The following is a 144,179-nucleotide window of genomic DNA, read 5'->3' on the forward strand; positions in this document are numbered from 1 at the left end:
AGTAACCTGTTGCCTTTATTCCCAGCAGATCCGTATTCTGCCTGTAGTAACCTGTTGCCTTTATTCCCAGCAGATCCGTATTCTGCCTGTAGTAACCTGTTGCCTTTATTCCCAGCAGATGCGTATTCTGCTTGTAGTAACCTGTTGCGTTTATTCCCAGTATATCCGTATTCCCCTTATTACCCCATATCCCACCGCTAAAGGGGAGTGGGAAGAGAGAGGCTCAGTGCCAGAATAGGCTCATCTTCCAGATGTGCCTTTTCTGGGGTGGCTGGGGGCAGGTGTTTTTAGCCAGGGGCAAGCCAATAACCATGGTCCCTCTCTAGGCTATTAACCCCTTAATCCCATATGACGTACTATCCCGGCAAGGTAACCTGGGACTTAATTGCCAGTGACGGGATAGTACGTCATACTGTTTAATGCGACATCGCGACTTAAGTCGCGGTGAACGCATTAAATTTCTGGCGCCATCTTACCTGCAGGAAGATGGCGTCGGCATCCCAAGGCCTGGCTCGGCCCCCCCGGTCTCACGATCGCTGTGATTGGCTGTTCAATTCTGAACCGGTGGTGTCAAACTTGATTCCTGATTCTGCCACAAAATCAGGAATCAGTGGCTTGTAATTTTCAGGTGGTGGGGTCCATATGGGGTCTGCAGTGGGGTGCGCTGGTTCATCTTCACTAATGGTGGGCGCTTCATCATCTTCATCATCAATGATGGGCCTTGCCTCATCTTCTGTCCTGCGGCGTCTGCGTGGTGGTTCCGCAGGGCCGGAGGAGGAAGATGAGGAGTGGGAAGAGGATGAGGAAGAATCTGAAAAATAAAGAAAAGTGGGATCCTCGCTATCAGTGTCGGAGGCAAGGAAAGAATATGCCTCCTCCGCTGAATAGCGCTCTTGGGACGAGCGGGACTTTTTTTTTGTAAGTGTGGTGCTTGGGTGTACTTTATTGGTAACTGTGTAAGTGGGGGGGGGATAGTGCTTGGTGCAAACTACTCTGAAAAGAAAAAGCTAAAGGGAAAAAAAATAACTGTGAAAGAAAAGTCTAAAACAGCAGGCCCTAGCTCTGATAAGTGAACCGCGTCACTTATCAAAGTTCAGCGGCTGCTGGGTGTGCGCACGGAGATGTTTAAAAAAAAAAAAGGAAGGCACGGGTTTGACGCGGCGGCTGGGTGAGCGCAAGGAGATGTGAAAAACAAAAAAAAGGAAAACCGCAGGCACAAGCTCTGATAAGTGAACTGCGTCACTTATCAAAGTTTGGCGGCTGCGGGATGGGTGTACGGAATTGTTCAAAGGGGGCTGATGAAAAAAAAGCGAGCACGAGTGATCGGTGAACTGCGTCAACAATCAACGCTCGGCGGCTGCTAAACGTGCGCACGGAGGCGGCGCAAAGAGGGACGAAGGGGGTTAAAAAAGAGGGGGGAGGGGCTGTTAACACTTACGTTTGTAGTCTCTCTTCTTTCTTCGGTTTTCTTTCCCTCTTTTCTAACGCAGGGGATTGTGGTGTTACAGGCTTCTGTAGCACCACAAGGCCCAGCAAGACAAGATCTGGCTGTGTGACCACTCTGCAGGAGTCCTCAGCTAGAGTGGGGACCCCTGCAGAGCGGTCAGACAGGTCACCTGCAGGTGACAGACAGGTCACAGAGCGGTCACACCGCTGATGTGAGCTGTCATTGGTGGGGTCGAATGATAACAACGATCCCACCAATCCCTGCAGGCCCTGGTGACCATGGCAACTGCCTAGGGTCCCTCCGATCCTAGGCAGGTCACCAGCAGGTCACACAGGGGTCACAACGTGACCGCCGCTGTGCCCTATGATTGGCGCAATCGTCGATAGTCCTGCTGGGCCTGCACTAGTCTCTGGCCTGCGATAGGTGCGATTGCAGCACCGATCCAGGCCCGCTACAGCAGGGGACAGCCGGGTACAGCAGGGCACAGCTCGGTAATACCGCCGCTGTGCCCTGCGATTGGCGTGATCGAATCTATTGGCGATCATGCCAATCCGGGGGTCTTGCCAGGCACCGGCCCTAGGATAGAGTACATCGCTACTCGATCCTAGCCTGGGACCTCTTTATTTCAGCTGCCCCGACTGGCTGAAACAATGAGAAACGGTGTGATTGGCTGTTCAGAATTGAACAGCCAATCACAGCGATCGTGAGACCGGGGGGGCCGAGCCAGGCCTTGGGATGCCGACGCCATCTTCCTGCAGGTAAGATGGCGCCAGAAATTTAATGCGTTCACCGCGACTTAAGTCGCGATGTCGCATTAAACAGTATGACGTACTATCCCGTCACTGGCAATTAAGTCCCAGGTTACCTTGCCGGGATAGTACGTCATATGGGATTAAGGGGTTAATAGCCTAGAGAGGGACCATGGTTATTGGCTTGCCCCTGGCTAAAAACACCTGCCCCCAGCCACCCCAGAAAAGGCACATCTGGAAGATGAGCCTATTCTGGCACTGAGCCTCTCTCTTCCCACTCCCCTTTAGCGGTGGGATATGGGGTAATAAGGGGAATACGGATATACTGGGAATAAACGCAACAGGTTACTACAGGCAGAATACGGATCTGCTGGGAATAAAGGCAACAGGTTACTACAGGCAGAATACGGATCTGCTGGGAATAAAGGCAACAGGTTACTACAGGCAGAATACGGATCTGCTGGGAATAAAGGCAACAGGTTACTACAGGCAGAATACGGATCCGCTGGGAATAAAGGCAACAGGTTACTACAGGCAGAATACGGATCCGCTGGGAATAAAGGCAACAGGTTACTACAGGCAGAATACGGATCTGCTGGGAATAAAGGCAACAGGTTACTACAGGCAGAATACGGATCCGCTGGGAATACAGGCAACAGGTTACTACAGGCAGAATACGGATCCGCTGGGAGTACAGGCAACAGGTTACTACAGGCAGAATACGGATCCGCTGGGAATACAGGCAACAGGTTACTACAGGCAGAATACGGATCCGCTGGGAATACAGGCAACAGGTTACTACAGGCAGAATACGGATCTGCTGGGAATAAAGGCAACAGGTTACTACAGGCAGAATATGGATCCGCTGGGAATAAAGGCAACAGGTTACTTCAGGCAGAATAGGTATCTGCGATCCTGAATGCGCACCTCCTTACATGCAAAATGCACGCCAAAAGGCATAAATGCGCGCTCCTGAATGCGCACCGGCAGAAATGCGGGAATTGCGCGTCGCCAGAAATGCGCGCTCCTGAATGTGCTCCTTCCATATTGCAAACTAGGCATTGTGGGCAGAGATACACAGGCCTCCCACAGTAAGGGACCCCCTATCTATCCATAAACAGGCCCCCCGCAGTAAGGGACCCCCATCCATCCATACACGGGCACCCGCCATAAGGGACCCCCTATCCATCCATACACAGCCCCCCGCGCCCTCACCTCCCTAAAGGGTTACAACAGGTAGCAGTGTTGGCCCCCCCCTAAAGGGTTACTACGGGTAGCAGTGTTGGCCCCCCCTAAAGGGTTACTACGGGTAGCAGTGTTGGCACCCCCCTAAAGGGTTACTACGGGTAGCAGTGTTGGCACCCCCCTAAAGGGTTACTACGGGTAGCAGTGTTGGCACCCCCCCTAAAGGGTTACTACGGGTAGCAGTGTTGGCACCCCCCTAAAGGGTTACCACGGGTAGCAGTGTTGGCCCCCCCTAAAGGGTTACTACGGGTAGCAGTGTTGGCACCCCACCAAAGGGTTACTACGGGTAGCAGTGTTGGCACCCCCCTAAAGCAGGGGGGAGTGTATACATGCCCAGGAAGGAAGGTCAGTCCTGAACGTGCATTCATTGAACACTCAGGACAGATAGCCGAGACAGATAGCCGAGAGGAGAAAAGCAGTTATGGAGGACGCTACGGCGGTGAGTGCGATTATCGTGCCGTGTGGATGAGCCCCTATCTCTTCGCTCTGCGTGAACACGCGATCATCGCTCCATCTGAATGAGCCCCTATCTCAGCGCGAAGAGATAGGGGCTCATCCACACGGCACGATAATCGCACTCACCGCCGTAGCGTCCTCCATAACTGCTTTCCTCCTCTCGGCTATCTGTCTCGGCTATCTGTCCTGAGTGTTCAATGAATGCACGTTCAGGACTGACCTTCCTTCCTGGGCATGTATACACTCCCCTTCTCGGCATGTAGTCACTCCCCGCTGCTTTAATCACCCCCCTTTGCAGAAATGAAGACGCCCTGAAATTTCTGAGCATAGTAACGCCCCCCTCCCTTTGTCACGCCCCCTCCCTCACTATTGTGGTTTTAACCAGGCCCCCAGGTGCCATAATCACGCCCGTCCCTGAAATTTTCAGGCATGTTGCCGCCCAGAGCCCCGCCCAGAGCTCCTCTTCTCTCCACCCTGCATCTTCAGCTGTTGCTTGGCCGTGATTGGTCAGTTTGCGGCACGTGACTCCGTAGCCTCGCCCATCCCTACTATCTACGACATGCCGACAATTTTCAGAACACCGGCGTGTGTGAGGCAGTCCTGCGGGGCGCGGGCGGCTGGGCGGCATAATTGATCATGTGACCAACATACGTCACTATTCTGGACTTGGCTCCCATGCCTGTGCGGCATTTCCGAGTTCCACTTTATGCCATTACCTTCCCGTGCAGCAGGTGGCGCTCAAGAGGTTTGAGATAAACGTACAGAACGTAGCCGCTGTTCAACAAGACTCTATGGTCAGGGCAGGAAGTCGGCTCGTACGTAGCTGTATTTGCGCCGCTTCCGCTCCTGAGTCACGGTGAGGAGGAGAATGGCTCCACCGGGTGAATTCAAGATGTCGGGGGACGGAACCGAGCAGGTACCGGCTGTACGGGCGTGTGTATATATAGTGCTAGGCACGTAGTGGGGGCTGCGGATTCTGGGCGGTATTTTTTTTTTTTTTTTTTTTTTATCGTAGTTGGAGCCTGTTGTCACCGGATAGCAAGCAGCCTGCATGTCTTACAACTCTGCTAGCTCCACATGTCAGATGGGCTATGTTGGGACTTGTAGTGCTACATAAAAAAAAAAGCTTCCAAACAGATTTAAAGGCTATGTCAACCTCACAGTGTGTAGGTGCCTTAAAGGGAATGTCCAGTGAAAACAGGCTACCATGCACAGGGTAAGTGATATCTTGGTGGGTGTCTGACCCCTGGGAGCAGCACCGATTGGGAACCGCTTATCCCAGTAACAACATAGAGCAGCAGATTGGTTGTCTGGCCAAGGCTCAGTTCAGTCACTGTCTGCAGCGGTGACCTCATAGGCATTGACTCATCAAGGCAACAAACTGTAACATGGAGCCCCGACAATCCCTCTAAGTGGTTTCCATCTGGTGCTGATATAGCCAGCAGAGTCGTGGCTCCATTGGTTGGCGATCGGTTATGTTTTCGCAGAGTGATATGGCTTTTTATGGAGAGCAATTCCTCATGGTAGGTACGTTAGGGTTAACTATGGCTTGTGAGGAAAAGCGACTCCAGCATGTATATAGGAAAGGGTTCTTTACAGTTAGAGCAGGCAGACTGTATTGTCAGTGCAGTAACAGCAGACACTATATTGGCTAATACTGGTATTGCAAGATATAAATAATCTAATGCTAATGTATAACTGGACCTGTCTCTTTTTCAGTTTGTGTTGGTGCCGTGCATGATGATGTGTAACTCTTTAATAGCTTAATTGCTGTACGATGCAAGAAGGAAACTACGACCGATGTACCTATGCACACCTGTATTTACAGGGACATTCTTAGTGATTGATCACAAAATAGCAAAATTTGGTTTTAAATTTTCAAGAATTTCCCCCTATCTATAGGATGAGGGGTGTCTGAGACTTCAAGCGATCCCGAGAATTGAGCTTAAGTGTGAGTGCTCGACCCCCACACCGTTCATGGGACTGCCAGAGAAAGTGGAGCACAGAGCCTTGCTCCATTCATTCTCTATGTTACTGCCAGATATGGCAGAGGTCCAGCACGTACACATCAGCTCCATTCAGGACGGAGCATTGCAGAGCCTGCTTCTCGGGGTCTGTAGGGGTTCCAGTGATCAGTAAGTTATCCTCTGTTTTAAAGGTGTAACCTTTTAAAATCAGTAGCGGGTGTATGGTGCAGGCCCCATACTTGGCATCTGAGAGTAAGGACAACTCTCAGATAAGGCTACTTTCACATTTCCGTCGGTACGGGCCCGTCGCAATGCGTCGGGCCGACGTACCGATGGACGTTGTGAATTCTCTGCACGATGTGGGCAGCGGATGGACACATCCGCTGCCTATTCTGCAGTCTGGAGAGGAGGGGGCGGAGTTTCGGCCGCTCATGCGCGGTCGAAAATGGCGGACCCGTCGCACAAAAAAAGTTACATTGAACTTTTTTTTTGTGACAACGGTCCGCCAATTACCGACGCATTTAGTGCACGACATATGGAACGTGTGTCCATATGCGATGCGTCGGTAATACAAGTCTATGTGCAAAAAACGCATCCTGCGGGCAACTTTGCAGGATGCGATTTTTGCACACAACGAGGCATTGCAACGTCTTCAAAAAGACGGAAGTGTGAAAGTAACCTATCACTCAAGGACCTGATCCATCAAAGCTTTTAATCTAGAATTCTGGTGTGAAAGGCTTTGAAAAGTTCCAAAAGTTTTAGTGTATTGGCACCTCTATGTACCTTCATGGTGCGTCATTCTCAGGACTTGGGGAGGCCGTCTCTGAGGCATTGTGCGATCACTTACTGCTGTGATCTACCACTAACCTAGCAGAACCAGGTCTGTCTCTGATATTAGTTTTCTTTATCTGTATTCTTACCGTGTAGTAGAAAAAATAAAAATGATTTCTTCTGGCACGTAGATGGAAATGGATGAGACTCGTGGTGGCACCGGCTTACGTCAGTATTATTTGTCAAAGATCGAGGATTTACAGGTAAAAAATGAGATTCCCACTTCCTTGCAGCTTGTAATACATTTATAAACCTGCTTCATGCATCTTGTATTGCAGAGGTCCTTTAATTATCTGTGACAGATTTTTTTTTTCTTCCCCTACTGCATGTGTATATACCCCAAGTCTAAACAACTTGTTCATTGTGTTCAGAGTATTGTAAGTGTACCGTACACGGCAGCTTATTTCTTCAGTTATTCCTCGATCACTCCCTGTTTCGCTTCATATGAAACAATCACAAATTTAATATTTTCTCTCTAGTTGGTTGTCAATGAAAAAAGCCAAAACTTGAGACGTCTTCAAGCCCAGAGAAATGAGCTCAATGCAAAAGGTAAGCCGACAAGTTAAAATGGGAGAGCTATACCATAATATGCTCTCGGCCTCAGTATAATTATTGTACTTTTTGATTATTGTCTCAGATAATTCTGTCCCTTCAGTTAACCCTACAGCTAGAGCTGACAGTGCCAATGTTGTATCACCTGATTGTGGGTCCATGAGTGACTTCGGGTAGATACTTCCAGGAACCTGTATACAACATGACAACTGTTACATTAAGGGTAGTGATGAGCGAACGTACTCTGATAAGGTGTTATCTGAGCATGCTCGGTTGCTAACCCAGTGTCTTCTGCTTGCTCATAAAAATATGTTCGCGTCCCTGTGGCTTCACATCTCATGGCTGTTAGACTGCAACTTATTTTACGCGCACGCCAAAGACACTTGGTTAGCACCCGAGCATGCTCGGATAACACCTCATCCCAGCACGTTCACTCATCATTAATTAAGGGATATCCAGTGCCCTTATGTCCACATCAGGACTGAAAGCCGCTGGTGATGTGATGTCTGCCAGCCGCTTGGCATGTATGGTGCACAAAGTATTCTTTAATGTGAACATAACAGCTTATTCATGCTGCTTGTGGATTGGGCGGCATGTATCAGGCACTGGCTGTATTATCTAAGCCAGATTAGTCTGACTCTGAAACCCTACAATGTTTCGGAGAAAAATGTACTTTAAATGTATGTATACACGATAAGTAAATGCTTGAACAGCTTCCAACCCGCATCTTCCAGATGTTACAGCATAATGGATCGGATTTCAAGAAATCCCATGTCCATTATGTGTCCACAGACACCCGGGGATCGCCGGCGGAGGCTGACATGCAGTGCATCTTTCTAGACCTCAGCATGTCTATTTATCTTGCGGAGACATGAGTTTCCGGCAAGATAAATTTCACCCTTACAATGTATTGGGTGCAGTGAAACCATACAGTTCAGTGAACACTTGCAGATTCACCTGCTTTCAGTAGCCGGCAGCACTTTGGATGCAGCGGGCATGTGCTGTGTCCAAAGCGCTGACAATTACTGAACGTCTGCATATATCCAAAAAGATTGGAGACTAGTCTGACAGGTGGATTCCTGACAGCTTTACCCACCCACTGCTCTGGATTGACAGGTCTCTGTCTACGTGCTTGTATAGGCAGAGACCTGTCAATCCCGGGCAGCGGGAGGGGAGAAGCTTTTGGGGATCCGCCTGTCTGACTAGTCTCCAGCACATCTTGGGCCCTGGCGACTTTTAAGTGACTGAGATCATACAGCCAGTTCCTGATATATGCTGCCTGTGGATTGGGCAGCAGGTATCCGCTGACAGGTTCACTTTAATAGGGTAGGTACAGACTGGCTGCTGACTGTACTCAAGAACTGGCTAGCAACCAGTAGAAGCGGCTTAGTAGCGCCTCTTACTATCAGATATGGAAGTGAGAAGCCATGGATAACCCCTTAAAATCTGAGGGGTCCTCAAATTAAGTTGGAGAATAAGTACGTGTAAGGACCAGCATCAAAAAATCCCTACAGAAGTTGCTATAGATTGTAGACTTGTGACTGTAAGGGCAGTACAGCTTGCTGAGCGCTCAACTTGAGCCAGCTCCGATGCCATAGTCATTGACAACCGGAGCAGAATTGTAAAATCATTACTTTATTTGAATCATAAGTTGAGTTGTGTAGTAGATATTTATCACCTGCTGAACACATCATAATCATTGCATGTAGGTTTTTTTTTTCTTCAGCTCCATTGTCAGACAGATGTATGGCATTCAGCCCCTCGCCATGCAGTGTGCCCATAATAACATGTTATAGAATAGATTGTTACAGAGCACAGTAAGCGAGTTCTGGGGAGCAGGGGGCATAACAGTCACAATGCAAGTCCAAACCTCCTCTAGTATTAACATCACAAATACTGTGTGCCATGAGTTTCACGGCATGTGTTCTATAGCCGATCATCTGCTTGCTGCCTTACATCACCAAGCACAGTGTTGAATGAAGTAGTGTAAATCTCACTCCACAGGACTCTGCACCAGTGGAAACATGTTGTATGGCGTGATTGCTCTCGCTTCTCTATCTGGTATCTGATGGATAAATCTGGGCTTGGGTAATGCCATGAGAATGTTACTTGCCAATTGTAAAGTTTGAGGAGAAGGGATAATGTTATGAGGTTATTTGTCAAGATTTGACCTTGGCTTCTTAGTTTCATTGAGGAAAAGTCTTAATGCTTCAGTATACCAAGACATTTTGGACCCTCTTGTAAATTAGTGGGCAAAAATTCTGACAGACCGACTTATATCTCGTAGAAAGTCTTCCCAGAAGAGCGAAAATGGTGATAGCTGCAAAGGGGGGACAACTCCATAGTAATGTCTATGGATTTACAATGGCAGCTCATAAAATGGATGTCCCAATACTTTCGTCCACATAGTGTATATGATAAATGCATACTCTGCAGTTTATCATTTACAATATATTTACCATTTGTGTGTATGTATAATCTCTGAATTGAAGTCCTGGTTTCTGCTTTCTCCAGTGCGTCTGCTGCGTGAGGAGCTGCAGTTACTTCAGGAGCAGGGATCCTACGTTGGAGAAGTAGTGCGAGCCATGGACAAGAAGAAGGTGTTGGTCAAGGTGACTGTATAGACCACACATTACTGATGACCTGTAGAAAGACCTCACGTAATTAACTGACTTGTCACCTTACAGGTCCATCCCGAGGGGAAGTTTGTTGTGGACATTGACAAAAACATTGATATAAATGACGTGAGTATTTTCTCTGGAAAACTAGATATTGTGACATGTATGCTGTAAGATATTTAGTACTTACTACCCCTCCAAAACTTTTCATTAGGTGACGCCAAATTGTAGAGTGGCTTTAAGAAATGACAGTTACACCCTGCACAAAATCCTGCCCAATAAGGTGGACCCACTGGTGTCGCTGATGATGGTGGAGAAGGTCCCAGACTCCACATATGAGATGATTGGAGGTTTGGACAAGCAGATCAAGGAGATAAAGGAAGTCATTGAGCTGCCAGTCAAACATCCTGAGCTGTTCGAGGCACTTGGGATTGCACAGCCTAAGGTTTGAGATTCAGCTTGTACTGTATTCTAGTTTTCTGATCTTGACACCAAAAGAGGTAGATGAGGGTTGTGATGTTTAGGGCACTTGTCAGGGAACCACGGAGGACAGCTGCAAAGTTACAGGACTTTCTCTCTGGAAAGGTTACCTAATTTTCTTACTTGCTCCTTCAGTAGATGTAATGGATCTACGCTGTGATTCGGCAGTAAACAGAACTCTGCGGCAATTTATTTTAAAGGGTTCATTTTAAGGTGTCTCACGAAGTTTAAGTGTTTATAGTATATTATAATGTACATATTATGCTCTTGCGTATTATTAAAATGTATTTATTTTTTTTCTCTCAGGGCGTGCTTCTTTATGGACCCCCAGGTACAGGGAAGACATTACTGGCCCGTGCTGTGGCACATCATACAGACTGCACATTTATCCGTGTGTCTGGATCCGAACTTGTTCAGAAGTTTATTGGGGAGGGTGAGTATAACTGTTTTTGGGAATTAGATTTGGGGCCATGACTTTCCACTGAAACAACAAGAAATTATAGACTCTTCATAAGGATGCCATCAGATAAAATTACAGAAGATATACATTAAGATCCTATCCAATTCTGGGTTCTAATCATTTTGGATAAATCCATTTCTCATATGGCCTTAAAGAAGCTACTTCTCGTTGGCTTTAAGTTTTCAGCTGTTGCACGGAGCCATATTCTGGCCGTCTGAATATGAACCCATTAAAGATGAGCAAGACAGTTAAACGTGTCCTGACACTAATTGGAATGATTGTGTGACTAAAGTACATTACTACACCACTAGCTGTATTAATTCTTAACCTCTGGTACATTATTAGGAGCTCGTATGGTACGAGAGCTCTTTGTCATGGCTCGAGAGCATGCTCCTTCCATCATATTCATGGATGAGATTGATTCCATTGGATCTTCACGGTTGGAAGGCGGTTCTGGTGGGGACAGTGAAGTGCAGCGTACAATGCTCGAGCTACTGAACCAGCTGGATGGCTTTGAGGCTACAAAGAATATTAAGGTAATATACTTAGTTCATTAATAAACACGGCTGACGTCTTGGCTTTCATATTTTAGTACAAATCTTTATTCTTGTAACTTGCCCGTTTTCCAGTTATCTTTACATTTAGGTTTCCCTTGCATTTCCTTGACACATTCTTAGATTTCTCTGTATTACATTATATCTATCTATCTCAAAAGAATAGAAGTTGCTTGATACTGACAAAAAATGCAGCGACAGTACGGTCCCATGAAGTTTCCATCAAAATTAAGAGTCGCAAACTCCAGAAGAATACTAAAATCCATCCATGTCTTTTCATTACATTGTTTTTATCCTATATGGAGGCTCGCCTGAGGCAGTCAGATATGACCTCCACCTTTTGGGAGATCTGCCTCGTTCAGAAGTCAGTGTTAAAAAACCAACAAAAAAAAAAATAAAAAAAAATGGACCAATATTTCATCAGTGTTTTGCATCAGATTTTCATCAGTGTTTGGTCAGTGAGTCTTGTGTTTACCATCCGTAATATTCTCATATGTTAAAAAAACTGAACCACGCATTTGGAAAGTTTCTTCGGTCTATTTTAGTGACAGCAGTCCGATGGCACACATAGAATTCGTATGCTGTATGTGCCCTTCAGACCCATAGTCTTGTGGGTGGTTATTGTCAGTGACTTTGAAAACGTAGATTATAAAAGTATTTGCACTCCTTTGTATTATCATGCTCAGAAGGAAAAAATGTATGTTCCAATAGAAGAGAATAAACTTTGGCACAGAATCTAGAGGGAGGTTTTGTTTTTTTTTTCTTTTTAACTTCAATTTATTAAGCAGACTTGTGTATAGCAGAAATAATTTCCAACAATTCAGGCCTTTGTCAAAGATATATATATATCGGCATACGTCACCAATAGAATTTTAACAGCAGGATATAGTACAAATGATGATAAATATAAAAATTAAATATAATGATGATCATCATGTAGGCATATACATTTATTTCTAACATTGTATCTAATAAAAATGCTATTCAGGATACATGCAATAAGCTGTCTACAATTTTCAAACAACTTCTCGGAAGCTGATGTTCGTTCAGATATATTCTATCTCTACAATGGCAAAAAGGAAACCAAAGTATGTAAGTATACTTACTTTGGTTACCCTTTTGCCTTGTAGAGATAGACCTGCAGACTTTGCTCTCAAACCTAGACAACCCCGTTTTAGTCGGCATTAGAGAGCTCATCACGTGACAACTGGAAAAGCGTTAAATGCAAAAACCTTGTGGGGTTAAATCCAAAAACCTTGAAGGCAGGGGTAAATCCAAAAAATTACTGAAACTCTTTTAACAAACTTTTGATTTAATAAATAAATATCGGATAACTGTACCCTGGGATGGATGTCTGTTTGCTCAACGCTGTTCTTTTAGCCACTAGTTCTTGGTCTTTAACAGGTGAAGGACAAGTGGCATTTAGCGTGTGTATGTATGTGTGTATGTATGTGTGTATGTATGTGTGTATGTATGTATGTATGTATGTATGTATGATTTTTTTTTTTTTTGTATTAATCTAATGGATTTTCCACTCTTTCTACCTAGGTCATTATGGCAACCAACAGAATTGATATATTGGATTCTGCTTTGCTGCGCCCAGGTCGCATTGACAGGAAGATTGAGTTCCCCCCTCCTAATGAAGAGGTAATTATCTGCACTGTTGGCTGTATGGATTCTTGTTCGGTCTGCTCAGTGCACCTCTCTTGTCCATTATTATATTATTTGTCTCTGTATACATTCTGCATTGGTGCTATAAAGAGTGAACCTCTTTGCCTAATGCAGACTTTCCTGCTCCTATAAATGATTTGCACAGGTTCTACCAAAATCTATAATTCCATACAGAAAGTGACTGTGGCTGAGTGTAAACTAAAACGTTTTTCTTCTATGTAGGCTCGTTTGGACATTCTCAAGATCCATTCCCGAAAGATGAATCTGACACGTGGTATCAACCTGCGTAAAATTGCAGAGCTAATGCCCGGAGCGTCCGGAGCGGAGGTGAAGGTAGGAATTGAGGGACCCGTCTGGAGAGTGCCAGTTCAATCACACAACTGAAGCAGACGGACGTATCTGTGCTATTGGCCCAGCACCCAGGTCCTTGCAGATGACAGATTAATAGGGAGCAGATGCATATTTGTGAGACTGCTCTATAGCGCTCATCGCCGCCCACAGTCCCAGAACGCAGATCACTGGGAAACAGATGTGGAAACTATTGTGAAATCCCAGTATACCCCCCGGACATATGTGTCCAACACCCATTCCCAAATTGTTACTCCATGACTATATTTTGTGAGTATTTCTAATGGGAATGGATGCCAGTTATTTTCAGAGCTGGTTTTTTTTCCCTGCCTTTTTTTTAAATTTTGCTGTAAAGCAACTGTGCATAGGCAAGTTTTCAGGAAGCCATTGTGACCTGTAATGGCCAGCAGAGCACAATTCTTAGTGACATTTTGGCTGCTTTTATGTGAAACCATTTCCAGTAATGCTACCTGATTTATCCTCTTTACCCTGCTTGTATGTGGAGGTCACAGCAGTGGCCTGATAACTGTAGGTCACTGTGTATATACAGTGGAAATATATGTCTGCACCAGGTGGTGCTGCAGATCCTGTGATCACTGTCCTCGATGGCTGAGGCCGCAAGTGAAGGGAAGACCCTAGAGCACTACTTTATCAGATCAGTAGGTGACTAGACAGAGCCAAGACGCTTCCTCCATCACCCTATCGCTCCTCTTCAGATTGATCACAGGATGCCGATCGATTTGGGGCAGATGAGGCATAAAATGTTCACAAGCCTGCCAAGTCTACGTTCCTATTAGTATGTACAAAAGGTACAAACTCATAGATTTCCTGCCAGTATTAAATTGACAGGCAATAACGCTTTGGTATAGTGAGTGTACCAACACATTATAGAGGCAGTCAAATGAGATGTAGATCTATATAGATAGATGGTTATACTGTATATAGTGACTTACAGCTGACATTCTTTCTAGTAGACGTGTTCACTTGTCCCATCTTTTCTACCTTGCTCAGACTGACATGATAACTTCTCCAGCCAGGACTTGTCTGCAGAGATTACAACAAAGACACATTTGGCTTCTCATATTTCCAGCACCGTCCCCAACATGTACATAATCTTCATCCTGCTGATACCCCAATATTGAGCCACTGCTGCTGTATGTGTCACTATTACTGCACCAGCTGTTTGGTACAACTCTTCTTACTGCCCCACATAGTAATGCCCACCACTGTGCCCTTTACATAGTAAAATGTCTCCTTGTCTGCCCTCACAGTAGCTCCCCCACTGTATAATAGCCCCTCACATTGGCTCCCGTGCTGTATAATGGCCCCCCCACAACATTTTAGGGAGCCCCCGTATTGTATGCGAGTTCCACCACACGTTTCAAATAAAATACATCACACCCTATACTCGCCTAATACAGAATCCTGACAAGTCCTGGGCGGATCAATGTGCTGTCATCTTTATTTTATTTTTAAATAGCGCTAACATATTCCGCAGAGCTTTACAGGTTGCACACATTATCATCACTGTCCCCGATGGGGCACAGAATGTAAATTCCCTATCAGTATGTCTTTGGAATGTGGGAAGAAACCTGTAGCGCCCCTTCCGTCCCCCGAGTCAGAAAATCTCTGGGATTTCAGCTACCAAGGGTAGCTGAGACACTGGAGAACATGATCAGAGCCGTATTTTCCGGGCCCCGATCACGTGATTTCCGTTATTCAGTGAATAGGTTTGAGGATAGGGTTGAGGTTCAGTGAATAATGGCGATCATGAAAAAAACCTACCTGCTGTTACAATGATTTCTCTTTTCTGACGTGATATACATGTCAGAGGAGAGAGAATTGATGTCTCCCAGTCCCTCCTGCTCCAGCCCTCCGCATCATCTTCCTGGAAAACAGAATGGTGGGCTCAGTGCGCCTGGCGAGATTGGCCGGCCAGCAACAATAGGGAATTTTTCCTATTGGTTCTTTTTGAGATAACTGTGATAGACCCTATCACAGTGATCAGAAGAAAAAAAATTAGTAAATCAAATGCCCCTTTGTCACCTCCTTAGTTAGATAAAAAAATTATGAAATTCATTTTTTTAATTTTATTTCCATTCTTTGCGGTTGGGTCTGTATTAGGGTTATGGTTGGGTTTTTTTCAAAAGAAAAAATTGAAGGCTAGGGTTAAGTGCAAATGCTCACTGCTCAGGTATGCACAGAGTATCGCAGATTTCCCCCTCCCCCCCATGGTTTTTTTTGGGGTGTCTAACAGCCACGAAACATGTGGGTTGGGGACTTTAGTATGTCACTCGAGCATCCGCGGCAAACTGGAGTAGCGAGCACTTGCGCTCAACACTAATGACGACGTATTCAATATCATGACCTAATGTTATCAAATTCTGTGTTGTACTTGTTGGTTCAAAATGCTCACTATACCCCTGGTTAAAATCCTTGAGGTGTAAATTCCAAAATTGTGGGGGGTTTCCATGTTTTAAGCACATCAGGGGCTCCAAATGCGACCTAGCGTCCGCTCTGGATTCCAGCAACTTACTGCCATCATTTACCTGCTGGGTCAGGGGGAGGAATCGCAGTTCGTGCTTCCTGTTAATTTATACTTGGCTCTTGTTCAGTGCTGTGAGAATCCTGCGATTGAGAAGGCAGAGACTGTTATAAACCGTCTGTGCCTTATCTTTGGGAAGCTCGGCTGTGTCTTGACAGCTGTATCCCCGCTTTTAACGGCTGCTCTTTAGAATGTCACTGCAGCGTAGAACGTGGACTGCCTTGGCGCTCGACATCTGTGAGCGGTCCGGAAGCTGTTAAACTCCATTTTACTTCTTGAATGTTCCTCAGCACTATTCCTTCTTACATGTAATACGCCTGTAAGAACATTATAATTGCACGCTCGCTCCCCTAATGTGTTTCTCGCCTGCTTCCTTCTGATCACAGGGCGTGTGTACGGAGGCAGGGATGTACGCTCTGCGTGAGAGAAGGGTACATGTCACACAAGAAGACTTTGAAATGGCTGTAGCAAAGGTAAGATGATGGCTTCCCCTGTCCTTGTCTCTGCTTAGATAATGCAATTGTAATAATGGCTTTGTCATGTAAAGATGAAAGGCTCCTATTAAATCTAGCTGCAGTCACTGAGGAGATGGTTATATTAGAGCTGCTCTCTGAACTTCTGACGTATCGAAGTGCAAAAAGACCTTCATCTTGAACGTCTGTGGCTTCTATAAAGCTTTAGGTTGACTTGGTTTGCTGAGATGTCTAACTCCACAATATTTTAAGAATGGCGTCGTATATTAATACTAGAAGGGTTGTCTGATTCTTTGCAATGGCTGATTAGGGATGCAGCTCCGTTCTCCCCGCTCCTAAAGTCACCCATTGATGCTGCTGCAGCAAGCTTGGAATCCTCAGTCTCCATACCTTTTATATAATATATTAGGACTCCTGGTACAAATTATTGCTAATATTTGGCTGAGGAATGTTTTGGCACACTGAATGCGTTTGGTCACAGAAATCAAGAAATCAACCAATGATGTCCCAGATGTGTCGATGGGAGACAAGTCTGAAGAAACTGCAGGCTATGGTGTCATGTTTAGACCACACAGGCTGCTCATGAACAACATGCAGCCTGGTGTGTTGAAAAAACGACTCTTGAGACACTTTTGAAGAAATGGCCTCTGATTTCATGTCCAAATCATTGTAGTGCCAAGTGGTTAGTTCAGCTACCATCCATCATGCCATCCCACCATAATCCTGAGTAGTACCAGTATGACGTTGCCCATGAGGGTATCTTCATGGCATTGTGCTTTCGGTCTCCAGACCAATCTGGCAATTGTTGCATCCCAGGCAAAAGCAAGAAATGCAGAAAATAGACCTCCATTGCCATCTTGCTATGCTCCATGATGTCCTTTAACCCCTTCATGACCCAGCCTATTTTGGCCTTAATGACCTTGCCATTTTTTGCAATTCTGACCAGTGTCCCTTTATGAGGTAATAACTCAGGAACGCTTCAACGGATCCTTGCGGTTCTGAGATTGTTTTTTCGTGACCTATTGGGCTTCATGTTAGTGGTAAATTTAGGTCGATAATTTCTGAGTTTATTTGTGAAAAAAACGGAAATTTGGCGAAAAATTTGAAAATTTTGCAATTTTCACATTTTGAATTTTTATTCTGTTAAACCCAGAGAGTTATGTGACACAAAATAGTTAATAAATAACATTTCCCACATGTCTACTTTACATCAGCACAATTTTGGAAACAAATTTTTATTTTGCTAGGAAGTTATAAGGGTTAAAATTTGACCAGTGATTTCTCATTTTTACAACAAAATTTGCAAAACCATTTTTCTTAGGGACCACCTCACATTTGAAGTCAGTTTGAGGGTTCTATATGGCTGAAAATACCCAAAAGTGACACCATTCTAAAAACTGCACCCCTCAAGGTGCTCAAAACCACATTCAAGACCCTTCAGGTGTTTCACAGCAGCAGAAGCAACATGGAGGGGAAAAATTAACTTAACTTTTTAGTCACAAAAATGATCTTTTCGCAACAATTTTTTTTTATTTTCCCAAGGGTAAAAGGAGAAACTGGACCACGAATGTTGTTGTCCAATTTCTCCTGAGTACGCCGATACCTCATATGTGGGGGTAAACCACTGTTTGGGTGCACGGCAAGGCTCGGAAGGGAAGGCGCGCCATTTGACTTTTTGAATGGAAAATTAGCTCCAATCGTTAGTGGACACCATGTCGCGTTTGGAGAGCCCCTGTGTGCCTAAACATTGGAGCTCCCCTACAAGTGACCCCATTTTGGAAACTAGACCCCCCAAGAAACTAATCTAGATGCATAGTGAGCACTTAAAACCCCCAAGTGCTTCACAGAAGTTTATAACGCAGAGCCATGAAAATAAAAAATTATTTTTCTTTCCTCAAAAATGATTTTTTAACCCACAATTTTTTATTTTCCCAAGGGTAACAGGAGAAATTGGACCCCAAAAGTTGTTGTCCAGTTTCTCCTGAGTACGCTGATACCCCATATGTGGGGGTAAACCACTGTTTGGGCACATGCCGGGGCTCGGAAGGGAAGTAGTGACGATTTGGAATGCAGACTTTGATGGAATGGTCTGCGGGAATCATGTTACGTTTGCAGAGCCCCTGATGTGCCTAAACAGTAGAAACCCCCCACAAGTGACCCCATTTTGGAAACTAGACCCCCCCAAGGAACTTATCTAGATGTGTGGTGAGCACTTTCAACCCCCAAGTGCTTCACATAAGTTTATAACGTAGAGCCATGAAAATAAAAAATAATTGTTCTTTCCTCAATTATGTTTTAGCAAGTAATTTTTTATTTTTGCAAGGGTAACAGGAGAAATTGGACCCCAATAGTTGTTGCCCAGTTTGTCCTGAGTACGCTGGTATCCCATATGTGGGGGTAAACCACTGTTTGGGCGCACGTCGGGGCTTGGAAGGGAGGGCGCACCATTTGACTTTTTGAACGCAAGATTGGCTGGAATCAATGGTGGCGCCATGTTGCGTTTGGAGACCCCTGATGTGCCTAAACAGTGGAAACCCCTCAATTCTAACTTCAACACTAACCCCAACACACCCCTAACCCTAATCCCAACTGTAGCCATAACCCTAATCACAACCCTAACCCCAACACACCCCTAACCACAACCCTAACCCCAACACACCCGTAACCCTAAATCCAACCCTAATCCCAACCCTACCCACAACTGTAACCCCAACACAACCCTAACCCTATCCTTAACCCTAACCACAAGCCTAATCTTAACCCTATTTCCAACCCTAGCCCTAATTCCAACCCTAAGGGTACCGTCTCACATAACGATTTACCAACGTTCACGACCAGCGATACGACCTGGCCGTGATCGTTGGAAAGTCGTTGTGTGGTCGCTGGGGAGCTGTCACACAGACCGCTCTCCAGCGACCAACGATGCCAAGGTCCCGGGTAACCAGGGTAAACATCGGGTTACTAAGCGCAGGGCCGCGCTTAGTAACCCGATGTTTACCGTGGTTACCAGCGTAAAAGTAAAAAAAAAAAACCGTACATACTCACATTTCGGTGTCCTTCAGGTCCCTTGCCGTCTGCTTCCCGCTCTGACTGAGTGCCGCCGTACAGTGAGAGCAGAGCGCAGCGGTGACGTCACTGCTGTGCTGTGCTCTCACTTTCCGGCCGGCAGACAGTCAGAGCGGGAAGCAGACTGCAAGGGACCTGAAGGACACCGAAATGTGAGTATGTACGGTTTTATTTTTTTTACTTTTACGCTGGTAACCACGGTAAACATCGGGTTACTAAGCGCGGCCCTGCGCTTAGTAACCCGATGTTTACCCTGGTTACAAGCGAACGCATCGCTGGATCGCTGTCACAACGATCCAGCGATGACAGCGGGAGATCCAGCGACGAAAGAAAGTTCCAAACGATCTGCTACGACGTACGATTCTCAGCAGGGTCCCTGATCGCTGCTGCGTGTCAGACACAGCGATATCGTATGGATATCGCTGGAACGTCACGGATCGTACCGTCGTAGCGATCAAAGTGCCACTGTGAGATGGTACCCTAACTCTAATTCCAACCCTAACCCTAAGGCTATGTGCCCACGTTGCGGATTCGTGTGAGATTTTTCCGCACGATTTTTGAAAAATCCGCAGGTAAAAGGCACTGCGTTTTACCTGCAGATTTACAGCAGATTTCCAGTGTTTTCTTGTGCGGATTTCACCTGCGGATTCCTATTGAGGAACAGGTGTAAAACGCTGCGGAATCCGCACAAAGAATTGACATGCTGCAGAAAATACAACGCAGCGTTTCTGCACGGAATTTTCCGCACCATGGGCACAGTGGATTTGGTTTTCCATAGGTGTACATGGTACTGTAAACCTGATGGAAAACTGCAACGAATTCGCAGCGGCCAATCCGCTGCGGATCCGCAGCCAAATCCGCTGCGGATCCGCAGCCAATCCGCTGCGGAGCCGCAGCCAAATCCGCACATGCCATAACCCTAACCCTACCCGTAACCCTAACCCTACCCGTAACCCTAACCCTACCCGTAACCCTAACCCTACCCGTAACCCTAACCCTACCCGTAACCCTAACCCTACCCGTAACCCTAACCCTACCCGTAACCCTAACCCTACCCGTAACCCTAACCCTACCCGTAACCCTAACCCTACCCGTAACCCTAACCCTACCCGTAACCCTAACCCTACCCCTAACCCTACCCCTAGTTCTAACCCTAGTTCTAACCCTAACCCTAGTGGAAAACGAAAAAAAAAATATATATATATATATTTTCTTTATTTTATTATTCTCCCTACCTATGGGGGTGATAAAGGGGGGGGTATTTATTATTTTTTTTATTTTGATCGCTGTGATAGAACCTACCACAGCGATCAAAATGTACTTGTAAGGAATCTGCCGGCTGGCAGATTCGGCGGGCGCACTGAGCATGCGCCCGCCATATTGGAAGATGGCGGCGCCCAGCGAGGAGACGTACGGACACCGGGAGGATCGGTAAGTATGAAGGGGTGGGGGGGGGGGGGGGTGGATTGGAGCACAGGGGGGGTGATCGGACCACAGGGGGGGTGAATTCAAACAAGGAGGGAGCGGACAGGAGGACGGGGGAGCCGGCAGGCGGACGGAGGGGACCGGACCCCATAACGGAGGACTGGGGGGGCGATCGGTGGGTGTGGGGGGGGTCACTTAAGTATTTCCAGCCATGGCCGATGATATTGCAGCATCGGCCATGGCTGGATTGTAATATTTCACCATTTTTTTAGGTGAAATATTACAAATCGCTCTGATTGGCTGTTGAAAGTGAAACTGCCAATCAGAGCGATCGTAGCCACGGGGGGGTGAAGCCACCCCCCCTGGGCTGAAGCACCACTCCCCCTGTCTCTGCAGATCGGGTAAAATGGGAGTTAACCCCTTCACCCGATCTACAGGGACGCGATCATTCCATGACGCATACGCTGCGTCATAGGTCGGATTGGCACAGACTTTCATGACGCAGCGTATGCGTCAAAGGTCGGGAAGGGGTTAAGAGTGGTGGCGTGAAGTCATGAAGAGGTCTTGAGGAAACGTCACCTCTCTAATCTTCATTGCAGCTACACCAACGGCTAGATGTTACTTTGATATGGTTGTGGAACCAGTGGTATGGCCAAAGTGTCCCTTTTCATCATAACAACACCAGGCTACATGTTGCTAGTGCTATTGTGAGCAGCCTGTGTGGCCTAAATGTGCTACCATGGCCCGCACGGCCTACCGTTTCACTGCCTTCCACTCACCCAACTATAGTGTGGAGTTTCTATGGAGTCAAGGTCAACATGTGCACAGCAGACCCTCACATGGTTCTCGGTGTTAACCCCTTTCCGACCTTAGACATATCTATATGTCCAGGTCACCTGTGTCGTATGGATATTTCCAGGAGATCTTGTGCTCACAAACGCTGTGTGTGCACGCGTGGGATTGCCGCCAGGTGTCAGCGGATTCTGACACCCAGTGCCAGGAGCAGCCCCGCACCGCTTATGGCACTTTAACTTCCTAAATGCTGCAATCAAACTCCATCGCAGCATTTTGGGAGCATGTAGAGGGGGGAAAAGCCCTTGGATCGGAGACCTGCGACGTCATCGCAGGGTCCCTATCATTGCATTGTCCGGAACGACCCAACCTATGAAACTGTCCCACTAGCTAACCCCTTTAGTAAACGCCGTAAACAATAAATATAAATCACTGCTTTATCATAACACCGCCGAACAAAAAGTTGAATAAAACGCGATCAAAAAGGCAGACTATAAACATGGTACCACTGAAAACGTCATCTTGTCCCAAAAAAAACAAGCAGTCATACAGCTCCATCAGCGGAAAAATTAAAGTTGTAGCTCTCAGAATAAAGTGATGCAAAAATAATTATTACTCTGTCGCCTCATTGGGGGACACAGGACCATGGGTGTTATGCTTCTGTCCACTAGAAGGCGACACTATGCATAATCTGAAAAAGATTAACTGTGGCTCCTCCTGTGCAGTATACACCCCTGGACGGCGTCGGCCTTCTCCAGTTTTTGCTTAGTGTCGCATAGGAGGCACACCTAAAAGATTTTTACTCCGTTTTTTCCGACGGGATTACAGATGAAGAAAAGAGGGTCTCCTGTGAGACTCCCGGCATGGCTCCTTCCTCGGCCCCCTATTATGGGGTGCCCAGTTGAAGTAGAGATGGCTATTCCCCATGTTGCTCCTTCCCCAGTCCATCGGGTGCTGGTTCGAAGTCGAGACCCCCCCCTCTTTCCCCAATTTTTTTTGGTTTCTGGGTTGAGGTCGAGGCGAGGATAAAGGCCCCTGAAGGTGACAACAGCACCCTCCCTATCCCCCTCTGGGGGTATTAGGTTGAGACACCTCAGGTAGGGCCTGTACAGGCAGCATTCTACAGCTCCCAAGCTCCCAGCAATGGGCCAGCACACTGTGCCTGCATCCAGGGACCCCAGCCCAGCTGCGGGCTCCTGTTGGGGCCGGGGGGAGTGCAGGCAGGCATGGCACATACAGACACAGGGCTCCCTGCGCCCCTGTCTCTGCGGCAGCACCAGCTCTATACTGCCTCAGGGAGACCCCTACCGGGCTCCCCCTTCCGCTTATAGCCCCACCGCCATCCTGCCTTTAAATCCGGAGGGGTCCGGTTCAGATCCGACCCCCTCCCGGACTTTCGCGCCGGCCTGGAGCCCTTCTGGGCCTCAGGCATCTAATTTAGGCCCCGGCTTCAGCCTAGCTGAAGCTGCCGCCTCCTCTCCGCCCCTCGGCCCGCCCCCCAGATGACAAATATGACACTTTACAGTGTCATAAAGGGGGTTGATCGAGACAGAAAGGGCGTTTTTACACAGCCTTGCCGCCTTTTTCAAGCTCTCCGCCCCCTTCTCCTCCTTTCCTCTCTGTCTCAGCAGCCATTTTCGGCTGCAGATTAACCCTGCATCTCCCGGTCTGCAGGACCAGGACCAGGCAGCCAGTCTCCGGGGGGCACAGGACTGTGGATTTTTGGCGCTTGACCTAGGGGCACACTGGTGGGGTAAGATCACAGTTGGGTTTTTTACTCAGCTGTGAATCCATATTACCTATAAGGCTCCCCTATAGGTTTCTCTACCCCTGTAAGGTCCTCTGCTGGCAGCACTTCTGCACTCTGTGCACTATGCCGGGCTCAAGGTCCAAGAGAACCAGGCAGAACTGCTATTATGCATTCTGCACAGCCTGCGGGACCGCTCTCCCCAGTAGTAGCACGTACCCGCATTGTCAGAACTGTATACAAACTAATGTGTCAGAGCCCCATGCCAATGCCTCGGTGTCTAATGCCACGCCGGAATGGGCTACTCAGATATCGCAATCTATGACGCAGTCTATAGATAACCTAACCTCCACATTGCTTCAGGCTCTGCAGGGTCATGCCCCGGCTATGACCGTTACCCAGCAAAGGGAGAGCTTGACTCAGGAACAAGATGACCCTGGCACATCCACGTCTAGGTCAGGACGCAAGCGGACCCATAGATCAAGTCCATCTGCGTCATCTCATAGCACACGGTCATCCCCCTCCAGGGAGAGACACCGTAGCTCCAGGTCATCTAGGCCGTCCCATTCCAGGGACAGACAATGCAGATCTCCGCAATCCCTGACCAGAGAAGGCCTCCTCCCCAGCCCACTCAGCAGAGGACGCCTCAGTGATACACAGGATTCGGAAGGCATCTGCGACTCTGACTCAGACAGAGAAACTGAGGGGTCCCTGATCCCAATCCCTCCTAGCAATACAGCGCTAGTTGAGGACATAATTTCATCCATCCATCGGGTGCTGGACATTTCTGATCCGCCACCAGAGGCCCCAGAACATAAGATTTCCTTTGAAGGACCTCTGAAGCCGCCTAAGGTTTTCTCTAACCACCCAGAGTTTAAGGCGATCCTTAAAAAGCAGCTCTCACAGCCTGAGAAAAAATTTGCTGATCGCAAATATCTGGAGGCGAGGTACCCCTTCCCACAGAAGGACACCAAGGAATGGACAGATCCACCTGAAGTGGACCCCCCAGTCTCTAGGCTAGCAGCACAGACCCTCCTTTCACTGCCAGATAGCTCAACCCTCAGGGATGCAGCAGACCGGCAGGTAGAACGCATGGCTCGTTCAATTTTCGAGGCAGCAGGGGCATCCCTGGCTCCCGCGTTCGCCTCAGTTTGGGCTGTCAAGGCCATTCTGGCCTGGGCAAAGACTTACAAGCTCTCCAAGCATCCGCTCCTGAGCTGTCGGACCAAGCGGTTCAAATAGCAGTTGTAGCAGACTACATGCTCCATGCAGCTCTGGATTCAGCAAGGGGAGTAGCGGGGATTGCATCACGATTCGGCGTATCCTCTGGCTGCGGGAATGGAAAGCGGACGCAGCCTCAAAGAAGTCCCTCACGCACCTCCCCTACCTCAGTGGGAGACTTTTCGGTGAACAGTTGGACACTATGATATCCAACGCCACCAGGGGTAAGAGTACTTCTCTTCCCCAACTGAAACCTAAACGCACTTACAAGAAGCGTAACCAAACTCGATTCCGATCCTTTTGGAATTCCTCCGGCTGGTCCGTCTCGTGTCCAGCACAAAATCGTAACCGTTCCCCACGCAGGGACAACTCACGATCGACGCAAAGGTCGGACAAGACCTGGCAGTCAAAAGCAGGCCAGCCTAAGCCCAGAGGAGGAAAATCTCAGACTTTCTCCTCATCATGACTCACGGACTCCAGAAGACACCACACCAGTAGGCGGCCGACTTTTGCTCTTTCATCAAGTCTGGCTGCCTATTACAGAAGACAGGTGGGTCATGGAACTAGTGTCTTCCGGATACAAAATAGACTTCACCTCCAACCCACCGGACCGAATCTTCCTCTCTGTCCCCCCAAAACCGCCAGCCAAAGCTCGTGCCTACCACCAAGCGGTCTCCTCTCTTTTCCAAGCAGGAGTCATAGTACCGGTCCCCACGACCGACTGTTTCCGAGGGTTCTACCCCAATCTGTTCGTAGTTCCCAAGAAAGGAGGCCGCGTACGGCCCATACTAGACCTAAAACAGCTCAACAAATATGTACGGGTCCGTCATTTCCGCATCGAGTCCCTTCGGTCCATCATTGCGTCCATGGAGAATGGAGAATATCTCGCCTCCATAGACATACAAGACGCATACCTGCATATACCCATTGCACTGGCCCATCAGAGGTTTCTCAGGTTCGCAATAGGCCAGGACCACTACCAATTCGTGGCTCTCCCTTTCGGACTCGCCACGGCTCCCAGAGTGTTCACCAAGGTCATGGCAGCCACCATGGACGTCCTGCACTCCAGAGGCATAGTAGTCGTTCCATACCTGGACGATCTACTCATCAAGGCTCCCACCTTCAAGGACTGCGAGCTTAGCGTCTCAATCACAACCGATACTCTGTCGCATGGGCTGGTTAATCAACTTACAAAAGTCATCACCAACCCCGAGTCAGTCCCTGACCTTCCTGGGAATGTTATTCAACACCTCCAGGGGTCTAGTGCTCCTTCCCAAGGACAAGGCACTGGCTCTCCGACCGGCAGTTCGCACCCTCCTCCGCAAACCCCCTCGATCTCTCCGGTTTGCCATGAGAGTCCTCGGCAAGATGGCAGCAGCAATAGAAGCTGTCCCATTTGCCCAGTTTCACCTCAGACCTCGCCAACTAGCCATTCTCAAGTCCTGGGACAGGAATCCCTTTTCTCTCGACAGGGAGTTCCAGCTAACGTCGTCAACCAGGAGGTCCCTGCACTGGTGGCTCAAGCCAACCTCGCTAGCAAAGGGGAAATCCTTTCTCACAGGTCAATGGAAGGTTCTGACCACCGACGCGAGCCTGACGGGTTGGGGTGTGGTGCACCTACACCACAGGGCACAGGGCAAGTGGTCCCCAGTGGAAGCGACCGTGCCCATCAACATCCTGGAAATCCGTGCCATCCTTCTGGCATTGAGGGCCTTCCATCACTTACTGGCAGCCTCTCACATCAGAATACAGTCGGACAATGCCACGGCTGTGGCATATGTGAATCACCAAGGGGGGACCCGCAGTACCCAGGCGATGCGAGAAGTGTCACATATCCTCCGCTGGGCGGAGGACACAGGGTCGGTTCTTTCGGCGGTCCACATTCCGGGTGTGGACAACTGGGAAGCAGACTTCCTCAGCCGACAAGGAATAGACTCGGGAGAGTGGTCTCTCCATCCTGAAATTTTTCAACAGATCTGTCTCCTCTGGGGGACCCCGGATGTGGACCTAATGGCATCCCACTTCAATGCCAAGGTCTCCAACTTCATGGCCAGAACACACGATCTGCGGTCGCTCGTAGCAGACGCTCTGGTTCAGGACTGGACCCAGTTCCAGCTTCTGTATATTTTTCCACCTCTCCCCCTGATATCCAGAGTGGTGAGGAAGATCAAACAAGAGGGAGTTCCAACCATCCTAATTGTACCGGACTGGCCCAGATGCACATGGTACGCCGACATCGTACAACTCACAGCAGACGCCCCCTGGCGTCTCCCCGACCGCCACGATCTTCTATCACAAGGCCCGTTCTACCACCAGAACTCAGGGGCTCTCAATTTGACGGCGTGGCCCTTGAGACCTGGGTTCTAACCCAGGCAGGGCTCTCGACGGACGTCATTGGAACCATGATCCGAGCACGGAAACCAGCCTCTGCCAAGATTTATTACCGTACCTGGAAAGCTTTCTTTACCTGGTGCGAATCTCGTGGCCAGATTCCACTCCCTTATTCCCTACCCAAAGTACTTGGTTTTCTCCAATCGGGTCTGGAGGCCAGGCTGTCATTGGGCTCGCTTAAGAGCCAGGTGTCAGCCCTCTCAGTGCTTTTTCAAAGGCGCATTGCTACCAAGCCGCAAGTAAGGACTTTCCTTCAGGGGGTTTCCCGATTGGTTCCCCCCTACAGACGACCACTAGAAACGTGGGACCTCAACCTGGTCCTGACAGCATTGCAGGAACCACCCTTCGAACCCCTTAAGGAGGTCCCGCTCCGCCTTCTTTCCCAGAAGGTGGTTTTCCTGGTGGCAATCACCTCGCTACGCAGGGTGTCTGAACTGACAGCACTCTCCTGCTGACGGCCCTTCCTGGCTTTTCACCAGGACAAGGTAGTTCTTCGTACGGTCCCATCCTTCCTTCCGAAGGTTGTGTCTGACTTCCACCTCAATGAGGAAATTTCACTACCATCCCTTTGTCCGGTTCCGGTTCATAGAGTGGAGAAGGCTCTGCATACGCTTGACCTTGTCAGGGCATTGCGTATATACGTGTCTAGGACTGCGTCCTTCCGGAGGTCTGATTCTCTTTTCCTCCTTCCGGAAGGCGGCCACAAGGGTCTGCCAGCTTCCAAAGCTACCCTTGCCTGGTGGATCAAATCCACCATACAAGAGGCCTACCGCCTTAAGAATTCTCCTCTTCCAGCCGGTATTACGGCACACTCTACACGGGCGGTAGGGGCCTCCTGGGCCATTCGGCACCAGGCTTCGGCACAAGTAGTGTGTAAGGCGGCCACTTGGACTAGCTTACACACGTTTACTAAACACTACAGGGTTCATACCCAGTCCTCAGCGGACGCGAGCCTGGGTAGATGTGTCCTGCAGGCGGCGGTGCCCTAAGTATAGGGGCCTGTCTGCACAATATTCGTCCATTGCTTCCTACCCAGGGACTGATTTAGGACGTCCGATGGTCCTGTGTCCCCCAATGAGGCGACAGAGTGAAGGAGATTTTTGTGTACTCACCGTAAAATCTCTTTCTCTTAGCCTCTAATTGGGGGACCCAGCTCCCACCCTGTTGCCCTTTCCGGGCCTTTGTAACTGAGTTCTCATATTGTTTTCTTGAGCTTGTACATAGTTGCCTTCTTACAGGCATAATTATGTTATTCATGTTACGTTCCTCCTACTGCTTTTGCACAAAACTGGAGAAGGCTGATGCCGTCCAGGGGTGTATACTGCACAGGAGGAGCCACAGTTAATCTTTTTCAGATTATGCATAGTGTCGCCTCCTAGTGGACAGCAGCATAATACCCATGGTCCTGTGTCCCCCAATTAGAGGCTAAGAGAGATTTTACGGTGAGTACACAAATCTCCCTTTTCTTTAAAATAGTTTCCATTCTGTAAAGGCGCAAAAACATAAAAACGATATAAATGTGGTATCGCTGTAATCGTACTGACCCGAAGAGTAAAGCTGCCCTATCAATTTCATCACACGTGGAACGGCATAAAAATCCCCAAAAAACAATTCCTGAATGGCTGTTTTTTGTTCATTCTGCCTCCGAAAAATCAGAATAAAAAGCGATCAAAAAATTTCATGTGCCCGAAAATGGTACCAATAAAGTCAACTCATCCCACAAAAAACAAGCCCTCATATGACTGTCGGCCGAAATATGGAAAAATTACAGTTGTCAAATTTGCAAAAATAGCGTTTTTTAGTGACAGCAGCCAAACATAAGATTTAAAACTGGAATCGCTGTAATCGCACTGACCCGAAGAATAAAGTTGCCTTTTCACTTACACTGCATGAGGAACGGCGCAAAAAAAATCAATTCTTTTCCGGCTGTTGATTTTTCATTCTGCCTCCCAAAGATCGCAGTAAGGCTATGTGCACACGTTCAGGATTTCTTGGAGAAATTTCCTGAGCAAAACCGGACATTTTCTGCAAGAAATCCGCATGCGTTCTTTTCCCGGAGCTTCCCAATGCATTAAATAGCTGGAAAAACGCAAAAATCCACAAAATTAATGAACATGCTGTTTTTTACCGCGATGCTTTTTTTTTCGCCGAAAAAAAACGCATCATGTGCACAAAAATTGCAGAATGCATTCTAAATGATAGGATGCATATGTATGCATTTTTCTTATAGTGAAAAATCCGCAACGTGTGCACACAGCCTAAGGCTCGGCGCATATTTATTCTGCGTTCTACGCGGAGCTCTTACACTAGGGTTTTCGTGTAAATCTCTGAAATACGTGATTCAGACGGAATCCCCGGCGGAAGATTCCCTATAATGAGACAGATTGAGGCACTGTATGTGCCTTCTGACCTGTGATGCGGCAGCATGCATAGAAGTGCAGTTGGCCACAGTTGTTTGCGATTCTGAATAGGACACCGCTGATCAGAGGCCAATCAGTCAAGAGCAACTCTGCTGCCTCATTATAGTGAATGGATCCCTCGGGGGGTTTCATCTGATTCACGTCACTCAGAAACTTACATGGAAACCCCAATGTAAGTGCTCAGCATAGAGCGCCCGATAAACGTGATCCACATTGTGATGTAAAATGTTCCCAATAAAAGCTTCAACTCAATCCACAAAAAAAGCAAGTCTCAACTCAGGTCCGTCATCTGTTAACGGAAATATAGGGGGCTGCCATGTTACTGGTAGCACAAAGGTTCTGGGAAAGCCGAATGGCTCCTCACCCCCAAAAAATCTACACTCCCTTGGGGCTATTACAACATTTTAGTGATTTAAAAATGTAGCTTATTCTTTCTCCACCGTTCAATGGTATAAAATTTTGTGATGCACATGTGCTATCGATATGATCACTGCAACCTCAGATTAATTCATTGGGGGGGTCGTTTGTAAAATGGGACATGGCGTCTGCTCATGATTCCTGCACATTGTACATTTAAAGTCAAGTGACGCTCCTACCGTTCCAAATCCTGCCGTGCGCCCAATCAGTAGTTTTCTCCCACAGACTGGGAGTCCAATTTTTTTTTTCCCTGTTACCCTTGTGAAAATAAAAAAAAAAGGGATCTTAAGATAAATTTTGTGAAAAGTTAATGTTCTTTTTTTCCCACATTCCAAAAATTCCTATGAAGCATCTAAAGGGTTAATAGGGGTGCAGTTTTTAGAATGGTGTCAGTCTGCTTATGTTCTGTGATATAGACCCCTCAAAGTCAATTCAAATGTGATGTAGTCGCATCGAAGAATTGTTACCTCCTATGATAAAGTACAATATGTCATGAAAAAACAATCTCAGAATCACCGAGATCCTTTGAAGCGTTCGAGTTATTAACTCAAAGTTGACACTGAGCAGAATTGTGAAAATTTGGCCTGGTCATTAACGTGCAAACCACCTTGGGGGGTAAAGGATGGTGGGAGCTTCAGGAACCAGATCCTTATCTCTGTAAAATATTTTATGTTTGGATACTAAGGATTCGTGATGAGCGAGTGTACTCATTGCTTGAGTGTTCCCGAGCACGCTCAGGTGGTCTCCGAGTATTTATGACTGCTCAGAGATTTAGTTTTACTTGCCACAGCTGCATGATTTGCGGCTACTAGCCAGCTTGACTACATGTGGGGATTCCCTAGCAACCAGGCAACCCCCACATTTACTTAGCCTGGCTAGCACCTGTAAATCATGCAGCTGCGTCAACAAAAACTAAATTTCCGAGCAGTCACAAATACTCGGAGACCACCTGAGCGTGCCCGGAAAAACCCGAGCAACGAGTATATTCGCTCATCACTACTAAGGATGGTTAACAGGCCTCTTGGTCTTTTGTTACTGGAAATAGATTTCTTCTATGTCTCCCTTCTTCTGACATCAGAAACCAGCCCAGTTATTACAACTGTGTATGTTTTTAGTGTGAAACGATGCAGCATTTCTAAATGTGGCCGGGGAATGGGCTTGAACTAATCATCTAAGATGCTTAGTCCCCGGACAGCTTTTGCGGTTTTCCCTGAAATGCAGCTTGTCAGAAGTTGTTGTCCAATTCTTGCTGCCCTTGGTTTGTTTAGCATGAATCTCCCCTCCCTGGTCTTTGTGTATAGGTAGAGACTGGTCAGTCAGAGAGATCAGAGAGGGGAGATTTATGTTGACTAAACCATGGGCACGTGAATCGCAATCTGGCTATTGGTCACGCAGGTGTAGATGGCTGTAGATCCTTCATCGGAGAGAATCTGGCCGATTATGCCAATGACACTGATCACAGTGTGAACCAATTCTCTTGGATGAGTAGATGGGTGTTGTGGGGTGTGGATTCTACATCTTCTCTATTTTGTGAGTGCGCTAAAATTGGACTGCACTCAGATGTCATCCGACTACAGTTTGTTTTCCACGTACTCATTGACTTGCATCGTTAAGTGCTGCTATTTTTTTTCCTAAGACAGTGTGTCTGAGGGGAAATAAAAATGGGGCATGTGTATGGCCACATAGACTAACAGTACGCTAATCCCAGAGTGATCTGATGTTTTGTGGAATGGCACTCTGCCAGCAAATACGCTAGCTTTCCCTGCCCTTTAAGGTCGGATGCACACGATCCGGAAGTAGCAGCACGTTGGACGCAGCGCATGTTTGCCGCGTCCAAAGTACTTCCGTCTATTGACTTCTGGTGAATCCTCATGTGTTCACTGAACCGTACGGATTCACCGCGGCCAATACATTCTATCAGTGAAATTTGTTTTGCGGAGACTGACATCTCGGCAAGATAAATTGATATGCTGCGGTCTGGTAAGTTCTTTTTCAACTTTCCCTCATGGTTCTTGTCCGCTATCGGTTTTGCACCAGTATTTAGCATTAGATGGAGTGTACCACCTCCTTTGGGTTGCATTCGCAAACAGGACTCCAGGGGGGCCGCTACCAGCCTACTACCGTCCGTGGACTGAGGCCATTATTAAAAGGGCCTCCGAGCGACGGCGGGGTGATCTGGTCTCCCGTACGCCACATTTCCCAACGCCCACCGATATCAAACTCGCAGCAACTCCGGATCGTGGGCACACACCCTTAGCCTGTTTAGTTCTGTGCTGAGTTTTCCAGACAGGAGATGCTTTGTGCTACATCTATACAACGAATATAGGAACAATACAGACTGTACCCAAGTATTAATTTATGTACATAAAGTGAAATGGGTATTAACATATTGCTGCTATTTTCAGGTGATGCAGAAGGACAGCGAGAAGAACATGTCTATAAAGAAATTATGGAAATGAACACGCCATCCGAGCTATTGTCAGCCCCATTGTGTGCGATGTACAGCTGCTGCTCCTGTTTCCAGCCTCCCTTGTGTAGTCAGGGCACCCGAGGGCAAACACCGAGAACTGAGCTGTTATTGTCTCCATCTTACTGTAACCTGCCAGGGGGAACAGCTCCTGTCACAGGACGCCACCAATTGCCGATCCCGTTACCCTGACATGCATGTAAAAGCCCTCATTCTGTGTTTCGGCTGTGTAATTGATGATCACATAGCAGCAAGTTGGATTGTGAGATGTCTTTTCAATTACTAGCGATCTAGATCTGGATTTGTTTTTGTAATATTACTGGAACTGAATCTGTCATCTGTTTTTAATAAAGAACAGAACAAATTTAAAAAAGAAAAGCTTTTTTTATTGTTATTTCTGAACCATTCAACAACAGAAATCTTTTAGCAAGGAAACATTCAGATCCCTCTCCCGCAGCGCTGTAAGCTGCGCATCACTAACAGATCATGAGGAACGACTGCAGCCATTTTACCACAAGCCTATCTGCCATAGACTGCAGTGGCCATACAGGGGGATCAGACTTTCAAATGCAGTTATTCATTAAAAAGGGTTGACCAATACTTTATTATTGATGGACCATCAATATAATAGGTGGGGATGCAACACCCAGGATCCCTGTTGATCAGCGGTTACTGGCGCTGTCAGGAAGTTCTCGGGGTGCCGGGCATTGAACCCCAACTTATTAGATATTGATGATCTATAATAGGACATCTATAAAATAATAGCCAACCCCTTTAAGCACGTGTCCATTTATGTGCTATCACTACTGGAGTAATAACCTGTATTACCCCGAGCACTGAATAACCCATATGTGTCTGTTTATGGGGAAACTGTCAGGATGGGTAGGAGACGTGGCTACAGCAGAAGTTTCATTTCAGCCTTGGTCGTGAATGCTTCACGTGCCTTCCCCCTTGAGGTAATGCCTGTGGTGGGCTACTGATTGGACACTACAGCCATCAATCGAGTACAGGAGCTGTACAGTGCTCTTACAGACGGGAGAATACATTATTAGTGACTGCCTCCAGTGCCAGAATGATGCAAACGAAACCAGTTCCCCCATCCGTGTATCACAGACCTTCCATGGACAGGACAGCTTTGTATATGTCCACAGGGCTGTTGAGTTCTGGTCAGGAGACCCATGTGTAAAACTGGTTAATAACCTACAAAGTTTGATCCATTCCTGTCAGTAGTTTTGCATGGTGTAAACTGTGGACAGGTTCCGTGTATGATATAAAATATCCCCTCAATGACATGGAAGGAACTTCTACTTTTAGCGGCCACTACCGAGTACTGCACATTCTCTCGCACTCACCTGAATGGCTGTGGTGCTCCACCCCATACAATGCAGACATCTGCTGACCGGTGTGGGTGTCCACCCCCGCTAATCTCAAATTCTTTACCTATCCTTTTAAGTATTTATGTAAAAAAAAAAAAAAAAATGCTACATTGCTATCTGGTAAGTTCAGACAGTGGATGGATTTTTTATTTTTTTAATTTTCACCTCTTGCCCCCTGAGGGGAACAGAATGTGCAATTGTCTATACAGTGCCATTTGTAAGATATGTTCACATGCTGCAGAAATCTCTGCGGCTAAACATCTGAGCCATACATGTGAGTGGAGCGATTACTGTAGCTTGTGAATGGATTTTGTACACCCTCCATTCAGATGTAGTAATATTTATTACAATAAATCTGCTAAGTGTGAACATAGCCAGAGACAAGGGGCTGGACTGTTGTGGAAGAATAAAGGGGGAAAAAAAATATTCTTCAGTGATTTATGTAAAATCTGTGTCACAACTATGGCCTCGATCCATTCAGACCAGCGATTTTTCTTGGCCTTCTTGATGAGGGGGCGTTTTGGAGTCATTAATAGATTGACGCCTGTGACTGGGGTAAAGTTTCTGGCATAAGGAACACCACAGCTAGTCATGGATTACATGGATTGTGGTTTGTTCGTTTTCGCAGAGCTGATGGAAACGCCAAATTGTCACAACGTCTGCACATCTCCAAGTTGCACAAAAATGTTGAGACTTGCAAAGTGATTTATGCCAAACTGCTTTGATAACTTGGAGGGGTAAATATTTTACACCTTTGTCTACAACTTACGCCTGTGTGGCTTTCGCCATAGCCCTCATCCAATAATCCAGGTAATGAGTAGGTGGGTGAGGAGTGGCTCCTGCCAGTGCAGACCCTAGTGTGGCCTATCCTAACATACATTCAAGCAAATACCTTGTTCCTATATCAAAACTTTTCCTGAATAAACTATCACAAGGTTTGTAAGAATTCCTATTAGAACTGGAAGACCAACCCATATCTGCATCCATCCATAGGACGTGCCCTGAGAAAATAACAATATGGCTCCAAATTGCACAATTGTTTACATTTTGCAAGGCAAATTCACAGCATCGATCCCATGCATCCTCAGTTATGCTGGCTGTGGGATGTCATGTTTTATACACAGGAAATGATACGACGCACCAGCAGAAAAAGGAACAAATATATTCTTACAAACATTGCTGCTGGTGATTTACCTTAGACTAAGTAGTGCAAAGATCTTATATATTAGCAATTTGCATATTAAGTCCCCTAGAAAGAGGAAAACATAACATTTGACAATATCCTCAAACTACTACTAAACCAAAACCCTTGTACCCAGCGTCCTCCACCAGAATATAGTGCAAATGGTACATATGTTTGATCTAATGAATATACATGAAAACTGACTAGTAAGAAACTGACTTGGATGTTGCTCTATCTACAAGCAGGAAGAAAGAAACTCCAACCTTACAATGAAGTTTTGCGAATCTCCACCGGGTTAATCCTGAGCTTTGGTAATGTGAAGATCTAAAATGTCACCTGTGTTTGGCATTTCAGCCCATGTATACAGACTATTGCATGAGAACTACTACTCTCAGCACAATGCCCTTTCACTAAGGCTGCTCGCACCGTCTTTTATATGCCGCTTAGTTTTCCCATAGCAATGCCTCTTCAGGAAAACACTGGCAGCCCTATGAGGCTGTCACGTTTGGGTCAGGAGACGTGTGGACTGTCTGTGCATCGGGGACCATGATACACAGATTGCCTAAAGCTTAAAAATGTTTTGATTCCTTATTTAGGCATAGAAAGACGATGCACATAGTATTTTGAATATTTGGATCACCAGCTTAGTGCACTATGATATGTCTATGCGTTGGGTTTTATTCCAACTGGATCTCCCATGGTTCCGCTGTTCTAAACTTTGATCACTAGTGGGACCTTCAGTGATCCAAGATGGTTTGAATGGAACCACATACTGCTTTCTAATGGCCGCAGCATTTCTGTAGCTCTTCTGAATGAACCCTAGGTGTCCCCATACTGTTCTGCACTGACCCATACTTGATGCAACACAACCCATGATGGGTGGGCGTCCAATGGTTTGGTATGTAATAGAGCCACTTGATGCAGCTCTTCTATGAAACTAGGAATGATAAATTTTAAGGTTTTGGGAGTTTTTTTTTTGCAGCACTGTTTCCGGCATGACGGCACAATTCTGGCCATGCAGCACTTATGCTACGTCAATCACTTTCCTTCCTGAAGATTTTTTTTTTTTCTTTTTAAAGCTGCATGTAATGCCAAATATTCCTGCTCCGAATATCACTTTAAACTATATTTTTAGAAAAACTGAATAATCATTGAATGTATTGTTTGAGTGAGTTCTGACTATATTATGTGGTTTCAGTAGCAAATCACATTCCTACTAGCTGTTGTAGTGATACACCCTCAGACCCAGTGCCAGCCTAACCTTCTAGTAGTCAATCTGTGCGGTGTGTATGTCGACGCTACCCACCAGATGACTATTGCTCTATGTGGAAATATTTGGATAAAACTAATGTATGACTTTGATTTAAGCTTTGGCATTGCTGATTGTCTAAAGCAGTGTTTCCCAAACTCCAGTCCTCACGGACCCCACAGGTCATGTTCTCAGGATTTCCTTAGTATTGTACAGGTGGTGGAAGTTTCATCAAGCCCTCAGGAATTCTCTCACCTGTGCAACACTATGGAAATCTTGAAAACATGACCTGTGGGGTCTGTGAGGACCAGAGTTTGGGAAACACATTGGTCTTTAGCAAAGCATTTATAAAAATAAATTGAAGGCAGCACATCCCTATCGTACCTGAGAGCTGTCACACAGTCATTCCAAGGTGACTGGGTACATAACAAAAGATTTACATTTACAGATAAAAGACAATAAAAACAAGGCACATGGAATGTATAGAAAGCTTGTTCTGGAGAAGGTTTAGGTGAGACGAATCCCCAGAACCTGCTCAAGTTCCTGTCGCTTTTGCTGGACCTAAAAGGGAAAAAATAGTTAAATTAATTTCCGAAGGAGATAAGCAAAATACTTAGGAAATAATATGCACACTCAGCCAAGGCCTGTACGGATTTCTATATGCTGATCCTCTGTGTTTTGCCATTGAAATAAACATTCACATTTGGCCAAATTGATCATGCAGATTTATGGTGTGATGGTGGAGACGTGGCTAATGAAAAAAGAACAGCCCCTGACAACTATCTAAAGGGTGGCACTTTCTAAATTCTCAATGACCAGCTCTAGGGCCTGAAGGAAAATCTATTAAGTGGAAAATTGTTTTACCCTTATTTTACCCCCATTGCTCGTCAGAGTATTGTGTTTTTTTTATTCCAGCCTTGGAGTTCAGACATATGGACCTTTATATGTAGTAGCCCCAATATGCAAACTTGTATTGTCTTTCCTAGGGGGCATTGTTCACAGGGTAATTATGCTGAACAGCCTGAAGAGTTCCCCCCCTAGGGAATCCTGTGAGCATCGCCCCCTTGGCAAAGACCATAAAAATTTGCTTTAAATAAAAAAAATCCCCTGTATGGTAGATTTAAAAACAAACAGCACTCAAGGGAGCAGTGGGAATAAAATAAGAGTTAAAATTGGTCACTTCTGACCTTGTGTTACTGGTCTTCCTTGATGATCCGCCATTTTTTTTGCCTTGCTACATTTTAGCAGCTATAAGGCTAATATAAAACTGCATTTTTGAATGCTGCAATATATGCTTATGAGGTACAGTACAGATGGATGCTGTGACGCCCATTTACCATAATGAATCATTGCAAAAAACATGCCCCATACTGTATTGCACATCAATACCACAAGTCCTTCACTACACAGCCCTCGTTAATGCTTGTATACGCTACACAGCTCTCGCTGCGATAAGTAGCCTGAAAAAGGGAAGACAGAATCTATAATAAACCACTGTTGTCTTCTCCTCTTGGTTCCCAGCTGGCTCTGACTAAAGGAGACCTGATCTTCTCTAGCTAGATTGCTAGTAATTGGGGTGGTACCATTTACCATGTACAAATAACCTCAGGGTACAACGGAGCCTGCTTTCTGCATGTGCACCATTTTTATACAGAGGGCATCACACCCTTAAGGCACCCATACACATTAGTTAAAGTAGGCCGAACCTGCCAATTTCGACAGGAACAGCCAACCACTTAATGCGATGTGAATAGATGATGATGTTGTGGCAGAGAATAATCCGGCCTATTGAATTTCAACACAAAATCCTTTTGTTATCCCTGGAGCTAAGAGGCAGCCATAGGGCTTCCACTGAAAACAAAGGAGAACTCGGACGAGCTGAGAGGTTGTGTGTATGAAATTTGGGCAAGATAGTTGCTAGCCAAGCGATCGTCTGGCCACCTGCTGTCTAATATCTAAGGCCAGCTTCAGTCTTCTTCATTATTCCATAACTGCATTTATTAATCACTTTCACCGTTACAGGGGATGTGATGAATGGGATAGGAGTTGATATCTTTTAATTGTAAAAACTGACCTTAAAGTAGATGTGTCTTCCCACAGCTTCTTGAGCCCACGGCTGCTGGTAAAACTCTGAATGTCTTTCCTCATCTGGATTTCCCATCATATCCGTCATGATCTAAAATAATCAATAAAACAAGAATGTAATAAATCACCTCTATCAGTTGTTTTTTTTTGTTTTCCATCATAATGATATTGATTGATAAGAGATCATGATTAGTGATGAATAGTACAGCTCTACTGACTACAGTATTTACATCCAGGCGCCACCAGAGCTGATAGGTGGGATACCCTTGGTGTCAGACCCCCATGGATCTGATACTGATGGACAACCCCTTTAATGTATAAAAATTCACCTTACATATCTGTTAGCTGAATGATAGTTTCCCTTATTGTTTGTACATGAGCACTCACTTGGCCAAGTGCTTCTGTGCTGTTTGAGAGGGCCACTACCAGAAATGTCTGGTGTCAGGTTGACTTAGAGAGAGCAAAAGAATCGTACGTCGGATCCTTCACTCCTTAACTTCCCAGATAATAATCTGTAAAGAGTCCCCAAACACATTTTACTGTTGGCCAAACCCATCGACATTGGCAGGTTTGGCCGAAGTTCGTCTAATTTATATATACGGGGCTTTCGTCATGCCTAAAACCAATGAAAGTGAATAGATTTTAACATTACCTTGAGGTCTCTGCTTTGAGATTTCAGCCAGTCTTGGATAAATTCCTGTGGATCATTGCTGAAGCTTAGCATGAAGTCTCGCTGTGTCTTCAGCTGGTTGATGGATTCGATTGTCTCGTGAATCTGAAAGGGGTAAAAGTCAGAAAATACATTTAAAAGTCAAGCATCCAAGAGTGCAATTAATAGACGGAAGAGAACAGGTTGGTATATGGATTTTGGCAAAGATTGATGAGTCTGACCTTGGTATCTAGGCTGGCGATCTCCTGCTGGTTTGTAGTAGATGCAAGAAAGTTGCTCATTTGGGACTTTAGAGGGTCATCCACTTCAACCTCAATGTCATAACAGGCCGTCTTCTTCTGATCGTTTGGGTCAACACTAGGCAAAACGGTGAATAAAATAAAAGTAAGCTTGTGTATTAGGTTATTTTTTTTTATTAGAAAGGATTATCCCATTTGTCATAAGTGCACTTACCTAATGCTGTGATTAATTATTATAGGGTCTGGGTGCTGCAAGAGACTGGCTAACTTCATGGGAATGTCTGAGAATCTCATTCGGATGCAGTTAAATATCTGTAGGAAAAGATCAGACGAGGAAGCAGGAGAAGAGACATAAGGAGGAGAGTAGTAGATAAATAATCCTAAAATGGCCATACACATGTAATACCTGTCGGGCTCAATGCTTGTTTGGCTGACAACAATCTCTTCCAGTCCCCCATACACATGAACGTTCAGCTCAGCATGTGTTTTCAATAAGAACAGAGTAAGCAGCTGCCAGATAGTTCTGGCGGCAGATTATTCCCTGGAGAAAAGAGGGATTTTTGTGTACTCACCGTAAAATCCTTTTCTCCGAGCCAATCATTGGGGGACACAGACCGTGGGTGTTATGCTGCTTGCCACTAGGAGGACACTAAGTGATACAAAGAAAGTTAGCTCCTCCCCTGCAGTATACACCCTCCTGCTGGCCCTCAGCTAACCAGTTCGGTGCAAAAAGCAGTAGGAGATCAGTAACAACATATTAGCTTACAGCATGTCATATTATATATGAGAGTATAGCATATCGGATTATAAAAACAAGCATAAGCCAATACCAGGGTGGGAGCTGTGTCCCCCAATGATTGGCTCGGAGAAAAGGATTTTACGGTGAGTACACAAAAATCCCTCTTTCTCCTTCGCCTCATTGGGGGACACAGACCGTGGGACGTACCAAAGCAGTCCCTGGGTGGGGACAACGTCAGATCAGGCCCTGTGCAACTGCTACTTACAAGTGCGCCACCGCGGCCTGCAGAGTCCGCCTGCCCAGAGTCACATCTGTGGAAGTCTGGGAATTATAATGCTTCAAGAATGCATGCGGACTGGACGAATCCGCAAGCTTGCAGGCGTGTCTTGTCGACGCCTGGTGCCTAGAACCCACGATAGACAGGGAGATAGGCTGTCATCTAACACGGAAGGACTTCTGGATGGTGAAAGGAATACACCAGGCTAAATGGCCGATGAAGACGGCCAAACCCTTCCTGTAAACGTCAGGAAGCCTTCCTCTTGCAGTTAGGAAACCCAAGATACAGTGTCCAACCTTCGGAAGGACGCCGTCCTCAAGACGTACCTACTCAGAGCACTCGCTTCGTCCGGAATATGGGGAACTCATTCCATTTTGTGGACTGGTGCCAAAAGAGATGAGGGAAGAACTATGCCCTCATGACAGTAGTAATACAATACCACCTTGGTAACTAGGGACGGGGAAGGCCTGAGGACAACCTTGCCTTGAAGGAAATAAGGGAAAAAAGTCTGAAAAGACCCGTTAGCACCGAAGACTCGTCAGGATGAGGATATCGCCGAGAAAAAAAGGGGGCGACCTTCCCTAATAGAATAGGGAAGAACTACATGTGAAAACATGCTGCGAGGTGGTCCCTACTTGCAGTTTTGTTGCAGAAAGACAAAGCTACCAGCTCCGCAAGCGAACTGACAAGGTCAGTGCGGATTTCCGAGGATCACTGGGGCCCTTTCTGCTTCTGAAAAGCTTTTGGAAGTGGAAACTGGTACCACGGAATAACCAGAGCATGCAGTGCGATGGCTCTTGGATCTCGAGGCCGAACAACGAACTCGAGTACACAGGCGATCAGTCAGGACGCCATCCGAACTACAACTGTAGAGCTCCAGTGAAGGCAGGTCTGATGGAAGACTTCCGGGTGAAGTTCCCACTCACTTGAGGTGAAACCCTGACGGCTAAATATGTTCGCAGCCCAGAGTTCTACTCCTGGGATATGTACTGCCAAGATCACTGAGTGATAGATCTCAGCCCATGTGAGGTACCTTGGCCATGGTGCTTGAACGTGGGTACTCGCTAGATGATTGACGTATGACACAGCCGTGGCGTTGTCCAATTGAATTTGGATGGGTTGACCCGCCATAAGGTAGTGGACCTAGTATAGGACTACCTTTCAGATCTCCAGAGCAATGATCGGGAGAAGAGGGCTGGCATTGGAAGTTACTAGTAACCATGGAACCGGGAGAAAAGCCCTGGATGAAGAAGGAGCTCGGAGACTATCGTCTGAAAGGCTGCTTGACTTACTGAAAACTAACGGAGCGAAGGAAACTGCTTCCATTATCGTCTCCATTTTTTTTTTTTAAGAACCCTCCCAGCAAATCGAAAGAAATGAGGGGATGAGTGAGCAAGAGCGCGAGCTCCCTGTTGAAAAACCATGACCTTGTCTGGAGGGAGATTTACCACCCTTCTGGAAGAGTACCGGATCATCCTCAAAAAGGATATCTGCTGGGCTGGAAATGAGAAGTTGTCTAAGTCTAGCCACCAGCCCAGGTGAGAGGGTATCGCAAGTGATATAGACGACTTAGCGTAGTCCTGCAAGGGCGGGTAAACAGTCGGCCAAACAGGGCAGGATGGCCACGCCTCTAGGTGCAAGATGACAGCTGCCATGACCCTTGCGAACACTCTGGGTGCGGTAGCAAGGCCGAAGGACAAGGTCGTGAGTTAAATGCTGTTCACGAATGGAAAAGCAAAGAAATTTTTGAAGAGGATAGGCATCCCGAATGTCGATGGGTGCCAGAAACTGCACCTTTTTCTGTTGAAATAATGGCTGAGCGGAGGAACTCCATTCGAAGAAGAAGAACCTTGTGAAAAAATTGTTAGAAGTTTGAGGTCCGGGATCGGTCCTACTTCTCGGTCCCCTTTTAGGAACCAAGATCCCTTAGATCTAGACTGTCCTGGACAACCCTTTCCTGTTGGTCGGGGCTGTGGGAACGTACGATCCTTCGTTACTGGTGTGAATCAAAGTAGTTAAGGTCTCCAGGCAGGAGACCGTTGCTCTAGCAATCCATGCGGCGGCTAGGGAGGGTAGAGGGCTGGACCCGTAGCCGCAAAACGGAACAAACCAGATTTGCTATTTGACAGATCGTGGCATTTTTAATTGAGGACATATCGGGCAGGGATACTGGTAGGTAAACCACAGGAGATTGTACCCGGTTAATCTGCCGAGTGGCAGAATGCGCCGCTGCTTCCAGCAGGTCATTGCAGAGTTAAAAATTAGGAGCCTCGATCCACCATCCTCTTAACAGGTAAGTGGAGAGGGAACATTCGCCTTCTTGCATCTTCTGTGATGCATAGGGGGGTGCTCAGACGCCCGAAAAAAGGTGCCTCTGTACATCCACAGAGTTCAGGTCTCCGGGTGGACAGGACAGGTTGTCTGGCGTTAGGCCTGGATGCAGAAAAGGATACCTGGAGGCGACCTTCTTGTGCCCGTCTGTTGATGGTGTGGGGAGACCGGCGCCCTTTAAAGTGCCTGTCGCCCTTAAAAATTAGACCGGGCATAGCGTCCCACGTAGAGGCTTCTGTCCAGTTAATCGCATATCCGGACTGGATGGCAAAAGCTCTACGAGGGAGTTTAGACTGAGGGAACTATTACACTGGGATAAACTGGGATCAGCGGCAGAGGGCTCCTCGTTTATGACCAGTTTCGGATTGGTCATGTGCCTTTAAGACCAGGGAATACTGGTCGTGTGCCTTTAAGACCAGGGAATACTGGTCGTGTGCCTTTAAGACCAGGGTATACTGGTCGTGTGCCTTTAAGACCAGGGTATACTGGTCGTGTGCCTTTAAGACCAGGGAATACTGGTCGTGTGCCTTTAAGACCAGTTAATACTGTGTGCGTTTAAGACCAGGGGATACTTACTGGTCACGTGTCTTTAAGACCCGGGAATTCTGGTCACGCGCCTTTAAGACCAGGGAATACTGGTCACGCGCCTTTAAGACCAGGGAATACTGGTCACGTGCCTTTAAGACCAGGGAATACTGGTCACGTGCCTTTAAGACCAGGGAATACTGGTCACGTGCCTTTAAGACCAGGGAATACTGGTCACGTGACTTTAAGACCAGGAATACTGGTCATGCGGGTTTAGGTAAAATCTCGCAGCGAGCGAGAAGCGCCAATTCAGGGGGCGGAGCCACAGGCACGACGTGGGCGGAGCCTCGAGACTTCCATGAATAGGCCCACGCCGGGGCGTAAATTTCTGCAGCCGGCGCCAGCGTAGAAGTTAGGGGTGGTCACCCGTTGCTCGAGAAAATTGAGCGCTTCCGTGCCAGGCGAAAAACGCCAGGAAAAAAGGCAGAGCCGCCTTAAGGCGCCACAGTGCGCTTTTGGTGGTGCGGCCTACACATCGGCCGAAGCCAGGAGCTAAATTTTGTAGCCGGCTGGAGCGTTACCTCAGGGAGGTGGGCCACAGGGAAGCCTGAGACTGCCTGTGAATATCCCGCTGCAGAAGCCCATCGCTGGCAGGATCCACTCACCAACGGTGCGCGTCCCGGCATGGAGCCGCCGCGGATGTCGAGTATTGCAGCGTGGACGGTGCAGGGATAGAGGAATAAACCTCAATCCATCATCCCTCTTGTTAGGGAGGTGGAGAGGAACCATCCGCCTCCTTGTGCCATCCGCTTTCACAGTGGTGGGACAGTGGGGGCTGCCCGGACCATGGAGAGGGGCTTCTGTACATCCACGAAGTTCAGCCCATCGGGACCGTGAAGGCACCTTCGCCCCTGAAGGGGATTTCAACTGCGGCCTAGTCCGGCTGAAAAAGCCGGGGACTAAATTTATGGAGCCTGCCGGTGGAGCGCGTCGGCGGGCCGCGCGCCGAATGATTGCCGCTGGCGTACCGGCCAGTGGCACCCCCAGGACCACATCTTCCACGCAGGCAGCGTGAGGAAGAATGGCCCCCGAGATCTGCAGGGCGCCTCTCGTCCCAGACGAGAAGCGCCGATATAGGGGGCGGGGTTACGGCCGTGGGAGGGATCTGCCCACTGAGGCCTACTCCAGCTGAAAAGCCGGGGACTAAATTTCCGGCCTGCCTGGCGATGCGCGGCGGCCGCAACGGAGCGACGCTAACCGCCGCAGTTCCCCGACCGCCGGCGCCTCTCCCCAGGGGCTCTGCCGCAAGTACCGCCGGCGCCTACCCCATAGAGGCCACTGCGGCCTACTCCGGCTGAAAAGCCGGGGACTAAATTTCCGGCCTGCCCGGCGGTGTGCGGCGGCGCGGCCGCAAAGCGATCCAGAGCGCAGGAGGGGAACTCCTGATGTACTCACAGTCCGGTAATGCAGGTCCCCCTGTCCCTGCGCGCTCCATCCTCATCCTCTTCTGTAATCCCTGTAATCCCTGTAATGCGCAAGTATGCAACGCCATGTAATGTGGGCCTTGTATGTCGGGCCCCCAGAGAGGAACATTAGAGCAGGCTCTATGTGCTCGCCGTCTTGCAGGGGGAAGGGAGATCGGGACCAAAGATGGAAACCCGTCGCCCCAGTAAAAATTGGCGTGCTCCAGCGTCGCAGGAGAGGGACGGGGAGGTATACTCGCCGTGCTCGCCTGTTGCTGGTTCGGGGGAGAGCGGGTCCTATAAAAAAGGATCCGTCGACCCCTTCACTCTGTTGAATAAAAAATAAAAATTAAGAAAGTTGGGGTCTGAAAACAGACCCAAGTGCCTCCTACAGACACTAAGCAAGAACTGGTTAGCTGAGGGCCAGCAGGAGGGTGTATACTGCAGGGGAGGAGCTAACTTTCTTTGTATCACTTAGTGTCCTCCTAGTGGCAAGCAGCATAACACCAACGGTCTGTGTCCCCCAATGAGGCGAAGGAGAAAGATGGGTCGAGTCTTTGATCCCTGCTTTCCCTAAGGCCAGTCTCACACGTCCAGATAATTCCGGTACCGGAAAAATCGGTACCGGAGTTATCCGTGTCCGTGTGGTCACGTGGCACATCAGTGTGGCACACGTGCAGCAGCCGTGTGCCGCCCGTGTGCACGGACCGTGCAGGAGACAGCGCTACAGTAAGCGCTGTCCCCAGCGTGTGGTGCTGAAGCCGGAATTCATTCCTTCTCTCCAGCAGCGTTCGCTGGAGAGAAGGAATGAAAAATCAATGTTTTTTAATTTTTTTGTGGTTAAAATAAAGTTCCTGGTTACATCCCGCCTCCCACCCCCTGTGCGCCCGCCCGCTGGCATTAAAATACTCACCCAGCTCCCGCGATGCTTCCTCTCAGCGTCGCAGCTTGTCCTGTATGAGCGGTCACGTGGTGGAGTGAGTGAGTATTTTAATGCGAGCGGGCGGGCGCTCAGGGGGTGGGAGGCGGGATGTAACCAGGAACTTTATTTTAACCACAAAAAAAATAAAAAAACATTGATTTTTCATTCGTTCGCTGGAGAGAAGGAATGAATTCTGGCCTCAGCACCACATGCAGGGAGGAGAGCGCTTAACTCTAGCTCTGTCTCCTGCAACGTCCGTGTGGTACTCAGTCGGCACACGGGCGGCACACGGACAGCATCCGTGTGCGGTACGTGTTTACACGGACCCATTGACTTTAATGGGTCCGTGTGATCCGTGCGCTCCCACGAACACTGACATGTCTCCGTGTTTTTCAAACGGACACACGGTCCGTGAAAACACGCGGACATGTGCAGAGACACATTTATTTTAATGTGTCTACGTGAGTCAGTGTCTCCGGTACGTGAGAAAACTGTCACCACACGTACCGGAGCCACTGACGTGTGAAACCGGCCTAACGGTGTATTCAGCTGAGTAATAACCTTAAAAGGGGTATTTTCAAGTTATGCCCTAAATAGGGGATCATTTTGTTATCGCTGGGAGCTAGACTGCTGTGACCCCCAGTGATCCCAATAACTGAGGCTCTTCAGGGTCCCATGTGAATGGAGCAGTGGTCGATAATCCACATCATTATTATTATTATACATTTTTATAGCGCCATTTATTCCATGGCGCTTTACATGTGAAAAAGGGGGCAAATATAGACAAATACATTAAACATGAGCAAAAATCAAGGCACACAGGTACATAAGGAGGGAGGACCCTGCCCGCGAGGGCTCACAGTCTGCAGGGGATGGGTGAGGATGCAAAAGGAGAGGGTAGAGCTGGTTGTGTGATTCAGTATGTTGAGGATCAATGCAGGCTGTAGGCTTGTCGGAAGAGGTGGGTCTTCTGGTTCTTTTTGAAGGTTTCTATGGTAGGCTAGAGTCTGATGTGTTGGGGTAGAGAGTTCCAGAGTATCATTCATTCTTAACTGGACTTACAGAAATAGCAAAGCATTGTGCACTCCCACAAGAATGAACGGAGTGGATGTGCACATTATTGACCACTGTTCCATTCGCATGGGGATCTTAAGGGCTCCAGTTCGTTGGACCCCCAACGATTGGAAAGATAATTTTCAAACTTGAGACAAACCATTTAAGGATGTTGGTTCTAATGCAGAATACATGCCAATAGTCTTGTGAATGAGAAGTAGCTCTAGACTTACGCCCCTGTAGTAGTACTAACATATGTGAGGACTTGGCTTTGGTTTCTCAGTGATCAGCATTTGATGACTCTCCTACCTGTCTGAAGTAGCGATTGCAGTTGATGTATTCCTTCTCATGACTGTCTTGCAGCTTGTTAGTCTTAATATACAGCCACAGAGCCTGCATGATGTTGGCACGGGTCTGAGTGTGAACACCCAGCAAGCGCGCCAAGCGGGTGTCCAACTTATACTGAGGAGGCTGCCATCGTAATATGGAAGAAAAGAGAAAGAAAACATTTGCATTAACTGTATACATCCCACTCATATCAATATCTAGTCCACGTGTCACACTTTTGAGCATGGACTACCACTGGTGAGGTCCACAGGAGCCACACAACACATGCCGTCTATTTCAGGAGGAAGTCTTACTACTTCTAACCACACCACATTTTGGCCTATATCTGTTACTTGTTTTAACCTGCAAGAACCAGTTTCTGATACCAGCCATTATAAGCATCCGAAAACCCATAGTGAAAATCTATGTCTTCACATTATACCCTCCGCATGACAACGTGAAATGTGCTGAGGATTTTCTCTTCAGTGTCTGGATGGCATTTCAGGGAAATCTCATCGAAAATGCTGCTACTGTAATACGCAATGGACTTTCAGCTCGTAATTCTGTATTAGCATGCCCTCTTTCTTCTTCCTGTTTTCAGGTCTTACCTGATGATCCAGCATAAGGAGCAGAGTACACTTCACGTTCACATCTCCGGGACGCTTCACCTGGAAGCCATCCGTCTCCTGTGTGGTGGCCATCCTGTGCCACTGTAAGAGGCAGATGATAATAAGAATAATAATGCATCTGTCACCTCAATGCTATTATTTTTAATATCGCTACATCTGACCAGCAGAGAATGAGCAGGCTGCATTCATCTGTGCCACACTCTGTATTAAAGGGGTATTAGACCCCAAACCAGTTAAGGAGATTGTCTGGTACTTTAACATTGATTATCTATCCTTAGGATAGGTCATCAATGTCTGATCAGTGGTGGGTTGTGACACCCAGAGCCCACGATCAGCTGTTCACAGTAGCTGCTGAGTTATAGTAGAACTCCTAATGATATGAATAGGGGGCGGATGTGCAGTACGCGGCTGTGGCTACTATTCTGTCAACAGTGCTGTGCAGTTCCATCCGCCGCCATCGGGAACAGCTGATTGGAGGGGGTGCCGCATGTCACATCCCCATCGATAAGGCATTGATGACCTATCCTAAGGATAGACCATCAATGCTAAAGTACTGGACAACCTCTTTAACACCTGTGTATTAGATCGGTGTGGGCACCACCTCTGGGACTTAGCTGAGCGCTCCCACAGACAAAAGAAAAGAAAGGAAACTAGCCTTACAATGATGACTCCAAGAGATACACTTGCTAGATAATATTTTGTTTAAGTTGGAGTACCACTTTAAGCATATTTATTTGACTACGTATAATAGGTGAGCAAGCTGAAGACAGATGGTAGGGAGTAAGACTGCAGGATCAGGTTACAGGCTTGTAGCCTGTTACCATGGAGACACATAAATGTATATAGGAGCCGACAATAAAAACAGTTAAGGTACCTTCACACTAAACGATATCGCTAGTGATCCGTGACGTTGCAGCGTCCTGGATAGCGATATCGTTGAGTTTGACAGGCAGCAGCGATCAGGATCCTGCTGTGATATCGCTGGTCGTTGGTTAAAGTTCAGAACTTTATTTGGTCGTCAGATCGCCGTGTATCGTTGTGTTTGACAGCAAAAGCAACGATGCCAGCGATGTTTTACAATGGTAACCAGGGTAAATATCGGGTTACTAAGCGCAGGGCCGCGCTTAGTAACCCGATGTTTACCCTGGTTACCATCGTAAAAGTTAAAAAAACAAACAGTACATACTCACCTTCTGATGTCTGTCACACGTCCCTCGCCGTCCGCTTCCCGCACTGACTGAGTGCCGGCCGTAAAGTAAAAGTACAGCACAGCGGTGACATCACCGCTCTGCTGTTAGGGCCGGCGCTCAGTCAGTGCAGGGAAGCGGACGCCGGGGGACGCGAATGTAAGTATGTACTGTTTGTTTTTTTACATTTTACACTGGTAACCAGGGTAAACATCGGGTTACTAAGCGCGGCCCTGCGCTTAGCAACCCGATGTTTACCCTGGTTACCCGGGGACCTCGGCATCGTTGGTCGCTGGAGAGCTGTCTGTGTGACAGATCTCCAGCGACCACACAGCGACGCTGCAGCGATCGGCATCGTTGTCTGTATCGCTGCAGCGTCGCTTAGTGTGAAGCTACCTTAAGAGTTTGTTACAGTGACCCTTGGGAATAAAAGGTGACCATACATTTCTAAAGTATAATTACACTACCTTGTGGCCTCCATTTGCTTCCCGCAGCCTCTTCTGGTGAGATCGTAGTTAATTCTCCTGCATCTAAGATGGCGTGAGTAGTGCAGTGGCAAGGATAAACTAAGCCTCCACTGCCATTCGTATCCCAACACACAGGAGAGACAAGGGGAATATGTGATCTGGACTTACCTTGTCACCAGCAGCCATAATGGATGCAGGAGGAATGAAGGCCGATCTGAGCAGAAGCTGTGGGAGGCAAATTGAGGGCACCAATTTGGGCGACGGTACATGAGAAATGTATAGTCATCCTTCTTTTCCAATAAGGATGGTTGACTTTTTTCTTTTAAACTTTGGATGCATTTGATCAAATACAAAAATAGTTATTACAGCATGTTAACATCCAGCCACGTAATAGGATTGTGGGTACATTTTAATATGTAGGATATTAGCCCTATAAAGGAAATCACGGAGCCGTTAGTAACTGGCATACCGATTGGCCGCCATAATTGTATGATACTTCCACTGTTTGAGTGCTTAGAATGTACTAGTTACAAGCTCACACGGACAGATCACATTGCTATAAGTTATGTTACTATTTTTTATATTTTTTCCAGCATATATTTTATTAATGCATGTGATTGAGCTAAATGTACTGTATATAAATGCTGTACCCTAGAGCGACACACAGAAATGTGTAGAAATCGTGCCCAAACGATATCTATAGGTATACAGAGAACACTGCCATCTGGACCAGTGTCCTTTTATTTCGCTTACCTCCACCAAGTGGTTATCTGGTCCGTAAAGGTCCTTGTCTAGCTCGATGACAAGACTTTTAAAGAATGAAGAGAACTTCCTTTTCTGCTTGCTGGGCTGTAAATGTAGGAATACTCTATAAGTAAGGGACTAACTCTGATCTATCAATACTTGTTAAATGTCGCATAACATTACTATTCTGTAGTTGTACCCGGCATCAGCTATGTGTATTATCAGATGCCATATAGGAGCTGTATTACCTGTCACTACAATCATGACTTGCAGCTAAAGGACTTATTTGCCCATGGTGCTTCAAACCCTTTCCTATGCTTCACCCCACCATTCAAGTTCAAGTTCTTATTTGGGTTATTATTGGCCACCACTAAGGGGAAGCACATGAAAAACAGACTTTAAAAAAATCATATACTTACCTCTTGGACTGACTCTACTCCTCTAATTTTGGACCAGTGTTATGTCATGTGAACTCTGCAGCCAATCACAAGACCACTAGGAGACAGAGCCGCAATTTTGGAAGAGTGGTGCTTCTCCAAAAGGAGGTATGTTTTTTAATTTTATCGTTATGAATTTAGCTGTGAAAAAGGGGCAGTTCAGTCGTAGACAACCTCTTGAAACTCAGGAATAAATCAGTCTTTATGGGGTTTTCTCATCATAAGTGGGTAAAATTAAAAAGTATTCGTAAAAACACACAACTTTGTGATTTATCTCTTGTTAAAAATGCTGTCTTGCTTGCTCTGCTACTGGCTGAAAGTACTAGGCCGTCACATGAGCAGGAGAGATAGGATTGAAAGTCATATGTAGGCCTCATATCTGATGAACAATGGGAGCTCACTTTGGAGAACACAAAGTTGGTCTCTCCGAGATATTCTGAGAGAACCACACAAGTTCTTCATCCTACATCGTACCTATTATCCCACAGCCAAAATGTAAAAGGTTCACCCTTAGCTTCCAAATGTGGCCCCCAAGTGGCATATGGGCTCAGAAACATGCTTTCACCTCCTGTGGAGTTGGCCAGTGATTGGAAGGTACTGGCCCAGGTGGCTAGATTTCTACATGACAGCATGGGGATGTTCGGCACAGAGGACCTGGGGCCTGCCTTTTGTTTATTGTCCCTGAACAGTAGTCCTTGATATTTGATTGAGTCTTTGTTTATTGGTCAGAAGTGTATGGTTGGGCACTGGATGTCTCATAGACTACCCACCATTGCTGAATTGAAATAGTCAGGGAATCTTCACTATGCTTTTAAAAAATCTATGTAAATATGTCGGCCTGCCTTGATAAGAATACTGAAAGCTGGGGTAGACGGGTTGAGTCCCTTCTGACTGCTTAGTGTTATCCCTGTGTCACCTCAAGCATATTTCTTGGGTTCCCTTTACCATCGATGGAATCAGACAGACACACAGCAGAAGAAGTTGATTTCTTTTTTCTCTTGTGTTATTGTTGGATTTGTTTCTACTCAGATCTGCTTCATATCTGCACTCATTGTACAGAACTTCTGTATGCTGCATATGACATGTGGATATACTTTTAATATTGTCTTCTTTGTATACGGATGTATACACTGTGCGTGATTATCTCCTTCATATGCTGTAATGTGATGTGCACTTCAACCTGTTATTTCTTAATAAACTTTATCTGTTTAAAAAAATCCTCTCTTGTAGTGAATAATAGAAAGATGTTTAATTGTATTGTTTACAGCTCATTTTCTATGTTACCAGCCACCTCAGCAGTCTATCAGCGATGGCTGGTTTCCTAGGCATGAAACACGCTTACAAGCTCATTTTTGTTGTTGCAAGTGCCTCTCCAAAGCTGGCTGGATCGCTTTGAAGCTAATCAGTGCACTCTTCCAGCAGGGAAAAGCTACTTCTGCATTCAGCACTAGAGAGCGCACAGATCAGACCAGCGACTCAGCATTGCTGCTGGTCCAAAGTATTAATATTCAAGTGCACACCATCTGTCAGAATGCAGAAAGCTGCAAGGCAGAGGAGCGATGTGCTCCTGAATATAGAAGATGAGAATAAGGCCGGTGTGATGCTAGAAACTCGCGCAAATCTCTCGCACCAATACCCGGCACTGCCGTTGGCACTCGGGACCGGAGCTTGCGGCTGCATGTATTTCTATGCAGCCGCACACTCCAGTCCCGAGTGCCGGCGGCAGTGCCGGGTATTGATACAAGACACTTGCGCGAATTTCTCGCATCACACATGCAAGTGTGACCCCGGCCTAACCCTTTCATTAATTTCCTTAGCTTCCTTTAGGGACTACTGCAGAAAACCAGAAAAATATCATATAAAGGGGAAGCTCTGCAAAAGAACAGAACCTGGACTTCTAAAACCATGTCATAAAGTATTTTATCTCCAAAAGTATTTCAATAATCTCATTATCACAGCAAGGATCAACCATTCTGGGAGCCATAACCATCACAGTTCATAGACAAAAGAGGTATATGTCAGTGAGTGCCTAACAGCGAGGTATGGTACTCCGGTGTGTGAGCAGAGAAGTGTATGATGACATGAAGCCCTCATTAGCAAAATTACTCATACTTACATCTTCCAACAATTTGCCTTCAACCCGTAGCTCCCAGGAGCTGATTTTTTCTGCTTCCTCTCCGTCAGGTTTGCCTGGAGTGAAAGTATTGGAAATATATATCCTCAGCTTACGCTTTTGCTGTAAAGTAAGAAGAGAGTTAAAAAACTGGGCATTGGATAAGGTGATATATGAACTTATGAAATCTCTTTTATCCCCAATTTACTCATAAATTAAATCAAAGACAAAATATTAAATACATAATTGACTTTATGAAAGTAACGTAACAATATCACAAGGGACAGTAAATCATTAGAAAGACACATATCACACATGTTCTGTGCAAATATATATATACAGAAATGCCTAACCATCAGCCCCATAAAATTAAAGTAAGGCTACTTTCACACTAGCGTTAACTGCATTCCGTCACAATGCGTCGTTTTGCCGAAAAAACGCATCCTGCAAAAGTGTTTGCAGGATGCGTTTTTTCACCATTGATTAACATGAAGCGACGCATTGTGACGGAATGCCACACGTCGCACCCGTCCTGCGACGGATGCGTCGTGCAGTGGCGGACCGTCAGGAGCAAAAAACGCTACATGTAACGTTTTTTGCTCACGACGGTCCGCTTTTTCCGACCGCGCATGCGCGGCCGGAACTCCGCCGGAACTCCGCCCCCACCTCCCCGCACTTCCCCGCACATCACAATGGGGCAGCGGATGCGCTGGAAAAATGCATCCGCTGCCCCCGTTGTGCGGCGGAGACCACGCTAGCGTCGGCCCGACGCACAGCGACGGGCCGAGCCCGACGCTAGTGTGAAAGAAGCCTAAGACTTCAGGCAAAGTGGATACATTGTGTTATATCTAGTGCATGGCCTCAGTGAGCAAATCATGACACAGTGGTTCAAATAGCACCAAAAAGAGGATCTGTGTTATGTTGTTATTTCAGACCACGCACTTGGCATATACTAAGAATATCAATTTTGCTTGCAATGCTCATTTGAATGAATAATTTAGTCCACTTTAAAGGATTGTCCAGTCTTCTGAAAAAAGTTTGCAATCACTCTATATGACTCCAATTCTGGATCTTTACTGTGTGCACGGCACACACTATTAGCATTCTCTGATGCCGGCGAAAGCAGGAGGTCACGTAACTGCAAGTATGCAATTTGCATACTTCTGCCACATTCCTACTAGACATGTACAGCCTCACTCAATTCACTTATACTGAGGAAGGGTGAACAACTCTAGTCGGCATATGACCGCAAGTATGCAAATCATATACTTTTGGTTACATGACCAATTGGTCACGCCAGCAATATCAGAGGATCCTGACAGCATGCCCCTTTACGAAATACTGGACAGCGTGCCCCTTTACACAATACTGGACAGCGTGCCCCTTTATACAATACTGGAGAGAGCCCCCCTTTACACAATACTGGACAGTACGCCCCTTTACACAATACTGGACAGAGCCCCCCTTTGCACAGTACTGGACAGAGCCCTCCTTTACACAACACTGGAGATAGCACCCCTTTACACAATACTGGACAGAGCCCCCCTTTACACAATACTGGAGAGAGCGTCCCTTTACACAATAATGGAGAGAGCCCCCCCATTACACAACACTGGACATAGCCCCCTTTACACAATACTGGAGAGAGCGTCCCTTTACACAATAATGGAGAGAGCCCCCCCATTACACAACACTGGACATAGCCCCCTTTACACAATACTGGAGAGAGCGTCCCTTTACACAATAATGGAGAGAGCCCCCCATTACACAACACTGGACATAGCCCCCTTTACACAATACTGGACAGAACGCCCCTTTTACACAATACTGGAGAGAGCCCCCCTTTACACAATACTGGACAGAGCACCCTTTTACACAATACTGGACAGAGCCCCCTTTACACAATACTGGAGAGAGCCCCCCTTTACACAATACTGGACAGTACGCCCCTTTACACAATAATGGAGAGAGCCCCCCCATTACACAATACTGGACATAGCCCCCTTTACACAATAGTGGAGAGAGCGCCCCTTTACACAATACTGGAAAGAGCCCCCCTTACACAATACTGGAAAGAGCCCCCCTTTACACAATACTGTAGAGAGAGCGCCCTTTTACATAATACTGGACAGAGCCCCCCTTTATACAATACTGGAGAGAGCTCCCCTCCACACAATACTGGACAGAGCCCCCGTTTTACACAATACTGGACAGTGCGCCCCTTTACACAATGCTGGACAGTGCGCCCTTTTACACAATACTGGACAGAGCCCCCCTTTTACACAATACTGGACAATGCGCCCCTTTACACAATGCTGGAGAGAGCACCCCTTTACACAATGCTGGAGAGAGCGCCCCTTTACACAATGCTGGAGAGAGCGCCCCTTTACACAATGCTGGAGAGAGCCCCCCTTTACACAATGCTGGAGAGAGCCCCTTTGTGAGCAGACCAGGACATTTTGTGCACAGTTATGTTACATCTTCAGATTTCCATAGCTTTTTCATGTCAGAATAATGTAGCATGGTGCTGTAATTTATCCAGTAAAAAGAAGATACAGAACCTGACAGAAACCTAAAAAAAATATTATACGTAAAAAAATGGTATCTGAAAAAAAAAACAATCATAGCAGTCATGGGTTCTGTAATAAATAGTTGTCAAGTACAGCACCTAAACCATTTATATGACTTGGAAAAGAAATTGAAATCAACGTTCCCAAGGTTTCAAACACATCTCTCCTCCAGCCTCCCCGTCATCACTCATCTTACAGTCAGAGGTTTCTTGATGGCATCTTGGATCTCCATCCTCTTCCTGGCAATTGTCTGATCTAATTTTCGCTCAAAAGCTAAGAGATCCATATATGCCTGTGACTCTGGGACTAGCTCTCGGATCTGCCAAGAAGAAAGAAGAGGTAAGAGGAGATGTAAAAATGGAAACTGTCCCATAAATAAAGGTCATAAAACAAACACACGTCCCAATGAACTCAATGTTTACTTTCATTTTCAAATGGGTATTCTGAATTTATATAACTTGACAAGATTTCTGTGTTTTTTCTTATTATTATAATTATGAATTATAGATAGTGATAAAAAAAGAAAAAAAATACATTGAAGTGTAAAACCTGATTTAAATAATAGGTCATTTTCTCATTTAAGAAGTCAGTGAATACATTTTATTTGCAAAAATAAAAAGGGAAATTCTAAAGGAAATTGAAGTAGGTGATAAATCAGAAACTTACCCTCTGAGGTAAAACCTTATCCGCCATTTTCCTTCTCTTCATTCTAGAAAAATCAATAAGCGACTAGTAATTAAGCTGTGTAAAATGCGGCATAATCTTACAAAGCACTAATGTATTTAAAGGAGTTGTTCGCTTTGGACAATCCCTATTTATTTGAAGAGTCCTTGACAAAATGTTCCCTTGCTGGTAAAATCTGGAGAGCGGCTGTGGGGAAACCGGGGAGTAAGTTTACACGGACCAACTGACAGCACCATATGATCACAGATCAATAAAGCTTTACCTATTGGCGGTCATTTAACAGCCTGTTTACACAGGCAGACCAAAGTAAATGGCATTCACTGAACAAACTGTAGTAGAGCTGTAATAGATCATTCAGTGCACATTGGCTGCCATAGTTCTCAACAGTGCGAGTCCTGTTTACACAAAAGATGATCCTTAGTGCTACGCAAAAGATCATTTCACCCGACGAATAAGAGTTTTACTCATTCATAGCGCGATCAGCAAGACACTGCAAGACAATTGTAAAACGATAGTTTTTAAGAACGCTCATCCACGATTATCCTTCAGTGTAAATGCAGCTTAAGGTTGGTATCAAACAACTGTGCAATATGACTGCGGGTCTCCTGAGCAGAACTCAATACTCTCATATACCCCAATGAAGCTGTGGAGTATGGATATCGCGATCCGTACTCAGTCCGTGAATGTCAGACATGTTAAACTGACCTAAGTGTGTCATTTTTCTGCAGCGCCATCACAGAAGAAATTAAGCATTACACAGTGCCTATTAAAAAGGGGATGTGTACTATAGGACAGGACAGATCCTGCAGAGTTAGAGCTCTTTCACATGTCCATAATCATCGGTCTGATCTCAGATGGCAATGCGTGGACTGGCTGCATGTCCCCTGACCCCGAGCGTGACAACCTCATAGAAATATATGAAGCTGTCACGCTCGAGAGATGCGTGGCTAGTCTGTCCACTGCCATCTGAGATCGGACCGATTATCATGGACGTCTGAGGAGCCTTAAGACACTCTTTACAGCTACTCTCTTCTCTGCTTCATTGAACACGTGCAGAATCACCACGCGTTCAAAAGCCAGCAGCACTTTGGACGGAGCTGGTATCTGCTGTGTCCAAAGCGCTGCCTATCCGGAACGTGGAAACATATCCTAATTATATAAGTTAATAAAATGCTATGAAATTTTTTCGTACAACTACTCACCCCCTCCTTTGGTTTGGTACAGAAGGATGTCCTTGTGGGGTCATTAGTCTTTTTCTAAATGAATCCATCAACATAGGGTTCATACCAGGTCGCATAGGGGACCCTGGTCCATAAGTGGGGAGCATAGGTGATCCAACCGGCATACCCTGTACAGGCATGCGAGCACCAGGCATCATCCCGGGGCGCTGAAAAAAAAATCAGTAAGAGAATGAAAATCAGAAAAATGGCTGTTATAGCCTAGAGATAAACAGAAATAAAAAGTGAAATCGTTTATTTGATTTACATAGGAATAATTGGTCATAACGATTGTTCTCAGTCATTCCAGTCACAAAGCTGTTCATCGAAACACACCAAGCCACGCCATCTGTTAAAGTGCTTGTAAACTTTATTAGCGGTACGCTTTGAGAAACAGAACACGTACAGTAGGTTTGTAATATAAGCTGCATTAAAAAGCACGGCGCAATACAAGCACTAGAGAAATTTTAATTGAAGATACGATTTAATTGTACGATTTTACATTAATTTTTGCAGCTCATGTAAAAAAAAAAAAAGTAAAAAATGAACAAAATAGTGTAGATCTCCTATGCAGAACAATGTGTCTCCATGGTTAAAGGCTGTGTGAAGTTTGAACTCTAGTGATGTTATGATACATTTTCCCCCTTGGGAGATGTGGCCAATTTTTAGTTTCTTTTTGCTTTCATTTTTGCCTCCCCTTCTGCCAAGATTCCTAACTTTCATGAGTTTTACAGTCAATAAAGTTGTAACAAAGCTTGTTTTTGTGGTACAATATTTTTGAGGTCCATAAAAATTTTTGATCTCTTTTAATTCCCTTTTTTTCGTGCAGAGCAACAAATAAACATTTCTATTTTTTTCAAATTTCAATATTCACTGTATGGGATTAATACAGTTCTGCTTTATTAGTTCAGACAATGATGCTATACTACTGTAAATATGTAACTTTTTTCATTTTTTTTAGATTTCGCTATTTATGTTTTCATAAAAAAAGGGGGCGATTTAAAGAGAACCTGACATGTGATTCACATTGCCCAAACTATGAGCAGCATAAAGTGGTATATGTGCAAACAGAGTTTTGTTTAGGAATTATTTTTTTATAATAATTGGAAAAAAAAGATCGAAAGACTGTTTCTATATATGAGTGGGATTTTTTTCCGCTTAAGGTTTTGAAAAGTGCCCAATGGGAAAAAAGAAAGTGCATGTCAAGTCTTTTAAATGACTCCTGATGAAATCTGCTCAAAACGAGGCACTGTCCAATCAGAAAGCTGCAAAACACTAAAGGAAAAAAATCTTAGAAAACTCAGCAAAAACTCTTCAAGAAATGAAACACTCCATCAAAAACTCCTCAATAAAGAGGCATTTCCTGAATTGGTTTCTACTAGAAAACTCTCATAGCTTTTCAGAGCTTTTGATTGCCTCAAAAAAGATCTATGTGGTCATACTGTGAGTCCAGCTTGGTCATTTCATCCAAGTACGAGTCTCAGATAGAGCGTACATTTATAAGACAGTGGAGGACCACGACACTGGGAAAGCAAGTCCAAAAGGTCGGCCACCGTCAACTTCTCCACGCACTGCTCCTTTTGAGTGACAAGTTTCTCCCTATGTGTGTACAGGAAGAGCCATGTCAGTTATGGGTAGCGGGGCAGGGAACATCCACCGGGATCTGGCCTCTTAGACTAGTCACCTGTGTCTCATGGCCATAACGTTTCAGAGTAAATCATTCCTGCCTTAAAAGACTGAGCCAGACTATGATTCATGCTGTCTTGTGGTTCGGCATCATGAATATGATGTCAGACTCCCTTTATCATTGTTATCACTAACCCAATCATTAAGGTTTGGTCCTGATGAAGAGGTTTGATAACCTTGAAACACATTGAATCGCATTCATGCTGCTATAGGAGTTGTGGCTTTCACAACCCTTATACCACTTTCTTACCAGATAAGACCCTATTTGCGCTTTTTGTCTCACAAGTTTTAGCATAGGCTCCATTTAAGCATTTACATTTTTTTGGGGAAGGGGTTTGGCGTAGTATTAATTATCAGTATTAATTATCAGTATTATTTATATTTTTTTATATTTTTAATTAATCCGTTCAACATGTGCCGTATATATATGGCGCCGCGGGAGCTGTGTTCCCGCAAACCACAGTATATATATGGCATCGTAATTGCATGGGCTCTTTCTGAGCACCACAGCGATCGAGTGGGGTATCAGCTCTATGTGAGAGCTAACATCCTGCAGTCACACCCACGATCGGTCTTAGCACCAGTCACGAGCGTTTAACCTCTGTGATGCTGCTGTCAATAGTGACAGCGATATCGTGGTGAATCACAGGGGGAGGGAGCTCCTTCTGTGCTTTCATTGGCACAATGCGATGCGATCACATTATGCTGATGAGACACCATGGTGACCCAAGGCCGAGAGATGGCAACGGAGTCACCCAGGGACGGTGGCCTGTAAACTCATGCTGAACGCACAAGCTGACACTCCTCCTCTCTGCATGTCAGACGTTGCTCTGCAATGTAGAAGAATTGCAAAGTATTAGATCAGCGATGTGTCAGTGTAAAGTTGATGTCTCATCCTGGGACAATGTAAAAAAGTAAAAAAAATGTAATGTAAAAAGTTAAAAATCACAAACTAAAGAACAAAAAAAGGCCATAGGGCCTGTGATTAGGCGGTGTCCGTGTCGACCACAGTTTTGTGCACTTCTGAAAGTAGGACACTGCTGAAGAGAGGCCAGACGGAGTCCAGAGCAACTCTCCGGCCTCACTATAGTGAAGTGCTCAGCGTTGAGTGCAGGATAAATGTGATCCGAAATGTTATGTAAAATGCTCTCAATAAAAGCTTCAACTCAATCCACAAAAAAAGCAAGTCCCCATTTTTAGTACAAAGGCTCTGGAAAAGCAAAAATGGCTCCTTGTCCCCCCAAAAGAAATTCAGCAAATTATGTGCTCACTAATCCAAATGCCCCCTCCGTTCTGAGGCCCAGTGTGTCTAAACCACATTTAGCATCCACATGTTTGGCATTTCTGTAGTGATGAGAGTCCACCTAATTTATGGGTGCGTGTCTCCAGGAGCATGAACTGGTAACTACAATGTATTGAGCACTATAGTCTACTGGTCATTACAATGGCAGTTTACACTCAGCAAAATACATTACTGCTTGTTTCTGGAAAGCACTTATGTAGTCAAAATCATAAATACACCTGAAGATAAATTCCCAGAAGGGTATAATTTATAAAATGGGGTCACTTGAGGGGGAATTCTGATTTTTTAACACTTACATGGGTTCTGTACATGGAGTCCACAAACTATTCTAGGAAAATCTGCCCTTCGTCCCTCCCGAATCTTGCTGTGTGATTCTGTGACACACCTGTGATGTCAATGTGATCACCTCTAGATTCATTGAGAGGTGTAGTTTGTAAAATGGGTTCACTTATGGGGGGTTCTGCTGGACTAGCACCTCAGGGGCTCTACCAATGTGACATGGCACCATCAAAGCAGTCCAGCTAAATCTAAACTTCAATATGGCGCTGCTTCCCTTCTGAGCTTTGTATTGCGCCTCAAAAGTAGTCTTCGACCATATACAGGGTATCGGTGTACTCCGGATACATTGCAAAAAAAAAACTGAGGGGTCCATTTTCTCCCGTTACCCTTGAGAAAATGCAAAATTTGGGGCGAAAAAACAGTTTTGTTGGAATTTTTTTTTCATTGAAAAACTGGAGCAAGTTCAGAAAAGAGCTACCAGTATGGTAAGCGGACTGCAAAGTATGTCCTACGAAGAATGGGTTTTTTGCAAAAAAGAAGGCTAAGAGGAGACTTAATAGCTGTTTAAAAAATATCTGAAGAGATGTCACAGTGTAGAGGGATCATCATTATTCTCATTTGCACATGGAATTACGAGAAATAATGAGAAGCAATGGAATGAAACTGAAAGGGAGAAGATACAAATTAGATATTAGAAAAAACTTTTTGACAGTGAGAGTGATCAATGAATGGAACAGGCTGCCACGAGAGGTGGTGAGTTCTCCTTCAATGGAAGTCTGTCTTGAGGTTCCTTACAACTCTAACATTCTATGATAAACTTCTAAGAAACACCTGGGGGTTCAAGGTGCTCACCACACATCTAGATAAGTTTCCTGAGGGGTCAGTTTTCAAAATGGTGTCACTTGTGGGTGGTTTCCACTGTTTAGGTACATGAGGGTCACTCCAAACACGACAGGGTGTCCGCTAATTATTAAAGCATGTTTTGCATTCAAAAAGTCAAATGGCGCTCCTTCCCTTCTAAGCCCTGCCGTGTGCCCAAACAGTAGTTTTCCTCCACATTTGGGGTATCGGCATGCACAGGTCCATTTTCACCTGTAACCCTTGTGAAAGTAAAAAAAATTAGGTCTAAAGGAAAATTTTTGTGAAAAAAAGTTAAATGTTTATTTTTTCCTTTCACATTTCTGTGAAACACCTGAAGGGTTAATAAACTTCTTGAACGTGGTTTTGAGCACCTTGAGGGGGTGCAGTTTTTACAATGGTATCACTTGTTCGAATTTCTGTCATATAGGCCCCTCAAAGTCACTTCAAATGTGATGTGGTCCCTAAAAAAATGGTTTTGTAAATTTTGTTGGAAAAAGGAGAAATCTCAGTGATCAACAGTGATTAAAATGAGCCAATAGGAAAAATTTACCGGCCGGCAGATCTCGGCGGGCGCACTGTGCATGCGCCTGCCATTTTTTTTTCCCAGGAAGATAACGCCAGGTAGGGGTCTGATCGGGAAGAACCGGGGTATAGTGGAGGTACCCGGGTGTCTCGGTGGACATCATTCTCTCTCTCTCCTCTGACATGTATATCGTGTCAGAAGAGAATAATAATAATCTTTATTTATATAGCGCCAACATATTCCGCAGCGCTTTACAGTTTAACAGTTTCAAACGCAAGTCATAAGTAGCAACGTTAACAATACAATAATTAAAGCAAAATAAGACGACCCTGCTCGTGAGAGCTTACAATCTACAATGAGCTGGGGGGGATACAAAGTACAGGAGCTTATTTACAATGATGTATGTACAATGATGGTCCAGCCATCTTCAGGGGGTGGGGGATAGATGGAGATAGTGAATTTGGCTACACACGTGCCCTTACACATAAAATTACTTTTATTAGGGAATGTAATAGGCCGCTCTGAAGAAATATGTTTTGAGGGAGCACCTAAAACTATGCAAATTGTGGAAGGTCCTAATTTCTTAGGGTAGAGCATTCCAGAGGATTGGCGCAGCGCGGGAGAAGTCTTGGAGTTGGGAGTGGGAGGTACGGATTAGTGCAGAGGTTAGTCGAAAGTCGTTTGCAGAGCGCAGCGGTCGGCTAGGTCGATGGACAGAAATGAGGGAGGAGATGTAAGGGGGTGCCGCACTGTGGAGAGCTTTGTGGGTGAGAACAAGTACTTTCAAGAGCAAAAAATCATTAAAACAGCCAGCACACTTTTTTTTTTGTTATCACCGTTATTAACTGAATAGCGGCAAATTGCAATCACGTGATCAGACACCAGAAAATCCGGCCCTGATCATGTTCTCCAGGGTCTCAGCTATCCCGTTAACCGAGACCCTGCAGATTGGGGGGGGGGGGTGCTACAGCTCTATTCCCGATTGCCGGGAATAAGTACCCCTACCGGCAGCCGTTTTAATGCGTAGCTAAGGGGTTAAATAGCAAAACTACAAGACCCAGAATGCCAGCACAGAATATCTAGGCTCCAGGGGAGTTTAGGTTTGTCAAAAACTAGACTGTCACCAATCACTGCAAGTACACTACCCCATTTCACAGACACATAACTCAGTAATGGACGCTGAGCTGACCAGGACGTTCATTCTCTGGCTGTAACAAGCTTCTGGAGACTTCCACATATTTCACCTGAACCTCCAGGGTATTCAAAATGATGGCTCTGAATCTCACTGGTCGTTGTGTGTCATGTGACCGCAGTGCATTATGGGATTTTAGTTCGCTTCTAGGTACTTCACAGCCTTCCAGGATCTGGAACTACATGTTCCATGATGCATTACTCAGATATTTAGGCACCATTTTTCCAATGTTATGACATGCTTATTTAATTGCCTATGTCAATTGTTAAAGACGCATTGCTTGCATAATTAGCCTATGTGCCAGGACTGTTTAATTAAAAGCGAATTACAGTAAATAATCTATTACGTCAGACTTCTATAATACACGTATTAAGAACGAGCAGTCCCATAAGCATAGCGTGTGTTTACTGTCTGACAGGATTGTTTGTGCTGAAGCCGATGGCATGTACTGTTCTGCAGATAAAATGTGAATTATACATGCATAAGGCTGATTTACTACCACAGGGCTGTAAACTGTGTCTTCCGAGGTGATTTATATCCCAAACTTTGTGATGTTTGTACAGAAATGTGATTTACACATCAGCCTTGTGAGGTAGAAATTACAAATAATGTGATTTACATGCAGAGAAAGGAGAATGTTATCTGTAATGTTCAAATGATGAGAGCCGTAATGTGTGGAAAATATCCGGCATATAGGGATGTATAGGAGGATACACTGAGGTGAGAAGTACCTCATATACAAGGATGTATGGGGTATACACTGAGGAGGGAAGTACCCCATATACAAGGATGTATGGGGGATACACTGATGTGAAAAGTACCCCATATACAGTGATATACAGGAGGATACACTGAGGTGAGAAGTACCCCATATACAGGGATGTATAGGAGGATACACTGAGGTGAGAAGTACCCAATATACAGGGATGTATAGGAGGATACACTGAGGTGAGAAGTGCCCCATATACAGTGATATATAGGAGGATACACTGAGGTGAGAAGTACCCCATATACAGGGATGTATAGGAGGATACACTGAGGAGGGAAGTACCCCATATACAGTGATATATAGGAGGATACACTGAAGGGGGAAATACCCCATATACAGGGATGCATATGGGATACACAAGGTGGAAAGTATCCCATATATAGGGATGTATAGGAGGATACACTGAAGGGGGAAATACAAAGATGTATGGGGGATACACTGAGGAGGGAAGTACCCCATATACAAGGATGTATGGGGGATACACTGAGGAGGGAAGTACCCCATATACAGAGATATATAGGAGGAAACACTGATGTGAAAAGTACCCAATATACAGGGATGTATGGAGGATACACTGAGGAGGGAAGTACCCCATATACAGGGATGTATAGGAGGATACACTGAGGTGAGAAGTGCCCCATATACAGTGATATATAGGAGGATACACTGAGGTGAGAAGTACCCCATATACAGGGATGTATAGGAGGATACACTGAGGTGCGAAGTACCCCATATACAGTGATATATTGGAGGATAAACTGAGGTGGGATGTACCCCATATACAGGGATGTATAGGAGGATACACTGAGGTGAGAAGTACCCCATATACAGGGATGTATAGGAGGATACACTGAGGTGAGAAGTGCCCCATATACAGTGATATATAGGAGGAGACACTGAGGTGAGAAGTACCCCATATACAGTGATATATAGGAGGATACACTGAGGTGAGAAGTACCCCATATACAGGGATGTATAGGAGGATACACTGAGGTGCGAAGTACCCCATATACAGTGATATATTGGAGGATAAACTGAGGTGGGATGTACCCCATATACAGGGATGTATAGGAGGATACACTGAGGTGAGAAGTACCCCATATACAGGGATGTATAGGAGGATACACTGAGGTGAGAAGTACCCCATATACAGTGATATATTGGAGGATAAACTGAGGTGGGATGTACCCCATATACAGGGATGTATAGGAGGATACACTGAGGTGGGAAGTACCCCATATACAGTGATATATAGGAGGATACACTGAAGGGGGAAATACCCCATATACAGGGATACATTTGGGATACACAAGGTGGAAAGTATCCCATATACAGGGATGTATAGGAGGATACACTGAAGGGGGAAATACAAGGATGTATGGGGGATACACTGAGGAGGGAAGTACCCCGTATATAGGAATGTATAGGTGGATACACTGAGGGGGAAATACCCCTGAAGTGGCACCTGGCAGCTACCTGCTGCACAAGCCTGACCTCACCTCTAGAGGTTCCAGTGAACACCTAGGTAGCTGCTAGTCATGCCCCTCCAGGGTAGGTCCGGTCCATGGCACAGTGGGTTCACGAACCACGTGCGCTACCTGCATGCATAACATCAACTCCAGGGCCCCACTTTTCAACTACATGTAAATGTGACATTATCCTCAATCACAAGTTTATATAACAATGAACTGTGTCGATTGATAAATTAATAAGTTGCTGCCTTTGTCTGTACATAGTGATTCAAGAGTACTGCTCATATAAGAGGGTGGTGGCCCACTCTTTCAAAGGGGTCCACCAGAGGATTCTCCTCTTCTTCCGTGGGACAGTCCAAGCCTGAATCATCCATCCATGTACAATCCATGTCCCGCCCATATTTGACACCGTAATTGGTAGAAGATTTGCAAATGTATTTATTTTTCAGCATGCAAGAAAATTACTGATTAACTGACACACTAACCAAAAACGGACGTGTGCAACTGTGACACATACATTCATTTGTGCATATGTAGCTCAAGTTTTAGAACAATCTAAACTTCGTCCCACGAATGTTTTCTAATCCACCCCTTAAAATGTTTCCATATACACCAATAGCTAAAGTTTGTGTCATTTATAATCAGGCAGCTGGGAATTCTACATGAGCTGGAATTACATCCAAATGTAAAGTGTGTCTACACAAAGGCAAGCTGAAAGCAACAATATAGATATTGTATCTGCCCAAATGAAGATTTATTATATTTATGCAGAGCAAAAAATGAATTGCAGAGGTTGCTTTAGAGCGTTTGATCACAATGAGGAGTTCTGTCATACAATACTTGAAGTTGTGATACCACTTATATATCACAGTTGTGAGATGATGTAGCCTCATTTGCAACCTATTTAATATTTAAACCACTATTTATTACAATCTATTTAAAATATACCACTTAGGCTTCTTTCACACTAGCGTCGGGCCGACGTTCCCGACGCTAGCGTTGTCTCCGCCGCACAACGGGGGCAGTGGATGCATTTTTCCAGCGCATCCGCTGCCCCATTGTGAGGTGCGGGGAAGCGCGGGGAGGTGGGGGCGGAGTTCCGGCCGCGCATGCGCGGTCGGAAAAAGCGGACCGTCGTGAGCAAAAAACGTTACATGTAGCGTTTTTTGCTCCCGACGGTCCGCCACTGCACGACGCATCCGTCGCACGACGGGTGCTACGTGTGGCAATCCGTCACAATGCGTCGCTTAATGTTAATCAATGGCGAAAAAACGCATCCTGCAAACACTTTTGCAGGATGCGTTTTTTCGGCAAAACGACGCATTGTGACGGAATGCAGTTAACGCTAGTGTGAAAGTAGCCTTAGGCTTCTTTCACACTTCAGTTGTTTGGCGTCAGTCTGCTCCGACATAGTGACGGATCCGTCACAATTGTTGAGAAAACGGTTCTAACGGATCCGGTTTTTTGACGGATCCGTTACTTGGGGGTTGTCTGGGAAAAGTATTTACTTTTTGGAGCATGCGCAATTGAAAAAGCGGATTGGGGCAACGGATCCGCCGAAATGACGGTCGCGACGGATCCGTCGCCCATAGGCGGCCATTCTATTGAATGGCGGACGCGACGGATCCGTCGCGAACCGCCATTTCAGCGCAGACAAAAAACGTTATAATGTCTGTCTATGTGTAGATGACGTCCGCTCAATTTCGACGGATCCGTCACATGGCGGACGGAACGGACGACCATCCGTCACAATCCGTCACTAATGCAAGTCTATGGGAAAATAGCGGATCCGCCCCCCCAAAAAATGGCAGATCCGCTATTTGATGAAAACGGCTGATTCAAACTGACGCCAAACAACTGAAGTGTGAAAGAAGCCTTAGACTATGTTCACACGCAGCATTTTTGCCCCGATATTTAGCTGTGCTTTTTTTAATACAAATTGAAAGCTGCATTTTACAGTACCAGCAAAAGCTATGAGATTTTAAAAATCTCACGCACCTGCTTACTTTTTTCCAAACTGAATTTGAGAACTGTAGCATTTTTTTTTAAATCTGCAGAATGCCAATACTTTCAGCTTTTTTGGGCTTTTTTTCTTCCCCATCAAAAAACAATGAGAAAGCATAAAACTAGCTTTATTAAACATGTACTGTAGAAAAAGCACACATGTAATCGCACCCAAAAAATGATGCAAAAGATAAAAAATAAAACGTGGCAAAACCAGTGTGAAAACGAGGCATTTTGAACACAGCGTTTTTAGTGGCAAAAGAGCAGGTTTTGTCTGCAGAAAAAAAATGCAGCAAAATCAGTGTGTACATAGCCTTAACCCCTTAGTGACAGAGCCAATTTGGTACTTAATGACCGAGCCAATTTTTTACAATTCTGACCACTGTCACTTTATGAGGTTATAACTCTGGAACGCTTTAACAGATCCTGCTGATTCTGAGAATGTTTTTTCGTGACATATTGTACTTCATGTTAGTGGTAACATTTCTTCGATATTACTTGCGATTATTTATGAAAAAAACGGAAATATGGCGAAAATTTTTAAAATTTTGCAATTTTCAAACTTTGTATTTTTATGACCTTAAATCAGAGTGATATGTCACAAAAAATAGTTAACAAAATAACATTTCCCACATGTCTACTTTACATCAGCACAATTTTGGAAACAAAATTTTTTTTGTTAGGGAGTTATAAGGGTTAAAAGTTGACCAGCAATTTCTCATTTTTACAACACCATTTTTTTTTTAGGGACCACATCACATTTGAAGTCATTTTGAGGGGTCTATATGATAGAAAATAACCAAGTGTGACACCATTCTAAAAACTGCACCCCTCAAGGTGCTCAAAACCACATTCAAGAAGTTTATTAACCCTTTACTTGCTTCACAGGAACTGAAACAATGTGGAAGGAAAAAATGAACATTTAACTTTTTTTTGCAAACATTTTACTTCAGAACCATTTTTTTTATTTTCACAAGTGTAAAAACAGAAATTTAACAATAAATTTTGTTGAGCAATTTCTCCTGAATACGCCAATACCCCACATGTGGGGGTAAACCACTGTTTGGGCGCACCGCAGAGCTTGGAAGAGAAGGAGTGCCGTTTTACTTTTTCAATGTAGAATTGACTGGAATTGAGATCAGACACCATGTCGCGTTTGGAGAGCCCCTGATGTGCCTTAACAGTGGAAACCCCCCACAAGTGACACCATTTTGGAAACTAGACCCCTTTAGGAGCTTATCTAGATGTGTGGTGAGCACTTTAATCCCCCAGGTGCTTCACGGAAGTTTATAACGTAGAGCCGTGAAAATAAAAAAATCGCATTTTTTCTACAAAAATGATCTTTTTGCCCCCAAATTTTTATTTTCACAAGGGTAACAGGAGAAATTAGACCACAAAAGTTGTTGTGAAATTTCTCCTGAGTACGTCGATACCCCATATGTGGGGGTAAACCACTGTTTGGGCGCACCGCAGAGCTTGGAAGAGAAGGAGTGCCGTTTTACTTTTTCAATGTAGAATTGACTGGAATTGAGATCGGACACCATGTCGCGTTTGGAGAGCCTCTGATGTGCCTAAACAGTAGAAACCCCCCAAAAGCGACCCCATTATGGAAACTAGACCCCTTAAGGAACTTATCTAGATGTGTGGTGAGCACTTTAAACCCCGAAGTGCTTCACAGAAATTTATAACGTAGAGCCGTGAAAATAAAAATTCCTTTTTTTTCCCTCAAAAATTATTTTTTAGCCTGCAATTTTTTATTTTCTCAAGGGTAACAGGAGACATCGGACCCCAAAATATGTTGACCAGTTTGTCCTGAGTACGCTGATACCCCATATGTGGGGGGGGGGCACTGTTTGGGCACCCATCGGGGCTCGGAAGGGAAGGAGCGCCGCTTGGAATGCAGACTTTGATGGCATGGTCTGCGGGCGTCATGTTGCATTTACAGAGCTCCTGATGTACCTAAACAGTAGAAACCCCCCACAAGTGACCCCATTTTGGAAACTAGACGCCACAAAGAGCTTATCTAGATGGGGGTTCATAGTGCTCACCACACAACTGCTTCACAGAGGTTTATAATGTAGAGCCATGAAAAAAAAAATCATATTTTTTCCACAAAAATGATCTTTTCACCCCCAAATTTTTACTTTCACAAGGGTAACGGGAGAAATTGGACCCCAAAATTTATTGTGCAATTTATGCTGAGTAGGCTGATACCCCATATGTGGGGGTAAACCACTGTTTGGGCGCATGGCAGAGCTCGGAAGGGAAGGAGCGCGGTTTTGGAATGCAGACTTTGATAGAATGGTCTGCGGGCGTTATGTTGCGTTTGCAGAGCCCCTGATGTACCTAAACAGTATAAACCCCCACAAGTGACCCCATTTTGGAAACTAGACCCCCAAGGATCTTATCTAGATGTGTTGTGAGGACTTTAAATGCCAAAGTGCTTCACAGAAGTTTATAATGCAGAGTCGTGAAAATAAAAAATACAAAATTTTTCCACAAAAAAGATTTTTTAGCCCCCAAGTTTCTATTTTCACAAGGGTAACAAGAGAAACTGGACCCCAAAAGTTGTTGTCCAATTTGTCCTGAGTACACTGATACCCCATGCGTGGGGGGGACCACTGTTTGGGCGCATTGCAGAGCTCAGAAGGGAAGGAGCAATGTTTTGGAATGCAGACTTTGATAGAATGGTCTGCGGGCGTTATGTTGCGTTTGCAGAGCCCCTGATGTACCTAAACAGTAGAAACCCCTACAAGTGACCCCATTTTGGAAACTAGACCCCCCAAGGAACTTATCTAGATGTGTGGTGAGAACTTTGAATGCCCAAGTGCTTCACAGAAGTTTATAATGCAGTCGTGAAAATAAAAAATATTTTTTTTTCCACAAAAAAGATTTTTTAGCCCCCAAGTTTTTATTTTCACAAGGGTAACAGGAGAAATTGGACCCCAAAAGTTGTTGTACAATTGATCCCGAGTACGCTGATGCCCCATATGTGGGGGTAAACCACTGTTTGGGCGCACGGCAGAGCTCAGAAGGGAGGGAGCACCATTTGACTTTTTGAGCGTAAAATTGGCTGTGGCGTTTAGAGACCCCCTGATGTACCTAAACAGTGGAAACCCCCCATTTTAACTCCAACCCTAACCCCAACACACCCCTAACCCTAATCCCAACCCGATCCATAATCCTAATCACAACCCTAACGATAATCACAACCCTAACCCCAAAACAACCATAACCCTAATCAGAACCCTAAATCCAACACATCCCTAATCCTAATCTCAACCCTAACCTGAAACCTAACCCTAATCCCAATACACCCCTAATCCCAACCCTAACCTTAACCCTAATCCCAAACGTAACCCTAATTCCAACCCTAATCCAAACCCTAACCCTAATCCCAACTCTAACCCTAACTTTAGCCGCAACCCTAGTCCTAACTTTAGCCCCAACCCTAGCCCTAACTTTAGCCCCAACCCTAACCCTAACTTTAGTCCCAACCCTAACCCTAAATTTAGCCCCAACTCTAACCCTAGCCCTAACTTTAGCCCCAACCCTAACCCTAAATTTAGCCCCAACCCTAACCCTAAATTTAGCCCCAACCCTAACCCTAAATTTAGCCCCAACCCTCACCCTAAATTTAGCCCCAACCCTCACCCTAACTTTTGCCCCAACCCTCACCCTAACCCTAAATTTAGCCCCAACCCTAACCCTAACTTTAGCCCCAACCCTAACCCTAACCCTAAATTTAGCCCCAACTCCTCTAGCTGCCGGCCGGCAGATCATGGCGGGCGCACTGCGCATGCGCCCGCCATTTTCTTACCGGAGGAAGAAGCCGGCGGCCAGGAGGGGACACAGGAGGACCCAGGGACACCGGTAAGTATAATAGGGTCCCTGAATCCCCCTATTTCTCTGTCCCCTGATGTGCGATCACATCAGAGGACAGAGAATTACACATCGCTTTTTTTTTTTCTGTGGTCGATGGTAAACAGTTAATTACCGGCGATCGCAAAACAGGGGTCGGTAAAAATCGACCCCGATCATGTTCTTTGGGGTCTCAGCTACCCCCGGCAGCCGAGACCCCAAAGATCTTCCGGGTGCCGGCCGGCGCACTGCGCCCGCCATTTTTTGGCCGGAACAAGATGGCGGCACCCATCGGGAGCCACGAGGAGCACCGGGGGAAAACAGGTGAGTATCGGGGGGCGATTGGGGACCCCATTTCTCTGTCCTCTGATGTGCGATCACATCGGAGGACAGAGAAATTAAATGGGAAATCGTGTTGTTGTTTTTTTGCAACCGCCGGTAAACGGTTAATTACCGGCGATCGCAACCCAGGGGTCGGTAAAAAACCCCCGAATCATGTTCTCTGGGGTCTCGGCTACCCCCGGTAACCGAGACACCAGAGAAAATCTGACTCTGGGGGGGCGCTATTCAGTTTTTTGACAGCTGTGGTTTAAGTACCCTTAACTGCAGCCGTTAAAGGGCGTATCGGCGGTCGTTAAGGGGTTAAAGGTTTACAGATCTGGCAAAAATTAAGAGACCACTGCAAAATTTTCAGTTTGTCTCATTTTTCTCTTTATAGGTATATTTTTGAGTAAAATGTGAATTGTTCTTTTATTCTATAAACTTCTGACAACATGTCTCTGAATTTCCAAGCAATAAATTTTGTATTTATTTTCTCAAAGAAAAATGGTCAAAATTTAAATAAAAATGCAGTGCTTTCAGACCTCAAATAGCACAAAGAAAACAAGTTCATAATCATTTATAAACAACAATACTAATGCTTTAACTCCTGAAGAGTTCAGAAATCAATATTTTGTGGAATAACCATGATTTTTAATCACAGCTTTCATGCATCTTGGCATGCTTTCCACCAGTCTTTCACACTGCTTCTGGCACAAAAATTTAAGCAATTCTTCTTTGTTTGATGGCATGTGACTATCCATCATCCTCTTGATTACATTCCAGAGGTTTTCAATGGGGTTCAGGTCTGGAGATTTGTCTGCCCATGACAGGGTTTTGATGTGGTGGTCTCTTAATTTTTGCCAGAGCTGTATCTCAAGGGGTTCAATCAAGCAACGTTGCAATTTAATTCTTATAAAAAGCCTCCTTGTTCTAAAGAACTGAGGGATTTTAAATTCTGTAGTCTACTATTCGGTGCTTAGTGTCATGAATCCCAATGGCTAGGGATAGCAAGGGACAAGCAAAGTAATACAAAATATCGGACGAGCTCTAGGGTGATGGAACCTGGGCTGACCGCTGCCCTACGCCTGACAAACGCAACTAGAGATAGCCAGGGAGCGTGCCTACGTTGGTTCTAGACGCCACGCACCAGCCTAAGAGCTAACTAGTACTGCAGAGAAAATAAAGACCTCACTTGCCTCCAGAGGAATGAACCCCAAAAGGTATAGTTGCCCCCCACATGTATTGACGGTGAAATGAGAGGAAGGCACACACATAGAGATGATATATATAGGTTCAGCAAATTGAGGCCCGCTGTAAACTAGAAAGCAGAACGATACAAAAGGGGTCTGAGCGGTCAGCAAAAAACCCTAATCAAAAAAAAACATCCTGAGATTACAAGAACCCATGTGCCAACTCATGGCACATGGGGAGAACCTCAGTCCACTAGAGCTACCAGCTAGCATAGAGACATAATAAGCAAGCTGGACAAAAAACCAACAACTGAAAATCAGCACTTAGCTTATCCTGAAAGATCTGGGAGCAGGTAGGCAGGAACCAAACAGAGCACATCTGAATACATTGATAGCCGGCAAGGGAATGACAGAAAGGCCAGGTAAAATAGGAACCACCCAGCCTCTGATGGACAGGTGGAAACCAAAGGCCGCAACCCACCAAAGTCACCCAGTACCAGCAGTAACCACCAGAGGGAGCCCACAAACAGAATCCACAACAGCTTAGGTTCTTTCCATCTCTTCAGACTATCAGATGTGGTCGGTTTCCTAGTAAAAGAGTATTTTGGTTTAGAGTCTGCAATGACTGGATGTACCCCTACACTCCTACGATGCTACAGAGGTCAAACTACATCTGTTAGCAGCATCTGAGAGAACAGTTCTGACCAGTAACAAAACCAAGCTGCTGGGCCAAACTGTCAATCTTCCGAAACTCATCAATCGCCAACAAGCTGGTAGTCAAAAGGGAAAGGAGCGATGCGCTCCTTGAGAAAGAACTTTAGCCACCCTTTTAATATACACACGTACAGTAGGGAAAAAAAGTATTTAGTCAGCCATCAATTGTGCAAGTTCTCCCACTTAAAAAGATAAGAGAGGCCTGTAACTGACATCATAGGTAGACCACAACTTTGACAGTCAAAATGAGAAAACAAATCCAGAAAATCACCTTGTCTGATTTGGCAAGATTTATTTTGCAAATTATGGTGGGAAATAAGTATTTGGTCACCTAAAAACATGCAAGATTTCTGGCTCTCACAGACCTGTAACTTCTTCTTTAAGAGGCTCCTCTGTCCTCCACTCATTACCTGTAGTAATGGCACCTGTTTGATCTTGTTATCAGTATAAAAGACACCTGCCTGCAACCTCAAACAGTCACACTCCAATCTCCACTATGGTGAAGACCAAAAAGCTGTCAAAGGAAACCAGAAACAAAATTGTAGCCTTGCACCAGTCTGAGAAGATTGAATCTGCAATAGGCAAGCAGCTTGGTGTGATGAAATCAACTGTGGGAGCAAAAATAAGAAAATGGAAGACATACAAGACCACTGATAATCTCCCTCGATCTGGGGCTCCATGCAAGATCACACCCCTTGGGGCAAAATGATCACAAGAACAGTGAGCAAAAATCCCAGAACCACACTTGGAGATCTAGTGAATGACCTGCATAGAGATGGGACCACCGAAACAAAGGCTACCATCAGTAACACACTACTCCGCCAAGGACTCAGATCCTGCAGTGCCAAACATGTCCCCCTGCTTAAGCCAGTACATGTGCGGGCCCGTTTGAAGTTTGCTAGAGAGCATTTGGATTATCCAGAAAAGTATTGGGAGAATGTCACATGGTCTGATGAAACCAAAGTAGAACTGTTTGGTAGAAATAAAACTCGCCATGTTTGGAGGAGACAGAATGCTGAGATGCATCCAAAGAACACCATACTTACTGTGAAGCATGGGGATGGCAACATCACACTTTGGGGCTGTTTCTCTGCAAAGGGACCAGGACAACTAATTTGTGTACATGAAAGAATGAATTGGGCCATGTATTGTGATTTTGAGTGCAAACTTCCTTCCATCAGCAAGGGAATTGAAGATGAAACGTGGATGGGTCTTTCAGCATGATAATGATGCCAAGCACACCACCAGGGCAATGAAGGAGTGGCTTCGTAAGAAGCATATGAAGGTCCTGGAGTGGCCTAGCCAGTCTCCAGATCTCAACCCCATAGAAAACCTTTGAAGGGAGTTGAAAGGCTGTGTTGCCCAGCGACAAGCCCAAAACATCCCTGCTCTAGAGGAGATCTGCATGGAGGAACGGGCCAACATACCACCAACAGTGTGTGCTGGCAATGTGAAGACTTACAGAAAACGTTTGACCTCTGTCATTGCCAACAAAGGGTATATAACAAAAAGTTGAGATGAACATTTGTTAATGACTAAATACTTATTTTCCACCATAATTTGCAAAATAAATCTTGCCAAAACAGACAAGGTGATTTTCTGGATTTGTTTTCTCATTTTGACTCATGGTTGTGGTCTACCTATGATGTCAATTAAAGGCCTCTGTCATCTTTTTAAGTGGGAGAACTTGCACAATTGGTGGCTGACAATACTTTTTTCCCCACTGTATATGCAACAACATTAACAATCTAGAAAGTCTGACAATGTAGCATGTGTTTCAGCACAGAACTACAATAACATGCTTTCTCAGAAAGCCCAGAAGAACAATAATGAAGTAAGATAAACACAATTATGCCACATACACACATTCAGTATTTGATCAGTATGTTACATCAGTATTTGTAAGCCAAAACCAGGAGTGGGTGATAAATACAGAAGTGGTGACGTGTTTTTATCTTTTCCTTGGATTGCTCCACTCCTGATTTTGGCTTACAAATCCTGAAGAAAAATAGTGACTATATATTGAATCGATACATGGTGACTTTGGCTGTGGCACAGGTAGCGCAGCCCCCCCAAAAAATAACAAAAAATCACTCTATGCCCCGGCTAGAACATAGTGCAAGCAGATGGGGCCGAATTGGCCTATAATGTATCTGAAACAAGCAAGTTACAGAAGAAAACCAAAACCTGTCGACTTTTTTATGACTTGCTTGCTGCAGTACTTCGCGGGTTGTAATGTGACTCCACTGACTCGGGACATGATGCGATGTAGCAGCAGCATCCAGCAATCTTTGGCTGCACAACCTACATCACATCCAAAGTGGTCTCATAGCATCTGCCTTATGGCTTTGTTTTATATAAACCCTTATTTTTTTTTACTTTCTAAGTGTACAGAAGTACAAAAAAGTTTTGAGACTTATACAAATTTTGTTTTTTACGTTTACTACATATTTTAGCTCTTTTATTCAGATGTTTCTATGATTACTGAAGTACAGTTAGGGTAGGTGCACATGGTCAGTAAACGCTGCGGTTTGGATGCTGCGTACCTCTGCAGCATCCAACCTGTAGCTGCCAGATGTTACAACACAGTGGATGGGATTTCAAGAAATCCCATGCCCACTATGCGTGCAGCGGGTCACTCATGGAGACGGACATGTGGTGCGTCTTTCCAGACTGCAGCATGTCAATTTAACTTGCAGAAACGAGAGTCTCCGCAACAGAATTTTCACCCATACAATGTAATTGACGTGGTGATTCCGCACGCTTCAATGAAAAAGCCGGCAGTGCTTTGGACGCAGCAGACATGTGCTGCGTCCAAAGTGCTGCCAAGTACTTACCGTGTGCACCTACCCTTACAAGTAGTTAATAAGTTTTTAAGATTTTCTTTAGAGATACATCAAGTTAATGAAAAGACTCAATATTTACAGTGTTGTTCCTTATTTTTCAAGACTTCTGCCAGGTCCCACTGGATAAAATAAATGTTACTATGGAAAGAAAGAAGGACATCCCATCAAAATACAATGTGTTACCATCTCGGGCAAATGTAGGCTAAACAGTGACTGTACTCATGTGACATAGCATCTGTTGGAGTCGCTTATAGCCGTCACAAATACCCAGCCCTGTTGGATTTTTCAGTCTGTCGTTGCATTACAAAGCTCAGTTAACTGCAGATTTTTGGTTTCCTTCATTAAATATGAACAACACATTCACCATGTCTAAATGTGGCCTAGAAGAAATAAAATCAGTACCACATATGAAACTATGTTCACAAGCATGAAGTCAATAACCAGAGAAAGTACCATGCTGCTGAGTTACACGTAATCACATTTGATGCGAAGTGTCTCACATCCTTTTGTGGTCCACATTGTACTTGATGCACCAATGGAATGGAAATAACATGACTGGTATGCAGTATGTCATCTGTGGTAACAGTTTAGCTGATAATCTGTAGAACTATATACAGTAGCATAACTTGAAGCTCATGGGCACCAATGCAAAATCTCCAACAAGGCCCTCAACTATCTTTATTAATATTGGTCTTTTCATACGGGTCAGAGACATTTTGGGCCCCTATTGACATCAGGTCCCAGATGCATCTGCAACCTCTGCACTTTTTATGGTTATGCCACTGGCTATGTACATGTAGACACTGAACATATCAAACAGAAAATTAGTACCTGAAGAAATTTGTTTTTGATAGATCAGATCCATATAATTTACACAACATGCTCCTATGTCACAGAAATGAAGGTGCTTATCATAACCAAACTGAGAGAAACATGTGACTATGACTAGGCACATTCAATTCTAGTCAGGAGACCCAAAGCCAGTCTGGACAACGCTGTCTTTACTCACACTGTGAAATTCGGATGTGCCTAATGCTATGTGCATACTGTGTGCTTAACCTACAAAACATATTGGGAGCATAACCTGACATCAGTTAATCTGGAAAATTGCTAGAACCTTGAAGGTAAACTGTAATGCAGTATTAAAAACAATGAATTGCTATGAAGAATCATGAGGACCAGCCCCATGAATGGAAGACAAAAAAAATACCTCTGTTGCAGAGGGTAAATTAAGCAGTTACCAGCCTCAGAAACTGCTAATTGACAGCACCCCAGATAACAACCCTCATAAATGATGCACACACATCAAGTAGACACATCTAAAGATGAAATGTCCAGAGGAGACTGTGCGAAGCAGACCTTTATGGTTGAATCCACTACTGAGGACCACAATCTGGAAAAGGAGATTTGTTTGGGCCAAGCAATAGAAGGACTGGATATTAGAGGAGTGAAAATCTGTACCGTGTTCTGACGAGTCCAAATTTGAGATTTTTCTTGCCAATCGCTGTGTCTGTGTGATACATAAAAGGTGAGCAGATGGTTTCTACAACTCCAATTTTAAAAAAAACTTGGGACACCATGTAAAATATAATGAAAACAAACATGCAAGAATTTTGAAATCTTTTTTACGCATATTTATAACAGAACATAGAACACAGATCAGAAGTTGACATTTCAGTAGAAAAAAAAAACTCATTTAAGTTGATGGCAGCAACCCAACATTTTTGGAATTGGGGTTGTAGAAACCATCCGCCCACCTCTTCTGCATCTCACAAAAACATGGTGGTTGGTACCAACATAGCTCAAAAAAGGTGGGACAGGATTAACAAAGGGTTGGAAAGGTAAGTGGTATTAATGAAAAACAGCTAACGGGTTAATTTTAAACTACCGTAAGTCACATGATTGTGGATAAAAAGAGCATGTTTGAGAGGCGTATTCTCTCAGAAGCAAAGATGGTTAGAGGCTCACCAATATGTGAACACCTGCTTCTAAAAAATGTGGAACAATTTCAGAAAATGTTCTTCAATGTAAAATTACAAAGACTTTGAATATTTCATCATCTACAGGACATAATATAAAAAAAAAATCAGATTCTGGAGAAATCCATGTGCACAAGGGACATGTTTGATGGTTAAAATTGGATGCTCATGATCTACGGAGCCTCAGGGGGCACTGTATTGAAAATAGTCATGGTTTGGTTGTGCAAATGACTGCATGTGCTCAGAAATATTTCCTTCTGAATTATACAGTCCTTGCTCGGATTCAAATACCTGGTCCAACCAGCGAGACTCCTAACCCAAATTACACACAGTTCTGTTTACCTGAACTAACTGCCTCATACAGAATATGCCTATGAGGCATTTATGTCAGGTCAGGAGATCCTCAATCTGAGCACAGACCATATATCATGGATGTGTAAACCTTTACAGCCAACATCTGGTGGCAGTGGAAATAAAAGCCACCATCACTTTCTCAAAATGCTTTGTGTGATGGAGCTGGGAAGGGGACACACAAAGCTTTCTTCTTTTATATTTTTTCACCCTACTAATGGTGCATTTTTGCAGTGTATTTTTATACTTTTGGTACATTTCTTAGCTATCTAAACTTGGAATACTCTAGGTGTTGTTTTTTTCATGGGTTTTTCATAGGCTTCTCAATAGGGTAAGAAAACGCAAGAAAAAAGATCTCTGACTAAAAATAAACACCAAAAATCACAGCAAATAATGCATGCCACGTTCTCATCAGTAAAGCCCAGTGTACCACCACAACCCTTGGTAACATTTATGGAATGGATGCCGTCCCTGTTACAGCATAGTACAAATTGGAACCTTAGTACAATTTATTTCTAAGGCCTTAGGGCCTTATACATGCATTGTATTCTCTAGGCAAAGCCATTGTTTTATGCTGTATTATTGCAGTTTTTATGCTTTTCTCAGGAGGCCTTTCTCTCCACTGACTTCTTACCACCTCCCTCTCCACTCCCCTAGACCAGGTGTGCTGTTTGCATGCCTCACCTAGCTGGAAAGACCAGATTCCTCTCCAAAGACTGCCCAGTGCATGCCGGGAAGTGGCTGTTACACTTAACGCTTCTATTGCTAATGTGGGAGGGAAATCAGACGAACGCGGGCCAAGGTTTAGTGTAAGATGTTATGGAGTATGGCTGCACGTAGTGACTCTCAATCCTTCTCGCTCCACGCTACAATTACTGTATCACTTACTTCCCTTTTTACATAGAACACATTCTCTATATTATGTGTGTGAGTTTATTTCGTACATTTGTAGTTGTTTTTTTCTTTCTTGCGTTGCAAATATTAATCTTGTGGTTTTGTCATGTGGTAGTCATACGATACTGCTGTTTAGAAGTTGGGGAGGGGAAATAGGAGTTAGAAGAAAACGAAAGATACAATGTTTTATCTGAAAGCAAAGTCTTGTCATTTTGGATGTTATTTTGGATATTAACGCATTTTACTCCAGACTGTCAAGTTTCATTTTTCTTTCTTTTTTTTTTTTTAGCATAAACCACTTCAGGAAATGTTTATTTTTTAGGAAGTTATTCTTTTCTTGAAGAGCTTTTGATTTGACAGTGTCTATCTAGTTCGGAGTGGATTCCTTCCTTGTTTTTCCCAAATTTCTTCAGGAAATTAAGAAAAAAAACTAAAAAAAAAACTCCAACATGAAGAGCAAAGTTGATTTGCCATAAAAATGAAGAGGAAACAATTTTTCAAGCTTTTTTGAGGAGTATTTAAAGCAGATCTGCCTACAACATTCCTCAAAAAAAAAATCAGTAAAAAGCTTAAGGGTATGTGCACATGGAGACTTTTTGCTGAATTTTCAGAGCAAAAACTGAGCAGAAACTCAAATTTCTTTCGGAGGAGGACTGGGAGAGTTTCCTCTCGGTTTCTGACTTCTACACAAAGTTCCTGAAAAACTCTGTGTGAACATAGCCAAATTCCTCACTGGGAACTTGGATTTTATTCCCGAGTACCGGTACTCCCAACAAGTTTCTAGTAGAAGGGTGTAAAGATTTAAGTCTGCAAGTTGGAGTTGGCTGTCTAATGTGGTTGTAAAAATGGGCACAATTCATCAACGAAGACAACCCTTTCAAGATGTGACTAGAAGGGCAATCAGATGATCACACCCTGGTTTGACTCCTGGCAGCCCCGGCCAACAGCTGATATAATATAAAGACATTTTGAGTCTGCAAAAACAGAAGACACCCGTAAAAAGTCTACTTTGGTGGTTCTGATCGAGGGACCCTCCATTCCATGACTCTTTTCACAAGTCTACCCTTTTAAATCAATTTAAATCCTATTTCCTCGATACTATCGTTCAATAACTTTACATCAACTTCCTAAAACTGTACAAAAAAAACCAACATATTTTTTTTTTTTCCTTTTTGGCCCAATTTGTGTGGATGAGCTTTTTTTCGCCTCTGGAGGCTTTTACAGACTTTTTCAAAGAAAAAAAAAAATCACTATCTGCCTGATCTCATTCTCCTTTTTTTTCCACCTGCACAGCCTATAAATCACTCAACACCGCGCTTAGACAAGTTGAGGCACAGCAGTTAAACAAAGGCCTAGTTAGTACCACCACTCAGTATTCTGATTCGTCTGCTGTCTACTAGCTTTCTGGGCAATTCTGCTTCAAATTGTACACGTTCCACCCTGGAAACTCCCAATCATGGCATTCACAAATTGGTCACCTTATTTCACAATATAAAGCACATACATAATCGAAATTTTTGATCAGGTGTAAGGTGTACTTACGTTCAAACTAAATATGCAGGTGTCTGTATAATATTTTCTGAAAGCTCTAAAATGCTCATTTATTTTATTATGACACGGATTTTCAAAGCAACTACACCAGTTTCATCAGGTCTAAGAGATTTATTTAATAATGCTGTTAGTTTGTGTTTTGAAATTTGATAACAGGTCTGCTTTGAAAAAGACTTGCATGTGGTTTGTTAAACCATTTCCCAAGAAATACAGAAGACCTAAAGAGAAGTCCACAGTTAGAAAAGGCCAAGCATTTCAGCATCAGACTCTGGAGCGCTCAGGTCCCTTCGGCGGTCCCTTTACTAATGAATGGAGCAGAGGTGTGCATGCCCGACCTAAGCTCCATTTAGGTGGGGTTTTTCAGAGAATCATTTTCAGGATCAGCGGGGGTCCTAGTTGTTGGACCCCAAGCAGATAGGAAGCTATTCCCTATCCTCCGGAAAGAAGGTAACTTCTAATCTTGGTACATATCCTTTAAATAAACAGTTGGTGCAAAGTTTGACTGCACACATTACTATTATTAATTCAAGGGAAACTTCACCTACAACTAAAGTTTCTCATATCCTACACTATAGAATTATGTGTCAATCTCTTATCTGTAGAGTTGAGCAAAAAGATTCTCTAGATGCTGGTTCAGAGGCCATGTTGGAATTCTGTGACTGACGAACCAGAGCCCGGCAAACCTTCTCCTACCTGCCAGCATCCCCGACCTCTCCTGATTAGTAGGCCCGATGCAGTCATTGTTATGGCATGACATCAAGCCTGGCCTACTGATCAGAAGAGGCATTGGAAATGCTAGCATATACAAGTAATTCAGCAGGGGTCACTACTGGCATCCCCAGAATACTAATGTGGCCTCTTGATCAGGGTTCTGCAAATCTTTTTGCTCAGCACTACTTACCTGCTCTTTTTGTTGCCACTTATGGAACCGCTCCATAATAATAGTTGAATCGGTTTCGGTGAAATGCTTTTTTTTTCCACTTGAGTCTAAAGGGATCTATGGTTGATACAAGCACCAGAAGTTCCTGTACGATAAATTTTCACACTATTCTATACTAGCCATTCACATGAGGGAATATGATCTTCCATCACAGTTATTGATGATGATTAGACGGCTCCTTCACACAGCTATGATGAAATTTCAATATGGTTTCTGACCAAAAGAAGACAGAGTGAACTGCAGGGAAATGAGTGCACTATACAAGAAGTCCAGAGCTTACAGAAAAATAAGCTAGGGGAAACAACAATGGAAAGTTGTATTTTTGCTGTAGGTCTTCATTAAGTATTATGATATGACTAGTGATGAGCGAATATACTCGTTACTCGACATTTCTCAAGCATGCTCGGGGGTCCTCCGAGTATTTTTTAGTGCTCGGAGATTTAGTTTTTCTTGCCGCAGCTGAATGATTTACATCTGTTAGCCAGCATAAGTACATGTGAGGATTCCCTAGCAACCAGGCAACCCCCACATGTACTTATGCTGGCTAACAGATGTAAATCATTCAGCTGCGGCAAAAAAACTAAATCTCCGAGCACTAAAAAATACTCGGAGGACCCCCGAGCATGCTCGAGAAATCTCGAGTGACGAGTATATTCGCTCATCACTAGATATGACCTATTCAAAGGTAAACTTGCCAAAACAAAGCTTAGTAATTCACAAACAAAAATAGATAAGTGGCCATCAGTAAGTCGTGTTATTTAAAGTAGTTGTCCAAGACCAATTTGCTGTGATCATTTACCAACAGCAGCATCTGACATTAACGCCTCTTCTTCGGACACCAACATAATTTATAATGCAGTGTAAAATTAATTGTATTCTGCTTTGATGGCTTTTATGTAAGAATCCCTCCATAGTTTAGTCTGTAATGCTATCAGCCACAATCATGTGCATGAGAGTTTACAGAATCTGATGTATTCATGAGGACAAAACTCCCCCTGCCTTTTTTGTCACACTATGTGTCCGCTATACTGTCACTCCAGGTCTATTCCCAACCAGCGCTGCCTCCTCCTGCTTTACTTAAGGCTCCTTTGCCTGAAGTGACAAAGCACAGAGGTGCCAGTCAAGCATGAGGCGGCGGCGCTTGGTGGGGCATAGAGCTGGAGTGACAGAGGCTTCAGATTTTCCAACTCATATCAATTCAAATACTGATTTTTCAGTAACAGAGGAACTGACTATGTAAAGGTATTGCTTGACTTGTGATCGATAGAGCTACATGCACATAGAACACATAATTTGGGGGATGAAATCCTGCTGACAGATTCCCTTTAAACCTTACAAATCAAACTCCAATATCTTGGTAGACTGTAAGCCTGCGAGCAGAGCCCTCAGTCTTCTTGGTATATGTTGAATTATTTATTTCTCTGTAATGTCTTATTTTGTTTGCACATGTCTGCTCTGAATTGTAAAGTGCTGCAGAATATCGTCAGTGCCACAGATATAAAATAATATTAATCAAAAGAACATGCTGAATAAATGGTAGCTGAAATCAGCAGCCTCGAGAGACATCTCCAGGAGGAAAGGGGGGATTTTCTTACAAATTGTGTTTCCTTAGTCCGTATTTAGATGTAAACAAGTTTTTTTTTCCTTTCATAAAGAAAACAATGTACTGAGTATTCTAACCAGTCATGGAAAATCCTAAATAGTTCAGTTACTGAAATAGAGAAATAACAACATTGTTCTCTATGCCTGGACCATGGCAGATCTTTATGCACATGGCACAGCGCCTGTATGGTGCCACATGGAGTCCTGTACAGCTCTGCACCATGGGGCTGTATGAGACCAGTGGGCGGCCCATGTATAGAGCTGGGCTCCCATAGAAGTACATTTGGCTAGCGAATGAGATCCATGTATTATTTTGGCTATAGTCGTGAGGCCCTAGAGTGTAATGCGTGGTAAACCTACCAGATTATAAAGGAAAATTATTTTATTCCTAATCATTATGGCCTAATGCATCCTGGATTTTTAAGATAGTCATAAAAAAAGTATACAAAACTAATTTGTTGGGTAAAGAATCTTTATGGATTCTTCTCCACAAAAAGGAAATCTATCCCTGCTGTGTGACATCCCATTTCATGTTCCATCTTTGTGCTGTTAGTGGCGGATTATCAGACATCGTCAGATGGACAGGAGGACGTTCACGGTGTTGGGGAATCCATCCTCACATTTTGCGCTGCTACGCTTATTCAAGAATTACTACTTAAACCATTTTCTTACATATTCTCCTAGGACCAATAAAAGTCAGACACTACATGGCGGTAGTTATTTAGGATTTCTGGTATAATCACCATAAAGATTACCTGGTAAGGTCCTGGCGGACTCCTGTACAGTCCTGGGTTTGGTCCTCGCATCATATTCATTGGGCTTCCAGGTGGGAGAGGTGGACCTCTGGAGGACACGAAGTTTCAGAGGGACGATGCCCTTACACAAGTGCTTTCCGCTGACCCAGTATACACACTGTGGGTGCCCTGCTGCCCTTTTAGCTATGATCCTCTACCTTCTGTGTATCAGCAGCCGCCCTCCTCCTTATAGTCACTTCTTGTATTCTTCCTGTTCCTGGTGTCTTTCTGCCCCATACACTGCAGCCTGCTGTAACATGGGCTCCTGTGTAACCTGTATGCCACCTCCAGCACAGTCTTCCTTGTGTGTCCTCAGTATTCAGGCACCTCCTTTGTACAACTCTTGTGTAATCCAGCCTCCCAGCTGTGCTGTATAGCCTCCATGTGCACAAGTTTTGTGTAGCCTCCTAGGTGTGCTATATGCTGTGCACCCACCCCAGCCTCCTGCGTGTGCCTCCTCCTGTGCAGCCTCCCCCACTGTGTATCTGGTCCTCTGCTCAGGCTTCTGCTGTTGGTCTCATAGGAAGTTATTGGAAGGTTTTTCTGTTGGTGTCATCACTTCCAGAGAGCTGTTTTGCAACAAACCTCCCATCTCATCTCTGCCCTCCCTCTTTCACCCCTTTCCTCCTCTTCTTATCTCTCCCCTCCCTTCAGCTTCTCCTCCTTCTGCCATCTCCTCCCTTTCTACCCTCTTTAATCATCCCCTGCCCTCACTCCACCTCTCACCCCTGTGGCTGCCACTCCTTCCCTTTCTTCCCCTTCGTGTGTGTCTGTTGTGTGTCACTTACTTGTGCACAGTGTTTCTTTCCTTGTGATCGTCTTCTCTCCTCCTTCCCAGCTTTCCCTTCCCTCTCACTGTCCTGGGCTCTGTCACTGCTCTCTGACTCTACACCCTTTCCCTGCCCTCTCACCCCCTTTTAGGACCCCTCCCCTGTTTTCTGTCCCATGTGCTTTGCAGACTTTGATCTGGCTTGTCCTCACCTCTTTGCCTCTGGTTTTTATCGTGCTCCTCCCTGTCTGAGTGCATTAATATCCAACTAATGTAATACCGCCTGACTGTGCATTTCCCATTAGTTGCTTCTTATTTGCCCCTATTGGGGAGATAAATCAGTATTATTAAAGGACGCATACGCTTAGGCTATGTTCCCATGATCAGTTTTTTATGCTGCGAATTTTAGAAAAATATTTTACGTAATGGATGCAGAAAATCTGCAACATCAAAAGCTCATCATGGTAACATAGCCTTATTACTATTAGACAAATAATACATTTTGTGAATCTACATAGTAATAATAATGTTATTTTATATAGTGCTAACATATTCCACAATTAAATAGGTAGAATGGATACTTTTCACTAAGCTTTAAAAGCTTATATCGGCTGCAACTGCTGACACGTTCCCTTTAAGGTGTTCATGATCAAATACAGTTTCTCAGGTTAACAATGGCAACGTATCTGTAATAATCCGATGTCACGTGGATGATCTGTATGGGATTCAATGATTTGTGCGTACCCACAGACTTTTATAAGGGTAGGCGAGTCTCATCCGAAATACGGAAGGAGCTAGTTAGTGTTTGCTGTGCTCAGTCCATGTGAAAGATTAATCTGAACAGCCCTACTGAATTACATTGATCCAAGTGCTGTCTGAATATTACAGGGACAGCAGATGTCCGCATAATACGCTTGTCTGAACGAGCCCTAAAACTCATATGTTTTGCACTAACCACTTATGGCAGTTTACATCTCACATTTAAACTGAATAGAAACTATATTTGTATGAATAAAAACCATGGCATTATCAAATATCACGCAGCACCATCCTCAGAGCTGGCGCAGACAAGCATATGAAAAATCAAACAGAAAACTTGGAAGATTTTTTTTCTAATTTTCATCCATGGGTCATACGTGTGTTTTTTTACATTCGTGTGGGATCCCTTTTCATACAACTACATTAAAACACGTACAGTATATGATCATATACAGTTTCCTAAGTTTATAATAGAAATCTATCCGTAAAAATAAGATGCCACTCCGATGGACCGTGGGGGATCAAAATTTTTTTTTCGCACCCATAGGCTTGAATGTGTGACTCTCATCCGATACTCAGATGAAAGTAGTGCATGCTGCAATTTTGTTCTTACGGACGCTTGGACCAAGAAAGAAATCTGAACAACATTACTAAATAACATGAGTCAGTAGCACATGTCCAATTTATATGCATGAAGGACTCATGCAGACGAGCATATAGATCGGATGTGTGCTGTCCAATTTTAGATCAATTATTTAATTGGGTTATTCAAATGAACGATTTTTCTCTCGGACCGACCGTCGTTGAGAAAAAAATTGCAGCATGTGCTACTTTCTCCTGAATCTCAGATGAGATTCACCCATTCAACTCTATGGGTATGTTCACACTGGGCATTTTTTTTGCTGCTTTTTTATGCTAATTTGTGAAGGACAGCAGGATGTGACCTCACAGTCAGCTCCGCTACTTCTAGATGGCAGGCTGCATGGTTGCATGATGCATCCATACAGCCTGTCATCCAGTAGAGACACTGAGCAGTGGACCCGAACACCATTCACTTGAATGGGGGGCCCAGCAATACAGTGCTTGACATGCTGTCATATGCATGACAGCGTGGCAAACACCGCTTCTGATTGGCGGTAAAACCATTCCTGCTGGTCAGAGAGCCACAGTTCCCACGCTGTCAAAAGACAGCATGAGCACTCAGTCAGCTGTGATCGGAAGTTTACAGTTTACCTGTGGTCACTGGTGTCAGCTGATGGGACTACTGCTCCCATCATCCAACACCTGCTGCCGCTAATAACAGCGAGAGCAGGAGCGACTGATGCGTGTGTTCATCAGCCGCTCCTGCGCTGTCAATAAATAATTAAAAACAAAACATGCATGGGTTCCCCCTTATTTTTGATAACCAGCCAGGCAAAACTCACAGCTGGGGGCTGCAACCCTCAGCTGTCAGAGTTAGCAAAGCTGGTAATCAAGAATAGAGGGGTTCCCATGCTTTTTTAAATTAAATAAATAATTTAAGAATACGGCGTGGGGTCCCCCTATTTTTGACAACCAGTCTTGCTAAAGCAGACAGCTGGAGGCTAATATTTTCAGGCTGGTAAGGGGCCATGGATATTGCCTTCCCAGCCTAAAAATAGTAGCCCGCAGACATCCACAAAAAACACATCTATTAGATGAGCCAATTCTGGTGCTTTGCCCAGCTCTTCCCACTTGCCCTGTAGCGGTGGCAAGTGGGGTTCATATCTGTGGAGTTAATATCACCTTTGTATTGTCGGTTGACATCAAGCCCATGGCTTAGTAACGGAGAGGCATCTATAAGACACCTTTCCATTACTGATCCTATAGTTATATTGTAAATAAAGACACAGCCAGAATAAATTATTTTATTTCAAATAAAACAAAACACAGTTTTACTATTTTATTTAAAAATAACAAACACAATTATGCTCGCCTAATTCCACCCAAGCCCTCATCTTCTGTAATAAAACAAAAATAAAAAACAACACGGTGCTAGCGGGGATCTCACTGAGATCACCGCAGTTCAGCCCGGCTGGGAACTCAGCCTCAATGATGTCACCGCTAATCACTCAGGATGCACTCGCAGCAGCTCATTCATCAGTAGTTCTCAGCCTGGACGGTCACATCTTGGCACCGTCCAGGTTGAAAACTGTTTATTCCCTAGACATGGATTATGGCGTGAGACAGAAAGATGGACAGGTGAGGGATATGGTTGTTTTTTAAAGGGAACCTGTCACCTGAATTTGGCGGGACCGGTTTTGGGTCATATGGGCGGGGTTTTTGGGTGTTTGATTCACCCTTTCCTTACCCGCTGGCTGCATGCTGGCCGCAATATTGGATTGAAGTTCATGCTGTGTCCCCTCCGTAGTACACGCCAGCGCAAGGCAATATTGCCTTGCGCAGGCGTGTACTCCGGAGGACAGAAAATAAACTTCAATCCAATATTGCGGCCAGCATGCAGCCAGCGGGTAAGGAAAGGGTGAATCAAACACCCGAAAACCCCGCCCATATGACCTAAAACCGGTCCCGCCAAATTCAGGTGACAGGTTCCCTTTAATTTAATTCTCTTGCAGTAGACAATGGCGTCAGTGGAATAGGTGAGGTCATAAGTATGGTTTAATTAAGATTTATTAAAGGAGTCTATGTCTTTTTTTCAATTAAAGGACTTTATTCTTGGTGTGTGTGTTTTTATTTAAAATGATTATGGGGTTAGTAATTGGGGTGTCTTATTGACGCCTCTTCATTACTAACCTCAGGACTTGATGTCACCTGACAATACAAAGGTGACATCAACCCCCCAACTATCACCCCAATTGCCACCACTACAGGGCAATTGGGAAGAGCGAGGATAAGTGCCAGAATTGGCACATCTTATAGATGCACCTTTTCAAGGGGGCAGAGAGTTGATGTTTTTAGCCTGGGGGGGCCTAGTATCCATGGCACCTTCCTAGACTATTAATATCAGCCCCCAGCTGTCTGCATAGGCTGTGCTAGTTATTAATTATAGGGGGACCCTACGTCATTTTTTGGGGGTTCCCCATTTTAATAGCCAGTAAAGGCTAAGTATACAGCTATGAGCTGATATTAATAGCCTGGAAAGCTCTATGGGTATTACAGCCTTCCCAGGCTATAAACATCGGCCCCCAGACATTAGCTTTCCCTCTGCTGGTTATGAAAATCATAATCCCACACCATTTTTTCAGAAAAATCTTTTAATAATTAAATACAGTATGTTGCACACACTGTACTAATTGTATATGTTACTGACATCTATATAGCTATATATTCTATATGTATTTTCTGTATGTAATCCATCTATTCTATCCTGTTGGCTCCTGCAGTGATTTTTACAGTACACGGCAGATGAATTGACGGCTTGTCTTCTATCTATCTATGTAATATATATACATATATGTGTGTGTCATTGATATTTATATAGCTATGTATTCTATGTGTATATATTTATTCTATCTATTCTATTCTATTCTAACCTGTCAGTGTGATTTTACTTGCCGACTTTTCAAAGTATCTGGAGATATGGTTCTACAGGAAGTAGTTTTTTTCTCTTGCCCCTTTCTGACATCCGACGTACTATCCCATCGAGGTGGTCTGGGCCCCTATGACGTCATCACCGATTAGCCACCCTCACGGGGGGAGCTCGGCCGATCGCGGCCGGGCGTCAGCTAACTACAACACCGGACATCCGGCACTATGTTCTAGGAGCGGTCATGGACTGTTCCTGGCACAGTAACCCCCGGAACACTGCAATCAAGCATGATCACAGCGTTCCGGCGGCATAGGGAAGCATCGCACAGGGAGGGGGCTCCCTGCGTGCTTCCCTGAGACCCTCGGAACAACCCGCGTCTCCTCCCTGCAGGCCCCGGATCCAAAATGGCCACGGGGCTCCTTCCGGGTCCTGCAGGGAGGTGGCTTGCAAGCGCCTGCTCAGAGCAGGCGCCGGCTAGACTGCAGCACTGCCTGTCAGATCGCTGATCTGACACAGTGCTTTGCAAAGTGTCAGATCAGTGATCTGACACTATATCATAATGTCCCACCCTGGGACAAAGTAAAAAAAAAAAAAAAAAAAAAAAAAATTCCTAAATAAAGAAAAAAAATATATATTGTTCCAACAAATACATTTCTTTATCTAAATGAAAAAAAACCAAACAATAAAAGTACGCATATTTAGTATCGCTGCGTCCGTAACGACCCGACCTATAAAACTGTCCCACTAGTTAACCCCTTCAGTGAACACCGTAAAAAAAAAAGGCAAAAAAACAACGCTTTACTATCTTACCGCCGAACAAAAAGTGGAATAACACGCGATCAAAAAGACGGATATAAAAAAAATGGTACTGCTGAAAACGCCATCTTGTCCTATAAAAAACGAGCCACCATACAGCGTCATCAGCGAAAAAATAAAAAAGTTATAGTCCTCAGAATAAAGCGATGCAAAAATAATTATTTTTTATACAGTATAAAATATTTTTTATCGTATAAAAGCGCCAAACATAAAAAAATGATATAAATGAGGTATCGCTGTAATCGTACTGACCCGAAGAATAAAACTGCTTTATCAATTTTACCAAACGTGGAACAGTAGAGACGCCCCCCAAAATTAATTCATGAATACCTGGTTTTTGGTCATTCTGCCTCACAAAAATCGGAATAAAAAGCGAGCCACGTCACGTGCCCGAAAATGGTACCAATAAAAACATCAACTCATCCCGCAAAAAACAAGACCTCACATGACTCTGTAGACCAAAATATGGAAAAATTATAGCTCTCAAAATGTGGAGGTGCAGAAACAATTTTTTGCACTAAAAAGCATTTTTTAGTGTGTGACAGCTGCCAATCATAAAAACCCGCTAAATAACCCTGCTATATATAGTAAATCAAACCCCCCTTCATCACCTCCTTAGTTAGGGAAAAATAATAAAATAAAAAAATGCATTTATTTTCATTTTCCCATTAGGGTTAGGGTTGGGGCTAAAGTTAGGGTTGGGGCTACAGTTAGGATTGGGGCTAAAGTTAGGGTTAGGGTTGGGGCAAAAGTTAGGGTTATGGTTGGGGCTAAAGTTTGGGTTAGGGTTGGGGCTAAAGTTAGGGTTAGGGTTTGGATTACATTTACGGTTGGGATTAGGGTTATGGGTGTGTCAGGGTTAGGGGTGTGGTTAGGGTTATGGTTGGGATTAGGGTTAGGGGTGTGTTGGAGTTAGGGCTGTGGTTAGGGTTGTTTATTAGGGATAGAGGTGTGTTAGGGTTAGGGGTGTGTTAGGGTTAGGGGTATGGTTGGGATTAGGGTTAGGGCGTGTTCGGGTTAGGGGTGTGGTTAGGGTTATGGTTAGGGTTGGGAATAGGGTTAGGGGTGTGTTTGGGTTAGAGTTTCAGTTAGAATTGGGGGTTTCCACTGTTTAGGCACATCAGGGGCTCTCCAAATGCGGCATGGCGTCCGATCTTAATTCCAGCCAATTCTGCATTGAAAAAGTAAAATAGTGCTCCTTCCCTTCCGAGCTCTCCCGTGCGCCCAAAGAGGGGTTTACCCCAACATATGGGGTATCAGCGTACTCATGACAAATTGGACAACAACTTTTGAGGTCCAATTTCTCTTGTTACCCTTGGGAAAATAAAAATTTGGAGGCTAAAAAATAATTTTTGTGGGAAAAAAAATATTTTTTATTTTCACGGCTCTGCGTTATAAACTGTAGTGAAACACTTGGGGGTTAAAAGTTCTCACAACACATCTAGATAAGTTCCTTGGGGGGTCTAGTTTCCAATATGGGGTCACTTGTGGGGGGTTTCTACTGTTTAGGTACATCAGGGGCTCTGCAAACGCAATGTGATGCCTGCAGACCATTCCATCAAAGTCTGCATTCCAAACGGCGCTCCCTCCCTTCCGAGCTCTGCCATGCGCCCAAATGGTGGTTCCCCCCCACATATGGGGTATCAGAGTACTCAGGACAAATTGCACAACAACTTTTGGGGTCCAATTTCTTCTGTTACCCTTGGGAAAATAAAAAATTGGGGGAAAAAAGATCATTTTTGTGAAAAAATATGATTTTTTATTTTTACTGCTCTACATTATAAACTTCTGTGAAGCACTTGGTGGGTCGAAGTGCTCACCACACATCTAGATAAGTTCCTTAGGTGGTCTACTTTCCGACCACTTTGACTCGACCACTGATCCATTAAAATTCTCAGTGGCTGCTAGCACTGCGCTTGATTTTTTCTGGAAGCCTCAAAGAGAATTAATGGAGCTGAGGTCATACATCCCACCTGCCAATCCATTTTAAAATGGGCATAAAGGTGCTCTGTCAGGGATAAAACTTCCCAATTTTTCAGATAGATTCGGTGTCCAATGGTCAGACCCAAATGATCATTAAGTTATCACCTATCCTGTGGAGCTCCTGGATCGGTGTGCTTTAACCAAAGAACCCATTTAATGCAAACTACTGTAATTGTACATCCCAGTTATAGTGTGCGCACAGTAGATGTGCAGGAGCCTGCTGTGTTTTACAGTTGACGCAACAATATAACAGGGATAATGGATAACAGGCATTTGCATGTAGCTAAAAAAACACAAAAATTGAGCTTGGTTTAAGTTGGTATACATGCAGCACATAAATGCATGTACCCATTGGCCATAAAGGATACAAAACCTACAAGAAACAAAATGAGCAAAAACCCTGCTGTAAATAAATAAGCAAAAAGCAAATAACACAGGGTTTTTAGTAATATTGTTTTTGATCAAAAATAGCATAAAAGCCATTCCAATGTCGAAAAGGTGACCCAGATCGGGACAGTCCTACGCTGTCTGATATTAAAAACCTTAGCATGTGTCAGAGTTGACCTCAGTGTGTGAATAAGGGCAGACAAAATGACTGGGTCCAAACCTATGGACACCAGTCTGAGGAAGCCTTTAAATGTAATTTCCAGCTCGGGAGAGGCCACACCCCGACTTGCACAGAATGCAAAAATGCAGAGAAAAAACACACAAAAATTGAGCTGGGTTTAAGTTGGTATGCATGCAGCAAATAAACGCATGTTCACATTGGCCATAAAGCACGCAAACGGTGACCTGGATTGGGACAATGTGAACATGGAAATAATATTTAAAGGCTTCCCCCAAACTGGTGTCCATAGGTTGGGACCTGGTTCTTTTGTCTGCTCTTATTCCATACACTGAGGTCAACTCTGACACGTGGTTAGGTTTTTAATGCTAGACAGCGTAGGACCGTCCCTATCTGGGTCACCTTAGCGACGGTGGGATGGCTTTTATGTTTTTTTTTTTATCAGAAGCCATATTACTAAGAACCCTGTGTTATTTAAATGCACTTTTGGTTTTTACTTATTTATTTACAGCAGGGTTTTTGCTCATTTTGTTTGTTGTAGTTTTTATTTGCATGTAGCTGTAGGGTGGGCCTCTAGGGTCAATTCATCCTGTGGGCCACAAACACCCCAGTCTGATGGTCATGGTGTCTACAGATGTAAACAGCCGGGGAGCCACGTACTGGGAGCCTAAGGCCATGTTCACACTTTGCTGTTTTTACCGCGGATCCGCGGCGATTTTGATGCTGCGGGTCCGCAGCAGTTTCCATTGCGTTTACATTAACATGTAAACCCTATGCAAACCGCAGTGCACATGCTGCGGGAAAAACCGCGCAGAAACGCAGCGGTTTACAACCTGCAGCATGTCACTTCTTTGTGCAGAATCGCAGCGATTCTGCACCCATAGACATGCATTAATCCGCTTACTTCCCGCATGGGGCTGTGCCCACGATGCGGGAAGTAAGCGGATAATGTGCGGTTGCTACCCGGGGTGGAGGAGAGGAGACTCTCCTCCAGGCCCTGGGAAGCATAAATAGTGTAAAAAAAAAAAATTAAAATAAAAAATAATGCTATACTCACCTCTCAGCGCTGCACGCGGCCGTCCGGTCTCAGTTGCTGAGCGAGGAGGACCTGCGGTGACGTCGCGGTCACATGACCGTGACGTCACGAAGGTCCTTCTCGGCACAGCATCTTTGGAACCGGAGCGCCGCGTGCAGCGCCGAGGAGATCCGGACATCAGAGGGTGAGTATAACCAATTTTTATTATTTTTAACATTACTATTGATGCTGCATATTGCTGCATATGCAGCATCAATAGTATAGGAGTAATCCCGCAGCGGAAATCGCAAAACAAACCACGATAAATCTGCAGGGATAACCGCAGCGGTTTTGCCCTGCAGATTTATCAATTCCGCTGTGGGAGAACCTGCAGAGCACGCCGCAAAGTGTGCACACAGCCTAAGAGCCACATGTAGCACCTGACCTACTGGTTGGTTAACTAATAGACACAAACATGATGAGGATGGATATTTATGGAGAATGACCCAGAGAACTGTCATGTATGACTCCCAACCTGTACAAATCCAGACTCTTGACTTGAGAAATTGAATAGCTTTTCGCTTCTTCTTGAAACCATGATGGAACAATTCATCCCAGAACTCTCAGACCCAATCTTTATATCTTTCAATGCTTTATAATTAAAGGGTTTGTTCACTTTGTGGACCATTTTCCTTACAATACTGACAAATCTCCAGGGTGAGAAACTGAAAGGACCCTCTAATATGAACCCAGTACAGCTGCATGGGGACGCTGTGGGCAATGAGACTTAGGCCGGCGTCACACTCGGCGTAAGACAATACGGTCCGTATTTTATGGCCGTAATACGGCCGTAATACGGAGAAATGTTCCCAAAATAGTGATCCGTAGACAGGGTGTGTCAGCGTATTTTGCGCATGGCATCCTCCGTATGTAATCCGTATGGCATCTGTACTGCGATATTTTCTCGCAGGCTTGCAAAACCGACATCTAATGGATTTACACTCACCGGCCACTTTATTAGGTACACCATGCTAGTAATGGGTTGGACCCCTTTTGCCTTCAGAACTGCCTCAATTCTTCGTGGCATAGATTCAACAAGGTGCTGGAAGCATTCCTCAGAGATTTTGGTCCATATTGACATGATGGCATCACACAGTTGCCGCAGATTTGTCGGCTGCACATCCCAAAGATGCTCCATACAAGGCAGGATGGATCCATGCTTTCATGTTGTTTACGCCAAATTCTGACCCTACCAAATGTCGCAGCAGAAATCGAGACTCATCAGACCAAGCAACGTTTTTCCAATCTTCTACTGTCCAATTTCGATGAGCTTGTGCAAATTGTAGCCTCAGTTTCCTGTTCTTAGCTGAAAGGAGTGGTACCCGGTGTGGTCTTCTGCTGCTGTAGCCCATCTGCCTCAAAGTTCGACGCACTGTGCGTTCAGAGATGCTCTTAGGCCTACCTTGGTTGTAACGGGTGGCGATTTGAGTCACTGTTGCCTTTCTATCAGCTCGAACCAGTCTGCCCATTCTCCTCTGACCTCTGGCATCAACAAGGCATTTCCGCCCACAGAACTGCCGCTCACTGGATTTTTTTTCTTTTTCAGGCCATTCTCTGTAAACCCTAGAGATGGTTGTGCGTGAAAATCCCAGTAGATCAGCAGTTTCTGAAATACTCAGACCAGCCCTTCTGGCACCAACAACCATGCCACGTTCAAAGGCACTCAAATCACCTTTCTTCCCCATACTGATGCTCGGTTTGAACTGCAGGAGATTGTCTTGACCATGTCTACATGCCTAAATGCACTGAGTTGCCGCCATGTGATTGGCTGATTAGAAATTAAGTGTTAACAAGAAGTTGGACAGGTGTACCTAATAAAGTGGCCAGTGAGTGTATATATATGTGTCTCAATGACATATATATATACATATACTGTATATATGTTTTACCGAACATTTGAGCACATAAATCCATTAGATGTCGGTTTTGCAAGCCTGCGAGAAAATATCGCAGTATGGATGCCATACGGATTACATACGGAGGATGCCATGCGCAAAATACGCTGACACACCCAGCCTACGGATCACTATTTTGGGAACATTTCTCCGTATTACGGCCATATTACGGCCGTAAAATACGGACCGTATTGTCTTACGCCGAGTGTGACGCCGGCCTTATAGGTACATAATAGGTCGCCTCCTCCTCTTTGATGCGGGCTACAGCACTGAGCCTGCATTTTTTCAGGCACATGACAGCTGATTTGATTGCTGATAGCAGCATTTAACATGCTCACGCCAGAAGTGCATCGCTAACCCCATCCATCGGCGCCCCTGTCACATGATCGTGGGGCGCGGATGGGTTGGCATGACAACTTGGAATCTGCAGGAGACCCCTGTTCTTGTCATTGCTAATCTGCTATGAATGGCAGCCCATGGCCGGCGTTCATAGCAGATGAGCATTTCTGCTACACATAACAGGGCTGAAGCATTACATTGTGCATCTCATTGCCAGATAGAGTATTGTTGTGAATTTGGATTCTGGGCTCCCCCGGTGGCTACTGGTGGAATTGAACTTGTGACATCATCTTCCCTGTTCACCTGTTCTGATTAGATCTGGGTGTCGCTATATAACCTGGCTTCTCTGTTAGATGCTTGCCGGTCAACAATGTTATCAGAAGCCTCTCTGTGCTTGTTCCTGCTCCCAGACATCTACTAGATAAGTTGGACATTCGTCCATGTTTTGTTTTTGTATTTTGGTTCCAGTTCACAGCTGCAGTTTCGTTACTGTGTCTGGAAAGCTCTTGTTGATCAGGAATTGCCACTCTGGTATTATGAGTTAATGCCAGAGTCCTAAAGTAATTTCTGGATGTGTTTTGTTAGGGTTTTCTACTGACCATGAAAGTATGCTTTCTGTCTTCTGCTATCTAGAAAGCGGACCTCAAATTTGCTAAAACTATTTTCCTGCTGCGTTTGTTGTTTCATCTCATATCACCGCCAATATATGTGGGGGGCTTCTGTCTCCTTTTGGGCATTTCTCTAGAGGTGAGTCAGGTCTTATATTTCCCTCTGCTAGCATTATTTAGTTCTCCGGCCGGCGCTGGGCATATAGGGATAAAAAGTAGGACATGCTACCTGGCTACTTCTAGATGATGCGGTAGGTTTAGTTCATGGTCAGTACAGTTACATCTTCCAAGAGCTTGTTCCTATAGAGGCTTATGCTAGTTCTCTGGCCATGGAGATCATGACAGTTTGACCGGCCCACTAAAGGGTTAAAATCCTTGGCTGAGAAAGGAGAGAAATAAGAAGTCTGCTGAGAGTTTTTTTTTTTTTTTTTTTTCCTCTGTGCTCTTAATTGGATCACTTGCCAGTCTGTCTATGCTGCAGTCTTTCTTTTTTTTCTCTCTCCTTATAATCTTTGAATGGCTTTGTGTTCACCTGTTAATAATGGATCTTCAGAGTGTAACTGCAGGTTTGAATAATCTCACCACGAAAGTACAAAATTTGCAAGATTTTATTATTCATGCTCCGGTATCTGAGCCGAGAATTCCTTTGCCGGAATTCTTCTCAGGGAATAGATCTAGCTTTCAGAATTTTAGAAATAATTGTAAGCTATTTTTGTCCCTGAAATCTCGTTCTGCTGGAGACTCTGCACAGCAGGTTGGGATTGTGATTTCCTTGCTCCGCGGCGACCCTCAAGACTGGGCTTTTGCATTGGCACCAGGGGATCCTGCGTTGCGCAATGTGGATGCGTTTTTTTTGGCCTTGGGCTTGCTGTATGAGGAACCTCATTTGGAACTTCAGGCAGAAAAAACTTTGATGTCCCTATCGCAGGGGCAAGATGAAGCTGAAATTTACTGCCAAAGATTCCGTAAATGGTCTGTGCTTACTCAGTGGAATGAGTGTGCCTTGGCGGCTACTTTCAGAGAGGGTCTCTCTGATGCCATTAAGGATGTTATGGTGGGGTTCCCTGTGCCTGCGGGTCTGAATGAGTCCATGACAATGGCCATTCAGATCGATAGGCGTCTGCGGGAGCGCAAACCTGTGCACCATCTGGCGGTGTCCACTGAGAAGACGCCAGAAAGCATGCAGTGTGATAGAATTCTGTCCAGAAGCGAGCGGCAGAATTTTAGACGGAAAAATGGGTTGTGTTTCTATTGTGGGGATTCTACTCATGTTATATCAGCGTGCTCTAAGCGTACTAAAAAGCTTGATAAATCCGTTTCCATTGGCACTTTACAGTCTAAATTTATTTTGTCTGTGACCCTGATTTGCTCTTTGTCATCTATTACTACTGACGCCTATATCGACTCTGGCGCCGCTTTGAGTCTTATGGATTGGTCCTTTGCCAATCGTTGTGGGTATGATTTAGAGCCTTTGGAAACTCTTATTCCTATGAAGGGGATTGACTCCACCCCATTGGCTAATAATAAACCACAATACTGGACACAAGTGACTATGTGTATTAATCCGGATCACCAGGAGACTATTCGTTTTCTAGTGCTGTATAATCTACATGAGGATTTGGTGCTGGGATTGCCATGGCTGCAGTCTCACAACCCAGTCCTTGACTGGAGAGCTATGTCTGTGTTGAGCTGGGGATGTAAGGGGACTCATGGGGACGTACCTTTGGTGTCCATTTCATCATCTATTCCCTCTGAAATCCCTGAGTTCCTGTCTGATTATCGTGACGTCTTTGAAGAACCCAAGCTGGGTTCACTACCTCCGCACCGTGAGTGCGATTGTGCTATAGATTTAATTCCGGGTAGTAAATACCCAAAGGGTCGTTTATTTAATCTGTCTGTGCCTGAACATACTGCTATGCGAGAATATATAAAGGAGTCCTTGGAAAAGGGACATATTCGTCCATCGTCATCTCCCTTAGGAGCCGGTTTTTTCTTTGTGTCAAAAAAAGACGGCTCTTTGAGACCATGTATTGATTATCGGCTTTTGAATAAAATCACGGTTAAATATCAATACCCATTGCCGTTGCTGACTGATTTGTTTGCTCGCATAAAGGGGGCCAAGTGGTTCTCTAAGATTGATCTCCGTGGGGCGTATAATTTGGTGCGGATCAGGCAGGGGGATGAGTGGAAAACCGCATTTAATACGCCCGAGGGCCACTTTGAGTATTTGGTGATGCCTTTTGGTCTTTCTAATGCCCCTTCAGTCTTCCAGTCCTTTATGCATGATATTTTCCGCGATTTTTTGGATAAATTTATGATAGTGTATCTGGATGATATTCTGATTTTTTCGGATGACTGGGACTCTCATGTCCGGCAAGTTAAGAGGGTTTTTCAGGTTTTGCGGTCTAATTCTCTGTGTGTCAAGGGTTCTAAGTGCGTTTTTGGGGTTCAGAGAATTTCCTTTTTGGGATATATTTTTTCTCCCTCTTCCATTGAGATGGATCCTGTCAAGGTTCAAGCTATTTGTGATTGGACGCAGCCCTCTTCTCTTAAAAGTCTTCAGAAATTTTTGGGCTTTGCCAACTTTTATCCTCGATTTATTGCTGGTTTTTCGGATGTCGTTAAGCCATTGACCGATTTGACTAGACAGGGTGCTGATGTTGCTAATTGGTCCCCTGATGCTGTGGAGGCCTTTCAGGAGCTTAAGCGCCGTTTTTCTTCTGCCCCTGTGTTGCGTCAGCCTGATGTGACTCTTCCTTTTCAGGTTGAGGTCGACGCTTCTGAGATCGGAGCTGGGGCAGTGTTGTCGCAGAAAAGTTCTGACTGCGCCGTGATGAGGCCTTGTGCCTTCTTTTCCCGTAAATTTTCGCCCGCTGAGCGGAATTATGATGTTGGGAATCGGGAGCTTTTGGCCATGAAGTGGGCGTTTGAGGAGTGGCGCCATTGGCTCGAGGGGGCCAGACATCAGGTGGTGGTATTGACTGACCACAAAAATTTGATTTATCTTGAGACCGCCAGGCGCCTGAATCCTAGACAGGCGCGCTGGTCATTATTTTTTTCTCGGTTTAATTTTGTGGTATCGTACCTACCAGGTTCTAAGAATGTTAAGGCGGATGCCCTTTCTAGGAGTTTTGAGCCTGATTCACCTGGCAATTCTGACCCCACAGGTATTCTTAAGGAGGGAGTTATCTTGTCAGCTGTTTCTCCAGACCTGCGGCGGGCCTTGCAGGAGTTTCAGGCGGATAGACCGGATCGTTGTCCGCCTGATAGGCTGTTTGTTCCTGATGATTGGACCAGTAAAGTCATCTCTGAGGTGCATTCTTCTGCGTTGGCAGGTCATCCTGGAATTTTTGGTACCAGGGATTTGGTGGCAAGATCCTTCTGGTGGCCTTCCCTGTCACGAGATGTGCGAGGCTTTGTGCAGTCTTGTGACGTTTGTGCTCGGGCCAAGCCTTGTTGTTCTCGGGCTAGTGGATTATTGTTGCCCTTGCCTATTCCTAAGAGGCCTTGGACACACATCTCGATGGATTTTATTTCAGATCTGCCTGTTTCTCAGAAGATGTCTGTCATCTGGGTGGTGTGTGACCGTTTTTCTAAGATGGTTCATTTGGTTCCCCTGCCCAAATTGCCTTCTTCTTCCGAGTTGGTGCCCCTGTTTTTTCAAAATGTTGTTCGTTTGCATGGTATTCCTGAGAATATCGTTTCTGACAGAGGAACCCAATTTGTGTCTAGATTTTGGCGGGCATTTTGTGCTAGGATGGGCATAGATTTGTCTTTTTCGTCTGCTTTTCACCCTCAGACTAATGGCCAGACCGAGCGGACTAATCAGACCCTGGAGACATATCTGAGGTGTTTTGTGTCTGCTGACCAGGATGATTGGGTTGCTTTTTTGCCATTGGCGGAGTTCGCCCTCAATAATCGGGCCAGCTCTGCCACCTTGGTTTCCCCGTTTTTCTGTAATTCGGGGTTCCATCCTCGATTTTCCTCCGGTCAGATGGAATCCTCGGATTGTCCTGGAGTGGATGCGGTGGTGGAGAGATTGCATCATATCTGGGGGCAGGTGATGGACAATTTAAAGTTGTCCCAGGAGAAGACTCAGCTTTTTGCCAACCGCCACCGTCGTGTTGGTCCTCGGCTTTGTGTTGGAGATTTGGTGTGGTTGTCTTCTCGTTTTGTCCCTATGAGGGTCTCATCTCCTAAGTTTAAGCCTCGGTTCATCGGTCCGTATAAAATATTGGAGATTCTTAACCCTGTTTCCTTCCGTTTGGACCTCCCTGCATCCTTTTCTATTCATAACGTTTTTCATCGGTCGTTATTGCGCAGGTATGAGGCACCGGTTGTGCCTTCCGTTGAGCCTCCTGCTCCGGTGTTGGTTGAGGGTGAGTTGGAGTACGTTGTGGAAAAAATCCTAGACTCCCGTGTTTCCAGACGGAGACTCCAGTATCTGGTCAAGTGGAAGGGATACGGCCAGGAGGATAATTCTTGGGTCACTGCATCTGATGTTCATGCCTCTGATCTGGTTCGTGCCTTTCATAGGGCCCATCCTGATCGCCCTGGTGGTTCTGGTGAGGGTTCGGTGCCCCCTCCTTGAGGGGGGGGTACTGTTGTGAATTTGGATTCTGGGCTCCCCCGGTGGCTACTGGTGGAATTGAACTTGTGACATCATCTTCCCTGTTCACCTGTTCTGATTAGATCTGGGTGTCGCTATATAACCTGGCTTCTCTGTTAGATGCTTGCCGGTCAACAATGTTATCAGAAGCCTCTCTGTGCTTGTTCCTGCTCCCAGACATCTACTAGATAAGTTGGACATTCGTCCATGTTTTGTTTTTGTATTTTGGTTCCAGTTCACAGCTGCAGTTTCGTTACTGTGTCTGGAAAGCTCTTGTTGATCAGGAATTGCCACTCTGGTATTATGAGTTAATGCCAGAGTCCTAAAGTAATTTCTGGATGTGTTTTGTTAGGGTTTTCTACTGACCATGAAAGTATGCTTTCTGTCTTCTGCTATCTAGAAAGCGGACCTCAAATTTGCTAAAACTATTTTCCTGCTGCGTTTGTTGTTTCATCTCATATCACCGCCAATATATGTGGGGGGCTTCTGTCTCCTTTTGGGCATTTCTCTAGAGGTGAGTCAGGTCTTATATTTCCCTCTGCTAGCATTATTTAGTTCTCCGGCCGGCGCTGGGCATATAGGGATAAAAAGTAGGACATGCTACCTGGCTACTTCTAGATGATGCGGTAGGTTTAGTTCATGGTCAGTACAGTTACATCTTCCAAGAGCTTGTTCCTATAGAGGCTTATGCTAGTTCTCTGGCCATGGAGATCATGACAGAGTATAATGATTTCTTATGATGTTGATTTCAAAGTAAGACAATCGCGACACAGAGATACAAATATACAGTACAGACCAAAAGTTTGGACACATCTTCTCATTTAAAGATTTTTCTGTATTTTCATGACTATGAAAATTGTAAATTCACACTGAAGACATCAAAACTATGAATCAACACATGTGGAATTATATACTTAACAAAAAAGTGTGAAACAACTGAAAATATGTCTTATATTCTAGGTTCTTCAAAGTAGCCACCTTTTGCTTTGGTTACCCGGGCCCCTGCGATATCCCTCAGACTAGGGGAAATCCTGTCTGTCCCTCTCCCAGAATTTACACTAATGGTGTGCTTTTCTGGGCCACCAGGCCTGGCCCTGACTTCTGTTTCAGCCCTATGCTGAAACCACCACCCGCCACCCAGTGAAGAGACCACACACCAACCCCCACAGAAAGCACAGACACGGAAAACTTAAAACGCACCACGCCGCAGGCACACAGGGAAACACAATAATGTGCACAGGGCAAAACAAATACAAATATAGGAAGGAGAAATATAACAAAGGATAATACACCACCAGATACGATATTACTTCTCCAAGACCACCACTCCAGACCGGAATCACTAGGCATGAGGCACAAGCTATAATCGGTGACACCCAAAGTCCAGCACGACTATTTAAAGGCCGTGGGCGCGACCCAGCCTCCAACCCGATTACCAGCTAGATTAACCCCGAGCAACCTGGATCAAGTCTAGCCGGCGCCACTGAGCGCATAGTGGACGTAAGTGGAATTACCGCTGTCTGTCGGACGCCCTAGTGTGAATAGCGTCCGACATGACAGTACCCCGCCTTCTACGAGGGACCCCAGGGCCCTCACGACTTATAGGACCCAGCTTGTCCAGATGGCGGCGGTGAAACATACTGACCAGCCGGTCCGCATGTATGTCCGAGGCTGGTACCCAGGACCTCTCCTCCGGCCCATAACCACGCCAGTGTACCAGGTACTGTAATGTGCGGCGCACTACTCGAGAGTCAACCACCTTGGAGACTTCAAACTCCAAATTGCCATCCACCAAGACTGGAGGTGGCATCGGCGCCGCGTCCACGGAACCCATCACCTTTTTTTAATAAAGATCTGTGGAACACGTTGTGTATTTTATATACTGTAGGGAGCTCTAATTGGTAGGCTACCGGGTTAATGATGGCGGCGACCCTAAATGGACCAATAAACCTTGGACCCAATTTCAGGGATGGTATTTTGAGTTTTATGTTTTTTGTGGACAACCACACCCAGTCACCCACACTCAGGTCTGGACCTGGCACACGTCTACTGTCAGCCACTCGTTTGTACCTTGCACCCACGCTCAGCAAGCACTGTTTTACTCTCCTCCAGACGGATGACAGTTGTGCTCCTAGCTGGTCCTCCTCCGGGACGCCAGCAGAGCCCCCTTGACGCAGAGTACAAAATTGAGGATGGTGCCCGTAAACACAAAAGAACGGGGAATCCCCAGATGATTCCTGGCGGTGATTATTTATGGCAAACTCAGCCAAAGGAGGGAACGTCGACCACTCCTCCTGGCTGTCAGAAACAAAGCAGCGTGCGTACTGCTCCAAATTCTGGTTCATACGCTTGGTCTGACCATTTGACTGAGGATGAAACGCCGAAGAATGCGACAACTTGATCCCCAGCCGTGAGCAAAATGCTTTCCAAAATTTTGCCACAAACTGAGTACCCCTATCAGACACAATGTCAGACGGGACCCCGTGAAGTCTAACCACCTCCTGCACAAATACCTGAGCCAGAGTCCTCGCGTTGAGGTAAGGACACAAAGTGCGACATCTTTGAGAACCGATCAACAACCACCAGGATGACCGTGTTCCCAGCTGAGGAGGGCAAATCTGTGATAAAATCCATGGAGATCTCCATCCATGGCCTACTGGGTACCCCGAGAGGAAGCAGTGTGCCAGCAGGACGGGAGCGGGGCGTCTTAGCCCTAGCGCATGTGGTGCATGCTGACACTTACGAGACCACGTCCTGTCGGATTTTGGGCCACCAAAACCGACGCGACACCAACTCCAAGGTACCCCTAACCCCTGGGTGGCCAGCCAGAACAGCATCATGATGCTCACCCAACACCTTTAGGCGAAGATGTAGCGGTACAAACGATTTGTTAATGGGAAGCTCTGGTGGTACCTCCTCCTGAGCCTCAGCAATCTCAGCCTCAACCTCGGTCGTGAGAGCCGAGACCACTACACCCTTTTGGAGAATAAAAGCAGATTTTTATGGTCGGTGATAACTGTAACCTGGTGGACCGACCCCTCCAAAAAGTGTCGCCATTCCTCAAAAGCCAACTTGATAGCCAACAACTAACTGTTGCTGATATCGTAATTACGTTCGGCTGACGACAGCTTCTTGGAGAAGTAGGCGCATGGACGCAACTCGCCCAAGGATGAGCCTTGTGACAGCACCACCCCCACTCCAACCTCAGACGCATTGACTTCCATGGTAAATGGTTTCGATACGTCCGGTTGCACCAGAATGGGGGCCGAAGCAAAACTGTTCTTCAGGAACTCGAATGCGCGCACAGCAGCCTCAGACCAGGGGGAGAAATTGGTACCTTTTTTCGTCATGTCAGTGAGCGGTTTAGCAATGGTAGAAAAATCTTTGATAAACTTTCTATAATAGTTAGAAAACCCAAGGAACCGCTGGAGCGCTTTTAGGTTATCAGGCCGTTCCCAACGCAGCACCGCTTGCACCTTAGCGGCGTCCATTTTAAACCCTGAAGCGGACACAATATAACCCAAGAAAGGCAACTCCTGAACCGTAAATACACATTTCTCAAGTTTTGCATAAAGCTTATTCTCTCTGAGTAGCTGAAACACCTGCCTAACATGCTCTAAATGAGTATCACGGTCGCATGAATAAATGAGAATGTCATCTAGGTACACAATAAAGAATTTCCCCAGGACATGAGAGAACACATCATTTATGAAATGTTGAAATACAGCAGGCGCGTTTGTCAACCCAAAGGGCATCACCAGATTTTCAAAATGACCCTCAGGGGTATTAAAAGCCGTCTTCCACTCATCTTTTTGACGGACTCTTATGAGGTTGTACGCCCCCCTGAGGTCAAGCTTGGAGAACCACTTAGCACCAGCCACCTGGTTGAACGAATCAGGTATCAATGGCATAGGGTATGGATCACGAACCGTAATCTGGTTTAACTCCCTGAAATCCAGACACGGGCATAATCTGCCATCTTTCTTCTTAATGAAGAAGAACCCCTCTGCCACAGGCGAAGACGAAGGCCTGATGTGCCCTTTGCTCAGACTCTCAGCAATGTAGTCTTTTAAGGCTTGCCTCTCAGGACCAGAAATGTTAAACATCCTAGCTTTCGGCAATTTGGCCCCTGGTTTTAACCTAATAGTACAGTCATAGGGTCGATGTGGTGGCAATTCTGAGCAACCCTTCTCAGAGAACACATCTGCGAAATCCAGCAGTGACTCAGGAATGCTAGGAGTCACCGCGGACACACATGTGGCAAGGCAATTCTCTGGCAGAATCCGCTCCACTGAATTATGTCCTGGGTTTTCCAGTCAATCACCGGGTTGTGCATAGGCAACCATGGAAAACCCAGAACCATTTGTGCAGGAAGATTACTGAGCACCCTACATGTAACCTGCTCAAAATGTAGGACCCCAATGTGGAGTTTAACCTCAGCCACAAACTCAGTAATCCCCCCCTGTGGGAGAGGAGCGGCATTGATGGTGACCACCCAGATAGGATGAGGCAGTTTTTTGATCCTGAAACCGGCTGTGCGCGCAAACTCCTCATCAATGAGATTAGTGGTGGAACCACTATCCACAAAAACAGTGATTGGCAGCTCTCTGCTAGCGATCATAACTTTGGCAGGTAGCATACATTGAGAGACCACCATGGAGGATATGCATAAGCTCAGATTGGCCTCCTCCACACCCTCTGAGCTTAGAAGTTTTCCGCCGTTGCGCTTTTCTTAGATGACAGAGGACAAGCATTTACATAATGACCATTTTAACCACAGCAAAAACAGGCTCCCTGCTTCCTGAGAAAAGGGGCTCGATGCTTATCATGTGATACCCCTGCGATCTGCATAGGCTCCGTGGGCTCACCTGCAACAACCTCACGTGCACCGACGCCCTCCCCCATAGGCGGCGTCTCTTGCGACCCCTGACGCAAACAGCGATCAATGCGGACAACTAGACTCATAGCAGACTCTAGAGAAGCAGGAGTCTCATACATCAGGAGGGCTTGTTTAACCCTTCCCGAAACCCCATGAACAAACTGACTCCGCAGCGCGGGGTCATTCCATTGTGTGTCCACCGCCCAGCGGCGAAATTCAGAAGAATAATCCTCCGCCATTCACTCCCCCTGGTGGGGGTGGCTAGAGCCATTCTGTCAGGATCATCATATATGAGTCCAAGAGCAGAAAAAAAACTCTCCACTGAGTTAAATGCAGCTGAATCAGATGGTAATGAAAATGCCCTTGCTTGGGGGTCCCCATTCAGTAATGACAACACCAGGCCCACACGCTGAGCTTCATTACCTGAGGAGATCGGGCACATACGAAAGTATAACTTGCAAGCTTCACGAAAAATTACATATTTACTGCGTTCCCCTGCAAACCTTTCAGGTAAAGGGATCTTTGGCTCTGCAACTCTACCTGCAGTTTCAGCTTGCACATTAGAAACTACTAGGCCCTGTTACTGAACCGCCCCCTTCAACTCAGTGACCTGTAAGGACAGCGCCTCCAACTGACGGGTTATGGAAGTCATGGGATCCATGGAATACAAAATTTGTGGCCGATTATAATGTCACGGGGAGCCTAGGGAGGCTAAGGCTGGTTACTCGGGCCCCTGCGATATCCCTCAGACTAGGGGAAATCCTGTCTGTCTCTCTCCCAGAATTTACACTAATGGTGTGCTTGTCTGGGCCACCAGGCCTGGCCCTGACTCCTGTTTCAGCCCTATGCTGAAACCACCACCCGCCACCCAGTGAAGAGACCACACACCAACCCCCACAGAAAGCACAGACAGGGAAAACTTAAAACGCACCACGCCACAGGCACACAGGGAAACACAATAATGTGCACAGGGCTAAACAAATACAAATATAGGAAGGAGAAATATAATAAAGGATAATACACCACCAGATACGATATTACTTCTCCAAGACCACCACTCCAGACCGGAATCACTAGGCACGAGGCACAAGATATAATTGGCGACGCCCAAAGTCCAGCACGACTATTTAAAGGCCGTGGGCGTGACCCAGCCTCCAACCCGATTACCAGCTATATTAACCCCGAGCAACCTGGATCAAGTCTAGCCGGCGCCACTGAGCGTATAGTGGACGTAAGTGGAATTACCGCTGTCTGTCGGATGCCCTAGTGTGAATAGCGTCCGACATGACAATGAGCTTCAAGAGGTAGTCACTGGAAATGGTTTTCACTTCACAGGTGTGCCCTGTCAGGTTTAATAAGTGGGATTTCATGCCTTATAAATGGGGTTGGGACCATCAATTGTGTTGAGCAGAAGTCTGGTGGATACACAGCTGATAGTCCTACTGAATAGACTGTTAGAATTTGTATTATGGCAAGAAAAAAGCAGCTAAGTAAAGAAAAACGAGTGGCCATCATTACTTTAAGAAATGAAGGTCAGTCAGTCAGAAAAATTGGGAAAACTTTTAAAGTGTCCCCAAGTGCAGTGGCAAAAACCATCAAGCACTACAAAGAAACTGGCTCACATGAGGACCGCCCCAGGAAAGGAAGACCAAGAGTCACCTCTGCTTCTGAGGATAAGTTTATCTGAGTCACCAGCCTCAGAAATAGCAGGTTACCAGCAGCTCAGATTAGAGACCAGGTCAATGCCAGACAGAGTTCTAGCAGCATCAGAGTCAAAACAAAAGAAAGTCAAAACCGCACCCTTTCATATATAAATTGAAGGTCGCAGCGGACACAAGGGCGCACATCCAAAACCAGGGAGCCCATCCCGGCCAGTATCAAGACCACAAAGAACAAAAAGACAGCGCCACAATGGATGGTGAAAAAATAGGAGCTTACATTTATTCTGCCTCCTGTAGCGACGTTTCGGCTTGATAAAGGTCTGTTGACCGAAACGTCGCTACAGGAGGCAGAATAAATGTAAGCTCCTATTTTTTCACCATCCATTGTGGCGCTGTCTTTTTGTTCTTTAGCGTTCTAGCAGCAGACACATCTCTACAACAATTGTTCAGAGGAGACTTTGTGCAGCAGGCCTTCATGGTAAATTGGCTGCTAGGAAACCACTGTTAAGGGCAGGCAACAAGCAGAAGAGACTTGTTTGGGCTAAAGAACACAAGGAATGGACATTAGACCAGTGGAAATCTGTGCTTTGGTCTGATGAGTCCAAATTTGAGATCTTTGGTTCCAACCACCGTGTCTTTGTGCGACGCAGAAAAGGTGAACGGATGGACTCTACATGCCTGTTTCCCACTGAGAAGCATGGAGGAGGAGGTGTGATGGTGTGGGGGTGCTTTGCTGGTGACACTGTTTGGGATTTATTCAAAATTGAAGGCATACTGAACCAGCATGGCTACCACAGCATCTTGCAGCGGCATGCTATTCCATCCGGTTTGCGTTTAGTTGGACCATCATTTACTTTTCAACAGGACAATGACCCCAAACACACCTCCAGGCTGTGTAAGGGCTATTTGACCAAGAAGGAGAGTGAAGGGGTGCTACACCAGATGACCTGGCCTCCACAGTCACCAGACCTGAACCCAATCGAGATGGTTTGGGATGAGCTGGACCGCAGAGTGAAGGTAAAAGGGCCAACAAGTGCTAAGCATCTCTGGGAACTCCTTCGAGATTGTTGGAAGACCATTTCCGGTGACTACCTCTTGAAGCTCATCAAGAGAATGCCAAGAGTGTGCAAAGCAGTCATCAAAGCAAAAGGTGGCTACTTTGAAGAACCTAGAATATAAGACATATTGTCAGTTGTTTCACACTTTTTTGTTAAGTATATAATTCCACATGTGTTAATTCATAGTTTTGATGCCTTCAGTGTGAATTTACAATTTTCATAGTCATGAAAATACAGAAAAATCTTTAAATGAGAAGGTGTGTCCAAACTTTTGTTCTGTGCTGTACAAATGTTTGCAAATGTGTTGGATTTTCTGTTTTTCTTTATTACAGGAAAATAGAGGAGATGACACAAAGCTATAGTTATAATATTTGGTGTTTTATTACTTCCTTATTATTTTCAATACTTATAAATTTGAGGTTCTTAGTGCACATTTTGATCAAATCGTGCAAGCCCATCTGCCAATGACAAGGCGACCTCATCAGATGGGGCGCTGTTGTGAATTCTGCTCTTGGGCTCCCTCCGGTGGTTATAAGTAGTGTTGAGCATTCCGATACTGCAAGTATCGGGTATCGGCCGATACTTGCTGTATCGGAATTCCGATACCGAGATCCGATATTTTTGTGATATCGGGTATCGGTATCGAAACAACATTAATGTAAAAATGTGTAAAAGAGAGAATTAAAATAAAAAATATTGCTATACTCACCTCTCCGACGCAGCCTGCACCTTACCGAGGGAAGCGGCAGCGTTCTTTGTTTAAAATTCGCGCTTTTCTTTCCTTTACGTGAGTCCCGGCTTGTGATTGGTTGCGTGCCGCCCATGTGACCGGGACGCAACCAATCACAGCAAGCCGTGACGTAATTTCAGGTCCTTCAGGATTTTAAAATTACGTTCCGGCGTTGTGATTGGTTGCGTCGCAGTCACATGGGAGACGCAACCAATCACAGCAAGCCGTGATGTAATTTCAGGTCCTTAAGGATTTTAAAATTACGTCCCGGCTTTGTGATTGGTTGCGTCGCAGTCACATGGGAGACGCAACCAATCACAAGCCGTGACGTCACGGGAGGCTGGACACGCGCGCATTTTAAAATGGGCGCGTGTCCAGCCTCCCGTGACGTCCCGGCTTGTGATTGGTTGCGCCGCGATCAACCAATCACAAGCCGGGAGGCTGGACACGCGCCCATTTTAAAATTTTAAAATGCGCGCGTGTCCAGCCTCCCGGCTTGTGATTGGTTGACCGCGGCGCAACCAATCACAAGCCGGGACGTCACGGGAGGCTGGACACGCGCCCATTTTAAAAAGCGCGCGTGTCCAGCCTCCCGTGACGTCACGGCTTGTGATTGGTTAATGGCGGCCATGTTGCCGGGACGCGGACCAATCACAGCAAGCCGTGACGTAATTTCGTCACGGCTTGCTGTGATTGGTCCGCGTCCCGGCAACATGGCGCCGTGACCAATCATAAGCCGGGACGTCACTGGAGGCTGGACACGCGCGCTTTTTAAAATGGGCGCGTGTCCAGCCTCCCGTGACGTCCCGGCTTGTGATTGGTTAATGGCGGCCATGTTGCCGGGACGCGGACCAATCACAGGAAGCCGTGACGTAATTTCGTCACGGCTTGCTGTGATTGGTCCGCGTCCCGGCAACATGGCCGCCCTGACCAATCACAAGCCGGGACTTCACGTAACCAAGTAAAAGCGCGAATTTTAAACAAACAACGCTGCCGGTTCCCTCGCTGAGGTCCAGGCTGCGTCGGACAGGTGAGTATAGCGATATTTTTTATTTTAATTCTTTCTTTTACACATTTATATGGATCCCAGGGCCTGAAGGAGAGTTTCCTCTCCTTCAGACCCTGGGAACCATCAGGAATACCGTCCGATACTTGAGTCCCATTGACTTGTATTGGTATCGGGTATCGGTATCGGATTGGATCCGATACTTTGCCGGTATCGGCCGATACTTTCCGATACCGATACTTTCAAGTATCGGACGGTATCGCTCAACACTAGTTATAAGTGGTAGTGCTGCTGTCTCTGGATCGCAGCATTTATCAGGTGTGTTCACTTTTTGTAATTCTGACTGGGCTATTTAGCCTTGCTTCACCCTTTAGTCAGTGCCAGTTGTCCATTGTTCCTGGAGGATTCACATCCCTGCCTGGTCTCTTCTGCTTTGCTGTTCATTTCAACCAAGATAAGTTCTGGCCTTGATTTTTTGCTGTCCACATGCTGTGGGCCTTATTGTTCAGTTCTTTTCCATGTTTTTGTCTAGTCCAGCTTGGTCTGTATAAGGATTTGTTTAGCCAAGCTGGTATCTCTGGAGATGCAGATATACCCTCCATATCTTTAGTTAGATGTGGAGATTTTGTATTTTCTGTGGTGGATATTTTCTAGTGTTTTAATACTGACCGCATAGTACTCTGTCCTATCCTTTCTATTTAGCTAGAAGTGGCCTCCTTTGCTAAATTCTGATTTCAGTCTGTGTATGTCTTTTCCCTCTCCTCTCACAGTCAATATTTGTGGGGGGCTGTCTATCCTTTGGGGATTTTCTCTGGGCAAGATAGTTTTCCCGTTTCCATCTCTAGGGGTAATTAGTCCTCCGGCTGTGTCGAGATGTCTAGGGAGTGAAAGGTACATTCCACGGCTACTTCTAGTTGCGATGTTAAGTTCAGGGTCTGCGGTCAGTACAGGTACCACCTTCTCCAGAGTACGTCCCATGCTGCTCTAAGGCCACCAGATCATAACAGTACAACTGGCCAACAATGAGTTAACCGCATCTCAGAAGAAGGGAAGGAAAGTGCTGAGCCATTTTTTTTTCTGTAGTCTGTTGTGTTTTTTTTCTTTCCCTCTTTACCTCTGGGTGGCTCAGGAGTTTGGCACTGGCATGGATGTTCAGGGATTGGCTTCTCCTGTGGATCAACTTGCTGCTAGAGTACAGGGTATTTCCGATTATATCATTCAGACTCCAGTTTTAGAACCTAGAATTCCAACTCCTGATTTGTTTTTTGGGGACAGGTCCACATTTTTGAGCTTTAAAAATAACTGTAAACTGTTTTTTGCTCTGAAACCCCATTCCTCTGGTGATTCCATCCAGCAGGTAAAAATTGTTATATCTCTGCTGCGTGGTGACCCCCAGTGTTATGACCTGGTGGTTACGGAGCAGCACTGATATGACCTGGTGGGTAAAATGAATCATGGGACAAGCTCTGAGGAGGTGGTAGCTTTACTGACCGCAGTTCCTACTCCTAACACCAACACTAGAAATAGCCGTGGAGTGTTCCTGACTCTCCCTAGACACCTCGTCACAGCCTAAGAACTAACTACCCCTAAAGATGGAAATAGAAAACTATCTTGCCTCAGAGAAATTCCCAAAAGGAAAGATAGACCCCCACAAATATTGACTGTGAGTGGAGAGGGAAATGACACACACAGAAATGAAAACAGATTTTAGCAAAGGAGGCCAATTCTATCTAGATAGACAGAAATAGAAAAGGATACTGTGCGGTCAGTATTAAAAACTAAAAATCCACGCAGAGTTTACAAAATGATCTCCACACCGACTCACGGTGTGGAGGGGCAAATCTGCTTCCCCAGAGCTTCCAGCTAGCCTGAATATTTCATAATGACAAGCTGGACAAAAAGAAACATAATCCAAACAGAGCAGCAAAGTCCAAAGCAAAGGAACAACCAAAGAACTAGCAAGAACTTATCTTATGCTGAAATGGACAGGCCATCAGAGAAATCCAAGGAGAGATCTGAATCCAACCCAGAGAACATTGACAGCTGGCATGGACTACAGACCAGAGCCAAGTTAAATAGCAAGGCCAGGGGAGCCGATTAGTGAAAGCAGCTGCTAAGGCTAAACTCAAGGAGCAGCAGTTCCACTCGAAACCACCAGAGGGAGCCCAAGGGCAGAACCCACAAAAGTACCATTCATAACCACAGGATGGAGCCCAAGAACGGAATTCACAACACCCCAGGATTGGGCATTTGCCCTGGAACCTGGGAATCCAGCTTTGCTTAATATAGACACCTTTTTTCAGGCGCTTGGGTTATTGTATGATGAACCTAATTCAGTGGATCATGCTGAGAAGACCTTTTTGGGCCTGTGTCAGGGTCAAGAAGCAGCAGAATCATATTGCCAGAAATGTAGAAAATGGTCTGTGCTGACTAAATGGAATGAGGATGCCTTGGCGGCAATTTTCAGAAAGGGTCTTCCTGAATCCATTAAGGATGTTTTGGTGGGGTTCCCCACGCCTGCTGGTTTGAGTGATTCTATGTCTCTGGCCATTCAGATTGATCGGCGCTTGCGCGAGCGCAGAGTTCTGCACACTATGGCATTGTCTTCCGAGCGGAGTCCTGAGCCTATGCAGTGTGATAGGATTGTGTCTAGAGCTGAACGACAAGGATCCAGACGTCAGAATAGGTTGTGTTTTTACTGCGGCGATTCTGCTCATGTTATTTCTGATTGCCCTAAGCGTATCAAGAGAATCGCTAGTTCTGTTACCATCAGTACTGTACAACCTAAATTTCTGTTATCTGTGACCCTGATCTGCTCATTATCGTCATTTTCTGTCATGGCATTTGTGGATTCAGGCGCCGCTCTAAACTTAATGGACGTTGTGGTTTCCCCTTACAGCCTTTACAGAGTCCTATTCCTTTGAGGGGCATTGATGCTACACCGTTGGCTAAAAATAAACCTCAGTTTTGGACACAGCTGACCATGTGCATGGCGCCAGACCATCAAGAAGATTGTCGTTTTCTGGTGTTGCATAATTTGCATGATACTATTGTGCTGGGTTTCCCATGGTTACAGGTGCATAATCCGGTATTAGATTGGAAATCTATGTCTGTGACTAGTTGGGGTTGTCAGGGGGTTCATGGTGACGTTCCTTTGATGTCAATTGCCTCCTCCCCCTCTTCTGAAATTCCTGAGTTTTAGTCAGATTTCCAGGATGTATTCAATGAGCCGAAGTCCAGTTCCCTTCCACCGCATAGGGACTGTGATTGTGCTATTGACTTGATTCCAGGCTGTAAGTTTCCCAAGGGCCGACTTTTCAACCTGTCTGTGCCAGAACATACCACCATGCGGAGCTATGTAAAGGAGTCTTTGGAGAAGGGGCATATTCGGCTATCTTCTTCACCATTGGGAGCAGGTTTTTTTTTTGTTGCCAAGAAGGATGGCTCCTTGAGACCCTGTATTGATTATCGCCTCTTGAATAAGATCACGGTCAAATTCCAATACCCTTTGCCTTTGCTTTCTGATCTGTTTGCTAGGATTAAGGGGGCTAGTTGGTTTACTAAGATTGACCTTCGAGGGGCATATAATCTTGTTCGTATTAAGCAGGGTGACGAATGGAAAACTGCGTTTAATACGCCCGAAGGCCATTTTGAATACCTTGTGATGCCATTCGGGCTCTCTAATGCTCCATCTGTGTTTCAGTCCTTCATGCATGATATATTTCGGAATTATCTTGATAAATTCATGATTGTATATTTGGATGATATTTTGATTTTTTCAGATGATTGGGAGTCTCATGTGAAACAGGTCAGGATGGTATTTCAGATCCTTCGTGATAATGCCTTGTTTGTGAAGGGGTCTAAGTCCCTCTTTGGAGTACAGAAGATTTCTTTTTTGGGCTTCATTTTTTCTCCCTCATCTATAGAAATGGATTCGGTTAAGGTTCAGGCCATTCATGATTGGATCCAGCCCACATCCGTGAAGAGCCTTCAGAAATTTTTGGGCTTTGCTAATTTTTATCGCCGTTTCATTGCCAACTTCTCCAGTGTGGTTAAACCCCTGACCGATTTGACGAAGAAAGGCGCTGATGTGACGAATTGGTCCTCTGCGGCTGTTTCTGCCTTTCAGGAGCTTAAACGCCGATTTACTTCTGCCCCTGTGTTGCGTCAGCCGGATGTTTCTCTTCCTTTTCAGGTTGAGGATGACGCTTCTGAGATTGGGGCAGGGGCCGTTTTGTCTCAGAGGAATTCTGATGGTTCCTTGATGAAACCGTGTGCCTTCTTTTCTCGAAAATTTTCGCCTGCGGAACGCAATTATGATGTCGGCAATCGTGAGTTGTTGGCTATGAAGTGGGCATTTGAGGAGTGGCGACATTGGCTTGAGGGGGCCAAGCATCGTATTGTGGTCTTGACCGATCATAAGAATCTGATTTACCTCGAGTCCGCCAAACGGCTGAATCCTAGACAGGCCCGATGGTCCCTGTTTTTCTCCCGTTTTGATTTTGTGGTCTTGTATCTTCCAGGTTCTAAGAATGTTAAGGCTGATGCCCTCTCTAGGAGCTTTTTGCCTGATTCTCCTGGGGTCCTGGAGCCGGTCGGCATTCTGAAGGAAGGGGTGATTCTTTCTGCCATCTCCCCTGATTTACGACGGGTTCTTCAGGAATTTCAGGCTGATAAACCTGACCGCTGTCCAGTGGGGAAACTGTTTGTTCCTGACAGATGGACTAGTAAAGTGATTTCTGAGGTTCATTGTTCTGTGTTGGCTGGTCATCCTGGGATCTTTGGGACCAGAGAATTGGTTGGTAGGTCCTTTTGGTGGCCTTCTTCGTCACGGGATGTGCGTTCTTTTGTGCAGTCCTGTGGGACTTGTGTGCGGGCCAAGCCTTGCTGTTCCCGTGCTAGTGGGTTGCTTTTGCCTTTGCCGGTCCCTGAGAGGCCTTGGACGCATATTTCTATGGATTTTATTTCGGATCTTCCGGTTTCCCAGAGGATGTCGGTTATCTGGGTGGTCTGTGACTGGTTTTCTAAGATGATTCATTTGGTACCTTTGCCTAAATTGCCTTCCTCTTCTGATTTGGTTCCGTTGTTTTTTCAGCATGTGGTTCGTTTGCATGGCATTCCGGATAATATTGTGTCCGATAGAGGTTCCCAGTTTGTTTCTAGGTTTTGGCGGGCCTTTTGTGCTAGGCTGGGCATTGATTTGTCTTTTTCTTCCGCATTTCATCCTCAGACAAATGGCCAAACCGAGCGAACTAATCAGACTTTGGAAACTTATTTGAGATGCTTTGTGTCTGCTGATCAGGATGATTGGGTGGCTTTCTTGCCATTGGCCGAGTTTGCCCTTAATAATCGGGCTAGTTCTGCTACCTTGGTTTCACCCTTCTTTTGTAATTCTGGTTTTCATCCTCGTTTTTCTTCAGGGCAGGTTGAGCCTTCTGATTGTCCTGGGGTGGACTCTGTTGTTGACAGGTTGCAGCAAATTTGGGCTCATGTTGTTGGCAATTTGGTGTTGTCTCAGGAGGGGGCTCAGCGTTTTGCTAACCGTCGTCGGTGTGTTGGTTCCCGGCTTCAGGTTGGGGATTTGGTCTGGTTGTCTTCCCGTCATGTTCCTATGAAGGTTTCTTCCCCTAAGTTTAAGCCTCGGTTTATTGGCCCTTATAGGATTTCTGAGATTATCAATCCAGTGTCTTTTCGTTTGGCCCTTCCAGCCTCTTTTTCCATCCATAATCTTTTTCATAGATCTTTGTTGCGGAAATATGTGGTGCCCGTTGTTCCCTCTGTTGATCCTCCTGCCCCGGTGTTGATTGATGGGGAGTTGGAGTATGTGGTGAGAAGATTTTGGATTCTCGTTTTTCGAGGCGGAAGCTTCAGTATCTTGTCAAATGGAAGGGTTATGGCCAGGAGGATAATTCTTGGGTTGTTGCCTCCGATGTTCATGCTGAGGATTTGGTTCGTGCCTTTCATTTGGCTCGTCCGGATCGGCCTGGGGGCTCTGGTGAGGGTTCGGTGACCCCTCCTCAAGGGGGGGGTACTGTTGTGAATTCTGCTCTTGGGCTCCCTCTGGTGGTTATAAGTGGTAGTGCTGCTGTCTCTGGATCGCAGCATTTATCAGGTGTGTTCACGTTTTGTAATTCTGACTGGGCTATTTAGCCTTGCTTCACCCTTTAGTCAGTGCCAGTTGTCCATTGTTCCTGGAGGATTCACATCCCTGCCTGGTCTCTCCTGCTTTGCTGTTCATTTCAACCAAGATAAGTTCTGGCCTTGATTTTTTGCTGTCCACATGCTGTGGGCCTTATTGTTCAGTTCTTTTCCATGTTTTTGTCTAGTCCAGCTTGGTCTGTATAAGGATTTGTTTAGCCAAGCTGGTATCTCTGGAGATGCAGATATACCCTCCATATCTTTAGTTAGATGTGGAGATTTTGTATTTTCTGTGGTGGATATTTTCTAGTGTTTTAATACTGACCGCATAGTACCCTGTCCTATCCTTTCTATTTAGCTAGAAGTGGCCTCGTTTGCTAAATTCTGATTTCAGTCTGTGTATGTCTTTTCCCTCTCCTCTCACAGTCAATATTTGTGGGGGGCTGTCTATCCTTTGGGGATTTTCTCTGAGGCAAGATAGTTTTCCCGTTTCCATCTCTAGGGGTAATTAGTAGGGTTGAGCGACTTTCATTTTTTTAAGATCGAGTAGGGTTTTGGGAAACCCGATTTTGTCCAGAGTCGAGTCGAGTGCAGTCGGCCGATTATCGCTAAAAGTCGGGGATCGACCGAAACACGAAACCCAATGCAAGTCAATGGGGAAGCATAGTCGGCAGTGAGTGGAGGCCAGGAAAACACCTACAGTGCCCATTTTAATGCCAAAAACATCCATTCTTGTTTCTGAAGCTTGCCAATCTTAATTAACTGTATAATAATAGTTGGGCATAGGGAATTGGGGGAAAGTTGTGGGGGGAGTAGGGCTGGCTCAAGTTTTTCGTGGGCCCAGGAAATGCGGACTACGTCACGGTGGTGTTGCAGGGAAAGGTAAGTATTTAAAAGTTGCAAGTGCTGTGATCCTGAGCAAGCAGGGGGGGGGCCCACTCGTTCGCATTGCCACTGGCACAGGGCCCCTCAAAGTACGGCGGTGTGTTTGCATGGCGGGGGCGCCTCCCACCAGCAGCGACACTTTTGCGTACTCTGAGGGGCCCTGTGCCAGTGACGTCGCCGAGTATGCCCCCCCACCTGATGAAGGAACCTGCACTTTCATCTGCACCTTCCTCTTTGTCCCTGTGTAAGGTGGTATAACATGCGGGAAGGGGAACCTTACTTTCAGCAGGGTCAGATTCTGGCTGTGTAGAGTACAAGGGGAATGTAGTGGTCTAGGTCAATGTACCAGCAGACTCATTTAGCAGTGGCTGGGCAATGGGCAGGATGAGGAGGAAACAGATATAGGGCCAAAGAATAAAGTAGGCTACATGCAGTTCAAAATTGGTAACAGGACTAAACAGGCGGCATTGCTTTGTTCAGTGGAGTAGCAAACCCAAGAGCAGCAGACACTGTTTCAAGGGCCTAACCACACTAGTAGGCCAAATGCAGTTTAATATCTGATAGTATAGGGCGAAAGCCAGAATGTGGAAGCTCAGCTTTGTTCAGTTGAGGACAACACCAGGGAGGGGCAGACACCTTTAGTAGGCCGGAAAAGCCTATTGCATTTTTTTAAATGGTAATTTGGAGCAGAAGGTTGAAGCTCAGCTTTATTTAGTTGAGGACAACACCAGGCAGGGGCACACAGACAGACACCTTTAGTAGGCCGGAAAAGCCTATTGCATTTTTTAAAATGGTAATTTGGAGCAGAAGGTTGAAGCTCAGCTTTATTTAGTTGAGGACAACACCAGGCAGGGGCACACAGACAGACACCTTTAGTAGGCCGGAAAAGCCTATTGCATTTTTTAAAATGGTAATTTGGAGCAGAAGGTTGAAGCTCAGCTTTATTTAGTTGAGGACAACACCAGGCAGGGGCACACAGACAGACACCTTTAGTAGGCCGGAAAAGCCTATTGCATTTTTTAAAATGGTAATTTGGAGCAGAAGGTTGAAGCTCAGCTTTATTTAATTGAGGGCAACACCAGGGAGGGGCAGAAGCCGTTAGTAGGCCCTAACCACCATTTTTTTTTTTTAAAACCACTTAATGAGAGCCGGAAGGTTGAAGCTCAGCTTTATTTAGTTGAGGACAACACCAGGCAGGGGCACACAGACAGACACCTTTAGTAGGCCGGAAAAGCCTATTGCATTTTTTAAAATGGTAATTTGGAGCAGAAGGTTGAAGCTCAGCTTTATTTAGTTGAGGACAACACCAGGGAGGGGCAGAAGCCGTTAGTAGGCCCTAACCACCATTTTTTTTTTTTAAAACCACTTAATGAGAGCCGGAAGGTTGAAGCTCAGCTTTATTTAGTTGAGGACAACACCAGGCAGGGGCACACAGACAGACACCTTTAGTAGGCCGGAAAAGCCTATTGCATTTTTTAAAATGGTAATTTGGAGCAGAAGGTTGAAGCTCAGCTTTATTTAGTTGAGGACAACACCAGGCAGGGGCACACAGACAGACACCTTTAGTAGGCCGGAAAAGCCTATTGCATTTTTTAAAATGGTAATTTGGAGCAGAAGGTTGAAGCTCAGCTTTATTTAGTTGAGGACAACACCAGGCAGGGGCACACAGACAGACACCTTTAGTAGGCCGGAAAAGCCTATTGCATTTTTTAAAATGGTAATTTGGAGCAGAAGGTTGAAGCTCAGCTTTATTTAGTTGAGGACAACACCAGGCAGGGGCACACAGACAGACACCTTTAGTAGGCCGGAAAAGCCTATTGCATTTTTTAAAATGGTAATTTGGAGCAGAAGGTTGAAGCTCAGCTTTATTTAGTTGAGGGCAACACCAGGGAGGGGCAGAAGCCGTTAGTAGGCCCTAACCACCATTTTTTTTTTTTAAAACCACTTAATGAGAGCCGGAAGGTTGAAGCTCAGCTTTATTTAGTTGAGGACAACACCAGGCAGGGGCACACAGACAGACACCTTTAGTAGGCCGGAAAAGCCTATTGCATTTTTTAAAATGGTAATTTGGAGCAGAAGGTTGAAGCTCAGCTTTATTTAGTTGAGGACAACACCAGGGAGGGGCAGAAGCCGTTAGTAGGCCCTAACCACCATTTTTTTTTTTTAAAACCACTTAATGAGAGCCGGAAGGTTGAAGCTCAGCTTTATTTAGTTGAGGACAACACCAGGCAGGGGCACACAGACAGACACCTTTAGTAGGCCGGAAAAGCCTATTGCATTTTTTAAAATGGTAATTTGGAGCAGAAGGTTGAAGCTCAGCTTTATTTAGTTGAGGACAACACCAGGCAGGGGCACACAGACAGACACCTTTAGTAGGCCGGAAAAGCCTATTGCATTTTTTAAAATGGTAATTTGGAGCAGAAGGTTGAAGCTCAGCTTTATTTAGTTGAGGGCAACACCAGGGAGGGGCAGAAGCCGTTAGTAGGCCCTAACCACCATTTTTTTTTCTTAAAACCACTTAATGAGAGCCGGAAGGTTGAAGCTCAGCTTTATTTAGTTGAGGACAACACCAGGCAGGGGCACACAGACAGACACCTTTAGTAGGCCGGAAAAGCCTATTGCATTTTTTAAAATGGTAATTTGGAGCAGAAGGTTGAAGCTCAGCTTTATTTAGTTGAGGGCAACACCAGGGAGGGGCAGAAGCCGTTAGTAGGCCCTAACCACCATTTTTTTTTTTTAAAACCACTTAATGAGAGCCGGAAGGTTGAAGCTCAGCTTTATTTAGTTGAGGACAACACCAGGCAGGGGCACACAGACAGACACCTTTAGTAGGCCGGAAAAGCCTATTGCATTTTTTAAAATGGTAATTTGGAGCAGAAGGTTGAAGCTCAGCTTTATTTAGTTGAGGGCAACACCAGGGAGGGGCAGAAGCCGTTAGTAGGCCCTAACCACCATTTTTTTTTTTTAAAACCACTTAATGAGAGCCGGAAGGTTGAAGCTCAGCTTTATTTAGTTGAGGACAACACCAGGCAGGGGCACACAGACAGACACCTTTAGTAGGCCGGAAAAGCCTATTGCATTTTTTAAAATGGTAATTTGGAGCAGAAGGTTGAAGCTCAGCTTTATTTAGTTGAGGACAACACCAGGCAGGGGCACACAGACAGACACCTTTAGTAGGCCGGAAAAGCCTATTGCATTTTTTTAAATGGTAATTTGGAGCAGAAGGTTGAAGCTCAGCTTTATTTAGTTGAGGGCAACACCAGGGAGGGGCAGAAGCCGTTAGTAGGCCCTAACCAAAGTTGAAGGCCAAATGCAGTTTAATTTCTGATACTATAGGCCGAAAGCCAGAAGGTGGAAGCTCCGATTTAGACAGTGGAGGACAATTTGAATTAGGGACTGCAGACAGACTTAGTAGGCTGTCCCCTGTGGACCATGCATCCACCACATTAACCCATTGCGCCGTAATGGACACGTAATCTTCCGTGGCCATGCCTACAGGTCCATGCGTCTGTTGTCAGGTGCACCTTTGTACTCACAGATTGCCAGAGTGCATGGACAATGCGGTCTTCTACATGCTGGTGGAGGGTTGGGATGGCTTTTCTCGCAAAAGAAGTGTCGACTGGTTAGCTTGTAGCGTGGTACAGCGTAGTCCATCATGGCCTTATTAATAGTAAATAAAATATATAACTAGGCTCTATGAACTTTTAAATAGGTTCCAGGGGTACACGGGCAGCATTGGTGTGGTCAGTGGAGGAGTATTGCAAGTAGGGGCTGCAGACAGGCTATCAAAGGCCTAAAATAACAAACAGTAGGCAGTCATGGCAGTTTTACATCGGTTACATGGATACACAGGCAGGCACTCCAGGCAGCATTGTGGTCAGTGGAGGAGTATTGCAAGTAGGGGCCGCAGACAGGCTATCAAAGGCCTAAAATAACAAACAATAGGCTCATTGCAGTTTTACAGCGGTTACATGGATAGACGGGCAGGCAGCTTGGTGGTGAGTGGAGGAGTATTTAAAGTAGGGACCGCAGACAGGCTATCAAAGGCCTAACATAACAAACAATAGGCTCATGGCAGTTTTACAGCGGTTACATGGATACACGGGCAGGCAGCTTGGTGGTCAGTGGAGGAGTATTTAAAGTAGGGACCGCAGACAGGCTTCAAAGGCCTAACATAAGAAAATGGGCTGGCTGTAGGCACTTTATAATTGGTTCCAGGGGTACACGGGCAGCAGTGGTCTGGTCAGTGGAGGACTAGTGGAAGGAGGGACCGCAGACAGGCTTCAAAGGCCTAAAATAACAAACAATAGGCTCATGGCAGTTTTACAGCGGTTACATGGATACACGGGCAGGCAGCTTGGTGGTCAGTGGAGGAGTATTTAAAGTAGGGACCGCAGACAGGCTTCAAAGGCCTAACATAAGAAAATGGGCTGGCTGTAGGCACTTTATAATTGGTTCCAGGGGTACACGGGCAGCAGTGGTCTGGCCAGTGGAGGACTAGTGGAAGGAGGGACCGCAGACAGGCTTCAAAGGCCTAACATAAAAAAATGGGCTGGCTGTAGGCACTTTATAATTGGTTCCAGGGGTACACGGGCAGCAGTGGTCTGGTCAGTGGAGGACTAGTGGAAGGAGGGACCGCAGACAGGCTTCAAAGGCCTAAAATAACAAACAATAGGCTCATGGCAGTTTTACAGCGGTTACATGGATACACGGGCAGGCAGCTTGGTGGTCAGTGGAGGAGTATTTAAAGTAGGGACCGCAGACAGGCTTCAAAGGCCTAACATAAGAAAATGGGCTGGCTGTAGGCACTTTATAATTGGTTCCAGGGGTACACGGGCAGCAGTGGTCTGGTCAGTGGAGGACTAGTGGAAGGAGGGACCGCAGACAGGCTTCAAAGGCCTAACATAAAAAAATGGGCTGGCTGTAGGCACTTTATAATTGGTTCCAGGGGTACACGGGCAGCAGTGGTCTGGTCAGTGGAGGACTAGTGGAAGGAGGGACCGCAGACAGGCTTCAAAGGCCTAAAATAACAAACAATAGGCTCATGGCAGTTTTACAGCAGTTACATGGATACACGGGCAGGCAGCTTGGTGGTCAGTGGAGGAGTATTTAAAGTAGGGACCGCAGACAGGCTTCAAAGGCCTAACATAAGAAAATGGGCTGGCTGTAGGCACTTTATAATTGGTTCCAGGGGTACACGGGCAGCAGTGGTCTGGTCAGTGGAGGACTAGTGGAAGGAGGGACCGCAGACAGGCTTCAAAGGCCTAAAATAACAAACAATAGGCTCATGGCAGTTTTACAGCGGTTACATGGATACACGGGCAGGCAGCTTGGTGGTCAGTGGAGGAGTATTTAAAGTAGGGACCGCAGACAGGCTTCAAAGGCCTAACATAAGAAAATGGGCTGGCTGTAGGCACTTTATAATTGGTTCCAGGGGTACACGGGCAGCAGTGGTCTGGTCAGTGGAGGACTAGTGGAAGGAGGGACCGCAGACAGGCTTCAAAGGCCTAACATAAAAAAATGGGCTGGCTGTAGGCACTTTATAATTGGTTCCAGGGGTACACGGGCAGCAGTGGTCTGGCCAGTGGAGGACTAGTGGAAGGAGGGACCGCAGACAGGCTTCAAAGGCCTAACATAAAAAAATGGGCTGGCTGTAGGCACTTTATAATTGGTTCCAGGGGTACACGGGCAGCAGTGGTCTGGTCAGTGGAGGACTAGTGGAAGGAGGGACCGCAGACAGGCTTCAAAGGCCTAAAATAACAAACAATAGGCTCATGGCAGTTTTACAGCGGTTACATGGATACACGGGCAGGCAGCTTGGTGGTCAGTGGAGGAGTATTTAAAGTAGGGACCGCAGACAGGCTTCAAAGGCCTAACATAAGAAAATGGGCTGGCTGTAGGCACTTTATAATTGGTTCCAGGGGTACACGGGCAGCAGTGGTCTGGTCAGTGGAGGACTAGTGGAAGGAGGGACCGCAGACAGGCTTCAAAGGCCTAAAATAACAAACAATAGGCTCATGGCAGTTTTACAGCGGTTACATGGATACACGGGCAGGCAGCTTGGTGGTCAGTGGAGGAGTATTTAAAGTAGGGACCGCAGACAGGCTTCAAAGGCCTAACATAAGAAAATGGGCTGGCTGTAGGCACTTTATAATTGGTTCCAGGGGTACACGGGCAGCAGTGGTCTGGTCAGTGGAGGACTAGTGGAAGGAGGGACCGCAGACAGGCTTCAAAGGCCTAACATAAAAAAATGGGCTGGCTGTAGGCACTTTATAATTGGTTCCAGGGGTACACGGGCAGCAGTGGTCTGGTCAGTGGAGGACTAGTGGAAGGAGGGACCGCAGACAGGCTTCAAAGGCCTAAAATAACAAACAATAGGCTCATGGCAGTTTTACAGCGGTTACATGGATACACGGGCAGGCAGCTTGGTGGTCAGTGGAGGAGTATTTAAAGTAGGGACCGCAGACAGGCTTCAAAGGCCTAACATAAGAAAATGGGCTGGCTGTAGGCACTTTATAATTGGTTCCAGGGGTACACGGGCAGCAGTGGTCTGGTCAGTGGAGGACTAGTGGAAGGAGGGACCGCAGACAGGCTTCAAAGGCCTAAAATAACAAACAATAGGCTCATGGCAGTTTTACAGCGGTTACATGGATACACGGGCAGGCAGCTTGGTGGTCAGTGGAGGAGTATTTAAAGTAGGGACCGCAGACAGGCTTCAAAGGCCTAACATAAGAAAATGGGCTGGCTGTAGGCACTTTATAATTGGTTCCAGGGGTACACGGGCAGCAGTGGTCTGGTCAGTGGAGGACCAGTGGAAGGAGGGACCACAGACAGGCTTCAAAGGCCTAACATAAAAAAATGGGCTGGCTGTAGGCACTTTATAATTGGTTCCAGGGGTACACGGGCAGCAGTGGTCTGGCCAGTGGAGGACTAGTGGAAGGAGGGACCGCAGACAGGCTTCAAAGGCCTAACATAAAAAAATGGGCTGGCTGTAGGCACTTTATAATTGGTTCCAGGGGTACACGGGCAGCAGTGGTCTGGTCAGTGGAGGACTAGTGGAAGGAGGGACCGCAGACAGGCTTCAAAGGCCTAAAATAACAAACAATAGGCTCATGGCAGTTTTACAGCGGTTACATGGATACACGGGCAGGCAGCTTGGTGGTCAGTGGAGGAGTATTTAAAGTAGGGACCGCAGACAGGCTTCAAAGGCCTAACATAAGAAAATGGGCTGGCTGTAGGCACTTTATAATTGGTTCCAGGGGTACACGGGCAGCAGTGGTCTGGTCAGTGGAGGACTAGTGGAAGGAGGGACCGCAGACAGGCTTCAAAGGCCTAAAATAACAAACAATAGGCTCATGGCAGTTTTACAGCGGTTACATGGATACACGGGCAGGCAGCTTGGTGGTCAGTCGAGGAGTATTTAAAGTAGGGACCGCAGACAGGCTTCAAAGGCCTAACATAAGAAAATGGGCTGGCTGTAGGCACTTTATAATTGGTTCCAGGGGTACACGGGCAGCAGTGGTCTGGTCAGTGGAGGACTAGTGGAAGGAGGGACCGCAGACAGGCTTCAAAGGCCTAACATAAAAAAATGGGCTGGCTGTAGGCACTTTATAATTGGTTCCAGGGGTACACGGGCAGCAGTGGTCTGGCCAGTGGAGGACTAGTGGAAGGAGGGACCGCAGACAGGCTTCAAAGGCCTAACATAAAAAAATGGGCTGGCTGTAGGCACTTTATAATTGGTTCCAGGGGTACACGGGCAGCAGTGGTCTGGTCAGTGGAGGACTAGTGGAAGGAGGGACCGCAGACAGGCTTCAAAGGCCTAACATAAAAAAATGGGCTGGCTGTAGGCACTTTATAATTGGTTCCAGGGGTACACGGGCAGCAGTGGTCTGGCCAGTGGAGGACTAGTGGAAGGAGGGACCGCAGACAGGCTTCAAAGGCCTAACATAAAAAAATGGGCTGGCTGTAGGCACTTTATAATTGGTTCCAGGGGCACACGGGCAGCAGTGGTCTGGTCAGTGGAGGACTAGTGGAAGGAGGGACCGCAGACAGGCTTCAAAGGCCTAAAATAACAAACAATAGGCTCATGGCAGTTTTACAGCGGTTACATGGATACACGGGCAGGCAGCTTGGTGGTCAGTGGAGGAGTATTTAAAGTAGGGACCGCAGACAGGCTTCAAAGGCCTAACATAAGAAAATGGGCTGGCTGTAGGCACTTTATAATTGGTTCCAGGGGTACACGGGCAGCAGTGGTCTGGCCAGTGGAGGACTAGTGGAAGGAGGGACCGCAGACAGGCTTCAAAGGCCTAACATAAAAAAATGGGCTGGCTGTAGGCACTTTATAATTGGTTCCAGGGGTACACGGGCAGCAGTGGTCTGGCCAGTGGAGGACTAGTGGAAGGAGGGACCGCAGACAGGCTTCAAAGGCCTAAAATAACAAACAATAGGCTCATGGCAGTTTTACAGCGGTTACATGGATACACGGGCAGGCAGCTTGGTGGTCAGTGGAGGAGTATTTAAAGTAGGGACCGCAGACAGGCTTCAAAGGCCTAACATAAGAAAATGGGCTGGCTGTAGGCACTTTATAATTGGTTCCAGGGGTACACGGGCAGCAGTGGTCTGGTCAGTGGAGGACTAGTGGAAGGAGGGACCGCAGACAGGCTTCAAAGGCCTAACATAAAAAAATGGGCTGGCTGTAGGCACTTTATAATTGGTTCCAGGGGTACACGGGCAGCAGTGGTCTGGCCAGTGGAGGACTAGTGGAAGGAGGGACCGCAGACAGGCTTCAAAGGCCTAACATAAAAAAATGGGCTGGCTGTAGGCACTTTATAATTGGTTCCAGGGGTACACGGGCAGCAGTGGTCTGGTCAGTGGAGGACTAGTGGAAGGAGGGACCGCAGACAGGCTTCAAAGGCCTAACATAAAAAAATGGGCTGGCTGTAGGCACTTTATAATTGGTTCCAAGGGTACACGGGCAGCAGTGGTCTGGCCAGTGGAGGACTAGTGGAAGGAGGGACCGCAGACAGGCTTCAAAGGCCTAACATAAAAAAATGGGCTGGCTGTAGGCACTTTATAATTGGTTCCAGGGGTACACGGGCAGCAGTGGTCTGGTCAGTGGAGGACTAGTGGAAGGAGGGACCGCAGACAGGCTTCAAAGGCCTAAAATAACAAACAATAGGCTCATGGCAGTTTTACAGCGGTTACATGGATACACGGGCAGGCAGCTTGGTGGTCAGTGGAGGAGTATTTAAAGTAGGGACCGCAGACAGGCTTCAAAGGCCTAACATAAGAAAATGGGCTGGCTGTAGGCACTTTATAATTGGTTCCAGGGGTACACGGGCAGCAGTGGTCTGGTCAGTGGAGGACTAGTGGAAGGAGGGACCGCAGACAGGCTTCAAAGGCCTAACATAAAAAAATGGGCTGGCTGTAGGCACTTTATAATTGGTTCCAGGGGTACACGGGCAGCAGTGGTCTGGCCAGTGGAGGACTAGTGGAAGGAGGGACCGCAGACAGGCTTCAAAGGCCTAACATAAAAAAATGGGCTGGCTGTAGGCACTTTATAATTGGTTCCAGGGGTACACGGGCAGCAGTGGTCTGGTCAGTGGAGGACTAGTGGAAGGAGGGACCGCAGACAGGCTTCAAAGGCCTAAAATAACAAACAATAGGCTCATGGCAGTTTTACAGCGGTTACATGGATACACGGGCAGGCAGCTTGGTGGTCAGTGGAGGAGTATTTAAAGTAGGGACCGCAGACAGGCTTCAAAGGCCTAACATAAGAAAATGGGCTGGCTGTAGGCACTTTATAATTGGTTCCAGGGGTACACGGGCAGCAGTGGTCTGGTCAGTGGAGGACTAGTGGAAGGAGGGACCGCAGACAGGCTTCAAAGGCCTAACATAAAAAAATGGGCTGGCTGTAGGCACTTTATAATTGGTTCCAGGGGTACACGGGCAGCAGTGGTCTGGTCAGTGGAGGACTAGTGGAAGGAGGGACCGCAGACAGGCTTCAAAGGCCTAAAATAACAAACAATAGGCTCATGGCAGTTTTACAGCAGTTACATGGATACACGGGCAGGCAGCTTGGTGGTCAGTGGAGGAGTATTTAAAGTAGGGACCGCAGACAGGCTTCAAAGGCCTAACATAAGAAAATGGGCTGGCTGTAGGCACTTTATAATTGGTTCCAGGGGTACACGGGCAGCAGTGGTCTGGTCAGTGGAGGACTAGTGGAAGGAGGGACCGCAGACAGGCTTCAAAGGCCTAAAATAACAAACAATAGGCTCATGGCAGTTTTACAGCGGTTACATGGATACACGGGCAGGCAGCTTGGTGGTCAGTGGAGGAGTATTTAAAGTAGGGACCGCAGACAGGCTTCAAAGGCCTAACATAAGAAAATGGGCTGGCTGTAGGCACTTTATAATTGGTTCCAGGGGTACACGGGCAGCAGTGGTCTGGTCAGTGGAGGACTAGTGGAAGGAGGGACCGCAGACAGGCTTCAAAGGCCTAACATAAAAAAATGGGCTGGCTGTAGGCACTTTATAATTGGTTCCAGGGGTACACGGGCAGCAGTGGTCTGGCCAGTGGAGGACTAGTGGAAGGAGGGACCGCAGACAGGCTTCAAAGGCTTAACATAAAAAAATGGGCTGGCTGTAGGCACTTTATAATTGGTTCCAGGGGTACACGGGCAGCAGTGGTCTGGTCAGTGGAGGACTAGTGGAAGGAGGGACCGCAGACAGGCTTCAAAGGCCTAAAATAACAAACAATAGGCTCATGGCAGTTTTACAGCGGTTACATGGATACACGGGCAGGCAGCTTGGTGGTCAGTGGAGGAGTATTTAAAGTAGGGACCGCAGACAGGCTTCAAAGGCCTAACATAAGAAAATGGGCTGGCTGTAGGCACTTTATAATTGGTTCCAGGGGTACACGGGCAGCAGTGGTCTGGTCAGTGGAGGACTAGTGGAAGGAGGGACCGCAGACAGGCTTCAAAGGCCTAAAATAACAAACAATAGGCTCATGGCAGTTTTACAGCGGTTACATGGATACACGGGCAGGCAGCTTGGTGGTCAGTGGAGGAGTATTTAAAGTAGGGACCGCAGACAGGCTTCAAAGGCCTAACATAAGAAAATGGGCTGGCTGTAGGCACTTTATAATTGGTTCCAGGGGTACACGGGCAGCAGTGGTCTGGTCAGTGGAGGACGAGTGGAAGGAGGGACCGCAGACAGGCTTCAAAGGCCTAACATAAAAAAATGGGCTGGCTGTAGGCACTTTATAATTGGTTCCAGGGGTACACGGGCAGCAGTGGTCTGGTCAGTGGAGGACTAGTGGAAGGAGGGACCGCAGACAGGCTTCAAAGGCCTAAATTAACAAACAATAGGCTCATGGCAGTTTTACAGCGGTTACATGGATACACGGGCAGGCAGCTTGGTGGTCAGTGGAGGAGTATTTAAAGTAGGGACCGCAGACAGGCTTCAAAGGCCTAACATAAGAAAATGGGCTGGCTGTAGGCACTTTATAATTGGTTCCAGGGGTACACGGGCAGCAGTGGTCTGGTCAGTGGAGGACTAGTGGAAGGAGGGACCGCAGACAGGCTTCAAAGGCCTAAAATAACAAACAATAGGCTCATGGCAGTTTTACAGCGGTTACATGGATACACGGGCAGGCAGCTTGGTGGTCAGTGGAGGAGTATTTAAAGTAGGGACCGCAGACAGGCTTCAAAGGCCTAACATAAGAAAATGGGCTGGCTGTAGGCACTTTATAATTGGTTCCAGGGGTACACGGGCAGCAGTGGTCTGGTCAGTGGAGGACTAGTGGAAGGAGGGACCGCAGACAGGCTTCAAAGGCCTAACATAAAAAAATGGGCTGGCTGTAGGCACTTTATAATTGGTTCCAGGGGTACACGGGCAGCAGTGGTCTGGCCAGTGGAGGACTAGTGGAAGGAGGGACCGCAGACAGGCTTCAAAGGCCTAACATAAAAAAATGGGCTGGCTGTAGGCACTTTATAATTGGTTCCAGGGGTACACGGGCAGCAGTGGTCTGGTCAGTGGAGGACTAGTGGAAGGAGGGACCGCAGACAGGCTTCAAAGGCCTAAAATAACAAACAATAGGCTCATGGCAGTTTTACAGCGGTTACATGGATACACGGGCAGGCAGCTTGGTGGTCAGTGGAGGAGTATTTAAAGTAGGGACCGCAGACAGGCTTCAAAGGCCTAACATAAGAAAATGGGCTGGCTGTAGGCACTTTATAATTGGTTCCAGGGGTACACGGGCAGCAGTGGTCTGGTCAGTGGAGGACTAGTGGAAGGAGGGACCGCAGACAGACTTCAAAGGCCTAAAATAACAAACAATAGGCTCATGGCAGTTTTACAGCGGTTACATGGATACACGGGCAGGCAGCTTGGTGGTCAGTGGAGGAGTATTTAAAGTAGGGACCGCAGACAGGCTTCAAAGGCCTAACATAAGAAAATGGGCTGGCTGTAGGCACTTTATAATTGGTTCCATGGGTACACGGGCAGCAGTGGTCTGGTCAGTGGAGGACTAGTGGAAGGAGGGACCGCAGACAGGCTTCAAAGGCCTAACATAAAAAAATGGGCTGGCTGTAGGCACTTTATAATTGGTTCCAGGGGTACACGGGCAGCAGTGGTCTGGCCAGTGGAGGACTAGTGGAAGGAGGGACCGCAGACAGGCTTCAAAGGCCTAACATAAAAAAATGGGCTGGCTGTAGGCACTTTATAATTGGTTCCAGGGGTACACGGGCAGCAGTGGTCTGGTCAGTGGAGGACTAGTGGAAGGAGGGACCGCAGACAGGCTTCAAAGGCCTAACATAAAAAAATGGGCTGGCTGTAGGCACTTTATAATTGGTTCCAGGGGTACACGGGCAGCAGTGGTCTGGCCAGTGGAGGACTAGTGGAAGGAGGGACCGCAGACAGGCTTCAAAGGCCTAACATAAAAAAATGGGCTGGCTGTAGGCACTTTATAATTGGTTCCAGGGGTACACGGGCAGCAGTGCTCTGGTCAGTGGAGGACTAGTGGAAGGAGGGACCGCAGACAGGCTTCAAAGGCCTAAAATAACAAACAATAGGCTCATGGCAGTTTTACAGCGGTTACATGGATACACGGGCAGGCAGCTTGGTGGTCAGTGGAGGAGTATTTAAAGTAGGGACCGCAGACAGGCTTCAAAGGCCTAACATAAGAAAATGGGCTGGCTGTAGGCACTTTATAATTGGTTCCAGGGGTACACGGGCAGCAGTGGTCTGGCCAGTGGAGGACTAGTGGAAGGAGGGACCGCAGACAGGCTTCAAAGGCCTAACATAAAAAAATGGGCTGGCTGTAGGCACTTTATAATTGGTTCCAGGGGTACACGGGCAGCAGTGGTCTGGCCAGTGGAGGACTAGTGGAAGGAGGGACCGCAGACAGGCTTCAAAGGCCTAAAATAACAAACAATAGGCTCATGGCAGTTTTACAGCGGTTACATGGATACACGGGCAGGCAGCTTGGTGGTCAGTGGAGGAGTATTTAAAGTAGGGACCGCAGACAGGCTTCAAAGGCCTAACATAAGAAAATGGGCTGGCTGTAGGCACTTTATAATTGGTTCCAGGGGTACACGGGCAGCAGTGGTCTGGTCAGTGGAGGACTAGTGGAAGGAGGGACCGCAGACAGGCTTCAAAGGCCTAACATAAAAAAATGGGCTGGCTGTAGGCACTTTATAATTGGTTCCAGGGGTACACGGGCAGCAGTGGTCTGGCCAGTGGAGGACTAGTGGAAGGAGGGACCGCAGACAGGCTTCAAAGGCCTAACATAAAAAAATGGGCTGGCTGTAGGCACTTTATAATTGGTTCCAGGGGTACACGGGCAGCAGTGGTCTGGTCAGTGGAGGACTAGTGGAAGGAGGGACCGCAGACAGGCTTCAAAGGCCTAACATAAAAAAATGGGCTGGCTGTAGGCACTTTATAATTGGTTCCAGGGGTACACGGGCAGCAGTGGTCTGGCCAGTGGAGGACTAGTGGAAGGAGGGACCGCAGACAGGCTTCAAAGGCCTAACATAAAAAAATGGGCTGGCTGTAGGCACTTTATAATTGGTTCCAGGGGTACACGGGCAGCAGTGGTCTGGTCAGTGGAGGACTAGTGGAAGGAGGGACCGCAGACAGGCTTCAAAGGCCTAAAATAACAAACAATAGGCTCATGGCAGTTTTACAGCGGTTACATGGATACACGGGCAGGCAGCTTGGTGGTCAGTGGAGGAGTATTTAAAGTAGGGACCGCAGACAGGCTTCAAAGGCCTAACATAAGAAAATGGGCTGGCTGTAGGCACTTTATAATTGGTTCCAGGGGTACACGGGCAGCAGTGGTCTGGTCAGTGGAGGACTAGTGGAAGGAGGGACCGCAGACAGGCTTCAAAGGCCTAACATAAAAAAATGGGCTGGCTGTAGGCACTTTATAATTGGTTCCAGGGGTACACGGGCAGCAGTGGTCTGGCCAGTGGAGGACTAGTGGAAGGAGGGACCGCAGACAGGCTTCAAAGGCCTAACATAAAAAAATGGGCTGGCTGTAGGCACTTTATAATTGGTTCCAGGGGTACACGGGCAGCAGTGGTCTGGTCAGTGGAGGACTAGTGGAAGGAGGGACCGCAGACAGGCTTCAAAGGCCTAAAATAACAAACAATAGGCTCATGGCAGTTTTACAGCGGTTACATGGATACACGGGCAGCTTGGTGGTGAGTGGAGGAGTAGTGCAAGGAGTGTCTGTCCCAGTACTCCCAAAATATAAATAGATGTTAATGTCTCGCAAAACAACCAAAACAAAAAAAAAGGTGGCATACTTAGGTACAGGGGTGGGCTCATCTGCTGAGTTTCTGACATAGTAATTTGGCAGTAACTATTTAATGGTGCCAATATAGGACACAGACACAGACTACTTTAAGTTGCATCGTAGATGTCTACAAATTTGTATTGTCAGTGCCAGACATTGAATGATGTCAGCGAATAGACTAAAGATTGGTGGAGCTGTGCGACATAATTTTGCATGTGGTAGAGCACATTTTGAGCTGGGGTAGGGGGGAACTCTCTAGAGGCCGGCGGGACCGCCCCAGGGCCCCTCATGTTACAACGGTGTGTCTGACGTTGGGTGCGCACCACCACCGCCAGAGACACTACATTGTACTATGAGGGACCCAGTAGCAATGCCGTCAACCAAAAGCGAGCACACCCACCTCTTCAGACAAACAGCAGTCTCACGGGTGCTTGCGCCAAGTCGCGATACCACGGCCCCGTGTGGGGAGTTTGGCCATTTAGGGAGGTGTAAACATGTCGTATGCTGTACAATCAGCTGCAGCAAATTAGACATTAGAAAAGTAATTCACAGGCAAGAGCCTTTCATAGGAAAGCTAGGTGTCGGCCGGGCAAGGTGGGGCAAAAGATTTCGAAATCCAGTTGTGGTTCATTTTAATGAATGTTAGATCGTCAACATTTTGGGTAGCCAGACGAGTCCTTTTTTCGGTTAATATTGAACCTGCAGCACTGAATACTCTTTCTGATAGGACACTTGCTGCCGGGCAAGCAAGCTCCTGCAATGCATATTCTGCCAATTCTGGCCAGGTGTCTAATTTGGAGGCCCAGTAATCAAATGGGAATGACGGTTGAGGGAGAACATCGATAAGGGATGAAAAATAGTTAGTAACCATACTGGACAAATGTTGTCTCCTGTCACTTTCAATTGATGCAGCAGTACCTGTCCTGTCTGCGGTCATAGCAAAATCACTCCACAACCTGGTCAGAAAACCACTCTGTCCAACGCCACTTCTGATGTGTGCACCCCTAACACTCCTAGTCTGCTGCCCCCTGGAGCTCGTGTGAGAACGATCACGTGCGCTGTGTGCTGGGAATGCCTGAAGCAAACGGTCAACAAGAGTTGATTGTTTGGTTGCTAATATTAGTTCCAAGTTCTCATGTGGCATAATATTTTGCAATTTGCCTTTATAGCGTGGATCAAGGAGGCAGGCCAACCAGTAATCGTCATCGTTCATCATTTTCGTAATGCGTGTGTCCCTTTTTAGGATACGTAAGGCATAATCCGCCATGTGGGCCAAAGTTCCAGTTGTCAAATCTCTGGTTGTGATTGGTTGAGGGGCAGTTGCAGGCAAATCTACGTCACTTGTGTCCCTCAAAAAACCAGAACCCGGCCGTGACACGCAACCAATTTCCTGTGCCCCCGGGAAAGGTTCGGCATTAAAAATATACTCATCCCCATCATCCTCCTCGTCCTCCACCTCCTCTTCGCCCGCTACCTCGTCCTGTACACTGCCCTGACCAGACAATGGCTGACTGTCATCAAGGCTTTCCTCTTCCTCTGGTGCAGACGCCTGCTCCTTTATGTGCGTCAAACTTTGCATCAGCAGACGCATTAGGGGGATGCTCATGCTTATTACGGCGTTGTCTGCACTAACCAGCCGTGTGCATTCCTCAAAACACTGAAGGACTTGACACATGTCTTGTATCTTAGACCACTGCACACCTGACAACTCCATGTCTGCCATCCTACTGCCTGCCCGTGTATCCTCCCACAAATAAATAACAGCACGCCTCTGTTCGCACAGTCTCTGAAGCATGTGCAGTGTTGAGTTCCACCTTGTTGCAACGTCTATGATTAGGCGATGCTGGGGAAGGTTCAAAGACCGCTGATAGGTCTGCATACGGCTGGCGTGTACAGGCGAACGTCGGATATGTGAGCAAAGTGCACGCACTTTGAGGAGCAGGTCGGAGAACCCAGGATAAGTTTTCAATAAGCACTGCACCACCAGGTTTAAGGTGTGAGCCAGGCAAGGAATGTGTTTCAGTTGGGAAAGGGAGATGGCAGCCATGAAATTCCTTCCGTTATCACTCACTACCTTGCCTGCCTCAAGATCTACTGTGCCCAGCCACGACTGCGTTTCTTGTTGCAAGAACTCGGACAGAACTTCCGCGGTGTGTCTGTTGTCGCCCAAGCACTTCATAGCCAATACAGCCTGCTGACGCTTGGCAGTAGCTGGCCCATAATGGGACAACTGGTGTGCAACAGTGTCATCTGCCGATGGAGTGGTTGGCAGACTGCGTTCTGTGGAAGAGCTGTAGCTTCTGCAGGAGGACGAGGAGGAGGAGGAGGAGGGGGTGCGAACGCCTACAGCCAACTGTTTCCTAGACCGTGGGCTAGGCACAACTGTCCCTAAATTGATGTCGCCTGTGGACCCTGCATCCACCACATTCACCCAGTGTGCCGTGATGGACACATAACGTCCCTGGCCATGCCTACTGGTCCATGCATCTGTAGTCAGGTGCACCTTTGTACTCACAGATTGCCTGAGTGCATGGACGATGCGCTGTTTAACATGCTGGTGCAGGGCTGGGATGGCTTTTCTGGAAAAAAAGTGTCGACTGGGTAGCTCGTATCGTGGTTCAGCGTACTCCATCAGGGCTTTGAAAGCTTCGCTTTCAACTAACCGGTAGGGCATCATCTCTAACGAGATTAGTCTAGCTATGTGGGCGTTAAAACACTGTGTACGCGGATGCGAGGATAAGTACTTCCTTTTTCTAACCAGAGTCTCATGTAGGGTGAGCTGGACTGGAGAGCTGGAGATCGTGGAACTTTCGGGTGTGCCGGTGTACATGGCAGACTGAGAGACGGTTGGAGACGGTATTGTTTCCGCCGGTGCCCTAGATGCAATATTTCCTCCTACAAAACTGGTGATTCCCTGACCCTGACTGCTTTTGGCTGGCAAAGAAACCTGCACAGATACTGCCGGTGGTGCGGAAAATGGTGGCCTTACAGTGACGGAAGGGATGTTGCGTTGCTGACTAGCTTCATTGGCCGAGGGTGCTACAACCTTGAGGGACGTTTGGTAGTTAGTCCAGGCTTGAAAATGCATGGTGGTTAAGTGTCTATGCATGCAACTAGTATTTAGACTTTTCAGATTCTGACCTCTGCTTAAGCTAGTTGAACATTTTTGACAGATGACTTTGCGCTGATCAGTTGGATGTTGTTTAAAAAAATGCCAGACTGCACTCTTCCTAGACTCGGATCCCTTTTCAGGGATTGCAGACTGAGCTTTAACCGGATGGCAACGCTGTGCTCCAACAGGTTTTGGCTTTGACACGCGTTTTGGGCCCGATACGGGCCCGGCAGATGGAACCTGTTGCGATGTTGATGCCTGCTGCGGCCCCTCCTCCACCTCCGCTTCTGAACTACTGCCGCCTGCACCCTGTTCCCCCAATGGCTGCCAATCGGGGTCAATAACTGGGTCATCTATTACCTCCTCTTCGAGCTCGTGTGCAACTTCGTCTGTGTCACTGTGTCGGTCGGTGGTATAGCGTTCATGGCGGGGCAACATAGTCTCATCAGGGTCTGATTGTGGATCTGTACCCTGAGAGGGCAATGTGGTGGTCTGAGTCAAAGGAGCAGCATAGTACTCTGGCTGTGGCTGTGCATCAGTGCACTCCATGTCAGAATATACTTGTAATGGGCATGGCCTGTTAAATGTTTCACTTTCTAAGCCAGGGACGGTATGTGTAAAGAGCTCCATGGAGTGACCCGTTGTGTCGCCTGCTGCATCCTTCTCTCTTGTTGTAGTTTTTGCTGAGGAGGACAAGGAAGCGACTTGTCCCTGACCGTGAACATCCACAAGCGACGCGCTGCTTTTACATTTACCAGTTTCGGAAGAGGAGGCAAAAGAGCTAGAGGCTGAGTCTGCAATGTAAGCCAAAACTTGCTGTTGCTGCTCCGCCTTTAAAAGCGGTTTTCCTACTCCCAGAAAAGAGAGCGTTCGAGGCCTTGTGTAGCCTGACGACGAAACTGGCTCCACAGCTCCAGACTTAGGTGGAATATTTTTATCCCCACGACCACCTGATGCTCCACTACCACTACCATCATTACCAGCTGACAATGAACGCCCACGACGACCTCTTGCACCAGACTTCCTCATTGTTTTAAAATCTTAACCAAAGTAACTTTATTTGTTGCTGTCAAACAACTTACACGGTGAGCTATAACTTCAGTATGATTTCAATATCCCTTAACAGGTTGGTGAGACCACAAGGAAAATCAGGCACAATGTTACACACTGTTTTCTGTGGCACAAAATCACAGAGATGACACACACGCAGGACTGTCACTCAAGCACTAATGTCAATATTAATCTCCCACCTAATTTATTTTTTTTTTTTTCTCAGGGAGACTTTAGAAACCAAATAATATTAAAAAAAAAAAAAAAAAAAAAAGGCTTTCTATGGCCCACAATTAGAGAGAGAGAGGTGGCACACCCAGGAGTCAAGACTGGCGCACAAGCTGAAAGGGCAATATTACTCTCCCACTGTTTTTTTATGTATTTTTTTTTTTTTCAGGGAGACTTTAGAAACCCAATAATATTTAAAAAAATAAATAAATAGGCTTTCTATGGCCCACTGAATGAGAGGGAGAGAGGTGGCACACCCAGGAGTCAAGCCTGGCACACAAGCTGAAAGGGCAATATTACTCTCCCACTGTTTTTTTATGTATTTTTTGTTTTTTAAGGGAGACTTTAGAAACCCAATAATATTTAAAAAAATAAATAAATAGGCTTTCTATGGCCCACTAAATGAGAGGGAGAGAGGTGGCACACCCAGGAGTCAAGACTGGCACACAAGCTGAAAGGGCAATATTACTCTCCCACTGTTTTTTTATGTATTTTTTTTTTTTTCAGGGAGACTTTAGAAACCCAATAATATTTAAAAAAAAAAATAAATAGGCTTTCTATGGCCCACTGAATGAGAGGGAGAGAGGTGGCACACCCAGGAGTCAAGACTGGCACACAAGCTGAAAGGGCAATATTACTCTCCCACTGTTTTTTTATGTATTTTTTTTTTTTCAGGGAGACTTTAGAAACCCAATAATATTTTAAAAAAAAATAAATAGGCTTTCTATGGCCCACTGAATGAGAGGGAGAGAGGTGGCACACCCAGGAGTCAAGCCTGGCACACAAGCTGAAAGGGCAATATTACTCTCCCACTGTTTTTTTATGTATTTTTTGTTTTTTAAGGGAGACTTTAGAAACCCAATAATATTTAAAAAAATAAATAAATAGGCTTTCTATGGCCCACTGAATGAGAGGGAGAGAGGTGGCACACCCAGGAGTCAAGACTGGCACACAAGCTGAAAGGGCAATATTACTCTCCCACTGTTTTTTTATGTATTTTTTTTTTTTTCAGGGAGACTTTAGAAACCCAATAATATTTAAAAAAAAAAATAAATAGGCTTTCTATGGCCCACTGAATGAGAGGGAGAGAGGTGGCACACCCAGGAGTCAAGCCTGGCACACAAGCTGAAAGGGCAATATTACTCTCCCACTGTTTTTTTATGTATTTTTTGTTTTTTAAGGGAGACTTTAGAAACCCAATAATATTTAAAAAAATAAATAAATAGGCTTTCTATGGCCCACTGAATGAGAGGGAGAGAGGTGGCACACCCAGGAGTCAAGACTGGCACACAAGCTGAAAGGGCAATATTACTCTCCCACTGTTTTTTTATGTATTTTTTTTTTTCAGGGAGACTTTAGAAACCCAATAATATTTAAAAAAAAAAAAAAATAGGCTTTCTATGGCCCACTGAATGAGAGGGAGAGAGGTGGCACACCCAGGAGTCAAGACTGGCACACAAGCTGAAAGGGCAATATTACTCTCCCACTGTTTTTTTATGTTTTTTTTTTTTTTTCAGGGAGACTTTAGAAACCAAATAATATTAAAAAAAACAAAAAAAAAAATAGCCTTTCTATGGCCCACTGAATGAGAGAGAGAGGTGGCACACCCAGGAGTCAAGACTGGCACACAAGCTGAAAGGGCAATATTACTCTCCCACTGTTTTTTTATGTATTTTTTGTTTTTTAAGGGAGACTTTAGAAACCCAATAATATTTTTTTTAAAAAATAAATAGGCTTTCTATGGCCCACTGAATGAGAGGGAGAGAGGTGGCACACCCAGGAGTCAAGACTGGCACACAAGCTGAAAGGGCAATATTACTCTCCCACTGTTTTTTTATGTTTTTTTTTTTTTTTTCAGGGAGACTTTAGAAACCAAATAATATTAAAAAAAAAAAATAAAAATAGGCTTTCTATAGCCCACTGAATGAGAGATAGCACACACAGCAGTGGCACACAAGCCCTGACTGAGGCCAATATTTTTCTCCCACTGATTGATGTAGTGTTTTTGTGTTGAGGTAGATTTTAGAACACAAATCAAGGAAAAAAAAAAAAATGCTTTCTATGGCCCACTGAATGAGAGAGAGGTGGCACACCCAGGAGTCAAGACTGGCACACAAGCTGAAAGGGCAATATTACTCTCCCACTGTTTTTTTATGTATGTTTTGTTTTTTAAGGGAGACTTTAGAAACCCAATAATATTTTAAAAAAAAAATAAATAGGCTTTCTATGGCCCACTGAATGAGAGGGAGAGAGGTGGCACACCCAGGAGTCAAGCCTGGCACACAAGCTGAAAGGGCAATATTACTCTCCCACTGTTTTTTTATGTATTTTTTGTTTTTTAAGGGAGACTTTAGAAACCCAATAATATTTTAAAAAAAAAATAAATAGGCTTTCTATGGCCCACTGAATGAGAGGGAGAGAGGTGGCACACCCAGGAGTCAAGCCTGGCACACAAGCTGAAAGGGCAATATTACTCTCCCACTGTTTTTTTATGTATTTTTTGTTTTTTAAGGGAGACTTTAGAAACCCAATAATATTTTAAAAAATAAATAAATAGGCTTTCTATGGCCCACTGAATGAGAGGGAGAGAGGTGGCACACCCAGGAGTCAAGACTGGCACACAAGCTGAAAGGGCAATATTACTCTCCCACTGTTTTTTTATGTTTTTTTTTTTTTTTCAGGGAGACTTTAGAAACCAAATAATATTAAAAAAACAAAAAAAAAAATAGCCTTTCTATGGACCACTGAATGAGAGAGAGAGGTGGCACACCCAGGAGTCAAGACTGGCACACAAGCTGAAAGGGCAATATTACTCTCCCACTGTTTTTTTATGTATTTTTTGTTTTTTAAGGGAGACTTTAGAAACCAAATAATATTTAAAAAAAAAAAAAAATAGGCTTTCTATGGCCCACTGAATGAGAGGGAGAGAGGTGGCACACCCAGGAGTCAAGACTGGCACACAAGCTGAAAGGGCAATATTACTCTCCCACTGTTTTTTTATGTTTTTTTTTTTTTTTTCAGGGAGACTTTAGAAACCAAATAATAAGAAAAAAAATAAATAAATAAATAGGCTTTCTATAGCCCACTGAATGAGAGATAGCACACACAGCAGTGGCACACAAGCCCTGACTGAGGCCAATATTTTTCTCCCACTGATTGATGTAGTGTTTTTGTGTTGAGGTAGATTTTAGAACACAAATCAAGGAAAAAAAAAAAAATTGCTTTCTATGGCCCACTGAATGAGAGAGAGGTGGCACACCCAGGAGTCAAGACTGGCACACAAGCTGAAAGGGCAATATTACTCTCCCACTGTTTTTTTATGTATTTTTTGTTTTTTCAGGGAGACTTTAGAAACCAAATAATATTAAAAAAACCAAAAAAAAAAATAGCCTTTCTATGGACCACTGAATGAGAGAGAGAGGTGGCACACCCAGGAGTCAAGACTGGCACACAAGCTGAAAGGGCAATATTACTCTCCCACTGTTTTTTTATGTATTTTTTGTTTTTTAAGGGAGACTTTAGAAACCCAATAATATTTAAAAAAATAAATAAATAGGCTTTCTATGGCCCACTGAATGAGAGGGAGAGAGGTGGCACACCCAGGAGTCAAGACTGGCACACAAGCTGAAAGGGCAATATTACTCTCCCACTGTTTTTTTAGGTTTTTTTTTTTTTTTCAGGGAGACTTTAGAAACCAAATAATATTAAAAAAAAATAAAAAAAAAATAGGCTTGCTATAGCCCACTGAATGAGAGATAGCACACACAGCAGTGGCACACAAGCCCTGACTGAGGCCAATATTTTTCTCCCACTGATTGATGTAGTGTTTTTGTGTTGAGGTAGATTTTAGAACACAAATCAAGGAAAAAAAAAAAAATTGCTTTCTATGGCCCACTGAATGAGAGAGAGGTGGCACACCCAGGAGTCAAGACTGGCACACAAGCTGAAAGGGCAATATTACTCTCCCACTGTTTTTTTATGTATTTTTTGTTTTTTAAGGGAGACTTTAGAAACCCAATAATATTTAAAAAATAAAATAAATAGGCTTTCTATGGCCCACTGAATGAGAGGGAGAGAGGTGGCACACCCAGGAGTCAAGCCTGGCACACAAGCTGAAAGGGCAATATTACTCTCCCACTGTTTTTTTATGTATTTTTTGTTTTTTAAGGGAGACTTTAGAAACCCAATAATATTTTAAAAAATAAATAAATAGGCTTTCTATGGCCCACTGAATGAGAGGGAGAGAGGTGGCACACCCAGGAGTCAAGACTGGCACACAAGCTGAAAGGGCAATATTACTCTCCCACTGTTTTTTTATGTTTTTTTTTTTTTTTCAGGGAGACTTTAGAAACCAAATAATATTAAAAAAACCAAAAAAAAAAATAGCCTTTCTATGGACCACTGAATGAGAGAGAGAGGTGGCACACCCAGGAGTCAAGACTGGCACACAAGCTGAAAGGGCAATATTACTCTCCCACTGTTTTTTTATGTATTTTTTGTTTTTTAAGGGAGACTTTAGAAACCCAATAATATTTAAAAAAATAAATAAATAGGCTTTCTATGGCCCACTGAATGAGAGGGAGAGAGGTGGCACACCCAGGAGTCAAGACTGGCACACAAGCTGAAAGGGCAATATTACTCTCCCACTGTTTTTTTAGGTATTTTTTTTTTTTTCAGGGAGACTTTAGAAACCAAATAATATAAAAAAAAAATAAAAAAAAAATAGGCTTGCTATAGCCCACTGAATGAGAGATAGCACACACAGCAGTGGCACACAAGCCCTGACTGAGGCCAATATTTTTCTCCCACTGATTGATGTAGTGTTTTTGTGTTGAGGTAGAATTTAGAACACAAATCACGGAAAAAATAAATAGGCTTTCTATGGCCCACTCAGTGAGAGATGGCACACACAGGGATGGCACTGTAGCAGAAATGCCAATCTTAATCTCCCACAAAAAAAACAAAAAAAAAACAGGGACTGTCCTACAATTACTATCTCCCTGCAGTAATGTAAGCCAGGTATGGCAGGCAGCAATAGGAGTGGACTGATGCACAAATTAAATAAAAAGTGTGGACAAACAAAAAAGATAGCTGTGCAGAAAGGAAGGAACAAGAGGATATGTGCTTTGAAAAAAGCAGTTGGTTTCCACAGTGGCGTACACACAGCAATACAGCTATCACGGAGCCTTCTAGGGCAGCCCAATGAGCTACAGCGCTGAGGGGAAAAAAAAAAAAAATAGCTTCCACAGTCCCTGCACACCGAAGGTGGTGTTGGACAGTGGAAATCGCTGCAGCACAAGCGGTTTGGTGGTTAGTGGACCCTGCCTAACGCTCTCCCTGCTTCTGACGAAGCGGCAGCAACCTGTCCCTAAGCTCAGATCAGCAGCAGTAAGATGGCGGTCGGCGGGAACGCCCCTTTATAGCCCCTGTGACGCCGCAGACAGCAAGCCAATCACTGCAATGCCCTTCTTTAAGATGGTGGGGACCAGGATCTATGTCATCACGCTGCCCACACTCTGCGTTCACCTTCATTGGCTGAGAAATGGCGCTTTTCGCGTCATTGAAACGCGACTTTGGCGCGAAAGTCGCGTACCGCATGGCCGACAAGCACAGGGGTCGGATCGGGTTTCATGAGACGCCGACTTAGCCAAAAGTCGGCGACTTTTGAAAATGATCGACCCGTTTCGCTCAACCCTAGTAATTAGTCCTCCGGCTGTGTCGAGATGTCTAGGGAGTGAAAGGTACATTCCACGGCTACTTCTAGTTGCGGTGTTAAGTTCAGGGTCTGCGGTCAGAACAGGTACCACCTTCTCCAGAGTACGTCCCATGCTGCTCTTAGGCCACCAGATCATAACAGGGCCCTACACTAACAGACTAACATATTTATTGTGTTTATACTATTCTTATTAGCATTGCAATCCTTCCATTACTACTACATTATTTTACTTATTATTGCTATTATTACTCTAGTACTGTGGCATCCCTAGAATTAAAGCTGTTGATCCAGAAGAAGGCAAAAAACCCTGGACACATTAACGCCAATTAGTGTCAAGGGGAAAAATTCCTTCTCGACTCCGAGAAAAAGCGATCAGTCCTAAAACCCTGGATCAAACCTGCTGATGTTATTTATATGTTCCTATCAATACTATACAATTATTGTTATAGTTACTGCTCTCATTAGAATCATGCACACTATATTATTGCTCCTAATATTATAAAAGTCTTTATAATGTTTTTATTACATTTTTAATATTTTTTAATCTAATAATTACTATTTTCTGTTTGTCTATATCTATTTCTAATAATGCTACACTATTATAATTTACAGTATATAGCTATTTTATTACTACCACTATTTAAAAAAAATGTATTTCTATTTTTTTAACCCCTTCATGACCCAGCCTATTTTGGCCTTAATGACCTTGCCGTTTTTTGCAATTCTGACCAGTGTCCCTTTATGAGGTAATAACTCAGGAACGCTTCAACGGATCCTAGCGATTCTGAGATTGTTTTTTCGTGACATATTGGGCTTCATGTTAGTGGTAAATTTAGATCGATAATTTCTGAGTTTATTTGTGAAAAAAATGGAAATTTGGCAAAAATTTTGAAAATTTCGCAATTTTCACATTTAGAATTTTTATTCTGTTAAACCAGAGAGTTATGTGACACAAAATAGGTAATAAATAACGTTTCCCACATGTCTACTTTACATCAGCCCAATTTTGGAAACAAATTTTTTTTTTGCTAGGAAGTTATAAGGGTTAAAATTTGACCAGTGATTTCTCATTTTTACAACAAAATTTACAAAACCATTTTTTTTAGGGACCACCTCACATTTGAAGTCAGTTTGAGGGTTCTATATGGCTGAAAATACCCAAAAGTGACACCATTCTAAAAACTGCACCCCTCAAGGTGCTCAAAACCACATTCAAGAAGTTTATTAACCCTTCAGGTGTTTCACAGCAGCAGAAGCAACATGGAAGGAAAAAATGAACATTTAACTTTTTAGTCACAAAAATGATCTTTTAGCAACAATTTTTTTATTTTCCCAAGGGTAAAAGGAGAAACTGGACCACAAACGATGTTGTCCAATTTGTCCTGAGTACGCTGATACCTCATATGTGGGGGTAAACCACTGTTTGGGCATACGGCAGGGCTTGGAAGGAAAGGAGCGCCATTTGACTTTTTGAATGAAAAATTGGCTCCAATCTTTAGCGGACACCATGTCGCGTTTGGAGAGCCCCCGTGTGCCTAAACATTGGAGCTCCCCCACAAGTGACCCCATTTTGGAAACTAGACCCCCCAAGGAACTTATCTAGAAGCATAGTGAGCACTTTAAACCCCCAGGTGCTTCACAAATTGATCCGTAAAAATGAAACAGTACTTTTTTTTCACAAAAAAATTATTTTAGCCTCAATTTTTTCATTTTCACATGGGCAACAGGATAAAATGGATCCTAAAATTTGTTGGACAATTTCTCCTGAGTACGCCGATACCTCATATGTGGGGGTAAACCACTGTTTGGGCACATGGTAAGGCTCGGAAGGGAAGGAGCGCCATTTGACTTTTTGAATGAAAAATTAGCTCCAATCGTTAGCGGACACCATGTCGCGTTTGGAGAGCCCCTGTGTGCCTAAACATTGGAGCTCCCCTACAAGTGACCCCATTTTGGAAACTAGACCCCCAAGGAACTTATCTAGATGCATAGTGAGCACTTATAACTCCCAGGTGCTTCACAGAAGTTTA

General features: G+C 45.6%; 2 protein-coding genes across 2 annotated transcripts; one reads left to right on the forward strand and one right to left on the reverse strand.

Moving 5' to 3' along the window:
• Positions 1-4,387: 4,387 nt before the first annotated feature.
• PSMC5 (proteasome 26S subunit, ATPase 5) lies at positions 4,388-32,720 on the forward strand. Its single transcript, XM_077252708.1, has 12 exons — positions 4,388-4,813; positions 6,827-6,898; positions 7,175-7,244; positions 9,762-9,859; positions 9,935-9,991; positions 10,080-10,310; positions 10,652-10,778; positions 11,151-11,341; positions 12,908-13,006; positions 13,253-13,363; positions 16,310-16,396; positions 32,281-32,720. The coding sequence occupies exons 1-12, from the start codon at positions 4,766-4,768 to the stop codon at positions 32,332-32,334; spliced, it is 1,245 nt and encodes a 414-aa protein (XP_077108823.1). The 5' UTR covers positions 4,388-4,765; the 3' UTR covers positions 32,335-32,720.
• A 3,257-nt stretch (positions 32,721-35,977) lies between these two features.
• On the reverse strand, positions 35,978-84,816 carry SMARCD2 (SWI/SNF related BAF chromatin remodeling complex subunit D2). Its single transcript, XM_077252710.1, has 14 exons — positions 84,750-84,816; positions 83,923-84,010; positions 56,815-56,999; positions 55,595-55,637; positions 55,125-55,247; positions 52,362-52,481; positions 49,818-49,913; positions 47,390-47,491; positions 46,764-46,925; positions 39,359-39,456; positions 39,127-39,262; positions 38,888-39,010; positions 38,225-38,326; positions 35,978-36,711 (listed from the first exon to the last, which is right to left on the reverse strand). The coding sequence occupies exons 2-14, from the start codon at positions 83,980-83,982 to the stop codon at positions 36,658-36,660; spliced, it is 1,404 nt and encodes a 467-aa protein (XP_077108825.1). The 5' UTR covers positions 83,983-84,010; positions 84,750-84,816; the 3' UTR covers positions 35,978-36,657.
• Between the last annotated feature and the right edge of the window lie 59,363 nt (positions 84,817-144,179).

This window comes from Ranitomeya variabilis, chromosome 4 (assembly GCF_051348905.1).
Source record: "Ranitomeya variabilis isolate aRanVar5 chromosome 4, aRanVar5.hap1, whole genome shotgun sequence".
NCBI lineage: Eukaryota > Metazoa > Chordata > Amphibia > Anura > Dendrobatidae > Ranitomeya > Ranitomeya variabilis.

Bases quoted from the DNA above. Each gene is read 5' to 3' on its own strand.
- SMARCD2 (XM_077252710.1), bottom strand. From the start codon at position 83,982: ATGAATATGATGCGAGGACCAAACCCAGGACTGTACAGGAGTCCGCCA. The intron at 55,248-55,594 runs GTAAGTTTCTGA...TCTTCTTGGCAG, and splicing joins ATAAGGTTTTACCTCAGAGG to ATCCGAGAGCTAGTCCCAGA. The intron at 52,482-55,124 runs GTAAGATGAGTG...CTTACTTTACAG, and splicing joins CCATCAAGAAACCTCTGACT to CAAAAGCGTAAGCTGAGGAT.
- PSMC5 (XM_077252708.1), top strand. From the start codon at position 4,766: ATGGCTCCACCGGGTGAATTCAAGATGTCGGGGGACGGAACCGAGCAG. The intron at 9,860-9,934 runs GTGACTGTATAG...GTCACCTTACAG, and splicing joins AGAAGAAGGTGTTGGTCAAG to GTCCATCCCGAGGGGAAGTT. The intron at 9,992-10,079 runs GTGAGTATTTTC...ACTTTTCATTAG, and splicing joins AAAACATTGATATAAATGAC to GTGACGCCAAATTGTAGAGT.